The sequence below is a fragment of the Cricetulus griseus genome, assembly GCF_003668045.3.
Source record: "Cricetulus griseus strain 17A/GY chromosome 1 unlocalized genomic scaffold, alternate assembly CriGri-PICRH-1.0 chr1_0, whole genome shotgun sequence".
In the NCBI taxonomy this organism is placed as follows: Eukaryota; Metazoa; Chordata; class Mammalia; order Rodentia; family Cricetidae; genus Cricetulus; species Cricetulus griseus.
The window spans coordinates 93,047,692-93,191,870 of record NW_023276806.1 but is presented as its reverse complement, the minus strand read 5'-3'; the positions used below and the strand labels follow the sequence as shown (position 1 = coordinate 93,191,870).

The window sequence follows — 144,179 nt, the reverse complement described above, 5'->3', positions numbered from 1 at the left end:
CAAGAGAGTCAGGGATAGGGAATGGGGACAAGAGACCAGAAGGAACGACCACAAGACAGGATTCTGGTCAAGTGGCAAGCTTTATTTTTCTCAGACTAGCTTATATAGTCAGCAGAGCAGGATATGGGGAGGGGCAGAATGGGTTGTTTGTGTGCCAGGTGTTGGTATAGGCAGGATATTAGGAAACCACAAAGAGAAGATGTTTGGCAGGGTAAAAGAGTTCATGAGTAAGAGGTCCAGGAAGGGTTGCCTAGGTAACTGAGCCTGTGAGTAGAACGTAGGGTGGAGGACTGGGTTAAGTTGTTTCTTTCTTGAGCTGAGGTTCTAAGGAGCTGCTTTGTAAAGGTTAATATACAACTATGTGGCCAGCCAAGCATATCCTAGGATCTCGTGCCAAGCCCTGAGATCAGATTCTGATCAGCCCTTGATCAGAATCCTGTCTTGTGGTCATTCTTTCTGGTCTCTTTGGCTCCCAACAATCTAGTACCAAAACACAAGTGAAGATTCATCTTGAAGACAGTAGAGCCCCAGGTACACTAGCTTTTCCTGAGATAAGCGTGAAAACAAGAACATTTCTGCATTCTTCTGCATGAATATGTTGAGAATGGGTCAGGGGGCTGGAGAGATGACTCAGTCATTAAAGGTGAGGCTCACAGCCAAAAATATAAGAGAATGGGTCTGGATTAACTGGAAATAAAAATGAATACATCCCCTTATACACACATGAAAGTATAGTAACAAAAAAAGAACATCCTTGAGGCATTCTCAGAAAACACTACACTCTGTTCAAAATTCTTTTGTAAAAGACAGATTTGGAGAGCTATAGAAACCGTTGTCTCCTAGATTCACACTAAGTATGCAATACAAGATGATGCATATCATGCATAAATTAATCTGTAATTTGTATGCCTTCCTTACTTCTACTCTTGAATGCAGGCATGTAACTAGCCCAGGATTTCAGAGTAACACTGATAAGCTCAGTGAGAGCATAATTGCAAGGCTATGGCAGAATATATAGAAAGTACTTCTCTTGGTACAAGAAAAAATAATATGAAGATGGGGGGAAGAAAAACTGATTCTTGGAGATTTTTCCCAGAAAGGCTTTCTGCTGGCTTCCCTTCCTATTTAAGTTGGACAAAGAAGTGTTTTTCTGAGACAGTTTGCTCACCAAATGATCTGATATTTGTACTTTAGAAAGGAGACCTTTATCACAAAAGAAAATGACTCAAGAATGTTGGTAGGGCAATCACAGAGTTCCAAAGCTGTGCCCTTCCTCTGCCAGGCTGGATCTGAAGTCCAGACCCATCCACCCTTGCTCACAATATGTTATAACCCTACATTGAAGGGCATCTGTCCAGTCCATCTGATTTATCTGCTTGGTGCTTGGAAGGAGGAGTGTGGATTGAGGAAAAAATTAGACAAGAGATAGAGTTAGGAGAACACCCAATGAATACTGGGATCAGTCCCAAGTTTATTACTCAAAGCTCTTATATACCCAATCAAAAGACGGAAAGGCAAAAGTCTTCCTTACCAAGATACAAAGAACAAGCAAGCATAATTACCTTCTCAATACCCAAAACATCTGATAACCACACCCTAAGCCAAATATCCTGTTGTCAAAGTAAGACACACGATAGCCACACCTTGAGCCAAACTTACGTGTATTTAACCTTGAAGGGGCAATAATAGGCTTGAGCTCTCTGACCTTAAATTAAGATGAAACAGAGCCACTTTTATGGGCCCCAACAACAATGTCCAGAGCTAAAGTCCAGACCCATATGTTCTTGCTCACAATGTCCAGAGCTGAAGTCCAAACCCATATGTTCTTGCTTAAAATGTTCTCTCTTCAAAATAAGAAGCAAAGATAGAAAAGCAAATAAAGTCTTCAAAAAGTATTGTGAGTTTATCTATTACAAATTACATTATGATTCCTTTTGCATAGGGTATGTGAAAAGTTGTGCACAATTAAAATTTGTCATTTTGTAGAATGGAGGGAGGGCTCAGAGGTTTAACCTGCTTGCTGCTCCTCCAGATGACCTGGGTTCAGTTCTCAGCACTCACATAGTGGCTCCTAACAACCCAGAAAATCCAGTGTCCTCTTCTGATCTCTGCAGGAGCCAGGCACACACATGGTATACATGCATGCAGGCAGGCAAAACATTCATACACATAAAATAAAGTAGATAACTCGTTTTCAAAACTTTAATAATGAAATAAAATTTATCATCTTTGTAATTTACTTAAGAGTTCGTGCCAAAAGTTATGACAATTGCAGTTGTAATTATTCTTTTGTAACATTCTCTTCATGATTAATACATATTAAAGCCAGTCATGGTAGCCCATCCTTTACATTCTAGCACTCAGGAGGCAGAGGCAGGTGGATCTCTGTGAATTTGATGCCAGACTGTTTTACATAGTGAGTTCCAGGACAGAAAGAGCTACATAGTGAGATCCTGTCTCAAAAAACAAACAGAAGTGTAGGGAGAAATCCTGATTAGAGTTACTGCTGACCACGCCCGGTTGGACCTGGTCAGAGTTACAGTAACAAGGGTTTAAGATGGGAGGCGTGCATGTGGCTCTCTCTTTTGCCTGGCTGGGTTGACTGGGAAACATTTCTGGGTCCTTCCTGCTCAGGTGCAAACATGGTCACTGGCTCCCTTTCGTGAGTACTTTCCCCCAATAAACTACCATTACCAACCTATTTCTGACTCCACTTTGTAAACGTTTTTTTTGTAATAATGTATTTTTATATTGTATAATATATGAATATTTTACTATTTGGAAAACGCATGACCCTTGCCTTGAAAGAGACATACACATAACACATATTTGCAGGCTAGGTGTGTGATTAATTACAGTGACTCAACTTCTATCCTGAGCTGTGCCACCCTACCCTACCCTAGAGCACTTCATACAAATAGTATGTGTGATCTCCCCATGCCTCAACTTTCTCATCTGTGAAATAGAACTAAGAACTCTAATCTTCCTCCACTATTCAATGGGAATTAATTAATGTTTGATGCCTGCTAATGAAAGACTTTTTGAAAGTGCAGTATAATTGTTTATTACACAAACAGTAGAACTGCATTTGCACACAGCCAGGCATGATTTGCATGAGAAATGATGGATTCTTGTAAACTGTGCCACGTTCCAAGACATTTAAGTTGACAAATTTTAAAAAGACTAGGTAAGTTTCATAACATACTTGATTTAGTATAATATATTTGAATATTATTTCAACATAATTACAAGCAAGGACTGAGGGGGGGTTGTTTTGTTTGTTTCTTGTTTAGGTTTTTTGTTGTTTTTTATTTTTGTTTTGTTTTGGTTTGGTTTTTTTTGGAACTCTCTTTGAAATCCATGCATATTTTCAACTCACAAACACAACTTCATTTAGACTAGTCAGGGTTAAGTGCTCATAAGCCTCTCTAGCTAATGGCTCCCATACTGGAAAGGGCTGTAAGTGTCATCCATTGAGCCGCATATCTTTAGTTGCTCTTGGGCAAACAGCTTGGTAGAGTTGTCTTCGTCCTTTACATCCTTTGCACTGCTGGGCTACAGAGATGATTTCAAGGGATTGTTGCTTCTAGTAATTCTCAGGAGACTAGCAAGATGGAAACAGAAAAACACTCCAGAGTTGGGGAAACCCTTCATTACTTCTCTTGGTCCCTCAGGGGAGTGTCTTCAGACATTAATGGCAAGTTCCTTCTCTATTTGTGACAGTGACCCCCAGAATATATTTGATGTCTACACATAGAAACACTATGGAGTTAGAGTTAATCACACATCATAGTTCCAAATATCCACTTCAGAACATTCACTCAACTTTAGGGAAATAAAGCAAATAATATTGTTTGGCTCTTTTTATTTCATGGGGGGGGGGGGTTGGAGGAACTGTCATTTCTGGATTTGTTTGTGTGCTTCTAGGTTAGTTAGACTTGTGTGTGTACAGTTCTAGATTTATTTCCCTTTGGGGGAGGGACTAGAGGTGGAGTGTGTGTGTGTGTGTGTGTGTGTGTGTGTGTGTGTGTGTGTGTGTGTTCGTTGCCTCAAACTATTAGGGGTATACTGATTTTAATCTTTACTTCTTTTGCTTTAGACAAATGTTAACTCAGAACTTAAGGGACACGTTACATAATAAGTGTATAGCACAAAATACTCCACAGAGGGCATGTTTTACATAGGGCCACGTTTGCCATTTCAGTCTTTCCACTAATCTTTGAGAACCTCTGTCCTTTTCTATCTGTTCATTTCAAAATTTCATGCTAAAACCAGCCCGTTTGTGTCTATCCAAGCTTAAGCAGGAATGTCCCAGAACCTCCCAGTATCCTGCTCTGAGTTCGTGATGTGACCTTCCTCACATGAGTTGTTTCATTGCCTTCAGCATTTCTGCACTGGCTTCAAGGCATCAAGTGTTTATGGAATATCTAATATGGGGAAAGTTGTGGACAGGGACAGGTCTGACCCCAAGGTACCTGTGTCATAGAGTAGGCAAGGAGAAATACAAAGCAACTTTCTACAGGCATATTGGCTGGTGGGGGCTACCTTTATAAGATGCCACAGACTTTCATTAGTTTACTAAGTGGTGTGTGCCTCTTAATCTTAAACTGCACCACAGAACCATCCTGCCCCGCCACCTTCAAATTAATATGATCGTTATTCTTAGTCTTGACTCCTTCCTTGAGTTTCTAGTCGGCCATGGCGAGAGAGCGCCGGAGTCTACTCAGCTTCCCCTTCACAAAGTGGCACCGGGTCTGCACCGAAGGAGCACACAGGCAGCACCAGGAGCCGCAGAAGAAGCGCCAGGAGCGGCAGAAGAAGCCGGCAGCAGCCCACTGCCTTTCTCTTAAGCGCTACAATGTAACTATTATATTTTTATAATAACAGCTAGTGGGTACCGAGCGCTTTCTGTATGACCAGTAATGTATATGTATTCTTTCCTTTTGTCTCCACTATTGTTATTTACATTCCACAGATGAGGAAACCATATCATGGGAGAGAGCAAGGAGCTGGAGCACACAACCTTAAATTCAAGCAACTGAACCCAGAACTCGCCTTTCGTTGTTTCTGCTTCTTCAGCAGGAGCTCACTTTTCTTTAGACCATTCTCCTTCACTCTGTCCACCACTTTCTGAAACCATCTGAATAAAATGCATTTCTAGTGTTCTCACCTCCTAGCTTCAAACACCTCAGCAGTTTCCCTTTCCTACAAGGTAAAACTGAGACACAAGGCCTCAAGGCTTCCAGGTGACAGCGCCACCTTCCTCTTCAACATTACCTCCTTTGAAGATTCCTAACCTCCAACTTTTTACTTTAATGCATCTAGCTATTGACCGTCTCAGGACATTCCATAACATGCCTACAAAATGCCATACTTTTCTTCACCAATTCACTACAGTTCTTCTATTCATGATCCTGTTAGATGTCTTTCTGATTGGTTAGATGTGTCTGTGGGGAGTCTTGTTTTCTTTGGGGGGGGGGTTGGGGGACTGGATGTGGTTTGTGCATGTTTCTGTAGGAATTCCCTGAGACCAGCGCCTTAGGGCGAAGAGCCATAAGAGTAAATTCATTAAGGAAACCTATGAATGTTAAACTACATACAAATATTATACAATTTATCTAAAATGAGATGATCTGTGGTGTTCTTTGCAGTTTCTGTGGAATTGCAGATAGCCATGTAAATGAATGGATCCAGAGACCTTACTAACAAAATGTCCACTTCTTGCTCTCTGCCCTCTGTGACAAAGTTATAGTTGCTTGGTGCACTCCTTACTCTGTGGGTGAGTCATTTCACATGTCTGAGGTTCCACAGAGATGTAGGTTCCATAAAGGACTAACCGGTGCAACTAATGCCCAGTAGAATGTAGTATGTAATAATAAAGCTTCAACCTGTCCCACATGAATCTTAATAGCCAATAAATGACTACTCCTATAAATTACTACTTTTACCCATACAGAAAAGTCAGTTATTATACTGAACAAAATATACATCCCAGGAGCCTAAAGGGCATGTATATCCAGGCTATTTCTTAGTATTGGAGGAATCCACCAGCATGTAAATGAAAAAACACACACCATGTACTAAATTTAAAAAAATAAAAAATAAAAAATCTGGGCATAGTAGCATGTTGTCTGTTGTCTCAGTACTTGGGAGATAGAGGCAGTAGCATCAAGAATTCAAGGGAGGTCTTGGTTATATACCAGACTGGAAGCCAGCTTGGGCTACATGAGAGCCTCTCTTAAAGGAACAAAAGTAGATAAAAAGAAAATAAAATTCTAAAGAAACCAAACTCTTATCATAAATGAAATATACTTTACCTGTTCATGTAAAAAAAAATACAGCTTCAAAATCACTGGTATTTAAATTTAGAATCATCATTGACAGTGTGGGGATATCCAATCTCCCATGATGACATTTCATTCTTATCTTAGTCTACAGTTAACCCCTTCTTCTACTACTTAGTTCTACTCTGTGAAATCACACACACACACACACACACACACACACACACACAGAGAGAGAGAGAGAGAGAGAGAGAGAGAGAGAGAGAGACATAGTCATCCCTTTTGTTTAGCTTTTAATTCCATAGTGATATAGCCCACCTTCATTGACTGAGTCCCTGAACTACTTACTATTCAATTTAATATGGGGTTTTGGTCCTATGTGACTACACTTCCTTGTCCTACAGCCATTAAATAGTGTTCTGGAAATGGGGTGTTAGTCACAATACATCAACTTTTAAAATGAAGATTTTAAAAAGGATTTTTTAGACATCTGTATAATAATCTATTTTATGAAAAATTACATGGCATAGTAAAGAGCATAAATAAGTATATGTCACATTAACTATGGTTACTTTTATCTCAAGGTGGCAGAATCTGACATGATATTTTTTATATTTATCTTTTTACTTGTCTGTATTTTATGTATTTCCTTCATGAACATGCATTTTGTATACACTTGAAAGAACTTAAAGAAGATGGGAATACACTTTTACTTGAACTCTAAGAAAAGAAAGACAAATGGCTAAGTTGAATAACAACTCAGAATTTGAAAACTGAATTCAATAAAGACATAGAAATACTGAAGAAAACAAAGCTGAAATGAAGCTGAAAGCAAGAAGTTGAAAAAGTCTAGTAAATGCTCGGTGAAGGCTTTACACCGGAAAGAAGCACTTTGAAAACAAAGCATCAGGGCCTCAGACTCCCACCACCAAATACACTTTCCCCTGACACCCACTTGAGAACCATACCCCCTTATCCCCCACCCCTCCTTTCCAGGTAGAGACCCCAGACTCACTCTGCCACTCCACTGACCAACACTCTACTCAGCTCTATAAATACATAGCCATTGCCTGAGAACAAGTTTTACATACCTCCCAAATTCAGATGTCTATGTCCCATCACAAAAGCAAAAACAACATGAATATAATGAAGACAATACATCTTTTCCAAAAATTAATACTTCCATAGTAATGTTCCCTGAGAAAAGAAACTTAGATAACAGACAAGACAATGATTTCAAAATAATAATAATAAATATAAAGGAACTCAATGATGATGTGAATAAACATCAAAGAACCTCAAAATGCAGTTGAATATAATATATAATATTGTATAATGTAATAATTAAAATAATTCAAGATATTAAAATAAAATTTAATAAAGAGATAGAATCATTGAAGGTAAGCAAAAATGAAATAAAGCTCAAAATGAAACATTCAGAAAATCAAGTCAGAAGCTCAGAGGAAAGCCTCACTGATAGATGGGTCAAGTGAAGAACAAGTGTAGAGGAACTAAGTCACTTAGTCAAAGAAAACATTGAGTGTTTAAAATCCAATGAACAGAACATTCATGAATGATAAGGTGCTTTAAAAAGAGCAAATTTATGAGCCATATGTAAAGAAGGAGAAAAACTCCATCTCAAAAGGATAGAAAATATTTTCAGTAAAACTGTAGATAAGAAAATAGATGCCTATCAAGACACAAGGAGCATGCAATAGAACCACAAAAGAAGCTCCTCAGATCATATAATATTCAAAACACTAAATGTACAGAGCAAAGAACAGATATTGAAAGCTGCAAGAAAGCCAAATCACATAAAGGCAGGTGCAGCTGACTGACATCAGACTTTTTTTTTAACATTCATCTCATTTTTATCTGTATGTGCCCAGTACCACATCTATGTGGGAGTCTGAAGAGATCAGAGAAGGTAGCTGATCACCTGGAACTTGAGTTACAGATGATTGTGGGGCACCATATAGATGCTGGAAACTGAACTCCAATCCTCTGCAAGAGCAACAAGTGCTCTTAATAGTTTCACTATCTCTCCAACCTCCAATACCAGATTTTTTAATGGAAACTTTGAAAGCCAAATGACTTCAACTGATGTTTTTCAAGTAATTAAAGTCCATAGGTGATAAAAAGCCCACAATAAAAACAGATTTAAGAAATTTAAGATCACCAAGCAAGCTTCACAGAAGATATAGGGATGAATACTTAGGTCTGAAGACAAAGTTAAATACATCCATGAAGACATGGGAAATAAGTAAACAAATAGAGAGCATTTAACCAAAAGAGGTCTAGAGAAACAACTCAAAAAATACAAAATGGCCGAAATTAGCATGCATTGTTCAATAAAGTTCAAAATATTAATGGTTTCAATTTAATAAAGAGTTACAGAACAACAGATTGGGTTAGAAAATAGCATCCATCTTTTTACTGCCTCCAAGGAACACACCTCACCATCATTAGTAGAGACTACATTGGTGTAAAAGATGGAAGAAGCTATTTCAACCAAATGGAACTAAGAACAAGCAGGCATAGTTATCCTGATAGCTGACCAAATAGGCTTTAACCCAAAACTACTAAGAAGAGATAAGGAAGGACACCTTATGATCATTAAAAAGAAATTCACTAAGAGGACATTATGACCCTAAACACATATTCACCAAACACAAGAGTACAGAATTATGAAAAAGAAATACCATTAAATTTAAAACCACATGATAACCACAACACAGTGATAGTAGGTGATTTTAATACCTGACTGTCACCAATAAGCAGGTCATCTGGAAAGAAATTAAACAGAGAAGCTCTGGAATTAAAGAACCTCATAAATCAAATGGACCTAACAGGTATCTGCAGAACACTCTACTCAAACACAAAAGAATATACATTCTTCTCAGCAGCCCATAGAACATCTTCCAAAATCCCAATAAATTCAGCACCATAACTGTCCCCACCCATATTTAATATCTTGCTCAAAGCCTTAGAGCAATGAGACAATATAAAAGGAATGAAAGAACAAAAATAAAAGGCAAAGTGTCTCTACTTGCTGATGATTTTGTTCTATACTTAAGAGACTCTAAAGACTCCATAAAAATCCTCCTGGCACTGAGAACAACTTCAGCAGGATACAAAATTAAAATAAAAATCATATAGCCTCCCTATATGCCAATAAAAAACATACCTGAGAAATATATTGGGGGAACAATCCCATTTATAATAGCCTCAAAATGATACTGTGGAGTAAACCTAGTGAAGAAGGTAAGAGATCTCTTCAATTAAAACCTAAGTTCTGAAGAAAAAAAATTGAAGAAGGCAGTAGAAAATGGAAAAACATATGCTGATAGATTTGCATAATTAATGTTGTAAAAATGACCATTCTATAAAAAACAAAATATAGATTCAATGCAATGCCAAATCTCCATGCCATTTTACACAGAAATAGGGAGAAAAATCTTAAAATTCATATATAAGCACAAAATACTCCAGAGAGCCACAGAAATTCTGAATAAAAAGAAGACTCCTGCAAATACACACATGATTTCAAGTCATACTACAGAGCCATAGTAATAAAAGCAACATGGTATTGTCACAAAACTAGACTTGTAGACAGGTGAGATAAAACAGAGAACCCAGATGCAAGATAATGTAACTACAGCTGCCTGATTTTTGACAAAAATGCCAAAAATAAAAACCAGAGGAAAGACAGCACTTTCAACAAATAGTGCTGGGAAAACTTGATGTGTATACATGTAAAGGAATAAAACTAGAGCCTATCTCTTACATGTCATGAAACTCAACTAGATCGAGGTCCTCAAATGGATGGAGAACCTCAGTGTAAGATCTGGAACTCTAAAGCTCCTAGAGGAGAAGTGGGGAGTGCCCTTTAAGATATGGGAGTGGGTAAGTACTTCTGGAATGTGACTTGGATCAAATTCAGCAAACAAGACCTCATGAAATTAAAGTGCTTCTGTTCAGCAAAGGAAATTATCCATTGAGGAGAGAGGTAGCCTACAGAATGGGGAATCTCTGTCAGCTGTATATCAACAGAGGATCAATACCTAGACTACAAATAAACAATTTTAAAAAGTGGGCTATAAATATGAAAAGATAATTCTCAAAAGAAGAAATGTAAATGACTAATAAGCATTTTTAAGGGTTCATTATCCTTAGCCATGAAGGGAGTAATTAAAACTACTTTGAGATTGTCACCTTCCCTCAGTCAGAATGGCCATTATAAAGAAATGAAATGATAGTAAATGCTGGTGAGGGTATGGGGGACAGGAATCCTTACTGCCATTGGTTTAGAGGATAAGCTGGTGTAGCCATTATGGAAATCAGTATGAACAATCATCAAAAAGCTAGAAATCTAACTGCCAAATGATTCAACTATTCCACTCCTGGACATATCCCCAAGGTACTCAGTATCCTATTACAGAGATACATACTGACCCATGTTCCTTGCTGTTCTAGTCACAATTGCTGGGAAATGGAATGTGGTGGTTTAAATAAAAATGGTCCCTATAAGCTCATATATTTGAATGGTTATTCATCAGGGAGTGACACTATTATGGGTTAGGAGGTGTGGCCTTGTAGAAGCAAGTATATTATTGGGGGTGGGCTTTAGGGTTTCAGAAGCCCAAGCTTGGCCCAGTGTCTTTCTCTCCTTCCTGCTGCCTGTGATTCTGGATGTAGAACTCTTATTCCCTAAAGCACCATACCTGGCTGAATGCTGCCATGCTTCCTGCCATGCTGATAATGGACTAAATCTCTGAAATTGTAAGCAAGTCCCAGTTAAATGCTTTCTTTCATAGGAGTTGCCATGGCCATGGTGTCTCTTCACAACAGTAGAACAATGACTTAAAATATGGAAACAAACCAGATGTTCATCAGCTGACAAATGGACAATGAAAATGTGATACAAATATACAATGGAGGGCTGGAGAGATGGTTCAGCCATTGATGTTAGGCTCACAATCAAATATACAATGGAATGTTATAGAGCTACAAAGAAATATGAAATATGCAGGAAGTTGGATAGAACTGGAAAATTATACTGAGTGACAAACATCTTATATTCCCCTTCATGTGTGGATCTTAGCTTCAAATCTCCAATTCAGTATGCTCAACTTGAAGTTTCTGTAAGCTTAAAAGAGGCCATTGGGGAGTTGGGGAGGGAACTCCTCAAAGGAGGATAGTAGAATGAAGATAATATGAGAATAGTTTGAGGGTAGAAAGGCTTAAGCAGAAAGAAGATTGAAGGGATGAGAGCAACAAATGATAAAGTAACAGGAGGAGAAGATAAACCAAAATGAAGGATATATATTTAAAAAAAATACAGAAACCTACTGCTTTGTAAACCAACTGAAAATGTAAGTTAAAAATAAAGGGATATATTTTGCATGGCTAAATAGTGCTGTTTCTAAAAGCCATTGTTATTATTAAGGAAAATTTCAAGGGCCAGATGTGGGATACCTTCTTAAGAGTTGTCAATCAGGGAGGCTCCAGAGGACCCAAACAATCAACCTCTGGGTATTCCTCTTGCTTGCCCACAAGAACTAGTTGATAAGAAATGGTTGCTCAGTACATCAAACATCTTTGTAGCAAGTTATATTAAAATCAAGCTCAAACAAGTTTATTTTCATAAAGCTGGAATGTGCTCCTGGAGGAGAAAAGTCATCAGTGGTGAACTCTGAATCCTACAATACCAACATGGCAGGCAAGATGTGCTCTCAAGTATAATAGTGGCACAACTGTAAGGGAAGTAACCAACTTATCTTTGATTTAATTTGAGACCTCTTCACAAGAGGAAATTCATGTCTGGTAAGGTAAACAAAGTTAAAAACACATGCTAAGGAAGTCTTGGGCTCTAGAGGAAAACTTACTGCTCTTGTTTAGCTAAATTAGCATGGCACCAAACTGTCTTCTAAATATTTATGCTTGTTCCTATAAACAAATTCTGCTGTCAGTCTTAGTCAAAAACTTTATTTTCAATGAATAGTGATGACTGTAGAGTATGAGAGACAGTTAAGTGCTTAGCCCTAAATAAGACATTTGTGCCATTCTTTCTAAGGCTCAGAGAACATTGCAGAAGAGGCATAGAGAGAATGTAAGCGCCAGAAGACAGGGAGAAGGGCTGAGGAATTCTGTCTCTTGGGCATGATACAGCCATTGCACCATGATCTCACATGCAGCTAAGTCTACCTGCACTGGGACTGCATGAGACTGGGTCTATCAGAAGTCATTCATGAATCCTGGTGGCCTTAGTGGGACTAAGCCCTCTCTACTGAACTATTGGCTACTGATGGATTCTGGGGAAGGAGCAGTCTTTATCTTCACTGTGTACTCAAAGATGAGGCCACCAGGTTCCAATAGACAGTTCCAAATTCCTGGTCACCAAGACAATCCTGGTTAAACTCAGCAGGTCTACAAAACAAAATAAAAAGTCATGAATGCGGGAAGCAGAAAGAGAGGGGGTGTCTAGGGTTGTGACAAGAGTGGGGTGAGAGCAATCAGATTGTATTAGTACAGGTAAGAAATTATCAAAGAAAAAGTAATAAAGGGCATAAAAAAACAGAAGTTAAAGTAAAACGTTCCCCTAGTACTTATACTGAAATAATCTCTACAGTGTTTAGGAAAAATGAGATATTTGGTAAAGCCTAAGAAATTTAGCACTTCCTATCCAAGAATAGTAGAGGAATTATTAAATATGCCTAAGAACTGCTGAAAGCGCTCACTTACAGATATGTACTCATGAAGTTATGAATGTGTACATTTATACTGAGTCACATAAAATATGAAGCACACAGAGCATATGTGTTCATCCTAGTGCCCAGAATTCTGTGGACAAAGAAGTGTTCTGTTCAGCACAGAGCCTGTCACTAGCTCACTGTCTGAATGTGCCCACACTTCTGAGCAACTCAAATACTGGTGTCAGAAGATAAAACCCATCATTAACAAGATATTTGGAGAGTTTCATAGATTGACCAGCTATCCTGCTAATAATACTAACATGAAATGTGAGGAATATTATTTGTTGATATTCTGAGTAATTTTAAGTTTGTCTGTGCTGGCACAAACACCACAAACATATATATATGTTACAGAGCCTAATTGCTTCTATTTGCAGAATTTCAATAACATTAGATGTAGTTGGGTTTTCATCCATTAAAACTGTGCCCAGATATGGAATTAGAATAATCATATCAATTTCCAATCATCTCCACGAATCAAGATGGGTTTAAGCATTCCCTCGAAGAGATTAAAACACAAATTAATTTTAAAATTTGCTCTTCTGAATTTGGGCTGGAGGAGGAAGGACTGAGAATTCAAGGTCATTCTCAGCTACATTACAAGTATGAGGCCAATTAAGGCTATAAAAACTGCAAATTGGGGAACAAAATGAGGACATTTCTCAAAAGGCTGAAACACAGCTACCATGTGAGTCAGTAGTCCTTCCTATCACTATCCAGCCAAGACAAATGAAAACACGTTTCCACACAATTTTTAAATGGTGGTTCATAATGATATGCCTAGGAGTCCAAACATAGAAACAACTCAGAAGTTCCTCAACTAGTAAACAGGTGAATAAAATTTACTTTATCCACAAAAAAAGAATATTCTTTGGCTTCAAAAAATGGAATGAAATACTGGCACATTCAAGAAAGGAAATGTATCTTGAAACATCACACTGAGAAGCTGGATACAAAATGTTACAAATTGCAGGTCCATTTACAGGAAATATCCAAAACAATCAGATCCACTCCTAAATAAATGGTTTAGTAGTTATAAGAGGTAGGGGGCATTAAGAATAAAAACTAAGCCAGGTGGTGGTGGCACACTCGGGAGGCAGAGGCAGGTGGATCTCTGTGAGTTCGAGGCCAGCCTGATCTACAGAGTGAGTGCCAGGACAGCCTTCAAAGCCCCATTAAAAATCCTGTCTTGAAAAAACCACACACAAAAAATTAATAAAAACTTGTGTGCCCATGGTTTCTTTGTGGGGCCATGAAAATGTCTTAATTTTAAAAAATGAAATTCACTTCAGGCAGCTCACCAATAACCTGTAACTCTAGCCTCAGGAGACCCAACACCCTCTCCTCTTCTCCTTGTGCACCTGCAAATGTGTGGCATACACACAGATGCACAACACACACAGAAATAAAAGTTAAAAAATTAAAAAATGGTAATTTAAAACTATAAATATATGTCGTGGTTTGAAAGAAAATGCCCCCCAAAGATAGTGGCGCTATTAGGAGGTATGGCTTTGTTGGAGTGGATGTAGCCTTGTTGGAGTAAATCTGTCACTGTGCAGGTGGGCTTGAGGTCTCATATATGCTCAAGTCAAACCCAGTGTTTCAGTTCACTTCCCGTTGCCTGCAAAATGTAAAACTCTCAGCTCCTTCTCCAGCACCATGTATGCCTGCATACTGCTATGTCCCACCATGATGATAATGGATTAAACCTGAACTGTAAGCCACCCCAATTAAATGGTGTCTCTTCATGGCAACAGAAACCTTAACTAAGGCAACATACTAAAAGCCACTAGACTTTATATTTTAAAGGATACATGAGAGATATTTCATCAGTTAAGAATTTGTACTACAGAGAACCTCAGTTTAGTCTTCAGCACCTACATCAGACAGCTCACGACTACTTGAAATTCAAACTCTAGGGAGTCTTATGTCCTCTTCTGGCCTTTACAGGTATCTGCACTCATGAACACATACTCACATACAGACGCATACACATAATTAAAAACAGAAGCAATCTTTTTTTGAAGGATGAATTTTATGGTATGTTATTTAAATATTGATAAAAGTCATCAGTATGCTACATACATATATATGTATGTGCTTTATGATCTTAGTTTATTCTCTTTAAGTCTCAATTTCTTATTTTTAAATTTTTATTTGCATGTATGTGTGGGAGTGGGTGTATACATGCCATGCTACACATGTGGAGGTCAGAGGACAACATGGGAGAGTCAATTCTCTCCTTCCACCAAGTAGGTCCCAAGGAGCAAACTCAGGTTGTCAGGCTTGGTGGCAACAGCCTTTACCTCTGTGCCATCTTACAGTCCTCTCAACTTCTCATCTGTTTACATAACCAGTCACTGATGACAAAAATTCCCTTAATAAGACAGAAAATATCTTGTTCATAATTAGAAATCAAGTAAAGGTGATGATTTACCACTGTACCTGATTTTTAATAAATACTGATATATAACCACTATTTTAACATCATTCTAGTCACAGAGAAATCCTTCAGATGATAGTAGTTGTTGTCTTAAATCCTTTGTGCGCAAGAAAGAGAGAAAACAAATTATTAGAATCAGAAAATGACTGGGGAAGCATTACAACAGACACAAAGAAATTTAGATTATTATAAAGGGATATATTTAAAACCTGTACTCCATTAAGATTAGGTTTCTAAAAGAAAGAAATTATTTTCTAGATTCAGACAAACCACCAAAGTTAAAACAAGAAGAGATCAACAAATAAACCGAGCCATAACACTGGAAAGATTGAAATGGTAATAAAATGCCCTTCCAGCTATGGGAAGGAGAAACAGAATGGGAATCTCCTCATTGGACTGAGGGTGGGTGGGCATGGGAACTTGAGGGATCAGCTTGGGTGGTGGGAGGAGAGGGACCATGCTGAGAGAGATGACTGGAAATGGGGGCTTTATAGAGTTGGGTAGAAGCCTGATGTAAGGGAAACTCCCTCAAGTCTACAAGGACAGCCCCAGCTAAGACTCCTGGCTGCAGTGGATGTATAGTCTGAACTGGCCATCACCTGTGATCGGATTGGGTTGTCATCAGAGAGCCTTCATCAGTGACTGATGGAGGCAGATTCAAAGATCCATGGCCAAACATTGGGCTGTGCTGCAGAGGAAAACTCACAGAAACCACTAGCCTGGCTCACAGAACCTGAACCAACAACCAGGAAGGTGGCATGGGACCGACCTAGGCCTTCCGAATATATGTGACAGTTGAGTAGCTTGGTGTGTGGGGGACTCCAGACAATGGGAACAGGGCTGTCCCTGTTGGTTCTTGGGAACCTGTTCCTCATGAAGGATTGCCTTGGCCAGGCTGAATACAGGGGGAGGTGCTTGGTCTTATGGCAGCTTGATATACCATGCTTTGCTGATGCCCATGAGAGGCCTGCTGCATTCTGAGCACTAAGGAAAGGTGAAATGAGGCAGGGGATGTAGGGGAGGAGGAAGGAGAAAGTGGGAGGAGAGGAGGAAGGTGAAGATGCAGTCAGGATGTAAAATAAATTAACTAATTTTAAATAAAAGCCTTCCAGCTAAAGTTCAGGGTAAGATGGACTCACAGCAGGTTTTTACTTAACTTTCAAAAAAGATCTATAGCCAACCCTTCTTAAAATAGTTTCTGAAAAAAAATAGAGCTGGGTGGTGGTGGCACAAGCTTTTGATTCCAGCACTCAGCAGGCAGAGGCAGGTGGATCTTTGTGAGTTGGAGGGCAGCCTGGTCTACAAAGGGAGTTCCAAGACAGGCTCCAAAGCTATGCAGAGAAACCCTGTCTCAAAAAAACAAATAAATAATCGAAGCAGATGGAGCACTCCCCAGCTCCTCTATGAAGCCATTCTCACACCAATACCAAAACTAGGTAGACACACACAAAAAAAGAAAACTGTAGGCCAATATTCTGGGTGGACATATATTCAAAATTACTCAATAAAATACTTGCATATAGAACACAGACACAAATCAAAAAGATTATATACCATGACCAAATTGGCTTTATCCTTGAAATGCAGGGATGGTTCAACATGCACAACAAATGTAATGAACCACATAAATGGACTTAAAGACAAAAATCATTCAATCATCTCAATAGATGCAGAAAAGGCCTTTGACAAAGTCCAACATGCCTTCATGATAGAAGTCCTAGAGAATGTAGGACTAGAGGAAACATACCTCAACATAATAAAAAACTGTACATCAGGAACCCACAGCCAGTATCATCCTAAAGTGAGAAAAATTTGAAGCAATCCCATTGAAGTCTACAATGAGACGGGGATGTCCTATCTCCACTCTTTTTCAATGTTTTGCTCTAATTACTAGCTGAAGCAATAAGTCAATAGAAGTAAATTCAAAGGACACAAATAGAGAATGAATAAGCCAAACCATCCCTACTTGTAGATGGCATCATGTGTTAGAGACCACAAAAATTCTACTAGAAAACTTCTAGAAATGACAAAAATTCAGAATACAGAATCAACTTGCACAAATAATTTTTATATACCAACAAAAAACATAAAGAGATCATGAGTACACTTGCATTCACAATAGACTCAAAGAAAATAAAATATCTAGGAATAAATCTAACCAAGGGAGTGAAGGACTTTCATAATTAAAACTTTAAACTTCTAAAGAAAGAGATAAAGATTACTAGAAAATGGAAAGGCTCAAGGATTGATAGAATCAATATTGTAAAAATGGCCATTCTACTAGAAGTTATTTACAGATTCAATGCAATCCCACTCAGTCTCATTCTTCACAGAAATATAAAAGAAAACCCAAATAGCCAAAACAATTCTGATAAAAAAAGAACAATGCTAGAGAGATTACCATTTTAGATTTTAAGATATATTACAGAACCATAGCAATAAAGAAAGAAACATGAAACTGGCACAAAAACAGACAATTAAGACCAGTGGAACAAAATCAAGGACCCAAACATGAGTACATGTAGCTCTATTCATTTAATATTTGACAAAATGCCAAAGGTATACCCTGGAGAAAATAAAACATCTTCACAAATGATGCTGAAAAAACTTGATGTCCTCATGCAGAAGAATAAAATTAGACCCAATCCATCATCTTGCACAAACTAACTCCAAATAGACCAAAAATCTACATGTAAAACTTGAAACACTGAAACTGCTGGTAGAAAACATAGGCTGTACCCCACATGATAAAGGTTAGGAAAGGACTCTGAATTTGACCAAGAATTACAGCCAACAATTGACAAATGAGACTTACTAAAACTAAAATGTTTCTGCACAGTTAAAGAAATAAGCAGATGGACAAAGAAGAAACCCACAGAATGGGAGTCTCTGCCAGTAATATATCTGAGAGAGTGTTAATATCCAGAATATATAAAGAAATACATATATGTATATTTGTGTATATGTATATGTGTGCACATCGTATGTATTGATTTTTAGAGACAGGGCTTCTCTGTGTAGCCCTGGCTGTCCTGAAACTTGCTCTGTAGACCAGGACGGCCTTGAACTCAGAGATCCTCCTGCCTCTGCCTCCCAAATGCTGGGATTACAAGCATGTGCCACCACCACCTGGCATATATATATATTCTGGGACCTGAATAGTGAGTTCTCGAAAGAAGAAAAACTGGCTACAAAGTATCTTCAAAAATATTTATCAACTCTAGTCACTAGGGAAATGCAAATCAAAACAATTTTGATATTTTATTTTACATCAGTCTGTATGGCAAAGATTAACAAAACAACAATGCTAAAAGTAGTGTGAAGAAAATGGAACCCTCATTCATTGTTGGTGGGATTGCAAACTGGTTGAGACACCCTGGAAATAAGTGTGAAAAATTCTCAAAAAATAAAAATAAATCTACCATGTGATCCAGTTATACCAATCCTTAGTATATGACCAAAGGACTCAAGATCCTACTCCACAGATACTTGCTTAGCCATGTCCATTATTGCTCTGTTCCCAATAGCTAGGAAATGGAAACTACCTCAATCCCTTCAACAGGTGAATGGCTAACAAAAATGTAGTACATACATACTATGGAATACTATTCAGCTATAAAGAAAAATGAAATCATGGACTTTGCAAGTAAATGGAAGGAACAAGAAAAGATCATACTGGCCGGCCGTTGGTGGCTCATGCCTTTAGTCCCAGCACTCGGGAGGCAGAGGCAGGCGGATCTCAGTGAGTTCGAGGCCAGCCTGGTCTACAGAGCAAGTTCCAGGACAACCTCCAAAGTAATACAGGGAAACCCTGTCGAGAACCCCCCACCCAAAAAGGGGAAAAAGAACATATTGAGTGAGGGAACACAGACCCAGCAATACGAACATCGCATGTTCTCTCATCAGAGGCTCCTAGCAACAAATCTTCAGATGTGAGTACATAACCCAGAGTAACTGCAGAAACCAGGGAAGTCAAACAGGACCATTGTCAAGATAGAGGAGTGAACAAGCCATAAGGAGGGGAATAGCAGGGTATAAGTGATCTGATTAGGAGAATGGGGAGAAATAGGGGCTCTGATCAGGGATAGAAGAAGATAAATCCAAAAGGAAGGAGGAGGGTATCATACTGGTAACTATTACATTAAAAAAAATCCTATAATACATGTAAGTATGTATATAAACATATATATGCATATAAACACCTATATATTTAGTTTAAATGAAATTTTCCCACCGAGCTAACAGTGCTCCTCCTAAGAGTCAATGACAATCTAACAACAACCTCAATGACATGAGATACTCTTTTTTGCATTGTTGATCAGAGTTGTCCAAAGGACTCCCAAAACATTACCACACCTAAGTAAGGTTCAGGGAACTATGCAAGAGACAGGGTGTAAAGACAGTACTGAGCCAGATATTCATGGTGTTTCCTGTGAGACTGTGTCTCCTAGTAACATCAGAAGCTACACCCATAAGTTCTCACCAACATGACTGCCTAAACATGAGCTGAACAAGAGTGACAATGGTAGACATCTGAAGTGAGTGGGAAAAAGACCACAAAGCCCTGACCCTAGAAGCAACAGTCTTCCCCAGGGAGAGCACACCAACTGGTTATCCATTATGCTGAAAACACACACATACAAGTAACAGTCTACAGACTAAGCACAGTGTATTTATGTACTTAGGACTATATGTGTGCACAGAAATATGTATATAACAACAATTAATTAAAGAAACGGCCATGAAAGAGATCAAGGAGGGGTATATGGGAGGTTAGAGAGGGAGGAAATTATGTATATATTATGATCTCAAAAACTAAAAGGAAGAACTTGTAAAAATCTTTTACACAACAGTAAACCTCTGTTTTTAAAGTATTTTTCTGTCTTTTCTCCATAGATAACATTTAATACTCTATTCTCCTCCATAAAATTTGATCATCATAATTATCAAACTCTCCTGTTATCTCCTCTTCATAACAAATAAAATCAGATTTACATTTACCTTCATGATAATGTTGCATTCATCTATTTGACTTGATTAATGTGTGCCTTGTGCAGGAAAAGACCCAGGCCTATGTCTGTACTGTCCTGAGTCCCCTATATGGAGCCAAACATGTGCTTTACAGGTCAATAATTAGTTGCTGAGTGAGCAAAGGATGGGATGGCCATATATCAGCTCAGTGAGTGACTGTCCTGTAATAGGTGGCTCTCAGTAACAGATGGGTGTGGAAAGAAGACATATTGTCAAACAGGATGCAAGTTGTCATTTGTGAGTCACCTGGGTGATTTTAAAGGTTACCTAACACCTTCTTCCCCAGGCATATCATACTAGAGTTATAAGGTACCCCTCCCGGGGCAGGAAGGCCCAATTCACCCTAAAGACATGTATCTCATTCAACCAGCCACTAATGACAGAAATTTCTTTACTAGGTCATAAAACCTCTCATTCATAACCAGAGATCAAAGTGACAGTACAAATGTATTTCCTCAGTCAGATAGACAGAAACATACTGACTGGTCCAGGAATCCACAGAGATGGACTTCAGCCTTGCTTGGCTTTGGAGGTGGGTACACAACAGGAAGGGAAATGGGATAAGAATACAGTCTACTCAGCGTCCAAAGATATAGGGAAGTAGAGCAGAAGCAGCCGACAAGCAGATAAGGTACTTACAGCTTGGACCTTGTCATAATTCTCCTGCTCTCAAGACTACCTTCTCTTGGGCCCATTTGCACTCTGCTCTCAGGGGGGACAGTGTGTAAGTCATGGGAGCAGGATAGGAACTGTTCACAGTATCCAGTGACCATGGGTTCACTCAGAGATGCTTCCCTCTGTAGGCTGGAAGTGTAGTTTATTGTCTGCTGTGAACTATTTTCATTCTTATTTCTCAAGCTGTGACCGTGTTTTGCAATAGTCTTAATTGCTAGCTCATGTTCACCTTTTGAACGAGCCTAGTTCTCAAGATCCTATATTGTATGTCTGTCTTATTTTTAACCTTTTTTTTTCCTTTGTGAAAGGGTTACATGTATCTTAGGTGAGCCACCAACTCTATTTGTTGCCAAGAACCACCTTAAACTGAGAATCCTCTTGCTTCTACTTCCTGAGTGATAGGATTACAGGTGTGCACCATAATGTCTGGTTCACTCAGTGCTGGGAATTGAAACCTGGGCTTCAAGCCTGATAGGCTAGCGCTCTACCAAGTGAGTTACATGCCCAGATGTGCATTTAAGATGTGACACATACAGTTTCATGAAGTGTTATAAAATCAGTATGTATATAACACATACAGTCTACACTACATTTACATCTACATATGCAAACAAGTTATAACTTTATTATATGCAAAATAAGCCTTAACAAGATTTATTTAAGTGGATTATAGGGGGGAAAGCAACTCAGAAATCCCCAATCACTTCTCCTTTCCAACCCCAACCTGTACATTCCTCCTTAAAGAAAATTTCTTTCTAAGGGCACTCAAGAGGCTGATGTGGCTCAATTGTGGGTTCTGGTGCACCCTGGGATGCAGAGTGAGACCCTGTCTAAAAACAAGAAAAAGAAAGAAATCTTTTCTTTATATATCTATTACTTACCTAGTTGTATCTTTAAAAAAGATTTGACTTTGCCTCTTTCTGCTCTGGACTTGTTCCACTCAGTTTACATTCTCCCACATCACTGCCTGTTGATGTACTGTGTTGATTTTGTTTACACATTTTACCTAGAGATTGAACATTCCACAATTTGTTTATATATTCTGATGTTGGAGCTATGAGGATTGCTTCCAATTTTAAATTGACCTCAATATCGTTTTAACATTCATTCTTTGAACCCCTTGTGTCAGGAAGAGGATTTCAGATACCCTTTCTTTCTTAATATTAGCACCTCTTGAGCACCTTCTGACAGTTCTTTACTAGCCATCAGTAGGAGCTCACTCTTTCTGCATTATAAGCCATACTCAAATGTAATGTTTTGAAATAATAAACATTTATTATCTCACACACCCACTTGTGTAGGTCAGGAATCCGGGAGTGCCCTACCTGCGTGGTTATGGCTCAGAGTTCCCCATAGGGTTGCAGTCACTGTGTCTGTCTGCCAAGGCTGCAGTCAGTCATCTGAAGCCTTATCTGCAGCCAAAAGATTCACGCCTAAGTAGCTCATGAACATGCCTGTACGTTAATGTCGACTGTTGGCAAGAGACTTCAGTTCTTCTCCACATGGCCACCTCCTAAGAGCTTCCCTGACTGTCTTCATCACATGGCTGCTGACTTCTGGCAAGCTAGGTCATATGAGAGGGCAAGCCAAGAGTGAAATACAGCTGCCTTATGGTCTGGCCTTAAAAATCATGTCTGCTGTGTAACATTGGTTATGAACGAGGCACCAAGGACAGCTTAGAAACAAGAAGAGGAGGATGAAACTTAATTTTTGAAGGCAGAATATGTTTTTTAAAGGGATACATTTTGGGTTTGGGTTTTGAATCACAGTCTTTCTGTGTAGTCCTGCCTGTTCAGGCCAGGCTGACCTCAAGCTCACAGAGATCCTCTTGCCTCTGCCTCTTGAATACTGAGATCAAATGCATAATCTACCAAGCCTAGCCAAACATGTTTTAAAATTATCAGAAAACATAATTCAAATCTTTTCACCATTTAGCAAATACAAAATAATTACTTCAGGTATCAATAAAATGATTTTAATGCAATAATTTTTAAAACCCAATTATTTTTAAATTACTAGGCAATTGTTTAATGAAAAAAGTAAATGTGCATAGTTTTAACTATCTTCACACATGAATCTTATCGATCAAAAGATGATAATAAATTTGCTGTGAAAATACTTGGCAAGAATAGCTATTACCACATCATCAAAATTAACATCAAGAACAAGACATATCACTATTGTATAGCTTCCAGTATGACATCATTTCAGTGTTATTCTTGCCAAAAATACAGAATTTCAGTTTAATTGTGAAACATCAGATAAGCTAAACCCAATTTGGAAAGCATTCTACAAGACAGCACGAAAATTGTAAAGACAAAGAAGGATAGATACATTGTTTGGGAATAAAGAAAACTAAGGAGATGTGACAATCAAAACCAAGGTGAGACCCTTTACAAGAAAAAGTACACCAAGCAAATGACTGATGAATTCAAATAAGCTCAGTAAATTAGTTAAAGTGTGTCAATATTAATGTTCTGATGTTTAAAATTGAACTGCATTTACATAAAATGTTAACATGGGGAGTCTTGTGAAGAATATATAGAAATTCCTTATATCATTTTTGCTATATTTTTTTGCTCTTTGTTTGGAATATATGGCCGTGGCCATGCTGGACAAGAGTTCTACCACTGTGTGATATCCCTGATGCTTTCTCTTGCAATTTTTGATACATCTGAAACTATTTTAAAAAGAAAACTTAGAAAATAAAAATATTATTAAATGATGTAGATAGTATCTGAAGCTCACCGGGCTCTAACATAAATACCAATTGAGCAAAAGTATAGCAGTTTTGTCTGTGGCCTCCAGATATACACTTGCAACATAACATGTACCTATTCTACAATGTATATCTGACTTTTGAGCTTATACCTAAAAGTTACCAGTGTCTTTTCACCTGTTAGGCTAAATTCATCTTTCTTAGTAGGAAATCCTTCCATGAATCCCTGGCCACAGCTGGATGGAAGTGAGTGCATCTCCTATCACTTGCTGAATCTCCTACCTCTAGGTCGTAGAGTATGCTCTTCCTGTTCTTTTGCCTAGAGATGCACTGATCTTTCTTAGACACTGATCTCTAACTATCTGTTTGTAAAGCATTTCTCAGATCTCCATTCTCTCCAAGTGGAATTCATCAATACATCTTCAGGTCCCTAGAACAGGGATTTCCTACATAGCATTTGTTGTAATGTGTTACACATCTCCATTTGGGGTGTTTGTTTACATCTTTGTTTCCCTTAGTACTGTTTGTTTATAGGGAAAAAAACCTAATTCCCAGTTCCTGACACAAGAATTGACAAATGACAGGCCTGGCATTAATTTCTAGAAAATAAAGTACCTAAAATTAATAGCCTAAAGCAATATACACTTATTCTTAATATATTTTATTAAATTTTTTTCATTAATTTAACACTCCATGTCTGAGTGTCAGGAATGCAGGAGTAGCTTAACTGAGTTGTGACTCGGGGTCTTTCCTAAGGCTCAAATCAAAAAAGTGCTAGGGCTGTCACTTAGTGGTAAGGCCCTTGTCCTGGCACTGCCAAATGCCAGGGATGGGAGGAGCCAAGGCTACAGTCACCCCAAGGCATGTTTGGGTATGCTGCTTCTACTTCTAAGCCATCTAACTCATATAGCTGTTGACCAAAAGCTTCCCTTCTGCTCCAACTGTTAGCAGCAGACCTTGGTTGTCTTCCAAAATGAGCCCCTCTAAAGGTTTCTTCGTGCCCAAGTAGCAGGTGGCTTCCTTCAGAGAAAATTATCCTGGAGAGAGCAAAACAGAAGTCACAATGTCCGTCATAATCTGTCTATGAAGTAACACACAATTGGTTTACCATATTCTGTTAGCACCATACTGCACAGAACAGGCACAACAGGAAACAGGGATCATCAGAGACCAATCTGAAGGCTGGCTACCACTGTAGGAACTCCCCCAATGTCTAAGTAAGTGAAATGAACTTCTTCAGACCACTCCCCAAAGCACTTAATGATCAAAGACCCAAAAAGAACCCATTTTTCTTAAGGCAGCCTTGGCTCTAAAAATATGCCTAGGCATTGATTAGGATCACAAACAAGCATTATTCATCCACACTGAATAGAAGGAACTTTTCATCCTTCAGGAATATAAACTTAGAGCAGGTCAGAGGTGGCTGAAGTTCAGATGACATGAGTGGCTTCCTGTCCACTGAGCTGGGAGAGTGAGCTTTAGGCAAACAAGCCAGAGCCATTGACATGCTCACAATAATGAGTCTATCTCTATTAAAGGGGTCCTTCATAAGTCCAGGCATGCCAGCTGATATTAAAGCAATAGTTAGGATTTTCCCTGTTCTAATTCCGCGACTTACAATACTCTCTTCTGCATCCTATTCTCTGATATTAAAAGTAATACAAACTCTTGGTCATCCCTGTGGATTTTTATTGAAGAGTCTCACATTACATAAGAGCTGTGTGCCCTGGAGCAAGACTCGTGACTCCATCTTTGGTCTTATCTCTTCATCACATGCTAGCTCCCTGTGTGGACTGTCCTTTCCCTAACCTCCTTGTCAACTCTTTACAATTCCACCAGTTTTTCCAGTTCCTGCCAAGTCTCTCCTCCTTCCAGAAGATTTCCTCTCAAGGGCTTGCTTCCCTGTTGAAACAACCATGTCTTGTAAGTTTTTTCATTGTTGTGGCACATCTCTATTTTTCAAGCATTAAGCACTAAGACGTGTCATACATATTTTTTAGTCTCTGCCTCTCCAAAATAAATATCCCTTAAATTATTAAATGGACATATTTGATTTTTCCTTAATAGAGTAAGAGTTTCGATTTACCCCAAGCTCTTTATTGTAGAAAACTCTGGAGTCAAAGTTTCTGAAGTATTCAATCTGTTTGTTTCTTAGTTTGCTGCCTTTTGCTTTTTTATTGATTTCTGTTTTTGTAAATTGCGACCTTTTGAAGGCAGGGTGCCTCCAATGACACTAACAGGTTACACAGTGTAGTGTCTATACACTTCCTCTTTAACAAAGTGAAGCTCGCCAATCAGAGGCATTTCTAAAGCCTTCTGAAAATGTGTTATGCTTATGGGTGGCTGCATTCCAGAGAACTGAATATGTGCTACAAAGCAAGAACCATGCTAGGGGTAGGGAGAAAACCCATACAAGGCAAGGAAATTGAGGGTTCTCCAAGCTCTGTGCCAAATGAAGACTGGAGTGGTGCTGTTTGGAAACACTGAGTCCAATGAAAAGAAAAAGAGAGTTGCAGGGAGAGGGGAATCTGCCCATGTCCAACAGGTCACACAGACTCAACCAATGGAGAAGGCGCTTTATGGGGCCTAAATGTTTGGCCTAAATCAGAGCAGAGCCCTAGGTAATTTCTAGACTCCTTTCACCAGCTCCACCCTGGGGAGATCCTCAGACTAAGATAGTGCTTGCAGGGCCTCATGAGAAACCAGCCCTTCCCTCGACTTAACCCTCTGTGGTGTGGCATGGGAGTGACAGCTCTAGAGTTGAGGGAGATCATGTGGTAGGAGGGTGGTAAGTTTGCCACTCAGAAGTTGGCAAATCACCTGAATTCTTAGAACTTTAGTTTTCTCCACTATAAAGCTATAAACCAAGCTAATAACACATACAATCTGGGTTGCACATTAGGTGCCATTGAGCAGGCAGTAGCTACTGAAACAATACAGCACAGTGTTAAATGCATGGAATCCAGATCTAGACAAGAACTGCACCCTGCCTCTGTGTGACTGAATTTTCCATCTCACTTTCCTGATCTGCAAAAGGGGATGATCAGGATAGTTTCTATCTTGGTTGACAAAGGGATGCCTCGGTTATTGCTCAAAGCTGATCCACATTACAAGCGTTCAGTGGATCGAGTAGCAGTAGGTGGTGGAAGTAATTATTGTCACAATAATGAAATGGGAGGCAACAACTAAGACAGGAGAGCTGCTACTGAGCTCCCTGCCCCCCCCCCCCCCGTCTTTCTCAACTGTGTGATCCTACCATCTCTATTCCCTTCTCAGTAGTTTAGCCATAACAACAGCGGCTGCTCTGTCGGACTAAATCAAGGGTATACGCTTATAACTTAGAACTATGCTGGCACACAGTAAACAATAACTATTAGACGTCATTATCATAAGTTGCTCTCTAGTTTGGGGGCATTTCTGTCAGTAATTTTAGAGTGTGAGATTTTAAACCACTAAATAAATTGGATGTTTAAGTGCTCTCTGGTGATTAATCTAAACCACCATTTCCCCTGGAAGTAAGGCAGGCTCTCAGCCAGAGTAGTTTGTAACTGGGCCCCAGCTGAGCGTTTCTTCAGTGTAGACACGCAGAAAAAAACAGTGAACTAGACCTAGTAACCTTCCCAGAGGGAGACAGCAATGTTGTCTCCTTTCTCTGGCCCTTCACCTTAAGGCTGGCTTGTGGAGGAAGAAGTACATCGTTAGACACACTGCAGAATCTCCATTATGCTACAGCCTGTGCAATAGGTCACAGCAAACACTAGCCACTTCAAACCACAGTTTTACTTTGCTCCCCGAGCGTACTGTAGGAACAACCTAAGCCACTCATTTAGATCTGGGAAAGGTTTACAGTCCAGGAAACATTTTTTTCCCCTTGTCTTCAGCCAATAATCTGGTCACACAGTGATGTCACCCTGTGGTTATGCAAAATGACTTAACTGTTGGAAAGGTGACAGGAATTCCACTGACACCAGGATCACAATGAAACTGCTTAGCAGCTAGCTTAGTCATAGTACACATTATAGATAAGTCACTTTCAAGCTGTGATTAACCGAGTGTTCAAACAGCACTATTGTTGGCACCATGGCTCATGGTTTAAATGATGATATTTAGTTATTCCAGTGTCTGAATAATGCAAACCAAGCGGCCACTGAACTTCCCAATAACGCCAAGCCCTTGCAGGGGTGGAGGTGGGGCACTTTCTAGCCTCAATTTTCAGCAGGAAGTTTATACAAAATTACTTTGTTTCTATCCTAAAATTAGTCATTGTAACCTCTCGATGATTTTTACCAATCCAAAGACCATGAGAAGTGGAGTCCTCCCTCAGTGACAGCCCAGGCTTCTAAGCCTTGTTTTCTTTTTCTCTCACAAACCGGCCTCTGCCACTGGCCACAAGAGGTAGACATCATTTATTCTTCAGTGTCCCTTGTTAGAATAATGCTTGCATTGTTCTCATTTCAGATTTTGTTTTATTTTGTTTTGTTTTTTGTTTTTGTTTTTGTTTTTTGTTTTTTGTTTTTTGTTTTTTGTTTTTTTTTTTTTCTGGGACAGGGTTTCTCTGTGTAGCCTTGGCTACCCTGGAACTCACTCTATAGACCAGGTTGGCCTTGAATTCAGAGTTCCACCTGCCTCTGCCTCCCAGGTGCTGGGATTAAAGGTGTGCTCCACCACTGCCCTGCTGATGTGTTTTTAAAAATTAACAAATACTGAAAAGTACAAAAAGAAGAAAAACCTCTTCACTCTTTCCCTTGAAATAACCTGAACATGCTTTCAGTTTTTAGCACCAACAAGGACCATGTAACATGGCACAAATCCTTGCCTAGCATTGTGTTGGGCATTGAACAATTAAAAAGACTCCACTCCTGCCTCTCAAGGAGTCCACAGCATTTTGTATGTCTTTTAAAATTCATCTTTGCTATATTTATCTTTACTGCCCTTTGGAAAATATAGGTTCAATATAGGCTAAAAGCAAAAAATTATCTGGGCATGGTGGTGCACCCCTTTAATTCCAGCACTTGGGAGACAGAGGAAGGTGGATCTCTGAGTTGGAGGCCAGCCTGGTCTACAGAGTGAGTTGCAGGACAGCCAGAGCTACTCAGAGAAACTCTGTTTCAGGAAAAACAAACAAATAAACAGAAGAAGAAATAATTAAAAATTCCTTCATCGCTATAAGAAGTTAGAAAGGGGTTGGAAATGTGACTCAGCATTTAAGAGCACTGACAGCTCTTCCAGAAGACCCGGGTTCAATTCCCAGCACCCACATGGCAGCTCACAACTGTCTGTAACTCCAAGATCTGACACCTTCACACAGGCATACATGCAGGCAAGACACCAACATACATAAAGTAAAAGTAAATAAATTTTAAAAACTAAGTTTGAAAATCTCATCCCCAGACTTATTTAAATGTATCTTATTCAACATCCTGGGTTACACTAAAACTGGGGAAGGGAAGTTCCAAGTGTATTAGATATAGAGGCCACCTAAGAAGTGTTTAGTTCCAAGAAAAAAAGACCCATGAAAGAATAGAGTAGATGTATATATGGATATTAGACATAGAGCAAAGAATTACCAGCCTACAATCCATACCTCTAGAGAAGCTAGGAAACAAGGAGGACTGTAAGAGAGACATACATGCCCCTCTCCCCGTCCCCGTGCAGGGGAAAGGGATAAGAGCTTCTGAACAAATTGGGAACATGGGAGAAAGGGGATGGAGGTAGAAAAAAAGGAGGGGAGAAGGAGAGGGGGGAGGTAAACATGAGGGATCAGGAAGATTGTGTTGGGGGAAGAGTAGAGGAGATCGAGAAAATGGATACCATAACAGAGGGAGCCATTGTAGGTTTAAAGAGAAATCTGGCACTAGGGAATTGTACAGAGATCCACAAGGATGACCCCAACTAGGGTTTTAAGCAATAGTGGAGAGGCTACCTTAAATGCCCTTCCCCTATAATGAACTTGAGAATCATCATTAATAAGATTACTCTTTTGTGATGAAGAAAGAGCATGTAAGCTTCTCAGCAACACATTATTTTCTGCCAGTGTAATCTATCTTTAAAAGTTTAATGCCAGCTGGAAAGGTGGCTCAGTGGTTAAGATCACTGGCTCCTCTTCCAGAGGACCTGGGATCAATTCCTAGCACCCACGTGGTAGCTCACAACTGTCTGCAACTACAGTTCCAGGGGGTCTGACACCTTCACATCAATGCACATAAAATAAAGTTGAGTACATTTTTTAAAAAGTTTAACGCCAAGTACATTGAGTGTCTGTGTTGTGATAGACAATGATCTCAGTAGTACATGAGTGAGTTTAATCTGCTTCTTACAAGGATGTTCAAGCCAGGAGTTTCAAGATGTATAGATAGAGTATAACCTAAAGACTTTATCCAGTCCAAGAGCAGCAGTTGAGATACTCCAGAGCGGTAGATAAATGGCGAGTGTTCGAGTGTTCTTTGAACAGTTCTGTCAGCCGGGCCTGTGTAATGGCAGGCATTTGAAGTCTCTTGTCATCTGAAAAGTTATTCTAATGTTTCTTATTGCTGATTGCAGATCTATAAAATTCCCAGTCTCAAAACAAAGTGAAAGAAAAGCAAACAAATAAACACTGATATTAATTAGGAAACAAAATTATGCAGTATGAGGTTGTTATGCATCCTAGAATGGCTATTACTTTAGAAGTTACAAGTAGCATTTGACATTCTTTTTTTGTTTGTTTGTTTCTTTGTTTTTGTTTGTTTTGTTTTGTTTTTCGAGACAGGGTTTCTCTGTGTGGCTTTGGAGCCTATTCTGGCACTGGCTCTGGAGACCAGGCTGGCCTCAAACTCATAGAGATCCACCTGCCTCTGCCTCCCGAGTGCTGGGATTAAAGGTGTGCGCCACCAACGCACGGCTGCATTTGACATTCTTAATAGCTTTACTTCAAGTGTCTCAATCAATTTAATAAATATTGCAAAAGCATTTACTAGTGAGGGTGAATTGTTTACACATCCATATTGTTACACTATCCATTCATGAAAATTTTCTTTCATATGTAATTGATTTATTAAACAAGAACTGACTTCAAATTGATTATACACATTTTATCACTTTTGTAAAATATATTTGAACACATATAGCATTTACACATTTATGTGAAAGCATTAGGAATATATAATAAAAATATAAACCCTGGTTATCATCCAGTGGCAGGATTGGGATGGTTTTTTGTCTTTGTTTACATAATTGAATGTTCTATATTTGTATTTGTATTATCTTTGCAAGAACAAAATAAAGATATTAGTGTTTTATATAGCACCACAGAGAGGCAGCAGCAAGTAACACTTCCACTATCCCTTAAGGCAAATCAACTAGGAGCTCATCCTACAGAGCAGTGACCTCCCACCACATATAATAAGAGAGAGTACCATTTAAATCGGACATGGTTTCATGTTTGCCACATTATCAGCTCAGTGACTCCGTTGTTCTGAGATCACAGGGCCTCTGCATGCTAGACAGCACTCTACCACTGAGACACACTCCCAACCAAATTGTAAATTTGATCTCTAGCTCCCACCTTCAAAATGGAGACTGAATTGTTGTGAACATTAAACGAAATCTCAGATACAAACTGAAATGCTTAATAAGTATAACATGCTTGTCCTATATGCACAAGAGTTTTCCCAGTTCTATGCACACTTGTTTTCTTGCCAGTTAAAGCTTTTTGACATGCATTTGCTTTCAGCTTAATCAAAGGCACAGTCTCTCTTTGCTCATGTTTGCTGCATAGAATTGGAGAGACTTAAAAGGCAGATTTACTGCAGTGCATTGGGTAGCAGGCACAATGTTATGTTACTTTGCTTAAGAAGAGTTTCATATTTTCCAAATACTTACATACCTGTGAATTGTCTTGTCTTTATTTCTTAATGGATTTGTCTCTTATTAAGTACTTTACATAAGTCACCAATGACCCTAAGAGAACTGTGCTGTTCCTGTTTCCATCTGCCTGGGCTTCTACTTTATAAAATGGATGTTTGGCCTGTTACATCACCATCATGCTTGAGGCACATGCTCAGAATTTCATTTCAAGACATTTAGCACCCTAGAAATATATACCTCATTTTTCTATATCTTGCTCTGTGTGTCAATATGTTTTTGATCTTTTCTATTTTTTTACATTAGTTGGTTTGTACTCAGTCTCTCTGACATATGTTAGAACCTCATTATTTGTAGAAAAACTTAAGGTAAAAAGCTAGTGAAATTGGTGTCTCTTAACAGTTAGTTAGGTTTGTAGGTTGTAGGTTTAAAAACCTGAATCTATTAACTCTTCTTTAAAAAGCCATCAAATTTACAATATGGCAAAACATCCCAGTAAAAGGATATTCTGGGTCAGTCACAATTCTATCTCTTTATAATCTTACTTTATAATTTTAGACAGAGACAGTTGGGCAATTGTAGACGACCTGTAGAATTCAGGGATGACCTCTGTTCTGATTCACTGAAGTTGTATTGCACATGGATTACTGAACAAGGTTTCTGTTTCCCTACAGTATTTTTCTTCACTGTCCCAGCCAGGCCTTTTATTTCCATTTCCTTAATTCTTTTTGTTTGTTCGGTTGGTTGGTTGGTTGGTTTAGTTTTGGTTTTGGTTTTTTGGGTTTTGGGGGTTTGGGGGGTTTTGTGAGACAGGGTTTCTCTGTATTGCTTTGGAGCCTGTCCTGGCACTCACTCTGCAGACCAGGCTGACCCCAGACTCACAGAGATCCACCTGCCTCTGCCTCCCCAGTGCTGGGATTAAAGGCGTCCGCCACTAACACCCGGTGTCATTTCCTTAATTCTTCTCCCATTTTTATCATTTTACTTTTTTCCTCTCTGACATGAAAACCCCAAGCATGTAAATTGCTAATTTAATCCTTTGAAGGACTAAATAAATATGCTATAATTAGCCACATAAACACAACCTCTGTGTGTGTGTGTGAGTATGTGTGTGTGTGTGTGTGTTTCCCTGAAAGAGTTCCCAGCAATCTTAGGCTTTCTGAAAATATTCTTCAGGAAATGTCCCCAGATGGTACATGATCTTTCCATTTTAGATAAGGTGCCATGATCAGGTGTCACTGGCTGAGATGCTTTCCTTGACCATTATTCTCAACACTGTAGACGGTTTCCCCAAGTCCTGGTTTTTCTGCACCACTTTCCTTCTGGGTCCTCTCCTTAGATCACTCTTATACATGCATTCACTGCTAGCAGGTCCTTTTTGTTCCTGATGATTCTCACTGGTCCTCTGAGCCACAATTTCATGGTCATACCCAAAGGATGCACACTTGCTCCACAAAGACATTTGCTCAACTATGTTCATAGCAACATTATTAGTAATAGCCAGAACTTGGAAACAACTTAGATGAAGATGAAGAATGGATAAAGAAAATGTGGTACATTTACACAATGGAGTACTACTCAGTGGTAAGAAACAATGACATCCTAAAATTTGCACGCCAATGGACAGAACTAGAAAAAAACATCCTGAGTGAGGTAACTCCAGACAAATATAGTATATATTCACTCATAAGTGGATACCAGACATAACACAAAAGATACCCAGCCTACAATTCACAACCCCAGAGAAGCTAGAACCCTCTTCCAGAAACAGATGGAAGCAGATGCACAACTAACCAATGGGCCAAGCTACTGGAGTACACTGACTTGGGTCTGACAAATGGGGAACCTGCATAAGACTGAACTAGACTCCCCTAATACAGGTGATAATGGTGCACCTGGGGCAACATATGAGGCCACTAGCAGTGGGTCTAAGATCTAACACTAATGCACAAACTGACTTAGTGGAGCTCATTCTATATGGAGAGATACCTTGCTCATCCTAGACATGGGGTGGGGTGGGGGGGTCTCTTGTTCCTGCCTCAACAAGGTGACAGGACAGACTTAGACTTCCTAGGGGAAACCTTACTCTCTTCAAGGAGCAAATGGGAGATAGGGTGGAGAGAAGTAGGGGGAGTGGGAGGGAACTGGGATTGGAATGTAAAAAATAAATTAATCAATTTTTTTAAAAAAGAAATTTCATGGTCATTTCTCCAGTGTCCCCTTCTAGTTCTTTCAATGGACAGATTTTGGTTTGAATGATGTCACACTATTTACTTTTTCAGATTCCAGTTGGTTTCAGGTCAGCCTTCTGTTCTCTGCCCTGTGTTCACCTTTTAAGCTGTACAAGTCATGGTTTTTAATTCACATGTTTCTCATTATTTGAGGAAGTAAATCCAAAGCAAATCAGTGAAGATGGGTGGCAGAAATAGAAACTGACAAAGGTTCCAGGATGTTCTTAGGTTATAGCTCTCTGAGCAAAAAGGATCCTGGACTTGGAAGTTGCATTCTGTCATTACATATGACTATTCTGGGACCTAAGTCTTGAGCCACAGTCCATTCAAGTAAGTTGATACCAGAGAGGAATGGTTCCAGTTGTTAAAATCTTTCATCTTGGACTCATCATATGAGCCTGGGTTCAAATTCTAAATTATGTGGTTTTACCAATAAAAATATGCAAAGTTGCAATATTTCAAAAATAATACAATTAATAATAACACAAATATCCTAACTCCCAGTGACCTTATCTATTAAAATGTGTACAACACCTACTGTACCAAGTTGTTGTGCTGGGTATGTATTTACTGTTAATTATTAACTACAATCCAGTTCCACTGACATTTAGTCAAATGTTTCTTATAAGATAAAATTATGATTCTAATGTCAAACTTTCAAGATTCCATTTTAATCTTTGCTAATGGTGGTATGACTTTGAACTACTTATTTACAAAACTCTGCTTTGGTTGATTAACTCATAATCTAAAGTTAATAACAATACCTAGTATATAGGTACAGCTATACACCATATAAACATCAAAGGTAGACGATGTGTATGTGGTCCCTGAAGATAAGAATGAGCTTCAAAACCTCAATCACCCAATGATATCATAGCCATCATGACACTCAAGCACAACAAAACAGTCACAAGTTTGTGTAATGATGGCATAAACAAACCTACTACGTTGTCAGTCATATAAAATCATAGCCAACAAAATTACTTGCAGCACATAGCACTCAGTGGTGACAAACAACTGTGTTACTGGCTTGTATACTTATGTTTATTTTTATTTTTCAGAGTTCATGTCTCTTAATTATACAAGAACAGTTTATTGTAATACAGTATGCCATGACACATTAGTAGCAGCCTTATAAATCTCATGTTTACTGTCTCATGATTACATGTAGAGGCCACGTCCAGTGATTTGCCCGAGTTTGTGTAATGACGCTCTATGATGCTCACACAACAACGAATTTCCTAGCCCCAGATTACTCAGAATGCATCCCTGACACTACGTGACACATAACTGTAGTTGTAAAGGATAAGTAGATTATCTCTGAACTCCAGCATTTTATATTGTCTGACATTTAGGGAACAACAGAACACCGATTGCCCGGAACAAATGCACAGAAGACGGGGATCTTTTCCTTCCATGTACTCATGGAAACAGATCCCGGATTGCACAGTCAGTATTAGCCAATAGTGCCTACATTTATTCGTTCAAACTGGACATTAAACACTAAGTAGTCAGTCAAGCATTGTGGCACACATGTAATCCTAATACTTGGGAGGTAGAGGCAAGAGGATTCATGGTCTCAGGCCATCTTTGGCTCTGCAGTGAATCCAAAGCCAGCATGGGCTCAATGAGACACCATAGCACAGAACAAAACACAAGCAAACAAAAATTATCAAAGTGGGGAGGGACAGAAAACAAAGCAAAAGAGCATATGGAGATGGAAGAAAATATATTTTCTACCAAACAACAGCTGTGAGTACAGAAAAGAGGAGGAATATCCATGGGGCTTGGTATAAGGGTGGGGGTGGGAAGGGATGTTTACTCTTAAATGCTGAAAGATTCCTTGTCCTCCACACCTGTATCTTGTTGCCATCTTGTAACTACCAGAAATAAAATAGTAATTTGAAAATCATCATATCCTGTCCGATTTTACTTCTTCCCATCAAAGTCAGAATAAACTCTCAATTCCTCAGCACAGTTTTTCAGCCTGCCATGAACTCTCAAGAGCCCCAGCCCTCTCCTCTGCCACCTGCCTCCTGGGCGCATTGTACTTGTCTGAATCATCTGACATTTTTCAACCCTTTCCAATGAGATGTTTTCCTGATTTGCCTCAAAGATTGCCTAAAGTCTTCCTTGACACTCTTTGCCATAACCACCTCTGTCCAAGAGCAGAGTTGCTCCTTGGAGGTCCCATAACGTCCTGCTTCCCTCAGGCATGTCTGGTAACAAATGGGATTCCACATTCGTGTCTCTTACCCTTTGCATCCTGGTTACTTTTCCTGTTGCTGTGTTCAAATACTGTCTAACAAAAGCAACTTAAAGGGGAAAAAAAGATTGTGTGACTCATTTTTTTGTTTGTCAACTTGACACATTAGAATCATCTGGGAAGGAGAAATTTTAATTAGAGATTGCCTACAGGAATGGCTGTGGGTCATTTTCCTTATTAATGATTGCTGTGGGGGGTGCTGTGGGTGGTACCACCCCTGGGCAGGTAGTCCTCAGTCATGTAAGAAAGCAGGCTGAGAAAAACATGGAGAACAAGCCAGTAAGCAGCATTCCTCTGTAGTCTCTGTTCAGTTCCTGCATCCAGGTTCCTGCCCTGACTTTGTTAGGTGATGGACTGTGATTAGGATGTGAAAACCAAATAAACCATTTCCTTCTCAAGTTGGTTCTGCTCAATGTTTTTGTTGTTGTTGTTGGATTTTTTTTTTTGTCACAGCCACAGGAAGAAAACTAAAGCAGGATTTATTATAGCTCCAAGTTCCAGGGTACAGCTCATCTTTAAAAGACTTACATGTGCTGGGCAGTGGTGGTGCATGCCCTTGATCCCAGCACTCGGGAGGCAGAGGCAGGCAGATCTCTGAGTTCGAGACCAGCCTGGAGCCTGTTCCAGGACAGCCTCCAAAGCCACAGAGAAACCCTGTCTCAAAAAATAAAAAATAATAATAAAAATAAAAATAAAATAAAAAAATAAAAATAAAAATAAAAGAGGTATCTCTCTTGGAAGACCAATGAAACAAAGAGTGATGAAGTTTCTGAGCTAGAGTAAATGGATTAACAGATGCCTATATCCAGAAATAAACATTTTCAGATGATGCTAATAAAATAGTATAATGCATGAAAGAATGGTAAGAGGGTAAGATGCAGCTCAGCTGGTAGAATCCTTGGCGAGCATGGACCACATAAACTATGGATGCCTATAATCCCAGCACTGAGGAGACAGAGGCAACAGATCAGGAAACCAAGGTTATCTGCTTTCATGGTGAGAGTACAGTCTGATAAGAGAAGGGGAAAAAACACACCATAAAGTATTCTAATCAGAGAATCGAAGAGAAGGTAACCCTGCCTGGAAATACCAAGAGTGTTCCATGCTGAGGGAAGTGTAAGGACTCATCAATATTTGTGGAAAGAAAGAAGAGATAATCTGAACTCTAGTTCAAGGAAGTGAACTCCCCTAGAGAAATCAGGAATATTGTAACTTTTCAGTCCAGGAACATATGGCAAAGAAAAGTATCAAAATTATCAAGTCTGTTTTAGATGTGGGCCTTGGGAGGGCTGGGTGGGGAGCTAGGCTGAACCAGTAACCTTAGGGAGAAGCTGTTTCCATAAGCAAACATTTCTCAAAGAATGTTCCAGAAACAACTAGGCTAGACATTGGGCTTGCACTGAAGTCTCAGTTTGGGAAATACTATACTGTACTCCCAAGTGCCACACTCACCACTCATAATGAACATGAGCAGAGTAGAAATTCTGAATGTTGCAGCATCTGGAAGACCTGGCTAGCTTTTATTTTCTCAGTTAATTTGATTACTGCATGGCTTTTGTTTCTTTGTTTGGCTTGGTTTGGTAGGTTTTGTCTGAACACTGCTTTAATCCTGTGAATCAGCATTTCCTGAAGCACATTTGGCGGTGGGGGGGGGGGGGGGCTATGCTCTAAACCACTCTGCACCACCTTGCTGTGGTAGTTTCTAGCTTTTGTTTCTATTTTCTTCAGTGCAGGTGTTAAAAAGAAATACTGTGGCAGAAACCACATTGTAGATTAGTTATATTTTTGTTTTGTTGTTGTTGTTTCATTTTATTTTGTGTTTTTTGGTACCCAGTCTCATGTTGCCCAGCCTAACCTCAAACTCAGTAAGAAATAAGGATAATCTTGAACTATGAATTCCTCCAGCTTTTGCCTCCCAATTACTCGTCCAATTTTTTTTTTTACATTAAAAAGAATTTCTCAGGCTAGTCAAGTGTTTGTTCTGTAAGTAGGGGGGCTGACCCTCAGAATTCATGAGGTGATACAAGTTTGTAATTCCAAGACTGGGGAAGTGCAGACCAATGGATCCCTAGGGCTGCACCTAATCAGTGTGTTCCAGGCCACCGAGGGAACCCTTATCTCAAAAACATAAGGTGGACAGTGTCCTGAGGAACAACACTGGAGGTTGACCACCAGCCTCCTTAGGATCACCAGTCATACACACGTGAGCATGTGCACACACAGCACACATGCAATCATAAAAGTAAATAATGCACAAATTCAAATAAGCTTACTTACTACAAACCCACATGAGCTCTTTTTGACAACAATCATTTTAAATGGCAGACCTATTAGTCACTTGTGATTATGTTTTAAAAATAAAATACGTTAGACTTCAATTTGCTGTAGGAATTGAACAGAGAACAAAACTCTGTGTCAAAGGCTAAATAGTACCATGGATACCTTCTTAGTAGCTAAGAAATAAGGGCAATCAATTCCTCCAATACCAAGGTACAATTTTATTTGAAGAACCTTTGGGAAACTGATTTTATTTATATTTCATTAAATAAATCTAATTAGACAGAATGATTATTCTAACCATACAATCATACATTTAAATCATAACATCCATCTGTCTATAGCATTAGAACATGCAGGACTCGCTTCCTGGGTAAGTTTTGATTGCAGCCATCTTCAAATTTTTCCATTTTCTAACGTCTTCAAAGTTAGGTCTTCTCCAATGCAGTTGCCTAAACTAAGTCACTGTATGGTTACAAATAGTAATAAACTCTGTAAGGTGTTTGAAAACCAGATTTCCTCTGGAAAAATGAAATAATTTGTTACACCCCCAAAACCATCTTCAGAAGAGTACATGGAAGAGTAGCTCAATTAGTCAACAGATTAATTTATATCTAATATGGTAGGGTCTGTGCTATGATTAATGAGAGAGCACTAGCCTAAATCACCTCTGTAGGTTATCTTTCTCATCCATATTATGAGATGCCTGACAGAAACAAGTTATGGGAGACAGTACTGATTTGGGCTCATGGTTCAAAGATCAGCCACAGTGAGGAAGGCATGGCAGCAGGGACAGTAGGAACTTGCAGTGAAGTTTCTCCCTATCTTGGTGGATTAGGAGACAGAAAAATCTTGGCCAAGAACCAGGTATCACCTTTAGAAGTCCCTCCCTAGAGACCAGTATGTGCCAGCTAAGACCCAGTATACCAAAGTCCCTACAACCTCATAAAATAACACTAATAGGTGGGGACCAAGTGTTCAAATGTATGAGCCCGTGGAATACATTTTACATTCAAACCCTAATAGTGATAGAAAACATACAATGCCTCTATTCAAAATTCACTTTTTGAAATCTACCTTTTATTTGACTTATAACAGCAACTTCAGAGTTATAACTGAGCATTTCATCATATTTAGCAAATGATTGTGTATTTTCAGTACCTTGATACCTATTTTTATAATATAAAGTACTTAACACTAACTTTCACAATATCTTTTTTAAAAAGTCACTAGAAGCCAAAGGAAGCATACATTAAAAAGTGAATTAACTACAAACTCCTGTTCAAATGTCACATTCACATAATAGCGTATTACCTGTTCATTAATAACCAGAATGTGGAAAACATGTTCTTCCTAACTAATGACAATGGATTGATTAAATACACAGAGGAAAAAGAATTTTGAGGCAGGTGTAGTACCTATAATCCCAGTACTGTGGGGGTAAAGGCAGCAGCATCAAGAATTTAAGGCCAGCTTCACACTACATAAAAACTTGAAGGCTGGCAGACTATCTCAGCAGGTAAAGGTGCTTGCCACCTTTATATAAAAATAAATAATACATATATAGTATATAAAAATTATAGACTTGTTGTGAGCTAAAATATGAAGAACAAGATCACCGTTAGAAGGAAGTATGAAAGAGTATATTCATGACCTCTTTTAAGGATTAGATATTCTTCAAATAATAATAATAATAAAAGATATAATAGTAATAAAAGTAATAACAATAAAAGAAAACTATTGATAAATCAGGCTACATTAAGAATATCCAACAGACTTTGAATATTCCCCATGGAAGGCCTCAACCTCCCTAGGGAGCAGGAAGGGGACAGGATAGGGAGTTGGTGCGGGCCAGGGGAGGAGGGATGGGAGAGGGAACTGGGATTGACATATAAAACATATTGTTTCTAATTTAAATTTCAAAAATATGCTGCTGGGCGTTGGTGGCGCACGCCTTTAATCCCAGAACTCGGGAGGCAGAGGCAGGCGGATCTCTGTGAGTTCCAGACCAGCCTGGTCTACAAGAGCTAGTTCCAGGACAGCCTCCAAAGCCACAGAGAAACCTTGTCTCGAAAAACCAAAAAAAAAAAAAAAAATGCTTTAAAATAAAAAGAATGTCCACCCATGAGAAGTACATATTAAGAGTGAAAAAGCAAACAAAGAAATAGGAAAAGATATTTCTACCATATGTCTAGCCAATGATTCATCTGAATGTACTCTAAAACTCCTATAAGTCAATATGAAAACCAGGCCAGCCAACAGAAGAAGAAAAAAAAGACTTCAACAGTCACTTCACAAAGTAGGTTGTCCAAAAGACTGGTCAACACATGAGATAAAACTACAGCCTGAATGAGAGATTAAGAACCCACTCACTGAAGTAAAAAGGATTTCCTTCATTTTTGTAAGCGAGCATGTCAACTGTGTAATGAAAATAAAATCTACAGGTTCCAGAAGAAGCTACACAGAAAGAATCAGCACAGAGACCTGATCTGCACAAACAGCAGAACTGCACGCAATTTCCTTTAGTGGCCTGGACTGTTTATATTGAAAATATCAAGTGTTGGCAAGAATGTAAAACAAATAGAACTCCCAGCCAGGTGCACTGACATTTGATACCTATAATCCCAGCATATGTGAGGAGGAGATTAGGAAGAGTTCAAGCTTGTCCCCAGCTACTAAGTGTGTTCAAGACCAACCTGGCCTACATGAGACTATGTCTCAAAATAAAACAAGTAGATTTCTAATACATTGCCACCAAAAATTTAAAATTGGTACAAAAATTTTAAATTGGTATAGCCACTTTAAAAACTAGCATCATTTATAAACTAAATAGGCCTACTATATAGCCCAGTACACCACTCCCTAAGAGAGAAAGTACATATATCTCCGGTAGAAGACAAGTAAAAAAGATGTACTAGAAGCCCTCTTCATAATACCTCAGGATGGGCAAACAATGTAAAGACTGTCAAAACTGGAATAACTAAGTAAATTATGATGTAGTCTTGGAGTAGAGGTCAATATAGTGATGAAAATGAGCATACTATAAACACACCAAAACACTGAACTACTATCACAAACATGAGTCACTGTAGAAAATAATGAATATTAACCACATTCCTACCAGCATTCATACAGAAAACAGCAAATCTGACTTTTCAACATGAACCTCTTGTCTTTAGCAATGGGAAAGCTTTGAACAATCATTTTAAATGTCATGAAAAACTAAGCCAGAGCATCAACCATGCCAAACCTATGTTCCATGAAATATATTGCCAAGGTGTTCTGTGACAAACTTATGTAAGTATGCCAAAAATGATGGTTTCTATAGCATCAGAAATTTCTTTGAGAAAATCTTAAAGACTGTTCTATGTTTTACATAAAATCTTAGTGTACACATAGTTCGCCTACCAACTAGACATTTAAAATACCTTATCAAAAATAAATTGAATCAGCAGATAGCCCATCTTTCTCCTAAAACATAAATGAAAGAGTAACTGCTCTTTCATTCTCGATGCTTAGTTCTTCGACAGTAGATGCCCATTAGTGTTGGAAGATTTATATTTCATCTCCTCTAAATCTGTAAGTGCAAAGAGAGAAGAGGAAAGAAACAATTATCTATTTCTTCTCTCCTCCCAAGGCTCCAGTTCTTCTCCAGTCCCCAACCCACGCCTGACTATAGGTCAAAATAGTGCAGCTGCTGACACTGTAAGGCTCACTGTCCTCACTGACCACCGTTCTCCACATGCTGACATGTAGGTCACAGAACACTAGAAGAGAGTGGAGCACTGATGCAATATCTAGCCCTACTGAGTATGAGGGTCCAGAAAGCTATTTGTGGAAACAAATATCCAAAATCTGGCCAGTATCACAGAGGAGGGGAATGGCCTTTCTCACCTGTATTTATAGTGAGTATGAACCAGGTACCAGGCCTTTTACAAAAACAGAATAAAAGATTGTATGATCACCAAATCACCTGAAGATTACAGCTACTATTAAATGCTTTAGGAACTTTCAAGAAGCTTACCTACTTTAAAAGGGTACAGAGCTCAAAAAAAAAAAAAAGCAAGCATAAGTTTTAGAAACCTCCCTTAACAGAAGCTTTGGTGCTTACATGTAGACTCTCAATGTTTCGGGATGAGCAAAGACACTCAGGAGATGGAGTGGTTTTCATTGGACCTAGCATAACACAGAAGAAAGGTCATCTCGTCCCATCTGCAGTGTCTGAAATCCCCTCATGGAGGACAGTGACAGAGGATAGAAGCATCCAGGATGCAGCCTCCAGCCAAAGTCACAATCAGAGACCAATCAAGCAAATGAGCTGGGCTGTTGGGCAGGTTCTGGCAAAATTAGAAGGCAGTCTAGCATGCTCCATAGCACTTGCTATTTGCTGTCTGGGAGGCTTTGAGAAATGACAAGAAAAGAAAGACACAAGATAGAAGAGGGGATGTTAACTATAGAAGCATAATCCTTGCCGGCTGAGAGATAAGTGAGCAATATGCAGAGGAAATGGGGGGATCAGCCTGAGGAGGAAAGTCCTTTTCTAAAATGGAGTCATGGTTGTTCAACCTCAAGAGTTGTGGTTAAGGGTATCCTGATTATATTGAGTTAGGTGTTTTGTTTTTAGTACTTGAGCCATAAATGACCCAAAGAATATTTAGAAACCTTCTAGTATTTAAAAAAAAAAAAAAAACATAAGGGGCTAAAGAGATGGATCAGCAGTTAAGAGCACTTAATGCTCTTCCAGAAGACCTGAGTTCAGTTCTCAGCACCCACATAAGGTGGCTCACAACTGTTTATCACAACTCCAGATCCAGGAGAGCTAATGTCCCAATGTCTTTGGTCTCCACTGCACCTGCATTCACACACACACACACACACACACACACACACACACACACACACACACACACACACACACACACGGAGGGGAGAAGAGGTAAAGATATTTTTAAAAAAAATCAAATATAGAAGAAAAAGGCATTGACTTCCAAGCATCCAGTGTTCTAACACAACAATTGTTGCATCCTAGTCAAGCATCACATCACATCATCACATTCAATCTCCATCCAGTTCTCTCTGTCTCTGTATCTCTCTCTCTCTCCTTGTTGATTAAGTTTTTGTTTGTTTAATATTTGTAACTGGATATATCAAGTCAGGATTTTGTTTTGTCTTATTTATTTTTACAATCTGGGAATTGAATCTAGGGCCCTGCACAGGCTAGGCAAGTGCTCTACCACCAAGTTATAGTCCCCGCCCTCTTTTTATTTTTTATTTCGTGTCAGAGTCTTCCTAATTTGTCCAGGCTGGCTTTGGACTTCTATTACTCCTACCTTGGCCTCTTGAGTAGCAGGTCTTATTAAGCCAGTGCCACCAGACCTGCCTCCATGTTAGTTGAAAGTACATTCAGACACTGGATCATTGAGCCTGAAAATACCATAGTATATGTACTTAAAATTATAACTGCAATAGCTGGACATGGTGAAGCACACCTTTAATCCCAACACTTGGAAGCAGAGGCAGCCTAATCTACATAGTAAGTTCCAGGACAGCCAAGACTACATAGTGAGACCCTGTCTCAAATAACAATAATGACAGTAATAACAATATACCATTGTACCTTACGAATGATTTCTTATGATCACAAAACACAAGGGGCTATTCTGAAGCTTTCTCACATTAGAGCTTTTCTTTCTGTTACTGTACACAAGATTCTGGTACTTGTGAATTTGGCCCAGAAAAAGATGTTGAGAAATTTTACTAACAGAATGGAAAGGAGACAAAGGAGAGCTGGAGGACTAGCCAATCCTGCAACCACCCAAGGCCAGAACCAGGGTTATGAGTTGGCCCATCCCAACATCCACCCCATCTTTGATCTGCTGGAGCACATGAAGGGACCAGTCCTGCAGATCCAAAGCTGCAGGATTTCCACAACATGGAGCAACATCAGGATATCCAAGAGGAGTCCCATTGATAGTGTAGCAGAAACCAGAGGCCTCTAACCAGACCAATGACTCTTTGCAATGAACACTTGCGAGTAAAGATAAATGGATAAAAGGGTTTACTGTGTGACTCATTGTCACACTGCCACTTCCATAATGAGATTGATCATTCCTTCTCTTTTTTCCCCTCTTTCTTCCTCTTAAACTTCATTTTATTTGGGGAGGATGTTGCAAGGGCAGAGGGTAGATACAAAGGGACAGGGAAATGAATGGGATGGAGATGCATGATGTGAAAGACACAAAGAATAAACATAAAAATCTTGAAAAATATATCCAGTTGTTTTAATGTGAAACTACTAAGTCTGGCCAAAAAGTATTTTATTCTACTAAAAGTGAGGAAAATGTGTTCCTCTCAAATGAAGAAAGACTGTGGAAAAGTGAGAGTAAGAGGCAGGCAGAGAAATTTAAAGTAAAAAATCATAAATCGTACTTCAGAAAAAGGAGGATCTTTCCACAAATGTTGTTTTCATTTCAGCTTATGAATTACTGCATCTTAAAATGGGCAAAGTTTTGGCAGACCTCATTTTTATTGAACCAACAGGACTTATCCTATAGGATTACAGAAATTATCTAACAGCTATTTCGGTTTGCAAGCATGACTATTTCATATGTCAGAATAATTCTGCTACTTGATTACTTTTTCCCCTTTAAATCAAGTTTCTCAGTTGGGGGAAAGTGGTCTTAAGAGAATAAAAAGGCACTGTTTTGTCTAAGAAACTGGTTCATCAAATTATACTAAAGGGGAAAGCAGGGATAAAAATGTGGACTGCAGGCAGCTGGAAAGCAAAATTTAACACAATGAATGACACACCAAATCCTGCTGGGAGAGAAGGCGGGGGTGGGTATGCGCCACAATACACTGTTTCCTTCCACTTCCTGTCCGTGGAGCAGTAAAATTTCTTCCAGAAATGATTTCCTCAGCTGTTTCATTGATGGATTTAGCATGGGTATTTAGTAAAAAATGTTAAATCATTATTATTGAATGTTCACACATCAGACATTCCTAAAGATGAGAGTTGAAAGAAATGTGTACTAGATTTCATTGTATCACAAATTAGGAATGCCAAAAATGTGGTGACAAAGTCATCAATTCACTCTTCTATATTAAATGCCTATAAAATAAAAGGTGGTTTTTGCGCCCCCCCCCCACACACAAAAGTTCTGTTGACCTTATCTTTCCTACTAGCAACAGAGTTAATAGTCTTTCTAGGGCACTTTCAGGGAACAGAATGGACTAGCTAAGTTTATTTTATGTTGTTTAAGGAGACTAAGGAGAGCTTGTGCTAAAAATAGCTTTCATAATAAATTCTGGGCAGTCACGAGTGATGGTGATGGCAATGTGTACCTACTGTAGACTTACTTTGGGCACAACAATGTTCTTTCAACTGGAGGTGAGCTACCACAATAGGTCCAAAGCTAGGACAAATAATACTTCTAAGGTTTTACACAGGGTCCTCTAGTTCTTAAAGAGATTTCCAATGATTTATCAGCCCTGCTTGGCATGCTTATTTACATAATTTAAGATCTTGTTATCCATCATCTGAATGACTCTAGCCTCTCCCCATCCTCACCATTGCCAGTGTTTCTCTGGCCATTGTGTCTGGGAGCTCATCACCCCCATTAATTACTGGGTGTTCTCTTATTTCTTGTCCTTTGCCTCCTACTCTCTTCTCATACCCACTCCTTATAGAAATCACACAGATCTGCATGCCATTTGCCAAGCATACTTTTGGTTCTAAGCTCTGTTGTATACTATCCTCCTTTATGGGACCAAAGAATTTTCACAAAGACTTTGAGCAAATTTTACTTCTTATATAGAAGCCTTTTTGGAAGTTCCCGAGGGTTGGCCTTTGTAGTTTTGAAGTTACTTAACCTTCCTATGTATTTGTGTTGTCATTCTTACAGCCATTACCTCTGCCTTAGGTTTCCACCATCACTCTCACCAGAATAATAAGATCTTTCAGTTGGCCAGTGGTGGTGCGTGCCTTTAGTCCCAGCAGGCCGATCTCTGTGAGCTCTAGGCCAGACTGAGGGCAGTTCTAGGACAGGTTCCAAAACTACAAAGAGAAAGAAACCCCGTCTCGAAAAACCAAACAAACAAACAAACAAACAAAAAAAGATCTTTTAAGGTAACTATCTTGATAAGGTCAGCTTGGTGTCCAGTGGGTATTCCATACAAGGACATGATGAGTCATTAACTGGTGAATTATTGCAAGGATTTTTGCCCCTGCTAAAGGAAGAGAGGTGGACTACTAGATAGCTATTTCATGTTCCCTCACCTGGATCAAAGGTGAGAAATCTACTGACAGTAGCTTATTTTTGAAAAATGGTTTACTTGCTGCATTCTTCTGTCTTCTTCCCCACCTTCCTAAGCCAAGAGCTAGAGTCAATAGTTGAAAAAATAAAAGTTGCTTTTTTCGAAGCTTCATATAAACAATGCCCTAGGGGAAATGCCTGTTTCTCTGAAATAGTTGATTACAAACTATGATTCACAGGATCCCAAAGGGTTATGTAGCAATTTGGGAGACCTGGCTGGATTGGGCATGTTTTGACTGTTCCATTACCCACAGGCCTTGCGTATTTCTGTAGTCTGCTCACAGTTCTAGGACAGATGTAATTAATAAGCTCTCAAGTTGTGTCTATAGGACATCAAATAGCTACATAATTTGAACAAATAAACTTTTAAAAACATTTCCATATCTGGATAGAAGAATTGATTGTTTTCCAATACCCAAAAGGTAAAAACATGTGAATATTTAAACTTATATTTTAAAGCTGGGTGTGGTATACACCTTTAATCCCATCACTCAGGAGGCAGAGGCAGGCAAATCACTATGAACTCAAGGCCAATCTAGTCTATATATTGAATTCCAAGACAGCCAGAGCTACATAGTGAGACCCTGTGTCAGAAATAAATAAAATAAAAAACTATATCTTAATTCTCTACAAGCTTATGCTCCAAGTAAATAGACATCATCATGCAAATAATTCCTGATCTAAACTTGAGGGAGAATTGCCACCTCCAAGATGAGGGAACATATGTCAAGTGTTTTATAAGCATAGTTTTATTAATCACTCAGCAGTGCTATGGGGTGGATATCACATAGCCCCATATTTACAGAGGAGGAAATGAAGATTCAGGATGAGGTAATTTCTCTGAGGTCACATACAGAGCATGCAATTGAGCTAGAAACTAACCTTAGGTTGGCTGTCTACAAATTCAGTGTCCTGTCCTCCCACCACACCTTTGCCAGAGGCACACAGAGTCATAAGGAACCCAGCTGAGCCAACACAGTACATATGTAACATCTCTGTAACATCTTATAATCCATGCCAGCCTGTTGAGTAAGTATGGTCAGCCCCACACAGATCCAGGAAAAGGAAGTACAGCCTCTGCTTGGGAACTCACATAGCTAGCCTCAGCAGAACACAGCACAGAATCAAAAAATAGCCATGCATGCATAAAATGTGTTTGATAAATTCTATCCCCCATTCCCTTCCCTCCAATTCTTATCCCATTACCTATCACCATTTTCCCTTCCATTTTGCCTCTGTTTGTCTCTGTGTCTGTTTCTGTGTCTCTGTCATCTCTGTCTCTCTCTCCCTCTCTCTCTCTTGCTTTCCTCCCAACCCCCATAATCCATATCCATTTAGTGTTTGTGCACGGGTTAAGGAACATCTGCTGGAGCACAGTAGCCACTTAGAGCCTGAATCCCTGAAAAAAACTGACCCTCTCTACCCCCCAGAAGCCATCAATTTCCAGCCAAATCACATTCACAATCTTGACTTCAATACAACAAGCAGTTGGCATCACACTGTAACATTTCCTTACACCTGGACATCTTCTGTCATCCCTTAATTGCACTTTTATATAGCCAAATAATTTTATTTCCCTTTATTTTTATTATAATCTAAAGTTAAATATGTAAATACAGACTTCAATTTACAAAGATTACCCCAATACCAATCTCACTCAAGTGTTCATAATTCTTTCTCTTTTCTTGTTTTGGTTTTTTGAAGCAGGGTTTCTCTATGTAGCTCCGTCTGTCCTGGAGCACACTCTGTAGTCCAGACTGGCCTTGAACTCACAGAGATCTGACTGCCTCTGCCTCCCAAATCCTGGGATTAAAGGCTTGCACCACCACTGCCCTGCCGTGATTTTATTTTGTCCATTCGTTTGATAGACAAGGTGGTACTTTGGATGTTTGCTCCCACAGCACTATTATGCTCTCTTTTGCTGATCACGTTTTTCTAGTGTAGCTATTTTCTGTAACTTCTCACTGTGGAATAAAAGGGACCGTTCACTTCATTACGCTCTTCCTTTACATATGTCACATCTGCCCTTCTCATCTCTTCATCAGCTAAATCATATTGTGCCACAATTTTGGTTACTACTTAGTACTTACATTGTTGTAGGAATGTAAATATTTCATAGCTAAGCTCTATAACATGTATGAGTCTTCTTTGCTTGTGGCTCTGATTTGTGTTTCCCTGGACTCTTTTTTTTGGCTGAGTATTCTGTGTACTACGACCGATTTAACTGCCAATTCTACATCAGCCATTTCAGTGGCCATAGTCACACTTGTCTGCAGAGTGATGCCTCCTTCATATCCCTTTGTCTGAACATCCAGGCTGCACTCCCTCATTTTTTTGGTGGAGCTTTCCTCAAGTAGCTTCTAGGAATGAATGAAAGGTAAAATGTTTTGACACCTTGCAAGTAGAAATTCAGCTTATTCTCCATGTTCCCACAATCTTAAATTTCTTTTATTTCTTCTGTATATATTCTTTGTCTCATTTAGTTTGTTACAAATATCTAAAACCGGTAGGCTCAAGACTGACCAGAGTATTTTTGTATAGTCTGAGGAAAGTAAGGCAAGAATTATCTTGCAATTCCTGAATTGGTCATGTGTACTAAAAATTCTTTGTACCATGGTTTCATACTACAATCATCACACATTTGTCTCTTATGCCTACATGTGTTTCTATTTAGAACTCACGACTCAAGTTTTCCAAGATCATTTTAGATTCCATTCTTACATTCTTAAGTGCAAATCGTCCTTCTAACATTATTCATCATACAATGTGTGCTTCACAAATATAACTCCCAATTCTGATAAAATGTGAAATACGTGTCTAGACTTTCAGAGTTGCTGCCATCACTTTTGAAGGCCAATCACACCAAACATTCAAATCAGAGCTTGGTATATGTGACATGACTGTTTGTTCATGAAGAAACAATGCTTTTTAGGATGCATTTCAAGGAGTCTGAGATCTGTAAGACATTCTGATATTTTTGCAACGGTTTAAGCTTTTGCTTTTCAAAGGCACTCCTTTATCTTATTCTAAAAATTGGGGAGTGCATAATTCTTTTCCCAGTCTCAAGTATCCTTCCAGAAAACACCAAACAGATATAACAAAAAAGGCAGAAGGGCATAAGAGAACCAATGCTACAAATATATACATGCAATACAATAGTTCTTGGATCTACTAAGAACCCAACATCAGGAAGCGATAGCATATGTATTGAGTCCCTGTCATATTGCAGGTACTACAATGTGAAAAAGACAAGGTCCCAGTCTCACTCAATGATATCACTTTATGGTTCAGTTGAAATCATGCAATAGAAAAGCCTTTACAAGCTCTCTTTTGTTTCCAGATGGGATGTAAGCATCTTCTATTGGATTTGAATTTCCAGGACCACAGAGTATACACTACTCACATTGGCAACCTCGGCAAGTGCAGGGCTTGTTATGTTAACAGGACCTCAGTAGGCACATAGGCTAGAACACCAAAAGAAGATAAATTTGTATATTTATATAAATGAAAACACTTGACCCTTCTTATCATGATTATACAACATTAGGATTTTACTTTGCTCTTTAAAAAGCTTACTGCAATATGGTAATAAAGTAGTTCCACTTGACATGTATTTACCACTGTAAGTATTACATAGTTGAATAATTAAACTATTATAACTTTAACTCTTTATTTGGGGGCAGTGTAGTGGAGTGTTTGATCCCCTAACATTGAGTTTCATCCCAGCATCCTAGAACAAACCACATTTCATCTGTTCCATTTCACATAGCATTTAACTCTAAAATAACTTTCAAGAGAGGGGTTTAACTTTCTAAGTGTTAGATGAAGTTATTTGTGGTTTAGAAAGCACCTAGACAGAGTGCCTAAAATTTCAAAATGAAGTGAGAACAACAACAAGACTTCTAGTAAAGTTTCACTCTAAATAAAAATTTTAACAATTCTAAAACGCAGTCACATGAGTGAATAGAAATATTAACATGTCACTTCTGGAAAAGTCTACATGACTTAGGAACTTTCCAATCTTTGGAAGTCTTAGTATTTGGACCATTGAAGGTGATTGTCCCTCCACCACACTTTTCTTTCCCAAAGTACCTGTGATCTCTACCTCCTCCTCTCAGAGTGATAAAGAGGAAAGTGGTCTAGAGCTTTTCAGAGGCAGAAAAACATGGGCTCAGAGAGATGAATTATCCAACCATTTCACAACTGAGGCTAGAAGCAAAGCATCCTGTTCTCCCAGACAGGAAGCAGCAGCAGTCCACAGAAACACTGCCTGGTATCCTGGGAATTTGCTTGTCTGCCATGTGGAAATAGTCTGACCCTAAGAATCTAATTCCAGGACAGTTACACACACATTCCAGATAAAGACACATCTTCCTCTAAGTGAAATAGAATGGCAGACCTACATCATGCCTGCTGTTCTTAAGCACAGAAAAATAAAACTCCTTATCTGGTATTGTAGAGTAAGTATTCTCCAGTTCTTTGTGTAAGGGAACAGAGAGCTCTGTGAGGACCCTTATTGAACCCCAGCACCCATTCCCAACACTATTGCCCAGTTTAGGTGGTATGCCCACAGCCTGCATTGGTCCATTGCTTTTTCTCTTTGAGTAACTGCCTCCTGCCCATTTTATTTCTGATCAAGGTCAGAAACTTCACTACCAGCAGCCTTTTTTATATCCATTCATACCTGGTTGAGCCTCTACAGGGTACCCTAGCATGAGGTTTCAGAGAATCAAAACCAGGGAAGAAATATGTTCCTCTTCACAGGACATGTGATTTAGGGCCCTGTCAACCATGATATGGAGTCATGTAGAGGACATAGACCTGGGTATTGTTCAGATCCATTACACACGTGGCTCTCATTGTAAATACTGTGAAAGACCTCATTTGCTGACGCTCAATTTCTTTATATCTAAACCAGTGCTACCTCATAACTGCTTTCATTGCCACCTCATAACTGTGATTTTGCTACTATTATGAATCATAATGTAAATTCTTTTGGAGGTAGACATTTGTCAAGGGGGCCAAGACCCATAGGTTGAGAACCACAACTCTAAACTCCATGTAGGTAATAACATTCCTCCATATTGATATAGCAAACACCAAATAAAAACATATTTATAAAGTACCCCATGCTGCCCACTCATTTCATTTCCATCACACTTATTTTGTTTCTCTCTCCCCCCCCAACTAAAAGCAAACAAACAAACAAAAAAAAACAAACATCACAGTTATGGGACTGGTTAGATGGCTTAGTGGGTGTAGGTGCTTCCTGTCAAACCTCAGCATCTGATTAAATTCCTGGGACCCCTGTGGAGAAAGGAGTGAACTGGCAAGTTTCCATCTGACCCTCGCACATGTACCACAGCACATGTGTGTATATGCACACATCCCCACACATAAATAAATAATAAATGCAATAGACGATGATGAGTGTAAGAACTCATCAGAAGCTGAGGCAGGAAGATTGTGAATTATAGGCCAGCCTTCAAAACCCCAAAAGCTTGACTAAGCACACCAGTATTGTAATTCACTATGCAACTGTCTATACTTTTATATGTATTTAAAATTTTTAAGAACGTAAAATGAGCCAGGCGCTGGTGGCGCACGCCTTTAATCCCAGCACTCGGGAGGCAGAGGCAGGCAGATCTCTGTGAGTTCGAGGCCACCCTGGTCTACAGAGCAAGTGCCAGGACAGGCTCCAAAGCTACACAGAGAAACCCTGTCTCAAAAAACTAAAAGAAGAAAAGAAAGAAAGAAAGAAAGAAAGAAAGAAAGAAAGAAAGAAAGAAAGAAAGAAAGAAAGGGAAAAAAGAACATAAAATGAATAGTTTTTAAAACAATGTTTAGAGCTAGGTTTCTTAGTGCAGGCCTGTGCTTGGGAAATTGGGGTAGAAGAATTCTGAATTCAAGGTCATTTCTGCTACAAAGTAAGTTCAAAACAGCCTGGGCAACTGAGTGAGACTCTGTTTCAAAAATGAATAAAAACTTAAAAGGTACTTGGTGGTAGAGTACATGCATAGCAGTGGTGAGGCTCCCATCCAGCCTCCAGTACAGTCAAATAAACAAACAAACAATTTAACTCACAGTAATTCCAAGCCAGGGAATATTATTTTATTCAAATTGAGGTGTTTTATAGAATAGACAACATCTTCAGGAAGTTTTCTTCTAGTATGGAAGCTACCTGAAATAATATTAATGGCAAGGCTAATATCCTAACTTTTACTCCAGTCACATTCTGAATGAAGATATTTAGAAAACATTATTCTTACCAAACCATTACCTACTTTCTTTTCCAGTTTATGTAATGCATAAAAACTCTGGATTTAGTCACCTCCAAACTGGGTTTTAAACAAATTTCTTGTCGTCAGTTGTCATATGTAGCCTGATATGTTCAGCAACTGGTAAACATTTGTTCCATGAAAAACAATAAATATTTGCTCATATTCTATAGAAAGTGCTATTTTGGGGTGGAGAGGCAGGCGTGATATACATGCAGCAGTCATGGTAGATTTTCAATAGGGCTGCACACTGCTCTGTGGAGCCACAGGTCAGTGGAACTCACGTATCATCCTCCCCGTTCTCATGACAACTTCAGAACATAATGAGCAGCTTCAAAGGGGTCTGTATCTAATGAAAAGAGTTTAGGGCATGCCAAATTTCATGGTTGCTATGAAAATTATCAACCAACTAGAAACATTAGGTATTTTATGCCAAAAAAAATGTGTTTTAACAATGATTCATCTTTGGTCATTAGTTGATTCTGAGTCCTCATTATATTGAAACCGCACTAACACCAAGAAAAAATGTTTTCAAATTTGGCTTCATTTGTGTGATGGTCCTACTTCTCATAGCAACCATAAATTCTTTGCCCCTGGGACTGCAAATGTCTTAGGATATAATATAAAGTTAGTGTCACGTGGCAGGACATTTGCTCCTGCTGCAGATCAAGGCCAGCACTAAATTCAACCCTAATGAGACCAAGTATGTAGATGGGAACAGCCAAGCCAAACAAATGAAGAAAGCCTAAGGAGTGTACAATTTTTTATAAAACCTAGATATTCATTAATCTGTGAATTCAAAATAGAACCTTTTACCAGTGTTATTGTAGCTAACTAAGAACTTTTTACCCTTATGGTGATTCCATTTGTTTTATTTTTCTATGTAAAGGAAATATTATTTAAAGTTGCTATTATACCAAATATTTTAAATAGTTCTGTATTCTTTGAACCAAATACAATTAAAAATAACTGTCAAAAGTATGGTATGCATTCACTTATATGAGGATACATACTAGCTGTTAAGTCTTCAATAAGTAAGCTACAATCGGCATAACCACAGAGGTTATGGGAGGGGGGATAGATTTCCCTAGGAAGGGGAAATAGAATAAATAGTTATAGATGGATGGGGCCAGGGGTGGAGGAGCTGGAACAGGAATATCAAACAGGGAGGAGGAGGAGAGAGGGCAGTAAGGAAAGGAATTTAGGGAGGGACAACTACAACGAAAGACCATTTGAAGGGTCATATGGAAACTAATACAGCAAAACCTTCTTAAAGTATTTACATATATGAAAGAAATCTAAATTGGAATTACAAATAACAGTTAGACAAAGCCCCAGCTAGACATCTTTTGCTACCAATAAAATCTCCAATGCTGGGGATGGATTACATCTAGTTGAGTTGTTGGTCAAAGGGACCCCATGGAAACCCCCCAAACAACCCAGGACATTGCCAAGGCTCCCTACAAACTGATATTAATGCCCTATTGCTGAAGACAAGGCCTACATTAACTCCCTGAAGATGGAGAAGTTGAGTTGGTACCTACCTAGAGACTTCACCCCCTACTGATTAGTGTTCATGGTACTAGATGGTACTCTACACACTACCATAATCTACAATGGTGACCTGCCTGCAAGATACACACTAGTGTAATAATGGCACAAAAGTTATGGGAGTAACCAACCACTATATGATTGGAATTAAGGTTCACTCCATGGAGGGAGAAGGGACCTGGGATCATCATGTAATTCAATCTTGTCTGTAATTCAAGTATATGAAAAAGAAACTAAAAAAAAAAAAAAAAAAAAAAAAAAAAAAAAAAAAAAGGTTCACTCCATGAGTTGGAACATGTGCCCAACAATGCCTAGGTGGCCAAGAGCCAAAGACTAGATAAGCTATGGATCTCAGACGGAAAACCAAATACTACTGTTCTGCCAAAGGAATCTAGTAATAAAATAACTCCTAATGGCATTCTGCTATACTCATGGATCAGTGTCTTGCTCAGCCATTGTCTGAGAAGCTTTTTCCTGCAGCAGATGGGAACAAATACTGAGACTCATAGCCAAATATTATGCAAAGAGTGAGAGACCTTAGAAAACTCAATTCTAAATGGGCTATCTCCATTAAATCCTTTCCCTCAGGACTTGGGAAATTCTGCAGGAATATTACAAGTTCAGGGCCAGACTAGACAACACATGGTGATGGGAGAGGACAGAGGGAAGGAGGGAGGGAGGAAGGAAAGGAGGGAAGGAAGGAGGGCAGAAGAGAAATTTAACCTTCATTCACATAAGACTGAAATTGGAGGAAGATAAAAGGTGATGGAAATACCCAGGCCAGTTGCCTCCAACAGAGCCTGAACATGACATCAGTATTTGAATTACTACATTTCTTTATATATTTGGTGGCACACGCCTTGAATCTCAGCACTCAGGTAGCAGAGGCAGGCAGACATCTGTGAGTTCAAGTCCAGCCAGGGCTACAAAACAAGAACAGAAATACTACTTAAAATTATCTTGAACATAGTAGGTAGCTAAGATTTAAAGATTCACTAGTAAGTACTTTAATAGTGTAAATAAATAGTCACTACATAATTTATCTTTCTTGAAAATATACATTTCCTGGGATGGTTTGATAATTTTTCTTATGGAGGGTGTACTGTTTAACTTTCTTTTTGCTGTGAGAAAATGTCTGACAAAAGGCTACTTGAGAAAGGAAGGGCTTCATTTTGGCTCAGGGTTTGAAGGTCTAGTCCATCAGAGTGGGGATGGATATTGCATCTGTGGTCAAGAACCAGAGTAAGGCTAATGATTATGATCAGCTCCTGTCTCTTTTCATTCAGCCTGGGACCCCAGCACCTGGAATAGGTGCCACTCAAATCCTGTGCAGGACTTCCTGTCTCAACCAACCCAATCTAGAAATGCCTTCTCAGACATATCCAGCCACTTGTTTCCTAGGAGACTCTGAATTCTGTCAAGTTGACAATCTTAGCAATCACAGATGGTAGAACAATTGTACTGATGAAGTCTCAATAAACTTTATGTTTATAATTTGAAATCTAGAATTAGATCTGCTGTTGAGTAAATGTGAAAGATCCAAAAGAGAAAGATTAGTAGTGAAATCTAGAGGAAAATAAGGTGGAAGGTTAAAAAAAAAAAATCTAGTCATTTGACGAAGAAAATATATTTATTTTTTATATCCAGGGATTTTTTGTTTGTTTGTTTTTTGAGACAGGGTTTCTCTGTATAGCTTTGGAGCCTATCCCGGCACTCACTCTGGAGACCAGGCTGGTCTCCCGAACTCACAGAGATCTGCCTGTCTCTGCCTCCCGATTAAAGGCATTTGCCACCAACGCCCGGCTATATCCAGGGATTTAATCACCCAAATTGTACTGATCTTCTATTTAATGTTCACCTTGATTTTGTATTTGCCTCCAATATCTTCCATTTGTAACTTCTTTCTCTTCTGAAGATCCCAGGTTAAAAGCAGGTAAGGGAGTGAATATTAATTTGCCCACAAGAAGCTTATTATATGGCTATTTTAAGTAACAATCAAATTTTTATGTGATCATGGATCATGAGTTTTAATAAACAGGAATATTTTCAAAGTGGAATTTTAAGCACTGTAATGTCAAATGCTAAAAATGCTTTGTTTCCAGTGGCTTAAAAACTAATTATTTTGTAATTAAAACATTACTGGGAATACAAAGTACTCAAGGTCTGACCCACACTTCTCAGCCCTTGGCTTCTAGCTACTAAAAGTCAAGTTAGAATGACCTTCAGAATAGCACTCAAGAATAACATCTGGAGCTGGAGGCTTATCTTGGGGTAGAGTGCTTGCCTAGCATGTGCAAGGCTTAGGCTCCATCTCAGCACTGCATAAAAACACTTTTAAAATATAACAACAACAGCGGGACCATCTTTTATATTAAAATTCAATTTATACAAGATTCTACAGTCAAACATACTTTTTAAAAAAATTGTAAGCTGACAACAGTAACACAGGAGATAGTCCAGAAGCCTAGAAACTAGCAACATCTTCCAATGTTTTATTGTAAGTTACAACCTAAAATTATTATTTTAAGCAATAAATCACACATACACCTAATTCATATACACAAGATACAATAAATGATTCCATTTATAAAAGAATAGCTATTAAATGCCAACAAATAACCTAGCTCATCTATGCCAGGATATAACTTCTTTGAAAAATCATACATATCTAGTAACCACTCTCCTTTTTTTTAATGTGTATGAATGCATGTAAGTCTGTGCATCCTGTGTATACAGGGCTCACGGAGGCCAAAAGGTGGTGTCAGATCCCCTGGAACTGAAGTGACAGAAGGTTGTGAGTCGCTGGGCAGTGGTACATGTCTTTGATCCCAGCACTCAGGAGGCAGAGACAGGCCCATCTCTGTGAGTTAACTGCCAGTCTGGTCTACAGAGGGAATTTGAGGACAACCTCCAAAAGGTACAAAGAAACCCTATCTCTAAAAAAAAAAGAAAAAGAAAAAAAACACTGTGAGTCATTAGGTGGGTGCTGGGAATGAAACCTGTGCCATCTGGAAATGCAGCAAATGCTCTTAACCACTGAGCCACCTCCCCAGCCCCACTACTTTCTATTATTATTATGATTATTATATTGAGTGAAAATGCTACTGCCAATAGCAGCCCCCTGAGGTGGTACTATCATTTTTTCCAATGTATCAAAGCATTATATACATTCTTTTATTATTTTCTGTAGTGCAACTCTTTGGTACTAGGCTATTCCTCCTCAGAATAGGGAAACTAAATGATTAAGAGATTTGTCAGCAATTATAAAGTAATTTTATAGCAAAACTGAACTTATTTCTGGTTTCTCTAATCAGATAATGCAGTTATAATTCATGTTATTCCAGTGGCCACATAAAACATGGAAGAATGAAGTCATATAGTCATTAATAGCTCTTTCTCTTGGTGCTGCTGCACTGGAGCATGTAAGCTAAATGGTAGAACCACAGAAGTAACATTTTGGTTCACTAAGATGACACGTTAAATTCAGTACTGAAATAATGAATGTTATGACGAGGACATTACATTGATTACTTCAAAACACAAGCTGCTACATTTTACCTTAACTTCCAAGCTATTTGGAGCTTTTCAAGAAGCTTTCCACCATTACAACGAATAGAGATCATTATTATTTCAGTGTATCAAATACTAGGCATGTCTAACAGTAACTTTAAGTAAGAATTCGTAGAATAGAGATCATTATTATTTCAGTGTATCAAATACTAGGCATGTCTAACAGTAACTTTAAGTAAGAATTCGTATCCTTCAGTAAGATTGTTTCCCTTTACAAAGTGAGCCAGGGATTTCTATTAGCCTTAGCCCTTTCTTGCTGTAATTTTTTCCTTCTTTTTGGATAATATCACACAATGGTCCCACTCAGAGGATTTGTTAATTTAATAGTGCTCAGAAATGCAGCACCAGGAAAGCCTAGTAATAAACCAATGACTACTTGCTTATACAATTCTTTATTTTTGATGGGTTCCTTTTAAAAAGCTAAAAACACTCCTTCATTTTGCATTTTTCTAATAATTTGGTGATTTAAAACATAGAAAACAAATATAAGCTTCTTCTTAATCCCAGAATAACTTCATGGCTAGAATGTAGGTTATCCAATGTACAATAGGTGTCACTGGTTTAGGTATGCCTACTAAAATAGCTGTTTTCCTTAGCTAGACAGTTGCTTAATTTCTGCTACAGTATTTTTTTTCAGCCTTTAAGAGTCATTATTCACTGGGGGATGGAGATGTCAGGTTTTCTTGAGAACCTGTTGCTCACATTCTACCATCTGATGGTTATGAAATAATTCATCATTGCACTCATCTATAAGACAATGACCCAGGAGAAGTATGCTGTTTGCAAATAATGAAAAGCTCATGCTGAAGCAGTTTTTCCATCAGTGAAAGGGAGCCTTAGTTTTTAGGGTTGTTTTTCCTTACACTGTTCTTTCTAAATGTACTTCCCATACACTGCTGAAAATTGAAGCCTTTGGGGGAAGTACCAGATGTAAGGCAAATGGTCAAGTCGGGGGGCTAACAGAGCAGTAATCAAGGATGCCCACAACCTCCACTGCATGGTTTGTGGGTATGGGCATGGAGCCAGGATAACTGCATTAAAGCCTGTAAGTGTGGCTCTCCTGGGACCTCTCTAATTCCAATGAGCTAGGGCTGCCATGTTATTTATTAACAACTTTCTACACACTAGCAAAGGTACTGGCATGCATATGCTGCATTCTCTCTCTCTCTCTCTCTCTCTCTCTCTCTCTCTCTCTCTCTCTCTCCTCTCTCTCTCTTCCTCTCCACATACTTCTTTTTTTATAGTTTGGAGATAGTTTCTTCTCTCCTCTGTTCAGTGATTTCAAACTTCCTTACAACAACTAGAATTCTTTTCATTTCTTCCTAACAGTTTGAAGTAGTAACTTCTCCCCTTCCCCCTCCCCAGAGATTGCTTGTTTGTTAAAAGACAGGGTTCTTGATGAGGTAGTGAGGAGACTGGCCTGAGACTCCTGAGCTCAAATGATTCACCTGTCTCAGCCTCATGAGTTCTATATTTTTTAAAGGAAAATACACAAAAGTAGGGTCTTTAAATTTTTTGGAAAATGCTATTCTCACAAAACCATTAAATTCACACACACACACACACACACACACACACACACACACCACATTGTGAAACATTTAAATAAAATATTTTAACTTTAAAATCCTAAAATGTAGCCAGGCGAGTTGGCACAAGCCTTTAATCTCAGCACTCCAGAGGCAGATCTCTGTGAGTTTGAGGCCAGCCTGGTCTACAGACTGAGTTCCAAGATAGTCAGGACTACACAAAGAAACCCTGATTCAAAAAACAAAACCAAAAAAAAAAAAGAAAAGAAAAGAATCCTAATTTTGTTAAAACACCTTCTACTCTCTTTGTACCAGAAATGTTCTCATTTCTTCACATTAATTTTATCTTTTTTCTTTTTTCCTCAAGACAGAGTTACTCTGTGTAACAGCCCTAGCTGTCCTGGAACTAGTTCTGTGGACCAGGCTGACCTCGAACTCACAGAGCTCTATCTGCCTCTGCCTCCTAAGTGCTGGGATCAAAAGCATGCACCACCACCACCCGGCCACTCTTTAAATGTGTGGCTGAAGAATATCATAACTAATCATCAGGAAGTTTATATAATAAGATAACGTAATGCCAAAACCATCTTGTTTCTAATTCAAATTTTAAAAAAAAAAGGAAAAAAAAGATAATGTAATGCCATGATCAGGCATAGTCTTTTTATTTTCTCAAAAGTCAATAATATCCACTGATAAACAATTTTAACATCAAAATTAAAATAAGCAATTATAGCTGGGAGGTGGTGGTATATCCCTTTGATCCCAGCACTCAGGAGGCCAAGGCGGATTTCTGGGAGTTCGAGGCCAGCCTAGTCTACAGAGTTAGTTCCAGGACAACAAGGGCTGTTACACAGAGTTAGCCTTGTCTCGAGAAAAAAGAAGAGGGGGGGGGGTATTATAAGTTCACATTGGGTTTAACAAGTCAATTATTTCTGTCTTATTGATAGAAACTGTCTTGAGAAATTACTGAAATTACGGATTTAGAAATGAAGCATTCCATCAGCTATCTTTGCCACAATACCAGCATAATGTAACACTTTGTTTTACTCTTCTCCCCCCTCAAGAAACTGGATGTTATTATGAGGTTCACATACTGACCTCTGTCACTTGGGTTTGAAGGGCAGTTTCTACTGGGTTTAAAAGGTCTATCTCCATAAACTATAGCCAAGTACCTAAAGAATTCTGTGCAAATTTTAATTCGCAATCTATTTTTGGATAAGAGAGGACTTGTGTTCTTTAAAGATTAGAGAACTGAGTAAACTAATTTAAATATGTCACCCTGACATGATCTCTAAGAGCTGCAATAAATCTGGCATCTTGATTTCCAGCAAAACTCAGATTTTAGCTAAATGAGGATTGTTTTCATGTCAGAGTTCAAGAGTGGCCAGTGTTTAAAAATAACATCCTTGCCCTCCCAAAGAAGTAGCATGTGCCCAGCACTTGGGAGGCAGAGGCAGGAAGCTCTGCTTCAAGGCCTCTAGTTCAACTGAACAAGTTCAAGGCCACTTTGGTTTAAGTAGGGAGCTGGGCTACACAGGTCTCTAAATAAATAAATAAATAAATAAATAAATAAATAAATAAATAAATGGATGGCCTCATGATTTTTGGTTGTAAAGTAGCCACAAGATGGTAAATTCAATGACACTTTCAGAGCTGCTTGTCTGACTTGGTATGGGAAGGGGTTATTCATTCATTGTGCATGGTCCAAAGCAAACCAAGTAGCAGCATGACTCTAGTAAAAGCTTAGAACAATCGAAAGAGTTACTCGTATTTAACACAGTAGGCTCTACGTCTTTGGAACCCATAAGCTGATTTCATGTTCAATGTCTCTAAAGTTTAAAAGAAGTCTTCCAACATTGAGCCACAGCAAATTCAGGAAAATTTGGAGTATGTTATTAATTCCTAACCTCTTGTAAAAAGGACTTTACTCGGGGCGAGTAGCCACCCCTGATGCCGTTGTTGAAGACAGAATTTCCGTCTGAAAGATCATCTTTCTAATTCAATCTGGCTTGCTGTACTGTGTTAGTCACCCTCGTGTCTCTCAAATTTCACTTTTCTGGCTATGGTGACCAACATATGTTTTCAAGGCTTTTAACGTGATTCGTTTTCTCCAGTCATACACCTCTTCTGACGCTGGATCGCCCTAGTTTCCTCCCCTATCGCCCTGGTTCCATTAAGACTAGGCTAAACGTTAGACACAGCACATGACCTCCCGTCATCCAGGATCTCCACACCCCAGTACTGGACCGTGCGATTCTCCAGGCTTGCAACTTAAAACCGTCCTTTGGCTTCTCAACTCCTAATGAACCTGCAGCGTGAGATTTCAAATTTGAAATTTTTTAAAATAAAGAACCCGCTCCCCTTTTTCTAACCCTTAGCCCCGCCCACGAACCCCCCTCAAGCCTCCACGCGAAACTGCAGGAAACCGGAGGGGGCGGGGCGTGCGGTGACGTCACGACGCCGGCGCGTCACGGAACGGCGGCGGCTGCGGCGCTGGCGGTGGCTGCGGCAGCGGCGGCATTTTAGTCTGCGGCGGCGGCGGCTGCGGGGCTGCTGCTCCTCCCAGCATCCCTGGCGCGGCCATTTCAGCCCCATCTTGGCCGAGGGGAGGGAGCTGCAGCCGCTGCTTCAGCAGTTTGAATTTCAGTTTCTCCGGGCTTGACGAGCCGGCCGCGCCGAGGAGAAGCGGAAGACGCCGCCACCGGTCCCCTCACGCTGCCGAGCGCCTTCGCCCGCCTGCCGTTCCCTCAGCCGCCGCCGCCCCTCACACGCCTGAGCTGCGAGGAGGCCGGGCCGGCCGCCGCCGCGGGTGGCTCCCTGAGGGAGGCCAGACTGCCGGCCTTCCCCGCCCCCGAGCGGGCTTCCGCTGCCACCGCCGGCATGGCCCCCGGGCTGCGCTCTGGCTAGAGCCGGGGACGGAGGGCTGCCTCCCACCGCGGACCTCCAGCCCCGTCGGGAAGCGCCCGTCCCGGCCTCGCCGCTCCGCCTTCTTCCTCCGCGTCGCCGCGCGGGAGCAGCCGCGGGCCCCGGCCAGAGGATCCCGAGCGGGGCAGAACCGCCCCTCACGCCGCCGCCGCCGCCTCCTGCGCCCTGCGCTCCACCCCCAGCCGGGCCTGCTGACCGCGCCGAGCGCCGGGCTGGACTGACCGCGGCGGCTGAGCCTGGCGAGCAGCCGGCCCGCCCCTGAACCACGCTCCAGCAGTCACTGACGGCTTGAATTGAGGCGCCGCGGCCGCTGGAGGTGAGGAGGAAGGAGGAGGATGTCGCGCCGAGAGGCCGGCGCCCAGAGCAGTCCGTGACTTGCGGCGCGGGCCGTAGACCCAGGCGCGAACTCGGACTTTGTCTTTGGGGGCCCGTGCTCGGCCCTTTTCGGTTTCCGGTGGGATTTCAGAGGAGCCTCTGCCCTCCAGCCTTCTCCACCATGTCCAAGATGCCGGCCAAGAAGAAGAGCTGCTTCCAGATCACCAGTGTCACCACGGCTCAGGTGGCCACTAGCATCACCGAGGACACAGAGAGCTTGGACGACCCGGACGAGTCGCGCACGGAGGACGTGTCCTCCGAGATCTTCGACGTTTCTCGGGCCACGGATTACGGCCCTGAGGAGGTGTGCGAGCGCAGCTCCTCCGAAGAGACGCTCAACAATGTCGGGGATGCGGAAACTCCCGGGACCGTGTCGCCGAACCTCATCCTAGATGGGCAGCTGGCAGCCGCCTCAGCTGCGCCCGCCAACGGAGGCGGCGGCGTGTCGGCCCGGAGCGTGGCGGGGGCACTCGCCCAGACCTTGGCGGCGGCCACCACTCCGGGGTCCACTCCGGGCCCGGGTAGTGCAACTCCATCTCAGCCCCCCGCCACTTGTAGTTCCCGTTTCCGCGTGATCAAGCTAGACCACGGGAGCGGAGAGCCGTATCGGCGCGGCCGATGGACGTGTATGGAATACTACGAGAGGGATTCGGATAGTAGCGTCCTCACTAGGTCCGGGGATTGCATTAGACACAGCAATACTTTGGAGCAGACTGCGGAGCGGGACAGTGGCCTGGGCGCCACCGGAGGGTCGGTGGTGGTGGTGGTGGCCTCCATGCAGGGGGCGCACGGGCTGGACTCGGGAACTGACAGCTCCTTGACTGCTGTGTCACAGCTACCCCCGTCGGAGAAAATGAGCCAGCCCACTCTCGCCCAGCCGCAGAGTTTCAGCGTTGGGCAGCCGCAGCCTCCACCGCCCGTAGGTGGGGCTGTGGCTCCAAGTTCGGCGTCGCTACCGCCGTTCCCGGGAGCGGCGACCGGGCCGCAGCCAATGACGGCAACCGCTCAGCCAACCCAGCTCCAGGGAGCCGTGGCCGGCGGCGCCCTCCCGGGGCCTGTTGGCCAGGGTCTGCCACCGACGAATGTAAACCTGTCGCAGCCTGTGGCCCTGGCAACTCAGCCGGGCCCGGCGGTCGGCTCTTCGTTGCCGCAGCATCCCCAGCAGTTCGCGTATCCCCAGCCTCAGATACCACCGGGGCATTTGTTGCCCGTTCAGCCCTCCGGCCAGAGTGAGTACCTGCAGCCGCACGTGGCCCTGCAGCCGCCAAGCCCTGCGCAGCCCTTGACCACAAGCGCTGGCGTGACCTCTGCTTCTGTGGCCAGCTTTCCTTTGGGCTCTGGCCAGAGCGTCTCCTCATTGGGTACGCAGATGATGGGCGCCTCTTCCCAGCCCATTGAAGCTGTGGCTCCGGGTCCTGTTCCTGGCGTCCAGGCCGCTCCTTGTCAGCCGGCGGGAGTGGCCCCAGCTGCTATAGGAGGCGTGGTGCAGCCAGGCTCGACGCAGCCCCAGTCTGTGCAGCCTCCACCGCAGATGGGTGGCAGTGGTCAGCTGTCAGCCGTGCCTGGTGGTCCTCACACCGTGGTGCCCGGAGTTCCAAACGTGCCTGCAGCGGTACCCGCTCCAAGCGTGCCTAGTGTGCCCACCACTTCTGTTACTATGCCAAATGTACCCGCGCCTCTGGGCCAGTCTCAGCAGCTGAGCAGCCATACACCAGTCAGCCGGAGCAGCAGCGTCATCCAACAAGTTGGGCCGCCCTTAGCGCAAGGCACGCACAGTGCACCAACAAGTCTACCACAGTCTGACCTAAGCCAGTTTCAGACTCCGACCCAGCCTTTAGTCGGGCAAGTTGACGATACTAGAAGAAAATCAGAACCCCTACCTCAACCACCACTTTCTCTCATTGCTGAAAATAAGCCTGTTGTGAAGCCTCCAGTTGCAGATGCCCTGGCAAACCCCCTTCAGTTAACACCTATGAACAGTCTGGCCACCTCTGTATTCAGCATAGCTATTCCTGTTGATGGTGATGAAGACAGGTATGGAAATTTTTTTTTTAAATACTTGCTAGGATTGCTTGGCCCAAATAGCTTAGGATACAGTTTGGGGAGATTTTTTTTTTCACTTGAAGCCTTTATTTTTATTTTCAAAACTCAGTAAAATCAATACAAAGTTTTGAAGTAGAGGTGTAAGGAGACTTGGTCAAGGTTTTTGTTTTGTTTGTTGTTTTTAAGCATTTAAATGGATAGTGCCTTGACGCGGTTGATGTATTTCAGCTTAACAGTTTAAAGCTGGTATGCTCTCCCCATCAGTAATGTCCCTTTCTAAGGTATTGATTACTTTTGAGTGCTTATGGCAGAGTTTTGCCAGAGTTTGTTTTGAAACTGAGACTGAAAATCAGAAGGCCTTTTAGTTGGGGCGTGGAAGTAGGGAATTGAAGCAGTCTCCATCAGGGAATTTGGGGAAACTGGAGAGAGAATGGTAAAATGTGAAATCTTGCTTTGACTATCCTAAGTCAGACTTCTAACAAAAGGGAATCTTGAGGGTTCCCAGTAATTTCTCAAGCAAAAAAAAGGAGGTGTGAAGTGCTTAAAGTAGTAAAAACTTTAGTTTCTGAAATGTATAAATGTCAGCAATCAACACCCTCTACCCAGAGTGTAAGGATTGCTTTTTTAATAGTTAAGATAAGAGTCAGTGTATTGCTACACTGTTCTATAGCAGTTTATGTTTGGTTATGACCTAATTAGGAATTTTAGTCTTTTTTAGGAGCTGTCATGTAGACCTTTGACATTATGTAATTCCAAACTTGTTAAAACCTTAATTGCAGCGTTTTAACACCACATTAAAAATTACAGAAAAAGAGTGGATATCTTCTTATTGAAGGTTTTTGGGAGAGGCTAATTTTAGCTGCTAGAAGGATCAAAATGTGGTATGAGTTTCATTGATATGTAGAAGACTAGCATGAAATATAAGTGCTGTGATTCCTCACAGTCTTAGCTTTTTCTAATTATTCCTGTTTTATTTTTATATATTCTTCTGCTAGTTTAAAAATGTTTACTGGAATTCATTCATCTCTGTTTTTGTAATTCAAAGTTTGATTTCTGTAGCCAAGTTGGAAGTCTTTGTTTCACTTGAGAACTCAAGTGTCCATAAGTCAGCTAGCTAGTCATTGAAAATTTTAATATGGGTGGGATTACCAAGTTTAAAACAAAAACAAAAAACCTGATTTCTGAAGCAACTAAAAAAACCAAAGATCCTCTTTTTCTGGTTGCTCCTGTTTTCACTGGTAAGGCCACATTTGAGAAGCAGATGGAGTTTCCCTTTCAAGTTTGGTGGACAGTACCTTATCTTTTCTAGCTACCAGGAACCTGTAATTTCTAAGTTGGTGAATTAACTTTTACTTACCCTCTCTGATCTACGAACTGCCCTATATCTCTTTGATAAATGACTTTTTTTCCCAGCCTCCTATTTCACACATAAAACCTACGAATGAAGAATACATCTTTTCTCTTCACGCACTTTGCAGTTAACATATTCCTCAGAAATTAACAGGATAATAATATATTATTGGAAACTCTGAAACATATTCCTTATGAATACGTGCTACAGATGCATGCATTTTACCTTTCTGTAGTAAAAGTAATCTCAGAAATTATATTTCCAAATATAATGAATGTTTTAACTACAGATGGTGCTATATTGTTCTTAGCTGCATCAGTTGATCCTTTTCAAGGGTTTGATTGTGTAAAGTCCCATTTTAAATGTGCCACTCTTTTTCTTTACCCCAATCTTAAATTCTGCATTGTATATTATCAGTTTTACCATTGATTTTAATATACTGGTTTCCAAGATGTAATCTTACACATTTGATGGTTTGTCACTGGACCAACACACCTGGTGAAGGATTGAATCCATTAATTAGAAATAGGGTTTTGTTTGTTTGTTTAAGGAATGTCTTTGTAAAAGAGGACAATCTAAAGTTTTGCACTTGAGACTAATGGTTTTCCAGGAACACGTTTAAATTAACCAGGTGAATATCTTTTTAGGAATAGTACTAACTAGAATACTACTTTTAAATGTAATTTGAAGTTACTTTCTCAAAATCTGCAGCATTACTTGTAATCCTTCAAATCTGATATAAATTGAAGGGGTCTTGAGGAATTATGTCTTAAACTTTGTGAATAGGTTAATACATTTAGATCCTAAAGAAATACTTGTAAATATTCATTTTTTGTTTAAATTCCAAATTTAATAAACAGGTTTTTGTTCTTTTGTTTTTAAACAAAGAAGGGAAATGGGAGGTAACAAAAGGTGGGTTTTAGGTTCATGTATTTGAAGCCCTGTCATGGTTTTGGTTCCATATAAGGGCCTATATTGAATCAATTTTGAGATCATTTATATTAAACAACTACTATGACACCTTTAAAAGGACTGATGCAAAGGGTTTTCAGTTATCTGCCTGCTGACCCTACATTATTAGTGTCATGTTGTGAGATTTTTTTCCCAGTCATTTTGATTAGAAAAAAATTATGATTATACATTAAGACTTCTCAGATTGGATTTGTATAAGTTGGTGGTTATAATGATGGTTGATAAAGAATTGTATAACCACTTTTTAAGTGAATATTACAAAATTTGCTTAAACTGCCTGTACATTTAACAGACTGCTTTACTGTAAATGAGAGGAGATGTAAACTGTTACTGGCCCTACATGGAGCACAATGCAGATTGTTTTCCTTAAATAACTGGCCAGTGTGAACTCTGAAGTTAGCATTCCAGGAACTCCTGAATGGCTATAATTGTGAACTGTCAACTGTCTAACTGACAGTTGAAAACCTGATTATTTTAAGGATCTCTTAGTGGCATATATCTCTATGTCTCGTTTAATTTGAATAATTTGCTAATGACTAGTAATGCTAACTGGCATGTTTTGCTATGTGCTATAAATACAAGTTTGTTCATATATATATATATATATATTTAATGGACTTCTCTTTTTCAACTTGAAGCTTAAGTGAGAGGATTTATTTAAGTATATACCAGGAACAACACTGTCCTCTTGTATTGATATAAAACCTACAGAGCTTTCATATTTTTAAACTTATGTACAGAGAGAGCAAGGAGACCTTTCTGTAACATAACTCTTAAAAAGGGGTCTCCCATGATGCAATAGATTTAAGAGAGAGAGAGAGTCCAAAGAAACATATCATGGAGATAATTTTGACCTTCCAACTTTATAATTAATGAGTAAATCACAAGCAAGATACTGTCTTATTCCTAAAACTATGGGAATTCATTCCTACCAAGGAGTAGGTAGTCAAAGTATAAAATCAAGCCATGCAATGGTGGCACATGCCTTTAATCCCAGCACTGGGAGTCAGAGGCAGGTGGATCTCTGAATTCGAGGATAGCCAGGGCTACACAGAGAAACCTTGTCTCAAAAAAATGTATAAAATCACATGTATACATATTAGTATAAAAACTGATGATGGTACATTCATTAAATATGTCTAACTACTAAAATATACATTAGTTGTAAGCATGGATCTAAATAAAAGAAATTCTGAATTTACAGAAAAGCTGATGATTTTCCAAAGAAGATGAAATCCTACAGCTATATCAATAGAAGTTTGGCCTTTTATATTCACAGGAACACATTTTTCTTAATTAAGAACTAATTAATTTGGGCCAAATGTTTATTATTTTAAAGGAAATAAACGTATATAGGAATGAAACATTACAAGTACCTATTTTAGTACAGTTTTTTCATGTAAGTGAAAGAAGCGTATGGGATCATAAATCTGTGAAATCATCTTTGTGAGAAGCCATTTACATAGTATTAGAAATAGGGTTAATATGTACCCCGAGTATAAATGCAGTATCAACGTATTTGTTCTTTGAGGCTCTGACAGTATTTATTTGGAAATGGTATGACACTGGGATTATGCATCTGGTGCTTGAGACTTTGGAGCAGAGCTTATTTATTTATTTATTTATTTATTTTATTGCACAGGAAGAGAGGTTAGATGCAGTGTCCTTCAGTGACAAGTAGCAATCCATTAAGCAAATGCTCCCACCTCGAATCATTTTTTTGTTTTGTTTTCCAGACAGGGTTTCTCTGTAGCTTTGGAGCCTATCCTGGAACTCACTCTGTAGACCAGGCTGGCCTCGAACTCACAGAGATCCACCTGCCTCTGCCTCCTGAATGCTGGGATTAAAGGCATCAATCATCTTCTTAATAGAGGGAATGGATGTTAGAGTAGGAAAGAGATTTTGATTTTTCATTTTCCATGATGGCCTGAGTTGAGGGGTAGGGAAAAATTGTATTGAGTGATGACCTAACAAATATGAAAGAAAATAAAGTTGAATAACATCTGTTTCATCTTAAAAGAAATGAACTTATCAATAATGAGGGCTAGTAGTCTGGTTTTTGTAACTTTTTCTTTTGGATAACTTTTTTAGACCATTTTGTATTTACTTTTCTGAAGAGATATTGCTTATTATATTAGTCTTTAATAAATATAAAGAGAGAGGGGCTTTATAAAAAAAAAGCCAGTCTGTCTAGTTAAATGTAGCCTAAATGTTGCACCCGTCCTAGATGCTTATGGGGGGAAACAAGACCAAATTTTTTTAAAAAATAAATCTTAATTATTAGTATTGTTTATAGGGTATTGTGCAACAAAACTTATATATTGGAATAAACCTTTAAGCTTGTGGGATTTTTTCTTTATATTCAACTAGTGGTTTAAGCTATTGTTTTAGATAGCAAAATGCTGATGGTACATCTACAAAGAATGTTCATATATAAATCATTGATCTTTCTCATAGCAAATCAAGACCATACTAATTATTCAATATTTTTTATGTTCTTAGCCTGGCATTGTTTAAAGCAAAAGTTAGATGCTTTTTGGGGAGGCAGAGGCAGACTGGTCTCTGAGTTCTAAGCCAGCCTGATTTGCATAATGAGTTCCAGCTACCCAGGGCTACATAATGAGACACTGTCTCAACAAACAAAATTATTGGCCTCCCATAAAGACTTAACAGCTTGTCTTATCATTCCATGGCACTAAAAAATACACTTCAGTGTATATACTTCAAACTTGAATGGTAATATTGGAGATACAGATAAAAATATTTATCTCTGTAAATATTTATATAATGAGTCATATAAAATTTCATATATGTTGCTCTGAAATTTTCAAATTAAAGAAATTTAGATTAACTTATTTGTATGAATGTCTTGACTGCAAGTATGTATGTTCACCATGTGTGTGCTTGCTGGTGCCATTGAGACCAGAAGAAGGCACTGAATCTCCTGGACCTGGAGTAACAGATGGTGTGAGCTGTCTGTTGGTTCTGGGAGTCAAACTCACTCCTTTGTTAATGCAACACTAAACCACTGGGTCATCTCTCTGGCCTCCTCCCCTTTCAAATTTAAAACTCCAAATCAGACTTAAATAGCTATATTTCTTGTACTTACTTTAAGAAAACAGTATCTAAGCCGGGCACACGCCTTTAGTCCCAGCACTCAGGAGGCAGGGGCCAGCCTGGTTTACAAGAGCTAGTTCCAGGACAGCCTCCAAAGCCACAGAGAAACCCTGTCTCGAAAAACAAAAAAAAGAAAAGAAAACAATATCTATATATATAGTTTGTGTGAATATGCACTCATTTGTGGATGAAGTGAAAATTCTGCAGGTAATTAAGTTACTGATTTTACTGCTATCTACCTAGGACATTAACTATTTGTCAGACTAGGCAGGGTAAACAAGTGAAACCTAAATATTAGTTTAAATTAACTTCAGTCTCTTTTTCCATAAGTAGTCACTAAAATTTGTCTGGAGTTTCACACTGTAAGAGATAAACTTTTTCTGGCAAATGTCAGTTATTATAAAGAACGTTGAAATATTATTTTAAATCTATTTTGAATCTTTTAGACTTACTTTTTATTAACACCCTATATAACAGGTAAATTGCATAATATATTAATAAAGGATTTCAAAAGCAAAGTTTAAAACCCATTAGTTTCTAAAATAAAACTAGTTGTTTTTTTTTTACCACTTGGGAGGTTATGTGTGTTAAACCAAACAAATTCTTTGTTTACTTTTAACTCTGCCATGGAAACAAACAAAAATGAAAAGGGGTGTTCTTTTGGTTAAATAGAATCAACAGTATGTCTGTGAATTAACATATGATTGACCACTACAGTTAGGTCAGACATACTTGAATTAAAACCTACTGTTGTTATCTATTTAGAATAATGGACTTTAAACCAGTCACTCAACGCTGTAAATTTTCTGTTTCTTGATAGTTCTCAATCTTTCTAATGCTGCAACCCTTTAATACAGTTCCTCATGTGATGACCCCAACCATAAAATTATTTTCATTGCTACTTCATGACTGTAATTTTGCTGCTATTGTGAATCATCTGATATATCTGTAATACATCTTATATGCAGCCCTAAAGGGATCATGACCCACAGGTTGAGAACTGCTGGTGTAAATAAAGTATTAAATTTTATGTGAGTGATCTATAACTAACATAGTATGGTGGCACTTATACACTACAGAAATTGCAGTAAATATTTCCAGCTCCAAACTCTTCTACAGATTATTCCTTGAAATGGCACAAATTTTACCAAGAGTCTTCAGTTTTGGTGTGCAAGCATTAAGACTAATATGGGTGGGTGTTTTGCCTGCATTTGTGTGCCTGCTTGTGCCCATGGAAAAGGAGAATACTGCTTTAGTGCTGATGTATGTAAGAATTATAGCAAATTGTGTTCCAAACTTGTTTTAACTATTCTAATGATTTAATTGATCAAATCACTTAGTTCCCCTCAACCCCCACTCCCCCATTGGTAAAGTTAGAATTTGGGACTTGGTCATATTTTAAGGTTCTATCTAGTCCTATTGAACCCACACTTTTAGATGACGTTGAGAAGAACCTTTCTTTTGTCACAATCACTCAGCCCTTTTTTGGCCATTACCATTGTGTGATTGGTTGACTGGAAAGGAGAAAATGAAGCTTACTTCTTTACTTAAAAACTCAAAATACTCAAGAAGTAAATTGAATGCAAAGTAAACAGCTAAAGGAACAACACACCAGTCATTGTTGTAGTGCTGTCCAAGTAGTAAACTTTAGAGTACAAAAATAAAATTCTCTTCCAAGGTGGTAGTCTATATGATTAGATTATATTTGGCATATGTATTAAGTTTTGATGGAGTAAATAGTAAGTGCTAATAGGGAACAGTTTAAGAAATTTGATTTCTTATTATAGTCTGACTTCTGTTCAGTCACTGCCTTTGCATATGCTTATATGTGTAGTTTATAACTTAAAATATCCAAACCAGAATAAATTGAAAACTTCTTACCTCTCTTCTCCAGCCACCCAGTTCCTATCTTCAGAATCAACCTATTATTTGTACATTCTTCTGAGGCTGACTTTTGAACTGAGTTTTAATTAAAAGGGCCATTCACATTAGATCACTGATAAGAGCAATGACTTGCTAAGCTAAAAGAAGTGACAGTTTGTGAATGAAATTGAAGAATGAGACTGTTGTACTTGGGAAATTATTTCATTAACTTTACAGGAAACAGTGAAGAGCTTAATACAACAATAAATTTAGATTCTTACATTAACATTATAGTTGCTACTTAAAAGCATTTCTTAAAGTTTATATTTCTAAAGTAGTGTTCCTCCTTTCATTTCAGTAATTATTCAAATGTGATAAAATTGTGTTTTGAATGGGGGGTGGACTGAGGCCCAAAAGTCAGAATTGTTTTGGGTTGTTTTTTTTTTGTTTTTTTTTTTTTCTTTTTTCTGGTAGAATGTACTAAGTGGAGTGGTACACCTACTCAAAATTTAAGTATTCCCTTTGCTTCAACATTACCGTGATGGCAATGAGATACTTGATGCATGTTAAGATTCTCTACTAGGTCGGGTGTTGGTGGCACACGCCTTTAATCCCAGCACTAGGGAGGCAGAGGCAGTCGGATCTCTGAGTTCGAGGCCAGCCTGGTCTACAGAGTGAATGCCAGAATAAGGCTCCAAAGCTACACAGAGAAACCCTGTCTCGGAAAACTGGGGAAAAAAACAAAAAGATTCTCTATTAAAAGTTGGATTTTGTGCAACATGAAATTAAGGTTAATTGTGTCAAACCCTATATAAACATAATCTCATTTGACCTTTTCAGCAACATGTAACCAAGTATTTTATTTTCTTATGGATTAAGGAAACATGACAGAACATAAACCCTTAGGTCTACCACTCCAAAGCCAGTACTCATTTGCTTTGTTACTTAGCAAACAATGAATGATGTGGGAAGAAAGGAAAATTACTGTAACCACTTGATAGGTTATGTTGTGACCATTTAACTGAAGGATACTTACAAATACTCAAAATCCACACATAAATTTGGAATGACCCTTGTTGATATTTTATTTGTCTGATTCTTATTTAAATCTTAAAAGTTGAATTTTGACCTATAGGAAAGAGGCTTTTGTTGAAACTCACATACCTTTCCCTTTAAATTCACCAATTTTGAGATGTAGTATATGCATGTGTGTTTCTTCTCTCTACTATAGTTACACTACAAATAGAATGCCTTGCTAAAGCAAGTGGATATGTGCTATATGTGTTTGTCACTTTCTGGTATGCTGTCTTCATGTACTGGGAAATTGTGACAAACTGGTATATGAAGACAGGGAATAGAGAAAGAAACGGCCATTTGTAAATATCAGTGGGCACAATTAACTTAGAATTACATAAAAAAATTGAGGGTACTAAGGTCCCAAGGAAAGCTCTGTAATAAGATCATTTCAATGCCAAATGAAACTTGATAGCACAAAATTGTAACTGACATATTAACTTTTGTGCATTTTGACCATATATTCTTTTCTGCAAGAAATTACATTTGAAACCCATTTCCTAACAACTCATTTGAAGTGAATATAAACTACTACTCTAAGTAAAGCAATTCTTAGAAGAACAAGATGTAATTTATATTGAACTTATTGCAATCTAAATAAAAATGCTGTTTTCTTGTTTGTAGACATTTTTCAAAACCACTGAATAAATTGTATCCTTTCCTTTTCATACCCTGAGGTTTACTATTAATGGTAAATAATTTTTATTTTGTATTTGATTTATAAGAAATATTGTATCATTACATTGAAAAATGATGGCATTTCATAACATAGGACTTTATTTGAAGACAATTTGCTTAGCAGATAAATTTGCTTCAAATTAAATATAGATATTTCCAAAGCCAAAATACCTGAAGTTCTTTTTTAAAATGTCATCCCTCTGAAAATATTAAATTAAAAAAATTGTAATTTATAAAAATTTATAAAAAAAACTTGTAATTCCAAACTGGGTACTAACTTCAAAGTTTACTCCATTAGTCTCCTCCTTCTGGTTTCTCTGAGTCATTCCATTTACGTTGAAGTTTCTAAACAATATAAGGAATAGCAATCCAATTCTCATATGGTCCTGGGAAGACCTGATTTAGTTGGTGGTGGGAGGAGCCAAATTATGTTTTCAGTTTATTTGCCTTTTATCTTACTTGGCTGACTTGATTTTGAAGTACAGTGAAAAAAAAGGTAGCCTAACAAAAGTTAGAAGATGTTAGAATCCTCTTAAACTTGTTGTTGGCATATCTAATCTGTACTTTTGATTGCCTTAGACCTAGTTAAGTAAAAAGGGTTCAAAGAATAGAAAGGAAATAGAGTAAGGAAAGTGGTAAAAACTATACATGGTTAAAAATCCCAATTAATCCAACAGCTACTTTGGTGATTCCCTGTTATCCAGTGTCTATGCCTTTCCTAGTTTATCAAAAGTGGTATCTACTAAAAAAAATAAATAAAATAAAAGATAAATAAAAAGTGGTATTACTGCTTAAAATCTAAAGTGCTGTATAAAAAATAGTTGTGCATACAGCTCAGCTTGACTCAATTCAGGTTTTGAAGTCATGATTCTGTTGTTCTTAATCTGATGGTTGTTGATATTTGATTACTATTGCAGTCAGCTTTGTAAATAGTTCTAAGGTTTTTTTTAATTTTTTTTTATATTTATTTTTTATGTATACAGTGTTCTGGCATATATGCCTACACACCAGAAGAGGGCACCAAACCTCATTATAGATGGTTGTGAGACACCATGTGGTTGCTGGGAATTGAACTCAGGGTCTCTGGAAGAGTTGCCAGTGCTCTTAACCTCTGAGCCATTTCTCCAGCCCCAGTTTTTGTTTGTCTGTTTGTTTTTTTCACTCATATGTATATGTGTTCGTTTATGTGAATGTATACTGTGTGTCTGCCAGTGCTGGTGGAGGCCACAAGAGGGATCTCCTGGAGCTGAAGTTACAGTGAGTTGTTTATCTGCCATCTGTGCTAGGAACTGAATCTGAGTGTTCTGATTCTGAAGAGCAAGAAGTATTCTTTCTTTCTTTCTTTCTTTCTTTTTTTTTTTTTCTTTTTTTGAAACAGGGTTTCTCTGTTAACTCCCTCTGTAGACCAGGCTGTCCTTGAACTCAGAGATCCTCCTATCTCTGGCTCCCAAGTGCTGGGATTAAAGGCACACACCACCCCCACCACTCCACTTCCCGCAAGAAGTGTTCTTAACTGCTGAGCTATTCATCTCTCCAGCCCCAGAAACAGTTTTCTTTCTGTGCTTTAATTCAGCATTCTTTCCTAAGGCATCTACTAAGGTTTCAGAAAAGCATCTGAAAATTATTGCTTAACACCATAATAGCAATTAGCATTGACTATACCCAAAAGATTTAGATATAGTCACAGGTTTTCAACTATTGGACAAGGCTAAATAAAACTATTGTATTTAATCATAACGTTTAACTATTTAGTAACTTATTTAAAGGAAGAGAGAGCTAGAGCAGTCAGGTTTTAACCCCCACCCCCACCCCTTTTTTTGTTTTTTTTGAGACAGGATTTCTCTGTGGCTTTGGAGGCTGTCCTGGAACTAGCTCCTGTAGACCAGGCTACAGAGATCCTCCTGTCTCTGCTTCCCAAGTGCTGGGACTAAAGACTTGTGCCACCACCACCCGGCTAACTCTGGTATGTTTAGTATAGTGGTTTAAAAGCATCAATTAGGCCATCTACTCTGACATTGGGAAGTTACCCCTTATCCCTTTTAGGTAGGGCTGTTACGGAGATCGAGTCAATAAATATAAAGCAGTTTGAATAACCTCGGGTATATAGTATGTTCTTTGCTGCTGTTCTTATGCCATAGTTGAATCAAAGAATAGGTTGTTTTGTTTTTCCTTGTGGCCTCAGAGAAGAACGATTGAGTGAGTGAGTGGATGATTGATTTGACATCAGATTCTATGGAGTTGGATTCCTAGACAGTTATGAGTGGGTACTAGGTACTAAACTTGGGTCCTCAGCAAGAATAGGCGTGCTCTCAATCACTGAGCCATCTTCTAAAGCCCTGAGTCAAGGATTTTTAAAATGATGTGACAGGTACATGTTAACTCCCCTAAAGTACAGGTGGATGGTAAGGAAGACATTAGAATTATACTTAATGAGTGAAAACTGTTAGGAACCAGGTTAGTCGAAAGCTTAGTTCCATAAGAAATCGTTCCTGACATACAGGGTCAATTGTTGGCCTGACATACTGAAGTTGGTCTACATGAGCTTGTCAGTTACAGTTCTGTGGTGTTTGCCCTAGAGAATGTGTCCCTGGGGATAGTAGGAATGAATAATACAGTTAATAGGTTTTTTCCCCCTTTAAAGAGGCATTATACTCATGAAAGAAATTAGAATGCTTCCATACAATTGCATTGTTCCCCACCCCACATACCCCCACACACACACAATAGACCAGGGAAACTACACACAAATGAACTTAAAAAAGAAATGTATAGTGTCCAACCAATCTTCATTACTCATCATTAACCCCTCTCACTTTTAACAATTCCTAGAAAGCTATAGCTTAGTGTACAGCCAGAACCATAGATGATGATTAAGGCACCTTATACAACGTGGTGTTGATAGTCTCTGAACTGGTTACATTTATGCATATGTGCACATAATTGAATGCTAGTATATAACTTTATTGGTTATTTATTCTTTCTTTTAGAACTTTAATCCGAAATACTATAGGTTTTGAATTTTGTGTGTTTTATAATTTCTTGCAAAGTATTGTTTTAAACAATCTCAACATTTTCTTTTTCCTTTTTCAAATTTAAGTGGTTACACTGTATGAGACTCTAAAGTCTTCCATTTTCGTAAGAAATGAATATACTGTACATTCTCAACTTCATTTCCATTTGATTCTTGGATCTCACAGGAATCCTTCAACTGCTTTCTACCAAGCGTTCCATTTGAACACGTTTCAGGAATCAAAGAGCCTCTGGGATAGGTATGATTACTTGATATGGAATGCATACATAGAAAAGTGTATGCATGAATTGCTTTGCATAAAACTGATTTTGTTAAAGGGGGAATCACATGGTATCTAGCATGGGACAAAGCAGCAAAATAAACCAAAAAGAATATTTTCTATAGACTATAAATGTGCTTTTTATTTTACTGCATTCTGTGCATGTTTTAGCTATATTTTTAAAGATTTACATATTGCTTTGAAATAGTCACTTGCTTAATATATATATATATATATTTTAATACAAAACATTTTTTCTATTAATCAGTCTTAATTTTTGTGTTGTTTTATAGGATTTATAACAAACAAATGCCATTTAAAAAAAAACTGGATGAGAGACAAGACCTGAGTAACAAAATTGTCATTAATTTCGACAAGAAATTGTCACCACATTTACTTGCTAGAGTTTCATATATCTGTATAATTGTAAGGCCCCCAAACAGGTTGCTTTTTCACAGATACTGTTTAGGTCTTATTTTTCACTAAAAACAAAACAAAACAAAAACTCCTTGATTTCACTTTTGGCAAAAGATACTTTGGTTTATCTTTCTGCTTAACACACATTTTTAAATAGTATATGCTTTGTTCAGTTATTTGGCTGAATATTTATTAGCAATCCATCATTCTGTGTTTAATAAGAGTTGAGCACAGTGTTTTTTAAATTTCCACAAAGCTTGTTAGATTCTTTTAACTCTGCCTGGCAACGCATTTGTGTCATGTGGCATATTTTTGGATAACACTCATAGACTCAACTCTACCTCTTTCATTAGAAAAGAGAGTTGCTAAGTGCATGTACATGTCATATTAAGACATGGTCTGCATTGCCTTAGTAGTAAGTAGTAAAACTTTTAATTTTTAGACTTGATTTGTTTGTGTGTATAACTCTGAAGATATTTTCTAATGCTTTATATATTTTAGATGGTTTGTTCCTAACTTAACCAAAAATCATTTTAAACAGTTTTTGAACAGGAAATTCTAAAATTTGTAATACTGTGCTTATAATCAAATTTTAATTAGTTTTGCTCTAACAATATAAGGTATTATAAAGAAATACAAAAGTATATTATAGTATGAAACACATGAAGTTTTAATCCTTCAAACAGTATTTGAGGTATGCCTTATAGTTTTCCTGAATATAAAGAAAATATAGTACTCTATTTTAATATGATACGTAGCTTTAAATGCAGTTTAATTATTTGTATTATCTAGCTGTCATAGCTATGATGTCAGTATGAATGATATGGTTTCATTAATAAATTGTATAATTTTGATCTAATGGTTATTTAGTTTCATTGTCAGACAACCATAGGAGTTACTTGCTCATAATTTGTTGTTGGTGGTGAATACTTGTTCTTTTTTAGTAGATACCAGATACTTTTAGCATCTCAGAAATGAGGCAGGTTCTGTATCGAAATAGTTCCTCATGGTTTAAAAATATATTTCTGGGCTGGGAAAAAGACAGTAGACGTGAACTTATAACCCATGTAAAAAAGAAAATCAGATGTGGCAGTCCAGACACAAGACAATCCCAGGATCTCACTGGCCTGCTGGTCTAACAAGTCTAGCCAATCAGCAAGGTCCAGAATCAATGAGAGGCCTTGCCTTGATAACTAAGATGAGGGAAATAATAGAGTAAGACACTTGATGTTGACCTCTGGTCTGCTCTTAAGCGTTCACGAGAGCTCACACACACACATACAAGACAAAGTGAGAAGTTACTGGCTTTATTAGTTCTAACAGAAGGTTTATACAACTTTATTTGGCAAATACCTATAGACTTGTTAACTGACACTGAGAAAGTATTGTGGTTCTATTTATTCATAGTGGATAGGTTAATTATAACTTTTTGGATCTCACCAAATAGCCTTATTTTGGACTATTGTAAATTTGGGGGTTTGTAATGTGTATTTTGTTGTTGTTTTTGTTTGATTGATTTTCTTTTTTTTTCTTACAATTAATTTGCCAAATAAGTATTTTGCAAAGGTAATTCTGTTGTTAAATAAAACCACTCAATTTAGGACAGTGGTTCTCAACCTTCCTAATGCTTCGACCCTTTAACAGTTTTTCATGTTGTGATGACCACCCTCCACATCATAAAGTTATTTTGTCAATACTTCACAACTGTAATTTTGCTACTGATATGAATCGGAATGTAAATATCTGACATGCAACTTTGGGGTTGCAACCTCCAGGTTGTGAACCACTAGTTTAGAGGACCATAAGTCCTGTATGGCCTCTTTATAATGTCGATGTTATCTACATATTTTGAAGCATAAATTTGCCCATCAGTGGGGGTAGCCTTTTTAAGACTTACTTTTATTGGGGAGTGGGGTATACTACTAAGTATGTAGGTACCTATGGAGGCTGGAAAGGGTCATCAAATCTGTAGCTGGAGTAACAGGTGGTTGTGAGCCATCAAGTTACCTGGGTGCTAGGAACCAAACTTGGGTCCTCTGGAATAGTTGGAAGTGCTCTTAACTATTGAGCCATCTCTTCCAGTCCTGGGAATAGCTTTTTTAGCCAGCTTTCATTAGTCATGCCTGAATATATGAAGGTCCATACTTGTATCCAGCTTTAAGGACTGAAACCTTTTTCTCCTGCTAGGATTTTCAATTTATCAAATATCTTTATACTCAAATTATGAATAACTAATATGCTATTCCTCATTAGCTTGCCAGTTGTCCTTTGTTTCTTCCTTTACGTTAGAATTAATAATTTGAGAGGTTTTTTTTTTTTTCAATAGCCACATTGCCTTTGTCTATATTCAGATAATCTTTTCTGAGGTGTCCAGTGTTTTCCTCACTTATGTACTGAAATTGAAGCTACTCTCAAGTCTCTTTAGTACCATCATAGTTTTGTGTTCCTCATTTATCAGTTGCAGAAGCCTCAGGAAAACAGTCAGTGGAAGTAATTACAAATATGAGGAGAGTGATACTGACAGCTCAAAGATATCTAGTCTCTTCCTTCTTAAGCTCTTTTCAGTAAATAATATATCTTATATAATTAACTTTATGAGGTTATATTATTGTGAAGTCAATTTTTTGTGGAATCCTCACATACTAGCATTTTAGTGATGCTAAATTTTGACTACCTTTTAAAAATTGTGTTTATTCTTAGTTTTCTTAGGTCTACAGAATTAGTTTAGAAACCTGTCTCAATAATCACAGGAAATTAAACATCATTAAGAGGCTTTTGTCTATGAAAGCATAATGTAAGAATTACAATAGTTTTACCATCTTTTAAATGTCATGCCAGTGAGATAAGGAAGCACTAGAAAGAAGACTAAAGAGAGGAAACCAGACTGCTTATGAGAGTTTTACCTTTATGAATAAACTCTTGGAGTGTTTTGTCTTCATGAGGAAATCTGTTAAATTTAGTCATAAGTGATAAGCAATTACAAGGGATGCATGATTTCCTTGAGTTAGCTTGTCATGGTGACAGCAAGATATAAATGTAAATTAGTAAGGAAAGTGATTAGATGTCGTTATTTGACACAAATTCATTGATTTCTATATCGGGAAAAGCAAGATTGTAAGATTCAATACCTACTTCTAATTGCTTGGTCTTACTTTGGGAAAAGATAAAGAGAATCATTATCACATAGTTGAAAAGGATGGCCGTTTATAATCTCCAAGCACATTCCACTTCACAAGGAAAGTTGGGATGATGGCCCAAAGCTGTTTCAGCAAGTAGCTTTCTTAGTTAAAAGTGGGTAGAGTTTGGTATTACAGAGCTAGAAAACTTAGGAAAAGAAGTAGTCCAGTTAGAGGAATGGTACTGTGGATCATTGTAGAAATATAGGGCATACATATATATATGTATGTATGTATGTATGTATGTATGTATATATGCATATATGTATATATGTATATATGTGTGTATGTATATGGGTAAGTATAAGAAGAATAGTTGGATTTGATTTATGTATAATGACAATAAAGAAGAAAAACTTGATTGAACAAAGAAAAAGTATGATTGTCAAAGAGTAGGAATTAGTAAGATTTTACAGTGTGTGGACTATAAGGAATTACTCAAACAACTCCAAAGTGTTGAAAATCCAGTTGATTAAGGGATTGTTCATATTATAGGATGTGTTAGTAAAAGAATTATTTTGAACAGATGATGGGGTTTATTGTTTTAGCTGTTTTATGGCCTAGTTGACAGACTGGTAGAAATATCCAGGTATGCAGCTGGGTAAAGAAGTAAGATACTTAGGATTTTTTTTCTCTGTATTTATAGCTCAAACTTTAGAACAGGCCAGGATTCCAAGGAAGAGTAGGATAAGAGAGGTTCAAGACAGAACCTTAAGCAGTATCACCTAACACTGAGATCAGAAGAGGAGATCATATATATGAAAAAGGTGTTTTAGAAATGGGAACATTCTGGAAATAATGCTTCCTAACCAAAAAAGAGAAAATGTTTTCATCTGCTCTTAGACAATTATCTGCTGCCACCGTTTTAACCATAAATCTTAGTCTTATTCTTTGCAGTACTATTTCATTAATTCCTAAACATTCCTTCTCTTAGTTTTTCTATACTTCAACTAGAACACTTGATATATTGATATATGCACATTGATAGACCTCAAAATTGCAATGAGAAATTGTTCAGCTATTTACCAGTCTACATGATTTTGTTCCTTCATTTACCACCTTCATTGCTTAAAGTACTCAACCTAAATCACCCATCCTACTTTCAGGGGTCATGGTAATTATTTTCAGGGTGAAATTTTAGATCACTTAAGAAGGTATTTATTGTTTATTTATATTTCTCCCCATATTTTAAGAAAACCACATCTTCAAATAGCACAAAATTGTGTAAATTAATTCACTAAGGTATTTTACAAAATCTTGACCTTTATAGCAAAAATTTGTTAGGAAAAGCTTATCATCGAACTTGCTCAGACTAAAAGAAAATTTAATACACCCTAAAACTGTTAAACTAGAACAGACAGAACATCTTTTTTGTTATTGGTTTTTTTTTTTCCTTTGTATTCCTCAACAGTTTAAAAATTTAGGTTCATACTACTTCAGTGTATTTAAACTCATGAATTTATAAGCCCCTTTGGGAAGAAATATTAGATGAAATTTTGTTTTTTTTTAAGATTTGGAGTAGTGGGAGAGGTGTGTATGGCTGACTTTTAAACTGTAGATGGCATTCTTTAGGTGCCTGCACCCACATTCTCATACTAACACCACAAGTAAATCCTTGGTTATTTTGGTTGGGTAATTGATAAAAAAAATTTAAATGCTGTGGATTATTAAATATTATCTTCTGTGTTTGGACTTTAGTTGGCTACTTCTAAAATATTTGCTACATTTGAAGAAATAAATTTTAATAGATGAAAATAATTAGTTTATTATCCTTTGCTAAATATCCTTTTTTAAGAATAGCATTTTTAGTGAAACCCACAGAAGCAGCTGACCTGAACAAGGGAGAGCTCTTGGTCCCCAGACTGACAGCTGGGAAACCAGCATGGGACTGATCCAGACCCCATGAACATGGGAGTCAGTGATGAGACCTTGGAAATCTATGAGGCTCCTTGTAGTAAATCAGTACTTACCCCTAGCATAGGAATGGACTTTTTGGGAGCCCATCCCACATAGAGGGATACTCCCTGAACCTAGAGACACAGGGGTGGGCCTAGGCCCTATCCCAAAGGATATGACAGACTCTGAAGATCCCCATGGAAGGCCTCACCCTCCCTGAGGAGCAGAAAGGGTATGGATAGGTAGGGTGTTACTTGGGTGGGGGGAGAGACCTAGGATTGACATGTAAAACAATCTTGTTTTCTAATTCAAATTAAAATATGGAGGAAAAAATAAATTAAAAAATAGCATTTTTATGTTAAGACAGTTATCTCTTCAGAATTTGAAGATTCATTATTATAATTAATAAAAGATTTGAAAGATGCTACCTTTTTTTCAGCTTTTTAATTCTGTAGTATTTGGACCATGAGTGGTGGTAGCCTCAGTATATTAAAATATGTGTGCAGGCAATATGGCTGTCACTGTCCATAGTTACTTAATGTATACTGTGTCAGGCATGGTGGCACAGGCTAAAACCCCAGCACTCAGGAGGCAGAGACAGGTTGTTCTCTCTGAGTTTGAAGCCAGCCTGGACTACATAGCACCTTCCAAGGTGGCCAAAGCTACACAGAGGCTGGGGGATGTGGCTTAGTAGTAATGCTAAGTTTGTATCTAGAGTATGTGAGGCCTTGACCACAAGCCTCAGCACTGAAAAAGAAAAGAAAAGAAAGGGGGTGGAGAAGAACAGAGGAAGAGCAAGGGAAATGACTTAGTGAATAAAGTGTTTGCCGCACAAGCATGAGACCTTAGGTTTGATTCTTGGTACACACATTTTGGGGGTTGGAAAAAGCCAGAAATAGCAACAAATACCTATTAATCCAGCACTGGAGAGGATCCCTGGGCCTTAGTGGTCAGCCAATAAGAAGGCCCTATTTCAAAATCTAAGGTGGAGAAGTAAGACAATTGATGTAGACTTCTGGTCTTCATACCCACTCCCCCACACACATTCACATGAACACATACATACATGTGCACACAAAAATAAGAAAGATTATATATCAGCATATAGGAGTTTTTTGGATGTATCATAATATATTAGACCAGTTAATAGCATATTTGTTGTAGTTTTTGTGTTAATTTCTGGGAACACATGGTCTTCCCATGTTATTATTCTATCAGTAATATTTGGGCTAATTGATTATCTTAAGGTTGTTTTTTGGTTTTTAGAGACAGGGTTTCTCTGTGTAGCTTTGTCCTGGAACTCACTCTGTAGACCAGGCTGGCCTCGAACTCACAGAGATCCGCCTGCCTCTGCTTCCCGATGGCTGGAATTAAAGGTGTGTTCTACCACCACCCTGGCTTTATCTTAGGTATTTTTATGTTCCTATTCCTAATACATAATATATGGAACAACTATGTGTAAAAGTGTAGGGAACATTTTTGAACAGCAATGAAATCATATTTGCATATTCATGGGTAGTCTTACAGAATTTTTAGAATATTTTAAAAGAAATATTGAAAATTTTGAAATGGGGTTCATACTTGAAAATGGGGTTGTTTATAACTCCAAAAATTATGCATTCAAATAGCAAACAGCTGGCTCTCAGTGATAGTGCATTCACCAACTCAAAATCCTGGGTTTAACCCCCAGTATTTCAAGGAATTTTCCCAAAAAGTTATTTGGGGAAATCTCACAGGCATGTTATTCAGTGTCTATCATTTTTCAAATTAATACTGCCCTCCATGGGGAGTGGAGGGGGGATGGGGCTGGTGAGGGGTTCAGAAAAAATTAATACTTGGGAAATTTTAAGTCATTCATCCATCCTTGCCCTCCTGCTCTTGTTTTGTTCTGGTTTTTTGTTTTGTTTCTTTTCCCATAAAGAAAGGTGAACTAAGTGATGGTAAACATAAACCAAGTTCCTAACTGAAAACTTTCAAGAGCACATTGTCATTTACATGTCTTCCTAACAACATATTGTTAGATCATGGTTGACAGAGCTTTCTAGGTACTAATAAAAGGAATTTCTAATGTTAACATTTCAAAGGATAACTGATTAATCTTTATTCATCTATAAGTACTTCAGCTATCTAGATTCATTTTAGAACAAGACTTCAAATATGACCCTGTCCTATAGTAACAACTAATTATTTTAAATGCGTGCTCAAGGAAAAAAATTGAAGTAGAAGTTTTATATTTCTTAAATGTGGTTTTTAAACTCTGAAACTATTATGTTTGCATAATATGCATATATTTTCTCCTGTAAGCTTATCCATAAAATTACAGAATTGGCTATATATATTTTATTATGTCTAGTTTAATTCTATCTTCCAAAGGCTTCCTAGGCATTTACTGTAATAATACTATGCGTAAGCAAGCCCCTTAACAAAGAGTCAAGTAGACTGCTCTTTAAATGGCCAGTTCTTTCAAATCTTCTAGACAAGCAGATTACCAGTGCTATCAATTCACATTTCAGGAAGCATTTAGTTCCTTAAATAGGACTATATATGTTATCTTTTGTGGAATTTTTCCCATAACAGAGTAAATTATCAAAATTAGACATTTTAAAAATACTAAGTATTTTGATTGCTAGAATTACAACTAAAATTTTTCAGAGACATTTGGTGATAATAAAATGATCACAGCTTTGGCTAAATATGGATTTTTGCCTTCACCAGGTGATTTTTATTATAAACGTATGCTTTGGGGGAAAAAAATCCAATTCATATAATTTTAATGACATCAAATGTGTTGTGAAGATTACATTTGGAAAGATTATATTTGTAAGTAACCATGTATGATAGAAAAGTTCCATTCAAAGGTAAAATCTGTGGCAGCATAATATACCATATACATTTAGGTCAGATAACCTAAGATAGCTGCAAAGTTTCCTTTCTAGGACTGTCTGGAGTTTTGAACATACTGATCTTCCTCAACAATGGGTCTCTATATCTTTCTCCCTTCTCTTTGCCCCTCCACCCATTAAATAATTTTATTTAGAGTGTTCATTAAGTAAAACTGTATCCACAGTTGTTGCCTTTGCTGTGGATCACTGGCAACTAAAAATTAAAATAGGTGTTATCAGACAGGAAATGTTTCTAATGTCATTTTTCAGGGATTGAAAGATACCCAATAGGAAACTTCCTGGCAAAAAAATAATAATTTAAGAAGATAACTAGTAAAGTAGTTTTGGCCATTTGTAAATCCTTCCCCAGTTTTCTTTTGACATCCTTACCAAGATGATTTCCAGGTCCACTGCTGAATAATTCAGGATATACTATTTCTGTACATAAAGCATGTGATAAAGTTTCTTCTTACAACATGTCTACTTTGATAATTGGGAAGAGTATAGACAGATAGAGATGTCGGAATAAAAGTGGAATGCTGTCTTAAGCATTGAAGTGATCCATACAGATTTTTATGATCCTGTCAGCTGTACTAGAGTTTAGAAACATACATGGATATGGATCAGAGAGTAGTGCTCCAGTGTCATTCTATAGGGTTAAAACTGTCCATATCAGGTTGCATGGTGTTAAATCAGAATTTCTGGATCATGATCTTGAACTTTTAATTGGTTCCATTTCTGTTTGACTCATCAATGACATGTATTCTGGTGGCCTGAAAGTCCGTGTTGGAATTTTAAGTTTTAAGAATCCAAATCAAATATTTCAAATTATTTTACATCTAAAAATATCAATTGTGTAATCATGGTAAAACATAAACCTTTGCTATAAACGATTTTAAAGGCTATTTGATTAAAGCACTTATTTACTTAAACTCTTTGCTAGAATTTTTTTTAGAATTCAGCATCGGAGGAGGAATGTGACATAATAATGATCGAAAGCCGAAAGTTTAAAAGTTGTGATGCCCTCACATGGTTGGAGGGTTATTCTAGCTTCTAAGGACTGAATGTTGTCCACAAGAGTGTCTCATCAGGTCATAAATTGGTAAGACTTAATGGATTAGATTTTATGTACTATACCTGATGTTATTGTATTGAGATGACTATATGATCAAAATGAGCACGTTTGTATAATTAATAGTATAAAATATAAGTTGAAACTTGGAATTTTAAATACTTGGATTATGTAATCATTTTGAAGTCTCACAAAGTTCAAGACCCTATCCCTGTAATAGTATTTATTAAATATATCAGTTTTAAAAAGAAAGTGAAATCCTGTATGATAGTGACATTAAATATTTGTGTTGCATCTGTTATAGATGCTTACAGTGTAGTGAAAACCCCAAAATACTTTCCAGCTATTTTTCCAGGAAATACTTGAGAAGTAATTCTTTTCTTTAAAAAAGGAATGTATTTATTTTTTCATAAAATATTGTATAAATTGATTTTATATCCTTGGAGGATTTTACTTTCTTCATAAAGGCCATATTTGTTTCTAAACACAGCCAAATTTTTTCCCAGTTCTTATGTTGAGAATACTTAAAATGCCAGTGTCATATAAAAACAGTATATTAGATGTCAGTATATATTTTTTGTATATCCTGAAAATTAATTTCTTTCAGAATTCTCTGTTTAGGAAAACAACTTGTTTTATTTACCTTCTCTGGTTTGTTTTCTAGAGCTGTATTTTGATGAAGCGGACTCTTAGTAGGATTTAACTGAGGATAAGATCTTAAATTTTTTAATCTGAAATTCATATTTTGAAAATGAAGAAAAAAGTATGGGCTAAGTTATATGTCCATAATTATATCATTATAGAATTAATATTCTTATTAAGGTATGTTACACATGCACTAAAAAGCTATCAAGAACTTTTTGGAGTTCTTTCTAAGAAAGCTAAAAGATGTGGGTTGATAGCAACTGAGCAAGCCACTGTAGCTGTTTCAGCTTTGTCCTCAGGCAGACAGGTCTTTGTCCACTATCTCCTTATTCATATTCATGTCTACTCTGTCTTCTGAGTAATATCCTGTTGTTTCTAGTGTGGTTTTCTGTAACTTCTCTATAAACTTAAATTCCTTCAAGTGGTAATTTTGAGTCTAGAAAGACATAAAACAAACCAGTAAGTTCTTTTTTTATTATTCTATATACTTCCTGTTCATTTTCTATGACATCTGATTAACTCAATCAAAAGAATGATGTCTAATTTCACTGGTGTATAATAAAGTCTTCAGAAAATTATAAATTTTAGAAATTTGAGGTAGAATTATGTGTGCAGTCTTAGGAGAAAAGCTAAGAGCGTTTGTCAGATCATCAAGAATAGTTAATATCAATAGTGAAATTTTTGGCTGTGCTTGGTGGCACATGCCTTTAATCCTAGCATTCTGGAGGCCAAGTTTGAGGCCATCCTGGTCTAACATAGCAAGTTTCAGAACAGCTGAGACTACATAGTGAGACCTTCTTTGAAAAATAACAAGTAAACAGTTTTGTGTTTCAAAAGGCAAGTCCTATTTGTCCCCCAAGTTTATGGTTTACAAGAGGAATTTTTAACAAGTGCATCTATCCTAGCTGCTTAGGAAGAAAAGAGGAAAAAAAAAAAACCTTATACTGCTGGGTTTGGTGGTACATTGCCTTTAATGCCAGCACTGAGAGGCAGAGGCAGGTGGATCTCTGGGTTCGAGGCCAGCCTGTTCTACAGAGCAAGTTCCAGGACATCCAGGATGACACAGAGAAACCCTGTCTCAGGGTAGGGAGTGTGGGATCCCATACTGTCAATCCTTGTTCAAGTGTTGATTTGGATTGCTCTATAAACTAGTTGTGCTTTTGCTACTTTAGACACTGTACTCAGTGTTCTTGGTACATTATCTCATTTAATTTTTCTAAGTCATAATTATATAGATACCGTCTATCAGTATCACTGATGAGGATTTTTGCTGTTTTGTGTTAGGGTTTGGTTTGAAGCAGGGTCTCACTATGGAGCCCTGAGTGGCCTGGAACTTGCTTTGTAGACAGAGTAGTCTTGAACTCCCAAAGGCTCTCCTCCTTTCTGCCTCCAGGATGCTATTATTAAAGGTATGCATGACCATGCCTATCAAATTTTCTTGTTTTACACACAAGAAAATTGAATAGAGAGATGGAATAGTCTGTCGTATAACCATTAAATGGTGGCACTAGGAGTCAAGTTTAGCTCGCATTGGAATATGTATAGGTTCTCATTCAGTATTGGTGTGCTTACATGGAAAGTAACCCTAGATAACTTGCTAGATAAGCTTATTTATACAAAGACATGAATACATAAATTTAATTCATACTGATCTTGAGTGCAACATGTCATTCTCTTATTACAAAATCATCTTTTAAACCATAAAGTATTTCAAAAATACATGTTATGAGTTGTATAGTGTCAAAAATTATTTTTGCATTAGAAAACATTATATTCAACTTCAATGTTTATGATTACAAGCAAATAAATATGTATTATAATTAAAAAAAAAAAAACATCTTCAGCCTGCAAGATGGTTTAGAGGGCAGAGGTGCTTGACACCAAGCCTAGGGACCTGAGTTAAACTCCCATGAGTAGAAGGAGAGAATCAACTCCCACAAGTTGTTCTCTGACCTCCCAGTGCACATCATGGTACCTTCATGTGTGTGCACATACACAAACACACACTAAAATAAATAATGTGAAACATTAAAGTCTTAGTACCTATTAGAATACTTGCTAACTGGTAGTGACACACACCTTTAATCCCAGCACTTGGGAGGCAGAGTTGAGCTGTGAGTTTTAAGCCAGCCTGGTCTACAGAGTAAGTCCAGGACAGCCAGAGCTGTTTGACAGAAAAACTCTGTCTCAAAAAAAAAAAAAAGAGAGAAATCCACCCTTTAATGATCAAGTATTATAAATAGCAAAAACTAAGGAGGCTGTTTTAAAAGCTCAAATTGCATTTATTTCGTAGCATAGTGGGAAATACGTAAAACTCTACTAAATGCTTCATAAGAATTTCTCACTTTGTGAATATTTCACTTTATTGTAAATCTATTGAAAAACCTTTTATTTGTACTTTTAAACATTTATAAAGCAAAATGTCTTTTAGGTCCATAAACCTTTAATCCTTGGGTGTGCTATATGCATATCTTTTGGTTTTGATTTTATATCTCATTGAGTTTCAAACCTTACAGCCTTTTGTATATTTTAAATAGAGAACTATTAAACATTTTAAAGTTCTGTGTGTCTGACTATGACTTAAAGCCAAGCATAGTGGTACACACCTAATCCTAGCAATTACAAAGTGGAGGTAGGAGGATTTAAGAGGATAATCAAATTTGATAATGAGATTCAGCCACAAAACATAAGAGTTGTTGATAAAAGGTTCATGATATACTGATTGCATAAAATATGCAAAGCTTTGGGTTCAGTCTGCAGCACCACAATAGTAAATGGAAAAAGAGAGGGAAGGTAAAGTTAATCCAAAACAATGCTGCTTAAACAAATTCAAGTTAAAATCCTTAGCTTGCTTCCTCTTCAGTTAAATTGAAATTCTTTGAAGACCAAAAGCAAACTTTGTTCAATGTCAAATGATTAAAAATATACAAACAACTTGATATCTAATCAGATTATGGAAATCTTATCTTTAAACTATTATTTTTTAGAATACATTTATACCTCACATTCTTTAATAATAATACATATATGTTTTCAAAACATGACCCATCTACTGGGCTGGCTCTGTTCATTGCTTATGGCTCTCCTTGGCAAATAGTCCATGTTTTAGTCATCTCTGACTTTCTGGAATCTCCATGTCAGCTTAAATATGACTCTTATAGCGTCACGTAATTGTCCTTCCAAGGTCTTCCCACAGGGATTCTAATCTTGCCACACATTGTCTGGCTTTCAAGTCCTTCATTTTGACATCAGTGGAAGTTTCCATGGCCCCTCAGTGCTCTAAGTTCTGCATGGCTGCAAAGCCAAAATCACTTAGATGATACCAAAAAGATGATTACTACCATATATAAGAATATTAGCACTTCAAATTCTATGAAAATGCTAAAGAAGGTGCATTGTCGGGGCCAGGCGTTGGTGGCGCACGCCTTTAATCCCAGCACTCGGGAGGCAGAGGCCAGCCTGGTCTCCAGAGCGAGTGCCAGGATAGGCTCCAAAGCTATACAGAGAAACCCTGTCTTGAAAAACCAAAAAAAAAAAAAAAGAAGGTGAATTGTCTAGTTAATTTATACTACTAATATAAATAATAGTTTGAAATAGTGAGGAGGGGGTATTGCTCAATAGAAATCACAAGATGTTTTCTCTTTAATTGTTGATTGTATTTATGGTTCAGGGATCCATAAATGTAAAAGGAATAAAGTGTTGGAATTTATTCACATTCCCAAATCTAATTTACTAAGAAATCCCACTTGTTTACAAGGCATCTTTAAAGGCATTATGAACTATCTTTATCTCATCTAAGAAAATCTTCAAGTCTTTGTCCTGCCCTGCTCACCTCAGAATGACATTTGGTTTCTTTTACTTCCTCTTAGACTCATTTCTGATTGAATTGTCAAAGGGATTGGTCAGTTGAGAGAACCTTATGGATAGGCATTTATGAAATACGATTATGCATCTCAGATTTTTATTGTGATTGTAATGTCAAAAGTCTTGGTCAAAATTTTTATCTGAAAGATTAGGAGTTTTGAAAGTCCACCTTGTTTCCATTTCACCTTTGAAAGTCCACCTTGCTGCATTTCACTGGCATATACATCATACAGTTTCCTGTAGCATATAGAAACTGCTATACATTCTTTTCTCAATGAGTAAAACCAAATGTGAAGAACATAAAGGAGTAGACCATTAAAGGCCAGGCTCACAATCAAAAAGTAGAGAGAGCTGCAGTCATTGACTTGACTCCATTAACTGTAGTAGGGAGAGAAGCTTCTTGAGAACTGCCTATTTTTAACTGTCCTGTGAGACTCTTCTAGTCATTTCTAATAAATAGTTTAAATACCTGATTAGTTTCTTACATCTTTGTCCTGGCAACCTCAGCATAGTGCCAGTTCAAACTGAACTTTATAAGTGTAATTAGATATTATATTAAATATTACAAGCTGTGTTTCATCCTTTTGAGAAATATGTTGAGCATTAGTCATATTCAGCATATATAATAAGAACACCCCTGCTATCAAGGTTTAATTTAAGAGGGAACATTTGACAGAGACAACAAATAAAATTGTCTGTTGAAGAATCAGAAAGCCACTGACAAGACAGGCTGCTAGTGAAGAAAAGGCCCCATCTCAGATGACATATCTCTTTTATCTAAATTAATGTAACAAATTTCAGATCATGATAGAAATTTAGAATTCATCTTAAAGACATTACAGAAAACTGAAGCCACCCGGATTATTCAGTGGATAAAGGCACCTGCCACCACATTTGACATTCTGAGTTTTGTTCTTGGGATCTACATGGTAGAGAGAACCAACCAAATCTGAATCTCACAAGTTGTCATCTGACTTTCATACAGACACAGACACATCCCTCTTTAGGTGTAATAAAAAGTACTTTACATAAGCTGATGTGAACAAATTCTGCTATGTGATATGTCTAAATTTTACCTTATCTACAACACTTCCTTATCATTTCTTTAACTGAGAAAAAGCTGTTAGTAGTTAAGTTGACCATGTGCTACTTTGAGTACAATTCTCCTTGAATCAAAAAAAAAACTTGAAACCTTTTATATTTTCCTAGTGCTATTTTACACTTGTCTTTATTGGTCTGCACCAGACCAATATGCAAGTCTAAAGCAATAAATGACTAGGATCATAAATGGTTTAAGCAAAGCAGCACTGTATTCCAGTGTCGCTGGGTATTATTTTTTTCTTTTAGTAATTTATTGTTGAAATTTCACATAACACCAAGGAAGGCCTGAACTATTTTTTAGTTACACTTTTTAAAATTTTATGTTGAATTAATTGGTTCTGATATACTTCAGTGGCCAATGGTGATTTTTTTCCCACAGTAATTATATTTTCTACAGTGAAACTCTGAAAAATCCAAGGATTAATGTTTTTATTAACATTTAGTCTACACAAATGCTGTATTTTATAAGCCTTAATATAAATTTCAAACTCAAGTTAATTTTATTAGTATATATTTTGGGATTACATGAAGTCTTAACATTTGACTACTAAAATACAAAAATACTCAAAAGTAAATCTAGTAGGCTATAATTAGGATTGTTTAAAATTCTTTTCGATAACAATAAAACATGTTTTTTTAATAGCTAATAATTTATACTTCTTCGTGGCCTTAAGAGCTTAATTCTTACTTTGTAGTTTAAGATAAATCAAGAAAGTTAACCTTACAGTGGCAGAAAAACAAAGTAATTGTTCAGACAGTGGAAGGAACTAATTGAAGTTTGTGGAATTTTTTTTTTTTTTTTTTTTTTACCGTAAGTCTCCTTGACAAGTTTCCTTTAAGGTAGTACAACTGTGACCCCACTGTACAAATGTGGCTGATCATAGTATGTTAACTAGGTAGTCCCAGTGTGTGCCCCCCCACCTTGTCCCCCTGCTCTAGTGAGTGGGTAGAATTTAGATTTAAAAACAGTTGGAGTCTGAGACAGGAGGATCCTGAGTTTGACGTTAACCTGGGTTATATAGCAAGATTTTATTCAAAACAGAACAAAAACAACTTTGTTCTAATTCAGAAATTTATGCTCTTAAAAATGAATCTTCATTAATTCAATTTTTTTACAACAGATGAGAGATAAGCTATTTTACCTCCATTTCCATAGTGGCTACCCCACCATGAAATAGAGAGCAAAGGGGATTTTAGTAGTAGTAAAGAGATGGCCTAGTCAGCATTATGCTTAATCTGTGCTGCTTATTTATTGAAGGTGTTTGTTTGCTCAGAGTTAAACCTAGTAATTTTTAAACATCTCAACTGTAAAACATTGGCTGATTTATCAAAAGCCAAATAAAGAGCACAGTATGTTGATATATATACCAGAAATCATCACACTCCAGAGGCAGAAGAGGTAGGGTTGCAAGTTTGAGACCAGCCTGGGCTACATGAAGAAATCCTAAGCAAAATAGAGAGGAGATACTTTCCCCAATAAAGAATACTGTTCATTTCCTTAGGGAATAATGACTTTGTTTGGTGGTGTCCTTTATTTTCTATTGCCCTGAACTTTGTGGGGGTAGATAATGAATGGACATAAAGTAGCAAGGAAAAATGAGTAACCTAAGAACAAATGTTTTAGCTATGTAATCTTAGTGGCTAATCTTAAAATGTTTATTTTGTCATAATTTTTGTCCATAGAGTTAAAATTTTTCTATAAAGCGGATCTAAGTATCTCTTTTCTGTCAAGAAATGGACATAAATTAAAATAATGACTATAAAATAGATAAGAATTTGTAGTCGTCACTATTTGAATAGTCTCACTTTCATTTTGGTCAAGCCGTGTAGAAACTGGATTGAAAGGATCTATTCAAAAATGGCTGTTTAACTGAAAGAAACAGTATGTTAGGTTCTTGAGAAAGGAGATAATTTGAGGCTATTAAATAAATAGTATTCCTAGGAACTATATATGCTTTCCCATGCCCATCTTACATAACTATTTATGTCTTCTACAGTGTATTTGCCATTTTTATCTTAACTTTAAGCATGCTCATTTTCTCCTACAGGTTGAGGTAGCTACCACATTCTTCTAACTCTCAGATCTAGAACTCTCAGCCTGAGACCCCTCTGGAGTTCTATATACCTGATCCCTATAATCCTTCTGTATCTCTCTATCAGGATCCACTTTTCAAATGAACCCTAAACTACCCCCTTCCCTACCTTCCAAATCTAGTTGCCTTCATCATGACACACAGACTACCATTGTCTGATTCCTGATTTCCTAGGCCTTGTACCCTGTCATCCTTTGCGTTTCTTCACAGTTGAGTTCCTTTCCCTCTTCATCTATTTGGTCTCATAGTCTCTATGCTTCAAACTCTTTTTAATCTTAAATACACAGCACTGTTTCATACCTGTGGATATCCTGCTACTTCTCTCTTAACTTTTTCTACCATTCGATTAGCAGTTCCTACACAGAGAGGCCAAGAATATTTATGCAGTTAGACTCTTTCATAAAACTCTGAAATCAATTGATGAAGGAATATATATTTGATGAAATTTACCAAAGGATAAACGACTTGATGTGAAGTCAAACTACACTGTATTTACTAATTTCATATCTAGTGATCCTGCCTGAATGCTGCCAAAATTTTCTTCTAGCCATTGAACTTTGGCATCCTTGGTATAGAAAAGGCAGAGTATGTGTTACCTAGAAAGATATAAATGCTGGGGTGAGCATTTATTTACAAATAAATATTTATAGAAAATAAGAAGTGAGTTTGTTCAGGATTTATAACTTGTTATTCCAGTAGATTTGGATTATCTAAATTTATATATTAGATACTTGACTGTAAGAACATAAGATAGGGCTGCCTAGATGGCTCAGTGGTTTGGTACTTATTGCCAAACCTGACAACCTGAGCTGGATCCCTGGATCTTTGTTGTGGAAAGAGAAAACCCAACTCCCAGAAATTCTTTTCACTTTAGCCACTAACCATTGTGCTCTCGTCACAGGCACAATATAAGCAAATCAGTGTGTGTGTGTATGTGTGTGTGTATACATACACATATATATATATTTTATATGTATGTATTTACATGTTGTATGGATGGATGTTTTGCCTTCATGTCTATATGTGCACCACATGTATGCCTGATGACCATGGAAGTCAAAAGACATAGAATCCTCTGGGACTGGAGTTATAGACAGTTGTGAGCTGCCGTGTGGATGCTGGGAATCAAACCTGGGTCCTCTGCAAGAACAGCAAGTGCTTTTAACCACTGAGCCATCAGAGTATAAAATGGTAGTGTTGTCAATGTCTAGGAAGAATTACTATAAAGAAAGTTATACAGGAAACAGTTTGGAATGTGATGTAAAATTTTATGCATAGAGAAAGAGGCCTTACTAGCACAGCAAATGACACAGGGTTCAAGTATACTAATTGTTGAGGTTAGAGACTCCTTTACAGAAGAGAAAACTTGAGCTGAGAGCAATAAAAAAAAAAATGACAGAATTACCACAAAATACTCAGGAAAAAGATAAACAAAGAGTAGGGGTGCTAGAGAAAGAGGTTTGTAATAGAGTACTTGCCGGGCATGCAGATGACACAGGGCTCCAGCCAGCCTTTGTTCGCGCGCGCGCGCGCGCGCGCGCGCGCACACACACACACACACACACACACACACACAACACACACACACACACACACACACACACACGAAGAAAGCCTGAAGGGAATGAAAATAAGATTTCTAATTTAAAATTTAAGCAGGTATTTGAAATGGGGTAAGAAAGAGCATAAGGGCTACATATGGTGATACATCCCTGTAAATCCCAGCATTTTAGAAGTGGAAGCAAGAGAACCAAGAGAATTCAAGACTGGGAGCTGGAGAGAGACCACACTGGTAAAGAACAGTGGTTGTTCTTCCAGAGGACTAGGCTTCCAATGCCAGCACCCACATGGTGGCTTACAACCATCTCTGACTCTGGGTCTAAGGGATCTGGCATCCTCCTCTAACTTCCTTGGGAACTGCATGCATGTGATGCACAGACATACATGTAGGCAACACACACACACACACACACACACACACATTTAAATTTAAAAGTTCAAGGCTGGGATGATAAGAAGGCTCTGTAAGTAATGGTCAAGCCAAATGGCCGAGTTCGATATCCCAGAATTACTTACTAGGAATCAATCTGTGCCCACAAGTTGTCCATTTGACCTCAGTGTGAACGTAAAAGAGGTCAAAGCTAGCTTGGACTAGTGAGCCACTACCACAAAAACAGAACAAAACAAAGAAATATAAGAAGTTACCATTTGAAATAAATGCAAAAGGCTAATTTCTTTTGCAGGGAGAGGAGGAACCTTTTGTTATTGCTGACAATTCCTAAGCTAATGTTAGATGAATATAGCTATTTCCGGAAGATTATTTTTATGCCCCACTATTGATTAAAAATGTATTCTGTCCATGGTTTGTAAAGTGGAACACAAATCTTAAGTTTTACATTTTGTTTTTATTTCTCCAGACACTCTTTTCTGCCATGGTTTTTCTCTTTGTATTCATTTTCACAGATTTATACCATGAAAACTCCCCCATGACCCTTAAGTAATGAAAAAAAAAAATGCTGCAATTTCAATTTCTTCTTAATTAAGGGAAAAAAATGTTGTTAACCTGTTAAAGGGAGATTGATCTCTACTCTAAAATGCCTGGCTCTGGATGTTTTTTCCTTTCCTAACCCAGCTGAAATCTTTAACCCCTTAGGTGTTTCTGACATTAAAATTTTTATTATTAGGCTTATGCTATTTTAATTAAAATTTGTACCTACGTAGAAATGTAAAAATCAAAGTATGTAGGTTTTGTTGGGGTTTTGCTTTTAAGGTTTACTGATATTCTTAGAATCCAGCTGATCACCAACTTCTATCCCAGAAAACTAAAGGATTTTTTTTTTTTAGAATTTAGAATATGAGTATATAGAACTGCTCTCCAATTGATTCCTTTTCAGCATAATTCAGTTATTTCAAGTTTTATCTGCTATTATGGGCTGTTGAAAGATTTAAAATCCTTTATCCTTTTTTCACTACTAGGTACCAGTAAGTGTAGGCAATTGTCAGTCATATGCTCTTATCTTCGTCTCCAGTAAATAAATTTAAGTGCTCAGCACTATAGTATCAACTTTTTATTTTGATTTAAGGCCTGTGGTGTGTATCAGTCACTCCTCAGTATTATATCATCAGATTACCTAATTGCTGCTGTGCAAAAAGTAAAATGAAATGTCTTTCAAGAAAGCCTTTTTTAAATGTAAGCACTCCAGCATTAGTAAAAATGGCACTCTTCTCCTACTCCTTTCTCACACCCTTCCTTGTTTTAATCTGACTCAGAAGGAAGAAATAATCTTTTAAGTCTTGTCAAATCTTACCTAATGTTAGTGAGATAAGTAGCAAGTAGAGGGCTGGGGAAGTGGTAGGGTACTTGATAGAGGTCTGAGCTTAGTACTTGCCGTGGCATACAGCTGGCATGATGGTGATTGCCATGAATCCCAGCACCTAGGAGGTGGAGGCAGGAGGATTGGGAATTCAAAGCCATCCTCAATTATATGTTGAAAGAAAGGAAATGGGGTTGGGAAGTAAGTTAGTGAAAAACATCATTCATCTTGAGTAGAAAACCCATGTTCTTGTAATATTAAATTATCTAACTTCAAGTAATAGAATATTAACACTGGTTTGGATGCAGTAATAAAGTTTTCTAGACAAAATTCACATACAGTCTATTTTCAGCATTTTAATAGAAAATCGTGTAGTTCTAATAGTTGTTTCATTTATTTATTTTGTGTATGGATGCACGTGTGCTGTGGTACACCTGTAGAGGTCAGAGAACAATTTGTAGGAGTTGATTCTGCCCTTGCACCTGCTGGGCTAGAGCAGCTTCACAGAAGAACTATGTCAGAATTTTACTGACAGATACTACAATGACCCCTATACACAGCCCCACCCTCTGGTATATATAGAAAAGGAGAGGGATACAGAGATAGAGAAAGAAGATACTGTTAATCCTGGTTTTATCTTCTTCACAATTCAGCTATTGTGTTTTTATAGTGTAAGTTGGTAGACTGTACAAATAGTGCTAGCAATGGGAAGCAGTATTCTATTTAGGTTTGATTCTCCCTAAATTAAAGCTCAAAGTTTTGCAAATCACAGATAACACAGTAAGTTCTGTTTCATAGAGTTAATAAAATGCCTTATTCTGGACCAGCAAGATGGCTCAGTGGGTATTCAGTTTCATCCCTATAACCTACTTAGTGGGTGGAGATTCTCAGAAGTTGTCTTCTACCTCCATATGCATGCTATAGCACATGTATTTCTGCACTCATAAAGAATAATATTAAATAAAATTCTATAAATGCCCAGTTTTCAGTCAGCAAGATAACAATGGCTCAGGGGATAAGGGTGCTGCTGCCAAAACTAAGAACCTAAGTTCAGTTCCTGGAAACCACATGTCAGAAGGAGGGAACCTACTTTGCTCAAGTTGTCCTCTGACCACCAATGTATAGGAGTCATAGCATGTGCACACACACACACACACACACACACACACACACACACACACACACTTTTTTTTTTAAGTGAAAAAGTAAAACAGTCCTATTTTGCAGGTGAAATAACCCCTGGAGATGGTGGAGTCAGTACCTCCTTCTTTCCTTCCCCCTTATCCTGTTTCCCCCAGTTAGTTTTCCTGCAGCCATTGGCTCATGTCTTGAGTTTATGCTATACAGGGAAATAAATTCTTAAGTCATATTGGAATGTGTTTTTCCTATATTTTCCAACATATAGTGAAACTAGCCTTCTGTCTCTGTTTTTATTTGCCTACCTTTCCAAACAACCAACGTCTGTGTGTGTGTGTGTGTGTGTGTGTGTGTGTGTGTGTGTGTGTGTGTGTTTATTTGGTGACTTTGTATACATACACAAGCAGATACAAGATATATTACTCCTTTGTGTAAGTGATACTATATTTTTACACACAATAAGTCTTTAGTTTTAAAGGTGTTCTCTATATTGTCCTCTCCTCGGTAAATAGAAAGGGCACTCCCATCCCAGAGATGTGTACTGTTCAGTTAAATGCATGGCTATGCCATGAGAAAAACTGTCTTCATGTTAGGTCTTTTTAGAGATGCATGCCATTAAATCATGCATGCTATGTTTAACCAGTTTTCCATTGGTAGAAGCCTTGCTGTTAAAGCAGTGCTGTAGTGGCTGGAGAGGTGGCTTAGTGGTTAAGAGCACTTGCTGCTCTTTCAGAGCACCCTTGTTTTTGATTCCCAGAACCCACATGGCAGCTTACAACATCTGTAATAGTTTCAGGGATCTGTCACCCTCTTCGGACCTCCATGGCTACTACACTCACATGGGGCACAGACACACATTCAGACAAAATACCATATGCATTAAAGTAAATAAAATTTCAAAAAAAAATAAATAAAACAGTGCTATAATGAGTAACCTTGTAAATACGGTATTCTGTGAGTGTGTGCATGAGAGATAAATTCTCAGATTTAGGATTACTGGTTCAAAGAGTGAATGAATAAGGAAAAGGAGAAACTGGGAAGTCTGAATGAAATATGTTATTATAGTATTATGTATTTGTTATTTGTATTATGATTAAAATGTTGATTTTTTTCATATCTTCTGTTTTGGGGGTTTTGTTGTTTTGTTTTGTTTGGGGGACAAAGTCTCACTGTGTAGACCAGACTTTTTAAATGTCATATGAGCTGTCAGTATGAATTCTGCTGGTTTTCTAGTAGGCTCAGAATCTTTCAGATTTCTAAGAGTACTTTATATATATAGGAAAATTGTAGAAGACTTTTTGCTTTTCTATATTTTCAAAATAATTAGACCTTTCTCATTTTTAAAGATATTCTAAATGAGTGATTTTGAACACACTAATACAAATTACATGGTTGACTTTAGACAAAGTGGGTCTAAGTTAGGAAAGGAACATTGAATTTATTGCATACTTTGTTTTGTTTTGTTTTTCGAAACAGGGTTTGTCTGTGGCTTTGGAGGCTGTCCTGGCACTCGCTCTGGAGACCAGGCTGCCCTCTAACTCACAGAGATCCGCCTGCCTCTGCTTCCTGAGTGCTGGAATTAAAGGTGTGCGCCACCAATGGCCAGCCTTAACATAAAAAATTTTACATCAACACACATGCATATGAGTAGAGAGAGGACTCATGAACTCATCAACAGTATCTCCCATGGATAATCTTCTGTGACTGTACTTAACAGTATCTAAACTAGGACCCTGACATGGGTGCATAAAATCCATATTTTCCTTGCCTCCTTTGAAACATTTGTTTTGCTGGCCAGGAATTTGACCTAAAATTAGCTGATGAATTTTCCAGAAAAGTTCAAGGGATTGGTGAACAAGATTTTCATAAAAAAATGCTAATCTTTGCATAAATATTTACCTCAGTTTTTAGTAGTTCACTATGCACAGTTTTTACACCTTTGTTAACTCTAGTTCCTTGAAAAAATAATAACTCGTAAGTCTTGTAATAGCTTTGTGCCTGCTTTCTCAAAATAAATAATAGCTATAAAAATCATTTATTGTGATCCAGGAATGGGAGCACATGCTTGTAATCCCAGTATTTAATAAGACTAGGGGAAGAGAGGATCATAAGTTTGAAGTCAGACTGTCTCTAAACCCCCTGACCCATTACTTATTTTAGGTTACTACTATGAGAATTCTCTATTGAGCATTTTTCTGGGAGTTCTTCTAATCATTAAATTAAGCATAGTATTTGTTTTATATTAGTATAATTTATGGTCAGTTGCCAGAATATGAATGCTTAGTTTAATTTGCCCCCTACCCCCAGTGAGTGAGTGAGTGAGTGGTGCATGCATGCGTGCGTGCGTGTTGTGCGTGGTGTGCGTGGTGTGTGTGTGTGTGTGTGTGTGTGTGTGTGTGTGTGTGTGTGTGTGTTTTCCTAGGGATAGAACCGAGGACTTCACATAGGCTAAGCAAGCACTATAATGTCTTAGCCATAATACTTTCTTCTTAACCCAGAAATTTAGATTTGCATTTGCCTGGAGATTAGTTCTAGGTGAATTTTATTTCTTTGGACACCTTTCAGGGAAGAATTAACTGTTAAACTGTGTATTTTAGGCCCCTGTGAGCTGGAGAAATAGTCTTCTCCTGGTAGAACACACCAGTGATTATCTGTCACCAAATAGCTTTGAAAACATAACATCCAAGTAAAACCATATGGACTAAGCAAGTTGTACTTAGAGTATGTGTGTGTGTATGCATGTGTGTAACAACAGCTAATTTTTAAAAGACCATGATTTAAAAGACCATGGTGGCTCTTACCTTTAACCTCAGCACTCAGGAGGCAGAGGCAGGTGAATCTTGAATTGAGGCCAACCTGATCTACAGAGTGAATTCCAGGACAGCCAGGGCTACACAGAGAAACCCTGTCTTGGAAAAACAACAAGAAAAATAAAATAAATAAAAAGGAGACCATGAATTTGAAAGTCAACAAGGAGGGGTGGAGGATAAAGGAGGCTTTGGAAGGAAGGAAGGGAAGAGGGAAATGGTATAACTATAATCTCAAGAAATAATTATTGGTTTAGATTGGTAGGTTTTTTTTAAGTATATTTAACCTTCAGTCTTGCTGAACTGTAGGTTAATTAAATTTACTCTTTCAAAATCAGCAAATTACAATTGTATTTTCTGTCTTAAAAAAATAACTATGCATTTCTTAGAAAACAGGTAAAATGCTACCTGAGATTAAATTAATGTTTTGGTGATAATGCTACTATTATATCTCTCCTATTAAGAAATGGTAGGAATAAAGTTGGTATAAAGAAAATACATGACTTACTGTAAAGCAACATACGACTTCTGAGTGGTATAGGCTTAGCTCCTAACAAAGGTAGCTTCCTACTTATCATGATTGATGAGGAGTCACTTTTACCTGATTGGCAGAAAAAATCTTGGGCACAAAGAATCAGAATGGCCAACTCAAAGTAATTAACTCTAATTACAGAAGATTTGATTTTGTAATTTCAGGAATTCCTTTACTATATTTGTCACTGTGAATGTGACTCCACAGAAAATTTTAAGGATCTTTGAGTAAAATCAAGGTAACTTTTGTATTTATAGATACATAGAATTTTAATGTTAATTCTGACAGACCAGAACATTTTAGTTCCTAGCAAATATGCAAACTATGCTGGCTGTCCAAAGATCACTGAGCAAATGCCCTTTCTAAGAAGTTGCCTCCCTTATTCTGAGAGTGGAACTACTTCTGGGAATATGCTAGATAAGATAAATAACATGTTACACTGTTTAATCTTTGGATCCATGTTCACAGTTTCACAGCTAACATTTGGTGCTTATTTAAGGCACTCTTTAACATATACAGCTCAGGATTTATTTAGGTCACTATGGAAAGGTGCTTTTCACAGCCTTTCTCATAAGAAGAAAAGTCATGTATTGACATTAGATCTAGGTTTGAATTCTACCATCATAAGTTACCTGGCTGGCCTTAGTTTCCTCATTTATAGAATGAGGGTGTTGTCCAGGCTTATTGATAATTACAGGCCTGCTGTAAAATAAATTGTTACAAATTATTCTTTCCTCTGCTTTATCATTTTGTTCACTGCATTTACATATAAAAAAAGACCAGAGACTGAATAGTAAAACTACGTCCACTTGGAGAAATACATTTGCATTGCTTTTATTGTTTCTGTTCGTATTTTAGACAGGTAACTAACTATTCCGTGCCAATCTGCTTTATTATAGATAAAGCAAAAGTTACTTCTCGTGACATTTGAAAAAGTGAAATCAAGCTAGATGACCTTGTCTTCACTGATTTCACTTGTAAAGTTCAGGTTCTTTCCCTTCTTATCTTGTCAGTGAAGCTACAAGTTCTTGATCATGACTGCTTGCTAAAGAATAAGGACATCTGGGAAGAAAAGCAGCTGGTAGGAGCCAGCTGGGGTGAATTATAATGACATGAAAAGCCACACTACCTATTGTAGCATGGTTACTTTTAAGTGACTCCTGCTTTTGCCTTGACTGCAACTATAATTAGCTTTATTGGAACATTAAATTCAGGGCTAAGCATGTTTCTTGGTAATTTTTACCTTTCCACAGTCCTGTATTTTTGTTCATTGCCTCTGTCTAGAACTTTCAGCTTTTTGATAAATGCTAATCAAGATATTTTTTCCCTAAAAGACTTTGTCCATAATTAAAAAATATCCTTTGGCTTTATTTTGCACTTCTAGTTTATAATAATAACTTAAGCAAGAAGATTTTGAGCTCTTAATTTTCTGGCAATAATTATAGCACTTGGCTTAAACAGACTTACTTCGGTTTGAGTGTGTGTGTATACACATGCACCACTACCTAATCTAAAACACATGGTTTATTCTTACATTGCATTTATTCAGATACTACATTTAAGGGTACATAATTGTATAATGGGTAGATAAACTATATGAACAAATTGTGAAAAAAGGACAGCTCCTCAAAATTTGAAACTGACTAAACATCAAAATATGATATGGTGGATATAGTAATAAAAAAGAAATCAAAGTATAAATCAACATTAGATGAAGAAAAGTTGAAGGGAGAAATAGTCTGCTTCATGGATCGGTCATAATTTTAAGGAAGGTGAATCTCTGAACTGAACACCACAGAAAACATTAACTTCTTTGGAACTGTACTTAAGACAACAGTATTAGTATCTTCATTAAAATCTGACTGTTTAAACAGTGGTTTCCAAAACCTAAGTTTCTGTCAGAATCATTTGGAGGAATTATTAATATATATTAACTGTCCTCATTCTGGGAGCATCTAATAATTCAGTAGTTATAGGGCAGGTCCAGATATATCCATTTCTAGCAAGTTCCCAGGTTGTGTTCATGCATATGGTTAAAAGAAACTTCACTTTGAAAACTAGTTTATCTGAATTCAAAGAATTGTAATGGCTTCCTAAATACAAGCCATTAGTTGTTTAAAATCAAATTACTGTCATCTCTAATTACTGTCAGAATGCATTTGAGCTCTTATGTGTCAGTCACTATTTACTTCTCTAGATAATGGAACATCCCTCAGTAGGCTTAATCTAATAGAGTTAACCATAGTAGTATTAGTAAAAAAAAAAAAAAAAAAAAAAAAAAAAAACATTACCTTGCATTGATCATTCAGTGTGCCAGGAACTATGCCATTTAATCCTCAGAGGATTAGGACACAAAATGCTTGTTTGAGCTGGGAAGGAATGAATGAATGAAGAAAGAAAGAAAGAAAGAAAGAAAGAAAGAAAGAAAGAAAGAAAGAAGGTCTATAAACACTTTCTACACCATTTAAAATTAAAAGTATGTGTATTGCAGGACCAGAGTAGGGATAGAATAATTGACTTTACTCTAGGACAGCAAAAGATTACCACAAAAGAGATGGCCCTGAGCGCCATAAAGGACAAGTGAAGGCCACATGAATTGAAACTACAGATATCTCCACCTGGGGGAGCAGTTTCTGCAAAGCCAAGGGAAAAATGTGACAGATTACAAATATTACATAAGGCCAAAATACATTTAAAAAAAAAAAAAGGATAAGAAACCATCTACAGCAAAGGTCAAAGTCATGAAGAAAAACAACACTGGGGAGCCAGAGGCCAGCCCTGTAGTCCACATAGTTTCTGGCCAGCCAGGGTTACCCTGTATTAAAAAAAAAAAAAAAAAAAAAAAAAAAGAATTAGGGTTTTGATTGGGGTTTTGTTTGTTTTTGTTTATTCTTTCTCCTGTAATTTTCATTCACTGTAAGCCAGTGGTTCTCAAAACAGGGTCAGGCAGCAGAATCATTTTCTGCATACTAGTTTGAGAATAGTATAATTGGTATTGAATTGTTGAATATTATTAAAATAGTAGTAATTGTATCTATGACTGATCTAATTCTGTCAGAGTACTACACACAACAGAATTGAAATGTTAGTACCTAACGGAATACTTTTCTTTAACATACTTTTATACCTTGTGAATCCATATCTTCTTCTGTTGCTGCAAAGAGATCAGTGTCAGCAAAAGTGTTAGGTCAGCATTTAAAGTGTAGCATGCTCATTAATCATTAGCTGTAGTAATAATGACTTGGAAACTTATTAACTATTTTTAATTAACAAGAAAAGAAAGTAAAAAAACTCCTTTCATAATTTTTAAACTGAAATGTATTATAGTTGATACTTTAAAGCACTCTGTTTAAACCACATGTATCAAAGGAATAGGATGTATTCACACCATGAAATGACTTAAAAATAACTCTTTCTTGCTAGAAGTTAATAATACAGAAACTATAAACTAGAATTCTCAAGCAAATACTAGTCAAAGTGCCTGTCATCATCTTTATTTGTAGTGATGTTTTTATTATTATTTTACACTAAAGCCTTATAGATATATATAGTTGGTCAGTAATTTAGTTACATGTAACCATACTTTGTACATAGCCCTAGCGTATAGACAGTTTTGAGATCTTAAGTTTACAGAGCCCTTTCATCGAGCAAAAAGTTAAAAGTACACTATAACCAATGTTATTAGTGCTCAAATAGACAGCATTTTCTGTGTGTTGGCTACAAGTACAAAGGGTTAGAAGTGACAAGTCCAGTGAAGCTTAGATACTGACCCCATTCATTTTACATATTTGAAACTATGGTACAGGAACATTAAATGAATGAGTGAGAAGCAGAACCTGGCATGATAGCCAGACCCACATGGATTATAATCTAAAAGGCACAACTACATGGAAAAGAGTGTTTCTAAGCCTCAACCTGGCATAATACTAACAGTCCATAACATTCAAAGTAAAGTAGTTTTTAGCTACTGTAAATACCAAATTCTTCTCAGGTATAGTATACTCTGTAAATAGTACTTAGTACTATTCAAAAATTATGAGACTATTTTTGTGTTGATTCAAGAAAGTAACAGATTTTCTTTTACAAGACTAGTTTAAAACAAAAGCTTTCTGTCTTTCAAAAATTTATTAAAATACCAACAAGATTGTATAGGTTCTTGCTACTTTTACTATCTAAAAGATGGGTGAATATAAACCATACAGAAAATTAATCTTCTGTGTCATTACATAAATACCCAGGTAGTATTTGAACTTGTGATGTGTATGTACTTAGTAGCTAGACAACTTTGAATAATTTTCGAGAAAAACACATGCTTTCTTAGGTGAATTTTGCCAGCAAGTAAACTATAATCAAAGTACATGCATAGGTCTATCAGAATGTTGAGTTTCATTTTAACCAGCTCATCCAAAATCCTCTGAATTCTTTTTAGAAGCCCTTCCTACACAGTTAAAAACCAAATGTTAAAATAGAAAATTGATAGAAAAAGTCATCATCTGAATTTTAATGTATTAAGACCACCAAAGACAAAACTCCTAATTAAAATTGGGAGTAATTTTAAAGTGGCATATATGTGTCATAGGTAAATGATAATTATTGAAACTGTAAGGGATTTTAGAAGTCAGCTATGTACCCAAAATCTTCACGTAAAAAATTAAACTTCTGAATACTGAATTGCAAAAATATACTTGATAAGTTATTCTTAAATTGTCACACTTGATACCAGGTAAAGCACAAATGTCTTTTACATTATTTTAAGATTTGGAAGAATGGTTAAATTTTTAAGGATAATTTAATGAAATATTCTAATTTTTTCCAGTGCATCTGGGGGCGGTGTTGTAGCCATTGACAACAAAATAGAACAAGCAATGGTAAGTAGGTTCACAGTTGTCCTTTCACTTCACTGTTGGTCAGACTGACTGTTGGGATCGTCTCAAATCCAGATAACAAAAACATAATTTCTTTTTTTTTTTTATTCAAATTAGGAACAAGCTTGCTTCAGATGTCAATCCCTTCTCCCTCTCCCTCTCCTCCCCCCCCAACATCCCACCTGCCCCTAGTCATCCCCCCTCTGCTCCCCAGGCAGGGTAAGGCCCTCAAAGGGGGCTCCCCAAAGTTTACCACATCATCTTGGGCCAGGCCTAGGCCTTACCCCATGTGTCCAGGTCAAGAGAGCATCCCTTCAGAAGGGATGGGCTCTCAAAATCCCTTCTTTTTTTTTTTTTTTTAAGACCTTACATATTTAATACAGTGCGTTACCTCTGTACAAATGGAAAAAAAATAAGTTCAACATTTCTAGACCAATATGGCTGTTAATTTTTGTACAATGCCAACTCAACACAGTAAAAAACATAATTTCTTTAAGTCAGAAATTACCTTCTTTGATGTCAAGATTTAGAAGCTGATAGAACACTGAAAATTTCTAGTCCACATGTACTAATTGAGTGAATAGTCAGTCCTCCATTTGATCACATCATACTTTGTGTGTCACCATTGGAACAGAAGCATACATAATTCAATACAGTATGTGTTCATCAGAAAAACATCAGCCTTTGGTCCACTTAAAGTGGGGGCTTGGGGGCACTTCTGTCTCTAAAATAGCCCTGTGACTAGTTTTTTTAGCAAGCAGCTTTCCATTGGAATATGATCCTCTGCTGTCTATCCAACATCTTAAAATGTTCTTTCTAAGCTTTGGGAGGAAAGAACATTTGCTATACGAGTTGGGAAAGATACTTTTCCCACCCCAACTCCCACAGGCCCAGTCAAGATACAGTAGAAACATTGAAAGCATGAGGAGAAAATTGCTTTAAAAAAAAATATATAAAAGCCATTTATTATTTATAAGGCACCCAGACAGTCTAGAACTAAGTAAAGTAATTCTTTGTTTCTCATAACTCTTTTGACTTTCCTGATTTTGTTTTTCACAGGATCTGGTGAAAAGCCATTTGATGTATGCAGTAAGAGAAGAAGTGGAAGTTCTAAAGGAGCAAATAAAAGAATTAGTGGAAAGAAACTCTTTACTTGAACGAGAAAATGCACTGTTAAAATCTCTTTCAAACAATGATCAGTTGTCCCAACTCCCAGCCCAACAGGCCAATCCTGGTAGCACTTCTCAACAACAAGCAATGATAGCACAGCCTCCTCAGCCAACGCAACCTCCACAGCAGCCGAATGTTTCCTCAGCATAAAGCTTTCTTAAGCCTCATTAAGGAAAAACCGAAAGCAATCTTTCCTTGTGTGCCACTGGTGTTCTATCCACTTTATAGAAAGCAAGTAGCCATGCTTCGGCTGTGTGCTTGGCCTTTTCAGTATTAGACAATCGTTCTACAGGAGCTTTCCCTCTCTAAGATGTCATGCAGCACTGTTGATGTCCACTTCTATGTCATCAGTACATGAGGAGAATAATAGACGGGGTTTATTAAAGCAAGCAGAGTCTACATTCTACATGTGCGCATGAGTGGGATCTTTAAAATTTTTGGTGGCTCTTCCATGTTTCTTATCACCCATGGATTCACCTTGAGCCTTCCTGTCACATAAATAACAGTTCATCTAAAGAGCCACTTTTCTTTCAATATCAATAACATTTGCCTACGTAAGTTTTCATTTATTTTGTGTTTTATTTATTACAGGGCTGCTATTTTCATAATGTACATGAACAATGTCACAGAACTTTTTTAATTTTTTGAATAATTATAAGTATCAGTAAAGGAATTGAAAGACAGGATTACATTTAATAAATAAAACGTTTAGGCAATAATTGAACAAAAGAATCCTGGCACATTTCTAACACTAATGGCAATTTACCGTTGGTATTTATTTTCAATAGTAAAGATCCAGCTTGAATGTAAATTTTGTATAGTGTAAGTATGAAAAACACAGTGCACCTGTACAGGTAGTCACCAGTTATTGTGATATAATAAATAATTGGGCTATTTTCATGAAGAAAACTTTGTTCATTTGTTTCTACTTTCTAATAGAAATTGCCACGATTCCTCTGCTTTTCAACATTTCGTATGACTTTTTTTTTTTTTTTTTTTTTTTTTTGGGTGGGAATAAAAAAAGCTGTGAAATTGTTCAACCTACTTTGTAACCAAAGAAGCAAAGCTGTGTAATGGAGTTTTGTTTTGTTTTATAATGCACATTCTTTATGTATTTTTATTTAGTGTTTTCTTGGTCACAATTTTCTTTGCTGTCTAGCATGATCTGCATGGCCTGTAATCTTTGAACCACTTTCGTACCTCATGTTTTTATCCAGCACTCTTATTGTACTGTGTACTAGTCTGTGAACAATGTCAAATAAAAAGAACCAACAGGTCGTATGGTGGAGCTGAGCTAGTGTACAATGCACCAGTTGTACAAAAACAAAAATGAAGTGAGCCATCTTTTGTTCATTTAAAATGGTGTTTTGAATTTCATATGCAGAAAACGTTTTGTTACATTGCAAATTTTAATGTATTTAATAAATGCAACATGCAGATTAAGTGCAGTGTATACTGAGTATTTAAATTAAAATGTACATTTCATAAATACAGTTTCAAGAGAAAGCATCATTTTGTGTATACTAACACATTAAGTGTATGTCAGAAATTGATGTAAAAATATATATTTTAACACATTTTCTGAAATTAAACTACAGTTTTGTTCAAATATTTGGCTCTATATGTGTTCAGAATTTGACTAGATTTGTATTTTCACGGTTTAAAATAATTTCTTAAGTGAAAACCCATGATGTTATTAATGACAATGATAGTTCTTAAATTTTCAAAGTAAAATAATTTAAAGAACACAAGAATGGTGAGCAATATTTGTACTCAATATTCATATTATGTTAACAATATAAATAGGAAATCCTCGTCTACCAAAACTTTTACTTGAATTCAGAAAGGTGCCTGTAGAAATGAACATGTCCTGTATTGGTAGCCTACTAGCTCATTCAGTCTTATTGAGAAACAGTGGTTAACTCTCCATCTTAGAAGAGGTTAAATGTTCTTTATTTATTTGAATCATTCTAGCCTCAAACAAAAGTCAAAATTGAGACATACATGAGATTACCAAATATTTTATATTCTAGTTGTGCTATGGGAAATAATGCTCAGCAAAACTTTTATGTTAATTAGTAACATTAGAAATACTTAAAAGAACTAGATAAGTATATAGACTTGAGTATGTAATAACCCTAAGGATGCAGAGTGAGATTCTAGTAGAGCCACTGTGGGCAAGATAGGATGTGAAACTGCTGTTGGTATGTGAACCCGAAGATTCTCTTGGTGCCCTTCCAATGCTAATAGTATGGTACTTCATGCAAAGAAAAACTAACAAGAAAAGGATTGCAGGAGGAGACAGTTAAATGGCAGACTGCTGCCCAAGAATGCACAAGATCTTCTATTTGATGTCTGGCACTGAAAACAAAATTAGTGTGATTTTTGCGAAGATAAATGAGTTCTTATTCTAGGGATAGAAAAACATAAGCAAAATGCAATAGCAGTCACCAAGAAAATGATTAATATTTTATGGTTTAAAATGGTAACAGCAATTGCTACTACTCCTATTCAAAGATAAAATAAATAAAATTTGTTCCAAAAAGAATAGCTCTAGTGAACTAAGAAATATAAATTATTTCAATCAGTTATTATAGCTTTTAAATAGCAGGAGTTAATATAGTAAGGTGGGTTTTCCTGTGTTCTCCAGGATGAAATTTAGCAATGTATATCAAGAGCTTTAAATATTAATAAACTAGCTCAGTGGCATGATGCTTAAGGTACAGTGTTCAGAAAATGCAAGTGTGTGCCTGTCCTGTGTGTCCACTCTTCCCTTAGAATAGACCTCAAAAGGTTTATTGATCACCTACCCTGTCCCTATTTAAAGTTGTTCAATGAAGTTTACATCTAAATCTGTTCCTATTTCATGGAGGGTCATTGAACTCCAGAGTCAGGATCAAAGGTGAGCAAGGTATTGTGCTTTTGTTTGAAAATAACTGAGTTTGAGTCATTTCTCTCTAATTGGTTTATTTAGGATCTTCATTTAAACTCGATCTCTGTTGGGTTTAGAGTCTCCAAATATGTAGAATATCATTTTGTTGAAATTCCATTTAGAGACAAATCTTAGAGGAATGTCATCCACCCTTAATTTTCTCAGTCTCAGCCTAGAGACCAGCTGCTACTACATAAGCTTTATGTTGGTTTAATTTTCTGATACAGTAATGCCCAAAGGAAATTATTTTCAGGTAGTCTTGATGTAATCTTAAGATGCATCTAGCAAAACAAAAATGTAGGGAGTCGGATAATTAAGCATTCAGCTTTTTTTTTTTTTTTTTTTTTTTCTGTTAGATGAAGCTGTTTGGCCCTGGTGACAGGTCCCTTGTGTATGTTCGTGATTTTCTTGAAAGGGGAAAGCCCTATCCTCAGAATTTACAATTGAATTAAGGCTACACAACCCAACCAATACAATGAAACAAATACAGCCAAGCAGGCTCAGGGGTTTCCTGAAAGATAGCATCTGAGTCTTGAGGGTCACAAGCGGATTAGGGCATTTCAAACACAAGAAAAGCCTGCTCAAAGCTCTGAAAAAATAAACAGGGCTCCTAAAGAGCACAGAATTTTATGGGAGAAAAACAACTGCCCCATCAATGTTGGTAGTTTGGCACTATTAGCAGTGAGTCATTGGATGGTGGCTAGTGGGATGTGCTCAGTTCAATGGTAGAGTGAAACGGGACAAATAATTTAGAAAAATTAATCCAGAAAAGTGAGACAGCATTCCATGTACAAATTGTCTGAAGTTTATTGAAGAAAAACTGAGAATTCCTCTACCCCTTTTATATATTACACCCCCAGTATCAGCACTTTGCTTTGTTGTTTCTTTGAGGAAACAACACATTAAACAATACTTGAAAGTTTGGTCAGTCTTATGTCCAATAGCCATGAATCTCTGCAAAATTAATGTCTTTGTTTCCAGTTGAAGGAATTGCAAGAATTTGACAGAAGAGTAAGGCAAACAGAGGAAAATTGGTCACTCTATGCCTCTGTAAATACAGCCCAATGGTAACAATTAAATCCTCTGGTGACAAGGTCACCATAATTCCACAGCCTCTTGCTCCCTGAAGAGATAGTATGAATTCTGACTCCAGTGAAGATACTAACATGTAAGGATAGGTTTTCTATTAACTTTGCTTTTCATTCTCTAACATAAGTCAGACACACAGCCTTCTCTTCCATACTCTGTTGATACAATAACAGATTTCCCCTCCCCTCCCCAGCTTTAAGCCCTCTAATAATTCATGTTTCTACTTTCTAATGCTAATCATGTCTTGTGTTCATTTGCACCAGTTGGCAAATTGACATTCCAAGGTACATCCCTGGCTCATATTTCCATACCAGGTTATGAATTTCTCCATCTAAATCTCTTTCAATGCACGCCTTCCCTATATAAGTGAAGAGTTACAAGTGTGCCCTTAGTGGGCTACCATTGGTCTGCCATATTCAAATGTAGAAATTGCTAAAAAAAAAAAAAAAAAAAAAAAAAAAAAAAGTACTATAGAAAGCAATGTAAAGTTCATAGACCTGCACTTTTCTATGTTTTAATTAATTTTTCAAAAAATTGGCAGTCTTTTAGAATTGGTGATGGCAAGACAAGCTATTATTTCGCACTGGCACTGAACTTGCTCAACATGATTAGATAGTTAGCTTTAGTTTTCCTTTTCTTACCAGGGTTGCTGATAAAGTAGGCAGTTTAGAATGTTTTCTGACTACCTGGTGTCATGGATCCAGAGTCCCTATGTTTACAGGCTAGAACCTGCCCATAGAAGCCATAATGTTCCTCTGAAAGAAGGAGAGAAAGGAGATGTGTTAACTTTAGAAAAATGATTGAAGTTTAAGACAAGCCAAATGACACACTTCAGCTTCTCCATAATGAAAGTTGAGGTCTCTTGTAGTTCCAACTGTTTGCATGCTTTCATTATTCCCATAAAATACCTGCAAAGTGCTCTTGCCCACTGCAATCCAAAAGGTCTTCCAGATCACAGTTTCTAGTGTCACCTCACAAGCAATCAGCTCATCTATAGATAAACTTGAAGAAGACAGCAGACAAGGAAGCTTATCCCACACATGGTGTATGTGATACTAGGCCAGTGTCTACTTCTAACTCGCTGAGAAATACAATTTGCAAATCTCTTGTCTTACATAGACAAACATACATGCTGAAGTCTTGGGAAATAATTTGGGCTTTTCTTTTTTTCTTAGAAATGTTGGGAAGCAATTCAATTCTATCTCAACTTAGGTGCTTATCTCTATACTGAATGTTTGAGAACAGAAAGCTGTTGAGGGCATGATCTGTGCCCCCCAAGAGCTTATCATCCAATGAGAAAGTAGAAGCCGAGGTACCATGTTGCTTATCCAGAACAGTTTATAGACCTTGTGTCCTTTGTTAGATGGAAGGTTCTGTAAATCAGTAGTAATTTGCTGTGTCATGTGAAACCCTTTGCTGTTGCCAGGAAATAACTAAAGCACCAAAAAGCTTTGGCAAAAATAATCCTGGAAAAGGAGACCAGGCAAAAGAAGACTTTCCACACCTATACTGAGCCTGGGAGTTACCCCTAAAAAAAAAAAAAAAAAAAAAAAAAAAAAACTAATCTGAGAGAGATGTTTACACATTTTTAATACTCTCAGTTTGTAGATAATGGATCTAATTTAATGTCATGAATTATATTGTCTCTTGTCTCATAAGTAACATACATTTTTGGCTGTCTTAACCAGCTGTCATTCAATGAATGAAGTTAATAACTCAGGTACCTGATGCCAAAAATAAATCTCTAATAGAACTGAGAATTCAGAGATAAATACAAGGCTGTATGTTAAGTAAGTGGTAAGCCTTACGTTTCAGATCAGGGGAAAGAATGGCTTAGTCAACAGGTAGTATTGAGACTGTAACCTTAAGGGGTGGGGGAAAGGGAAACTCAGCTCTCTCACAAAAATTAAAAATTCCAGCCACACTAGAAGTGAGTCTTCTGTTTTGGAAATTCAAAGCCTTGATAATATATGAAAGTGAATAGCTTTACAAATAAGTTATGAAGAGCTGCTCAGCCTTGGCAGAGCAAAGCACACATGAAACACACTATCTTTGTTGAGATCCAGTTGGTGAACATGAGACACGAGGATCAAGAGCTGACAAGTGTGGAAAAGTAGGAATCTGACATCACGTAAGTTTGCACAGCCACTTTTAAAGGCAGCTGGGTAATTGAAATTTTAGATGCCCTGTGACCCCATGGTTCCAATTTTTAATATCTACCCTAAAACACACACACAGAGACGTTCACAAGGCAGCTTGTAAGAGTATGCTATTGGAAAAATCAAAATCCACCAAGATAATGGAATATGCTCAATGCTACAACATATTAGGTATCAGTGGGAAAGAATGAAGAAGTAAGAATGTGTGCTGACAGTAGATGTCTAGGAGGTAATGTTAACTTTGTTAAAAGTCTGGGGGGAAAATACATGTAATACACATGATACTGTTGGTATTTTAAAAAAATGCCATACACAATACTGTATAGTGTACTTCTGCAAATACCTTTCAGTGTACAATATAAATATAGAGAGAAGGTTTGGAAGAATACTAACCAAGCTGTTTACAGTAGTTTGGTGGTGTGTGTTAGCTTAAACTGTAATATTTGATGTTTTTGAATCTGCATTCATGTACTGTTTGTGTAATGACAAATTAATAAATTAGAAATAAAATGCAATAGAAGGTGTTTTCTTCTTCTCTTCTTCTCATCTTCCTCAATGTCCTGGGTCTCAGCTTCAGCCTCTCTTCTTGCCCACTGTGCCAGGAATGTTTTTCCACTGCCCCCGACACACACACACACACAAACACACACTGCTTGCTTATCACCCTCTCCTGTGGATTTTTCATGTAAGTATGTAATAAATGATAAACAATGAAAAGTAACACTCCTCCCCTAACAAGGTCTGTTCTCCCCACCCTAGCCCCAGCTTCCTCCTTTGCCTTCCCTGCTCTCCTGAGCTGTCATGACAATGCTAACTGGTCTTGGCTCCTCAGCACCACTGGAGCTGTTTCTTGTCAAGAGCACCAATGCACCCTTGATGCTAAGTCAACTACCATGTTCTTATTGGAGTGCTATGCCTAATTCCTGATTATCATTTAATTAATAAAAGATAACATTTTCTATTTCTTCACTTTTAATTTTCCTCACTTGTTATTAAGTCCTCTATATTTTTAGGAGTGTCTCTTTTAAAGCATATGGCTGATTTTTTTTTAATGGTTTTAATCCAGTCTGTCTTCTAACAAGTGAATTTAATCCATTCCTATGTATCGTCATTGCTGGCATGTCTGGAGCATTTTGTGTTTTCTGTCTAAAATATTTCCTGAGACCTTCCTCATTTCCCCCACCCTTGGCTTATTCAACTGATAGTTTTTATTAATTTCTTACCTCTTTTATTGCTGGAAAGTTATACACCCCGTGTCCACTCACCCTAGTTGTTGTTATTTTACCATTTTCTCTATCACTGAGTTGTGAGGATCCCCCAATCATGTGCAGAAGTAGTCTAGCAAATGCCCACGTACTCATCACCCAATTTAAACTACATCTGCTCATGGCCAATCTTACATGTACAAATGTTTGTCAGCTTCTTCTGTGATCATCTGGATTGTTTTGAAGAGAGCCTAAGATGTCTTCAACTTCACATTTACTTCAAGATTTTTTTTTTTTTTTTTTTTGGTAGCCATACCAATTGCACCATCTCAAAATGAGCAATCCACTTGTCTCACAGGAAATCTGGCCAATGTCTAAATTTTACTGCTTATATATTTGTTTGAATCCAAATCAAAGGAAGGAGTGACTTCACATTGTAAGTGGTTGTCTTACATCTAAATCCCTTCATCTGGAGGGTCCATGTTTCTCCCCCATCTCCCTGCCTGCCCCTGATGAAAATTTTTAACAATCTGTGTTATTTTCCTGTGACTATTCCTGAAGCTTGAGTTTCCCTGGTAGCATTTTTGTAGCATCCTCTGCCCCCTGTATTTCTAAATCATATCTTGAAGCTTAGACAGATTCAAATTATATTTTGTCAAAATTAATTCAAATACAATGTTTGCTGTATGCTTATGCCTGGTTGTCTCTACTCTGTGATATTGGCATCACTGGTGGTTATTCCCTGTGCCCATGGGTTCTCTTATACTTTTTCTCACACTAGTGGGACACTCCTCTAAAGAGAAATGTGTCATCACTGACTGGCCAGTCACCTTGTTGTATAGTCATCTAAGAAAGGCGGGGGCTTTATTCCATCTTTTAACTCCTAGTTTCAAATGAATAAAAATAAATATGCAAAGAACTGATCTCTTGCTCTGGGGGAGAATGGAGTGAGTTCATTTGGGATGCCAAACCTCAGGTACTTTGTAGGGAGAAGCTGGGAAGTAACTAAAGAAAAGAAAACTTGGTGACAGAAAACAACTGTGCGCTGCTGAGTCAGGGACTGAGCAACTTCTGAGTCAAGAGTATTTTGAAACAGGAGGGTTACCATGAGTTGAAGGCCAGCCCATATTACAGAGTGGGACCCTATCTCAAAAAGGAAAAAAGTTATCATGCTGAGAGGTAGGGATGTGTGGTGGTTTGGATGAGATGGCCCCCATAGTCTCTGGCATTTGAATACTTGGTCACAAGTTGATGGCACTATTTGGGGAGGCTTAGGAAATATGGTCTTGCTGGAGGAAGTACATCACTACGGGCAGGCTTTGAGGTTTCTCAGGGGCCATTTCCCATTGGGACTCTCGTAACTTTCTGCTTGTGGTTCTGAGATATGAGATCTCAGTTTTTCCTGCCACCATGCCTACCTGCTGCCACATTCCCCTGTTGTCATGGAGATAGTTCTTATTCTCTGGCACTCTAATCCCAAAGTAAACCAGTTGTTCCTTCTGAGTTGCCTTGCTCATGGTGTTTTGCCAAAATAGAGAAGTAACTAAGACACAATGGGAAGCAAGCTCACATCTGGGCACAACTGGCAGTGCTTTGAGAGAAACAGCAATAGCTGGGAACAGAGCAGTGGAAGCTGTCCAAGAAGCCGGGGAGCAGCTACACAGACAAGCAGTCCACTTTTAAGCTAACCTTCTTCCATGTGGTGACTGCACATACTTAGAAGCTCATGAACCAGAAAGCTTACTAAGAAAGACAGCAGGGGCCGGGTGGTGGTGGTGCAAGCCTTTAATCCCAGCACTCGATAGGCAGAGGCAGAGGCAGAGGCAGAGAGGCAGAGGCAGAGAGGCAGAGGCAGAGAGGCAGAGAGGCAGAGAGAGGCAGAGAGAGGCAGAGAGAGGCAGAGAGAGAGAGGCAGAGAGAGAGGCAGAGAGAGAGGCAGAGAGGCAGAGGCAGAGGCAGAGGCAGAGGCAGAGGGCAGAGGCAGAGGCAGAGGCAGAGGCAGGAGGATCTCTGTAAATTCAAGACCAACCTGGTCTACAAGAGCTAATTCCAGGACACAGCCTCCAAAGCCACAGAGAAACCGGGGGGGGGGGGGGGGGAGCAAGGGGAGGAATGACCTCCAGTGTATGCAAACTGTTTATAATCAAGGCAACTCTTGCTCAGCAACATTGGTACTCTCGGGTTTTGTTGCCTTCGTTAAGCATGATTTATCGTCATTTTGGACTTTCCCCAGACACAAGGAAAGGACTCAGTGTTGGGGCACTAGTTTAGTAATCTAGATTGTACCAGAGCCTAGGTCTGTGTGACCCTCCTCTTGTCCACTTTTCTTAGCTGGCATTGGCTCCCTTTTTCTCAACTCTTCCATCCTGCCCCTAATAGCCAACTGTCTGTCGCTAAAACAATCGCTGAGAAATTTTTAAAAGGAATCCACTTTCAGAATGAAAATCGGTGCCTTAAATGCTGGCCTGTCTTATCCTCTAGAGAGAGTGAACAAGTGGCATTCCAATCCTGTGAGTCTTGGCTTTTTTCACTACTGACTTCATTTCCGGAACCTACCCAGTTCAGCATTCAGTGATGGCTATGATGCTGGCTGACTCACCCAGAAATGAGGCTTCCTGGAGGCATTCTCTTCTCAGATAATCACACCCTCAAACAAGCTTCTACCACTTGGTTCCTGACTGCCAGCCCAGGGTGGGGAAGCCCTGGCACAGGCAACTTGGCGTCATGGCTGAGACCTACAGATATTTAAAAAGAGCAGCTTAGGGACTTCCCGGCAGGACAGCATCTATATGTAAAGAAAGAAATTTAGCAGTATGAGGTTAAATAAAATGTCCCCTTTACCCTTTGATAGACCTCCATAGCACGTTGGCCTCAGAGCTGCTTTGTCTGGGATCCTCCTTCCATATTTACAGTTGTATATCCTGGCACTGAGTACTCATGTTAATGAATGATAAAGATTCACATGAACCTTATACAATATTGTTTCATTCTTAGGTTTTCTGATCAGTAAGTATAGGAGTAATAACTGACTCATGGGCTTGCTGTAGATATTAAACAAGGTAAAATATATAAATCACTTAACTGGGACAGAGCCCCTCCTGTCCGCTCTTGCTTTTCATTTTACCACTTTCTGGATACCTGGTTAAAGTGTTACTTAATGATCATTTTCCTTTTTTTTTTTTTTTTTTTTTTTTTTTTTTTTTTTTTTTTTTTTTTGACCAGAGGCTCTGGAGAAAGACTGGGTCATTTATAGCCCTTTTGACAAAGTCTTTCCTTCATACCCCTTTAGAGCCTCACCACTACCCCAAGGCTTGGGACAGCAAGTATTTACTCATTTGACAAGTGTGGAGACATGTTTAAGGAGATCAAGAGCTTGGCCTCTGCCCAAGTTCTCAGACATGATCAATGGTAGAGCAGGATTGTAAGGGACCATGATTCTCCCCGTTGGGCTTTAATGGGTTCAGAACAGAAGGAAGGAAAGCATATTTTCTGAAACAAGCATGCTAAAGCTGTACCTGGCTTCTGCTCATGACATCTGTCGATCTTGGGGTCTGTACTTAACAGCAGGCCATTCAGGATGGGCAGAATATGATAACACATGACAACACACCCTGCACTCAAGCAGACTTCAGTCAGTTCTCTGAAATCAGTACTGATTGCCTATGTGTCAGGAATGTGGATTTTCAGGCCAAGTGTGGTCTCAGCCCTGGGGATGCTGAGGCATGATGGCAAGCTGAGGCCAGGCTGGTCTATACAATGAGACACTGTCTTGAAAAGATTTTTAAAATATTTATTTTTTTAAAAAATAGGGCATACTCTTTTTGTTTTTCATGATACTTTACTTATGTACTCATAAGTACACCAAATAACACAGGGCAACCTCTTGGGCCCCACCAGTTAGTGATTTGAGTTGGGATAAATTGTGAATTGGCAATTGCAAGACTGGTAGCTACTTCATACAAAGTACAAATAGCAATTTACTCCTTTTTTCATAGTCAAAGTACCTGACTTTCAAGAAAATATTAAGGGATAGTTTTACTTAATTTTTCTTCCTTCAAGGAATTGTGTGGGGTTTTATACTACATCTAAGAAAAATATTGGTTCATGTGGCTAAGCTAAAAGACAGCAAAATAGACTAGATATATTCATTAAATGGCTACGAAATCTTTGTCTAAGACAGGTATACTTGTTACTCAACAAAGGTGAAGGGACCCACTTGAACATACAGAAATAATTCCCATGCCTTTCATAAGGACACATGAAGCCAGCCCTAGAGGTACAGGTCTGTAACCCAGCTACTGAAGAGGCTGCCAGGAGCTTGAGCTACAGATAGAGTTCAAAGTCAGCCTAGATATCTTAGCCAGACCCTATGTCAAGATAAAAAATAAAAACCGGCCGGGCAGTGGTGGTGCACTCCTTTAATCCCAGCACTCAGGAGGCAGAGGCAGGTGGATCTCTGTGAGTTTGAGATTAGCCTAGTCTACAAGAGCTAGTTCTAGGACAGCCTCCAAAGCCACAGAGAAACCCAGTCTCAAAAAAAAAAAAAAAAAAAAAAAGTAAAAAGAGGGCTTTGGGATAGATACACCTTAATGGTACTGCCTAGCAGTATCCCAACTAACAGACAGACAGACAGTCAGACAGACAAACAGACAGACAGACAGACAGACAGACAGACAGACACGCACACACACACACATTCTGCTTAAATTCCAAGGTGCATCTATAGTACTAATCCACCAAACAGCCCTCTTTTATTTATGCTGTGAACCTCCACCCAGGTGTCACACATAAAAAACAAGAGGTCATCCAGCACTTCCTCTCTGCTCTGCAGACTTGTGTCTGCAGGGCAACCACCTTCCTGGGTCTCCTTTTCCATTTCAGAGCTCCTGCCAAGGAGTCTCCTGGCCACTGCTCCCCCAGCTTCACCCCCCACCCCCAGTAACTTCCCCCTCCACCTGCACTCTCCCTCCCTCTACAGCCCCAGACTAGCTTCCCTCCTCCTCAGGTGCTTCTGTTTGTGAGCCACAGACTGCTCCTTAATGGCTACTCGTTGGCCTGAAGGAGCTGCTGGACACCATCCCCCCCTCAAAACACACACACACACACACACACTGAACAGTAACTGGTGGAGCCTGTGCCCATTCATCATACAGATGGCTCACAAGTGTCTAATATGGAGAAGGGTGTTCCCCAGGGGTTTCTACATTCAGAAAATAGAAGGAATGTAGTAACTGTCATCTTACTTTTTGTTTTGTTTTGTTTTGTTTTGTTTTGTTTTTGAGGCAGGGTTTTTCTGTGGCTTTGGAGGCTGTTCTGGAACTAGCTCTTGTAGACCAGGCTGGTCTCGAACTCACAGAGGTCTACCTGCCTCTGCCTCCCGGGTACTGGGACTAAAGGTGTGTGCCACCACTGCCCGGCCTTTATCTAACTAATTAATTAATTAATGCTATTTCCTTCATCACACCCATGAGAACCTTAGCATAATGCTGACTAAAAGAGAAAGAGTGCACCTGATTGTCTTATTTAGTCCCTAGCCATTAAGCATATTATTCGCTATGGGCTCCTACTAAGGAACCCTCTTGTAAACAGATTTTCTCTGTGTCCCATCAGTGGCTCTCAAATAACCACACAGAGCCTTAATATTAATTATAAATGCCCAGCTGATAACTTCGGCTTATTATTATGTAGCTCTTACAACTTAAATTAACCCATTTCTATCAACCTACATTCTGCCACCTCTTTTTCATCCTGCACCTCCTGTTTCCTCTCCAAGTCTGGCTGACAACTCCTCTGACTCCACCCTCCTTTTTCCCAGCATTCCCTCTGCCCCCAAAATCCTGCCTAGCCACTGATCGATCAACTTTTTATTAACAGTGAGAGAGATATACATATTTACAGTGTACAAAGATTGCTCCACAGCACCCTCTATCATAGAGGGTAAGTAAATTCCTTTCTATTTCTGGTTAAGAGCTATGGAACACCTACCTGGAAGCCAAAAGAGACAGGGGATAAATGTTGCCTCTACTCTTAGAGGAGATACAACTCTACTGACATCTGACTTTGGTTCTTAGAACTGAGACAGGATAATCTGCAGAAACTGATAAGCATTTATTTTACTTTATGTATTTGCTGAATTATTGTCAAGTAGATCCCAGTTTTCCCAACCCAAATGTTATTATTCCCTAACTTTTTTTTCCTTCCCTCTGTATGTGTTAGACCCCCAGAAAACTCAGGTATCCGAGGTCCCAGGCCACGTTCACGGTCACCCCAATCACCAGGCGCATTCGAGAGCTTGATGCAAACTGCATGAGGCTTTATTGTAATTTAACGAGCTAACCCCATGTTAGCTCGGGTCTTTTACCCACCCGCCACGGTGGATGGCTAGCAAAAGACGGCTCCTAGGGGCTCCGGAGAGATCTTATAGGACAGCATAAGGGGAGTGTCTAGGGGTACGCACAGGCTCAGGATTGGTGTGCCTCCAGGATTGGAGGGCTTGCCCTGTGTTGATTGGTCAATTGGTTGTTATTGCCCATAGGCCCTCCCAGGGTGGTTGCTATGCTCTCTACGTCATTGCTGTGCATTTGTCGGTAAAGCACACCCAGGGTCATAAAGCATAGCACCACCAGCTAACTTCTGATTGGTTCCTTGTCACGAGGCAGGCATCTGACTTTCTAGTGTCTAGGACAAGGTCATAGAAGCACGTGTTCAGCCGTTATGGCGGCCAAAAGGGAAGCTGGTCCCTTCATATGTTGTTTTGTGTGTTTGTTTTGTGAGCTAAAGTCTTGCTATGTAACCCAGACTGACTCCAGATTCTCTGCAACCACCCTATCATCCCTCCCAAGTGCTAGGGTTACAGGTATGACCACTATGCTCCACTTTATCTAAGGGTTTCTTCTCCAACTCAAGCCTTTTACCCTATAAATAAGGGTTACATCTAGATAGTTCCTTAAATTCCAACTCTACTTTTTTAGCCAGCAGATTCCAACATGGTGCTTGAAGCCTGGCTCTACTTCATAGCAGTTGACACACAATATGGGATTTTTGTTTAACCACGTCTGATAAGGCCTACCTTTCAAATAAAGGACTTAATCCTTTCTTAGGTGAGATTTCTTTTTCTTTTTCTTTCTTTTTTTTTTTTTTTTTGGAGCCTATCCTGGCACTCGTTCTGCAGACCAGGCTGGCCTCGAACTCACAGAGATCCGCCTGCCTCTGCCTCCCGAGTGCTGGGATTAAAGGCATATGCCACCAATGCCCGGCTGAGATTTCTTTTTTTGTGTGATGACCCAGCATGTTGATCATGAGATTAGACCCAAATCATGAGGTTCGGCCTGAGTGGGGGGGGTATGGACCTGAAAACTCCTAGCAACTCAGCAGCGTTAAAGACCAAACACAGGCATCTTGTCATCTTTAGAGAGCTCTCAGTTCCATGTTGTAAAACTAGAGTCTCTTCTTTATTTACCATCTTTTCGGCTGTTTCTTAACCATGCTTCCATGGCCATGAGGAGACCATTTCTGTCCTTCTGTTCTCCTCTCTGCTAGATGGTTCCTAACCCTCTCTCTTCACTTGTTACTTACATGCCTAGCACCTCTGCCCAGGTGCAGGGTTAGTTCCGTAGAGATGCAAATTAGGAGACATTCCTACACTGAGGCTATGCTAAATAATAGCAGACTTGCTCGAAATTAGCAATACAATAGTGGGCGGGAGCTCCCGGGTGCTCCTGTTTAGTGAAACTGGAGTCTGGACCTCAAGACCTTCTATAACAGAAATATTTTGGTCCCCCACATTTAATGTTATTTATTTTGTGTGGACATAGTGTGGGGCTTGCTGTTGCTGCAGTGTGCTTGTGGAGGTCAGAGGTTCTGCCTAGGAAAAGGATCTGTTACCCACACAGTTAACCTAAGCTAATGTTTTAAACCATCTGTGTGCTTGAGCCCCAGACATTTTTATTCCTGGGACAAGGTTGTCCAGTAAGATCAGGATGAGGAGAGGGGAGAGAGGAAGGCTACATTCTGGTGCAGATATGTGTCAAGAAGACCCAAAGGTTGATTTTGTTAGAGGATCCTTGCTTGGCTTCCTTTGTAAAGTCCCTGCATTTGAATACCATACATATAAAATTAACTCTTAAAGTATATTCATATACAACACAAAAACCAAAGATGAGTCTATTTTTAAAAGATTTCTTGACTCCTGCCAACAAAGCAGGTATGCTGACTCCAGACAGTCACCTCTCCTGCTCCTAAAGATGCAATCCCCCAGTCTCATCCCCCAGCTCTATGGCACAACACCTGCTCTGGTCCCCCTTTCCTCTCTGACCCCATAAACAATGAACCACAAAAATGTTCTCCTTTCTCCAATCTTCCTTCTCCCAACTCACCCCATTACCCAGCCACCAACAACTACAGGCATTCCCTGGGAACACTCCAGCTGAGCAGGCCAGAGAGACAGGTAATCTAACTGAAGACCTTCACCTCTCCCTCCTCCCTTCCAAATCCAGTCCCCCAGTCATCCCTAGCTCTGCAGCACAACTCCTCCTGTAGCCTTCCTTCCCCTTCCATCCCCTCCCATCTAGACCTCCTGTGGATCCCACAGACCTTCTCCTCTTAACCTCCTCCTCCCCACTCATTACTTTAACCAGCCCCCAAGTCCAGCAGGCACCCTCTGCTAACCCACAGGCCTCTCCCACCAGGGAAGCAAGTGGGCTGACTGTAGTTCTTCCACTCTCTTCTGCTCCTCCAGAAGCACTCTCATAGTCTCATCCCCAGATGTATAGCAGACCTTCTGGAGTGGCCTCTCTGCACTCGCTGCCCTGATTGCAAGACTAAATAAGCAGATCCTAGTGGAGCGCTCTTTTTCTCCCTCCTGTGAGCCCCATCAGACCCACAGTCTAAAACCATTCCTAAGTGTCAGCTCCCAGAAACACATTGTGTGTGCAACTCCAAGAGGCCACACCTAACAGGGCCACAGAAGAATTTCCAATCAGGCAAGACGCAGCCAACACACTCTCCTAAAATCCAGAAAAGAACAAGCATGTACACACACACACCACCACCACCACCACCAACAACAACAACAACAAAATAACAGGAATCAATAATCATTGGTCATTGCTAACTCAATATCAATGATCTCGATTCCCTAATAAAGAAGACAAAGACTAATAGAATGGATGCTAAAGTAGCATCCATACTTCTGTTGCATCCAAGAAACACACCTCAACATCAAGTATAGACATTACCTCAGGGTTAATGGTTGGAAAAAGGTATCACAAGCAAATGGACATAAAAAGCAAATGGTGTAGCCATTATAATATCAACAAAATAGACTTCCAACTCACACTGATCAGAAGACACAGACAAGGACACTACAAACTCTTCAAACAGAAGAATCCATCAAGATGATATTTCTACTCTTAATATCTATTCTCTAAGCACAAGGGTAACCAAATTTGTAAATGAAATACTATGACAGCTGAAATCACATATTGACCCTCATACACTGATAGTGTAGACTTCAATACCTCACCTCATCGATACATAGATCATCCAGAAAAAAACTGAGCATAGATATGCAACTGCTAACAGATAGTGTAAACCAAATGGACCTAGCACGTAGTTACAGAAAATTTCATCGAAATAATAAAGGATATACCTTTTTCTCTATACCTCATGGTACTTTCTCCAAAATTAACCACATACTCAGTCACAAAGCAAGCCTCAACAGGTACAAGAAATTAAAATAACACCCAGTGTCCTATCAGACCATCATGATTTAAAGCTAGATATCATCAACAACAGAAAGCTTACAGACTTATGGAAACTGAACGTGAATGAAAAATTGGTCAAGACAGAAATTAAGAAAAAAAATTAGGCTTTCTAGAACTGAATGAAAGTGAATACACAACAACACCCAAGCTTATGGGACACAAAGCAGTTCAGAGGCAAGTTCAAAGCACCATGTGCCTACATAAACAATACTTTAAATAAAAAAAAAAAAAAACCTAGGGCCGCATGGTTTTAGCAAAGAATTCTACCAGACTTTCAAAGAAGAATTAATGCCAATACTCTCCAAATTATTCCACAAAATAGAAACAAAAGGAGCATTGCCTAGTTCATTTTATGAGGCCACACTTACCCTGAGACCCAAACTTCAAGTAGACCCAACAAATAAAGATAATTACAGACCAGTTTCCCTTATGAACATAATTGCAAAAATAATAAAATACTTCCAAACCAAATCTAAGAACACATCAAAATGATCATCTGCCCTGATCAAGTAGCTTCATCCAAGAGATGCAGGGATGGTTCAATACACAAAATCCACCATCTAAACAAACTTAATGATAAAAATGACATGGTCATTACATTAGATGTAGAAAAGGCCTTAAACAAAATCCAACAACCCTTCATGATAAACTTCTGGAGAGATTAGATACACAAGAGATATGCCTCAACATTAAAAAGCAGTTTACAGCAAGCCCATATCCAATGTCAACTTAAGTGGAGAGAGACTCAAAGCAATTCCACTGAAATCAGGAACAATACAAGGCTGTCCACTCTCTCCATGCCTTCAATAGAGTTCTTGAAGTTCTAGGTGGATCAATAAGACAACTGAAGGAGATCAAGGGGATACAAATTGGGAAGGAAGAAAAAGTATCTTTATCTGCAGATAATATGATATACATAAGTAATACTAAAAATTCCACCAGGGGAACTCTTACAGCTGATAAACACTTTTAGCAAAGTAGCTGGATACAAAACTAACTCACAAAAATCAGGAGCCCTCCTGTATACAAATAACAAACAGGCAATCAAATCAGGAAAATAACACCTTTTACAATAGCATCAAATAATATAAAATATCTTGGGGTAAGCCTAACCAAGAAGGTGAAAGACTTGCATGATAAAAACTTCAAGCATTTGAAAAAAGAAATTACAGAAGGTATCAGAAGATGGAAAGATCTCACATGCTTACTGTTCAGTAAAATTCACAGTAAAACTGGCCTACAAACCAAAAACAATCTACAAATTCCATGCAATTCGCTTGGAAACACATTCTCTCTCTCTCTCTCTCTCTCTCTCTCTCTCTCTCTCTCTCTCTCTCTCTCTCTCTCTCTCTCTCTCACACACACACACACACACACACACACACACACCAAAACAAAATCAAAACCACCCACCTCCCAAAAAAGTCCCACAGGATAGCTAAAACAAACTAGTTAACAATAAAAGAACTGCTGGAAGTATTACCAGTCCAGATTTTAAGTTGTAATACAAAGCTATAGACATAAAAACAGCATGGCATTTGTTTTGTTGTTGTTGTTGTTTTGTTTTTGAGACAGGGTTTCTCTGTGTAGCTCCAGAGCCTGTCCTGAACCTCACTCTGTAGACCAGGCTGGCCTCAAACTCACGGAGATCCTCCTGCCTCTGCCTCCTGAGTGCTGAGATTAAAGGTGTGTGCCACCACTGCCTGGCCAAAAGTCAGCATGGTATTGGCATAAAAACAGGCACACTGATCAATGGAATCACACTGAAGGCCCAGACATAAATCCTCACACCTATGGACACCTGATTTTTGGTAAAGAATCCAAAAATACACACTGAAAAAAAAAAAAAAAGACAGTGTGTCAAAAAAAAAAAAATGATGCCGATCAAACTAGAGATCTGTACATAGAAGAATGCAAATAGACCCATACTTAGCCCCCTGCACAAAACTCCACTCTAGATGGATCAAGGACCTCAACATGAAACAGATGCACTGAACCTGACAGAAGAGAAAGTGGGAAATACACTTGAACTCACTGGCACAGGAAAAGACCTTCTGAACAGAACACTGTTAGCACAGGAATTAAGATCAACAATTAATAAATGGGACCTCATAAAACTGAGACATGTGACCTGGACTACATAGCAAGTTCTTTTCCAGCCAGGAATATGTAATGAGACCCTGGAGGGAGAGAGGGGCTGGAAGGAGAGAAAGGAGAGAGAAGATGGGGAGAAATTAGTATTGAGTTTCATTATGCAGTGTAAGGCAAAGTATAGTGACCCTCCATGTGGCTCTGGGGCTATTTGTCATTCATGTGCATTTTAAATAGCAGTAGGACTTTCAATACTGTGTGTTTTTCTGCTTCAAATTCTGAATGTATATTAAAAGCTATGAACATTTCTAGAAGCTTTCTGATGTGCTAAATCAGTTTCACACCACAGTAGAAAGTAATCTCACAACTGAATGTGAAAGTGAAGACGGCTTTTCCATTATTAGTGTCTGTACAAGGGCAAAGGGAGAAAAGCAAGGTCTGGGGCCCTCTTTTCCTATTCATAATATTTAGGTTGTTTCCAGCATCCAAACAATATCTAACTTAAGAGTTCACTGGGCATTACAGCACACACCTGTAATCCAGGCACTTAGGCCATTTCCAGTCCAGCAGGGCCATTGCTCAGGGTCTGCAAGGCTAGCCTGGATCACCCAAGTGAGTACCAGGCCAGCAAGCCTACAGACAAAGGCCGGCTTGCAACCCCAGCCCTCCCCAACAAAAAGTCTGATCTCAAGAGGAACTGAAATGAAGACTGTGTTTTGATTTCTAACCACCAGATGGAGATCACACAAAACAAAAGCATTTTCTGTGTTTTGTATGTTGTGCCGAATTTGAAAGTGTTTGTGTACATATGGACTTCTAAGTGTACCAGTGACCTAGTCGTACAAAAAAACATCATAAATTTCAGACTACCTACAAATTCAAGGGATCATAACTTTTTTTAAAAGTCATAACTTTTTAAAAATACACTCTTAATAAGTTGGAGTCTATGACCTGTAAAGCTAAAATGAGCTGGCCATGGAAACACACACCTGGAATCCCGGTGCTTGGAAGGCTCATGCAGGAGTACTGAAGAGGGCTGATACAAAGCAAGTACAGGGCTGTGCAGAATGACACAGCAAGATTCTATTTTTTAAAAACCAACAAATACACAAAACCCAACCCAGCCAAACCAAAACCGTAAAATTAAAATTGAGATGCGTGTATACTTCAAATGAGTCTAACAGAGCAGTAATATTTCCATGTTAGATTACGAGAGTATGTATCAAATGAAGCAGACAAGAACAGCGACAGTGGAAAGAAGAGGACGAAAGGGGTAGTTGAGGAGGAAGAGGAGGGGGAGGAAGGAAGAAAGGGAAGGGGAAGGAAAACAGGAGTGGAAATGGGGGAGCTTCTCTTTCTACCAAAATTGAATGATTTTCCAATCTGTGTGCTTTTTTGTACTGTTTGGTAACTTTTTTGTAACTTTTGCCTGGCTGTCTTTGGAGGTGAAATACTCAATAGTCACAGCCAGGTTACCTTACTGGATAGTTTTTTCAGGTAGGGGTTTCTTCTTACATGACATGTGGAGACTATAATAATTGAGTGGCCGTATAATCACTCTAAACATTATTATCAGTTAAGTTTATGGTCCATGTGAGTATGCTGGGAGTCTTGAGCCTGAGTGTCTAAAGAGCCTGGTGGGATGTTCTGTAGACCATGTCTCTCCACAAAACAGACAGAATTTCTCCTGTGGGGATCACTCAGCAACAGCAGACGCTGTTGCTGTTCTTTGCATCTTAAGGGATCCAAAACTTTTCAGTCATGTTGGCTCATCAAAAGGAGGGGAAGCTGCTGTGTCTGGAGCTCACTTCTCTTTATCTGCCAGGAACTGGGTACAATGAAATTAGCAGCTGAACTCAGGAACCAGATAAACTTCTCCCTGAATCTCTCATTGTCTAGATGTCCCCTTCATTGTAAGTGGGAGTAACTGGGGTATTGGGAGCAACCTGGAGGAAACCCAGTCTTATAGGGATTGCTGCCATTTACCATAGTTGAGATGAACTTGTGTCTCGTGAAATTTGGGAGACTTTTGACAAAAATCTTGAGTTTGAAAACTGGAAAATAACAAGAAAAAAAAAAAAAAAAGCTACCTATCTGCTTACCTTCCTCCCCACCCCCCACCCCCCAGGATTTCTTTATGTAACAGCCCTGGCTCTACTGGAACTCGCTCTGTAGACCAGACTGGCCTCGAACTCACAGAGATCATCCTACCTCTGCCTTTCAAGTACCTACTTACTTTTTAAGAGCATTAAAATAAACTGTCCTAGCAGCAGCCATCTGTGCAGCACGGACGACATACTGAGTCTGACTGTCTACATCCCCGAGTGTGTATGCACAGAGATTCTTCAGGGAGCTAGAAGAAATACCAGAAACCTGATTTTACATTTTCCAGCTAAAATTCTGGGACCTAAACCCTGATCCTCTGGAAATGTAGCAAGTGCCGTTAGCCCTCTAACTACCTTTCCTGGTCCCCAAACAGATTTTTCCCCCAAGGGTGAGAAAAAGTACTGATTTTCTTGGTTTTTCAAGACAGAGTTTTTCTGTGTCTCCTTGGCTGTCCTGGAACTCACTATGTAGACTGGGCTGGCCTCAAACTCACAGAGGTCTCCCTACCTCTATCTACCTCCTGAGTGCTGCAGTTAAAGGCATGCACTACCACACCCGGCTAATACTTTACTCTTATGGCATATGATGACTGTCATGCGGTACAGTTCTATGAAGCACAGGTGTACGTACCACACTGTTCAGCAGGTTTCTAGAACTCACCTGTTTTTCTTTCCTTCCTTCTTTGGTGGTACTGAGTATAAAATGGGGCTTCACATATGCTAGCTAGATAAGCCCTCCCACAGAACTACATCCTTAGCTGCAGAATTGAAGAGTTGCAGCATTGAATGGCAACTCAATTGTTTCCTTTTCACCCTAGCTACTGACAATTGCCATTGTTCTTCTGCTTCGGGCTTGACTTCCCTTAGATGCTTCATTTCAATGGAACCATGATGTATTTTTCTCCTGTGACTGGCTGCTTTCTCAGTATGATCTCCTCTAGGGGTCATGTACGGGAGGAGACACTTTTTGTTTGCAGTTGAATAAAGTTCAGCTGTATGTATATACCACACTTACTTCACTCACTCATTTGCTGATTGCTGATGGAATCTGGTTGTTTCCATATTGTAAAATATGGAAATAATATTGCAGAGAAGATGGGAGTCCCGAAATTTCTATGACATCTTGATTTCAACTCTTTTGGATCTATACATGATAGGTTTAGGGCTCATATATTATTCTATTTTTAATTTTTGAGGAATTGCCTTTTTGTTTTTTCCATAAAGGTTACATGGGTTTTTTAGTTTCAAAAGATAGTGTATAAGGGCCCTAATTCCTCAAACACTGGCCAACATTTATTATCTTGAAAGTCTTAATTTTATCTTGAATTATGTGTATATCTATGTGTGGCTATGTGCATGTGAGAGCAGTTGCACTCAGAGGCCAGAAGAAGCAGCTGGATCCCTTGAAGTTGGAGTTACAGGTTGTGAGGCTTCAACAAGGGTGCCAGGGACCAAACTCTGGTCCTCTGCAAGAGCAGTAGAGAACCTTAGCTGTTCAGCCATCTTCCAGTCCCTCCCTATGTAAGTGACACCTCATTTTGACTTGAATTTGCATTCCTCTAATGCAGTGGTTCTCAACCTGTGGGTTTCAACTCATTTGAGGAGTGCATCTCAGATAGCCTGCATATCAGATATTTACATTATAATTCTTAACAGTTGCAAAATTAGTTAGGAAGTAGCAATGAAATAATTTTATGGTTGGGGGTCACCATAACGTGTTCAAAAAATCATAAATTGTATTTGCTTTTGTAGTTCTCGGCTGATTTTTCCCCTTAGGAAATGAAAGTATAACCATTTCTTTTTATATAAATGTGTGTAATCACATTGATTTTTGGATTCTGATGCTGCTTTTGAACAACAAGCTTGCTTTTCATTTAAAACACTTGGGCTTTAGATCCTCAGAGGGGGAAGCTGTATCAGATGGTCACCGCTGCTGTGTGGTAATTTTGAGATAGGATACCCAGAAAGGATGTAAACGTGTTTCCCACATGTGAGCACTTTCCTACCCAGTCCTACACTTCCCCATAAGGAATTTGTCTCCTTTAGCTTCCTGGCATTCTTTGACACATTTCCTGTTCTCTCAAACTTTATAGCTTGATATACAGCTGATATATAGAACAAAATAACAAACACTAACAACATGATAGAGATCTAACTTTTGAGCCATGTGTTTTGGCATCAGACGCAAAATACTTAGATATTTATTTATGAAGATCTTGCCTGTGATGTCAGGCACGACATGCACAATGCAGCCAGCACGTGGGGAGGTCAGAGGACAACTTCTCAGTTTCTGTTCTGTTCTCTCCTGCCACCTTGTGGGCCCTGAGAATCTAATTTGTGTCTGCAGGCGAATGTCTTCTCACTCATGGTCTTGAATCTAGGTTAGTCTGCCCAGAGTCATCCCTGAGGGGTCTGCTGTTAACTGATTGAATTGTTTCAGCAATGCCTTCTCTGTTCACAGCCTACAGAACCACTTTTCTATGTATTATTTACTGAACCCTTAAAAATACCTTGTGAAACCAGCCAATATTCAGGCAGGGAATGGGAAGAGGTTCACAGGCCTCACCCCTAAGTGAGAAACTGTGGACAGTTAATGGCTTCTGTGGGACAGCCGGTCAGTTTTCTTTAAGGATGTGGCTTCTGATAGATTGAGAGTCCCATTTGGATGCAAGTCTGGTTATCTACAAGAACAGAATAAGTTCTTGGCCCTTGAGCCATCTTTCTTTCTAGCCCTACAGTGGGCCTTCAGTAAAATAACTCTAAGATACCATCTCCTGTTTTCTTGGTGACACTGGAAAGGGAGGCTTGACAAATGCCCTTTCTTAGAATTTAAGATACTGTTCGAGAAGATGGAGATATCAGGATTTTGTTGAGGTTCATTAAGGGAAAGCAGCATCCTCCTGGTCAAAGGAATAGAACCTGGATTCAACCTCTGATCCTCATCTGTTCCAAAGATTAGAACATTACAGACTATTGTCTCTTTTTGTTCTTTATTTGCTTCTATTTCTTTGATTTCATTCCTGAATTTGACTAATTCTTGCTGTCTATTCCTTTTGGGTATGATTTCTTCTTTTTGTTCTAGAGCATTTAGGTGTGCTGTTAAGTTGCTAGAATTCTATCTCTCCAGCTTTTTTTTTTTTTTTTTTTTTTTTTTTTTTTTTTGTCACTTAGGGTTAGCGCTGCTTTCCTTGTGTCCTATAAGTTTGGGTATGTTGTGTATGTATTTTCATTCAGTTCTAGAAAGTCCTTTTTTTTTCTTAATTTCTGCCTTGACTCATTTTTCATTCAATAGAAAGTTGTTCAAATTCCAGGGGTTTGTAAGATTTCTGATGTTGATATCTTGCTTCAAACTGTGGTGGTCTGATAGGATTACAATGTTATTCCAATTTTCTTGTGTCTGTTGAGAGTCGCTTTGTGTAGGAGTATGTGGTCAATTTTGGAGAAAGTTTCATGAGGTGCAGAAAAAGAATGTGTGTTCCTTTGTGTTAGAATGAAGTGTTCTGTAAATATCTGTTAGGTCCATTTGGTCTATACTGTCTGCTAGCAACAACATTTTTCAGTTTAGTTTTTGTCTGAACGTTCCATCTGTTGATGAGAGTGGATTATTGAAGTCTCCCACTATCAGTGTCTGAGGGTCAGTCACTATTCCAGGTGATTCTAATTTTGAGGAAAGGAAAACTAGGAGTAACAGTATTTTGAATTATTCAAAACAAACAGGAATGAATTTCGTTTAAGACTTGAGCTGACTAGTAAACAACACTCATATAATTTTACAGCATGTTATGCTGCTCATAAAGCTTTGCTGCTGAAGGTCAATAACAAACATCTGGACAGTCAAAGCCAGGCTGAATTTGTTCCGGGAGATGGTTCCACCCTGAGAACTGATTGGGTTAGAGATAACTAAGGAAGTCAACATTGAACTCAACCATTTTCTTCCTACTATCCAGAGGGCTGTTGTACAATTTGGATCTACAATCCATGAGGGCATTACAAGATCATCAGAATGAATGAAATTATGTTAGAGAGATTGCCTTAAGATAGTTGTTTCAAATTATTATGTCTTTTAAAAGTTTGCATGATAAATTGTTAAGCCAACCTTTGTTCTTTGTTGTCATGGAGTTTACTGGATTAAGCACACAGGCAACCAGGCATATGCACCTACACACACACACACACACACACACACACACACACACACACACACGTATGAAACATCTGGTTATTTTAGAGAGAAAGGAAATGATGTATTGCAACATTCTTACAGAGATCATTTACTTTCAGTGCATGTTTTAACTAAATTCCATGCTCTGTAATTAGAATAAGTGTTCCACTTATCTGGACACTGATGACAGCTTTTTTTCTCTATGCTCCAGCTACTTCCATACCCCCCTTGAAATGATGATGAAATTGAAGGAAGGCAGAAATCCACTTCACACTACAGTGTGTGGGTCTATTTTCATCATTTAGTGGTTTGTGGTTATTTTTAACTAATTTTGACACTGAATGCTTTCTTTTCTTAATCTTATACTGTCACTCCCCCCGCCCCCCCAAAAAAACCTCAACACAAAGATGTTTCTGAGGCAGCATGGAGAGACAGGAAAAATTAAGGGGGGCATGGGAAGTGAAAGACAACCCTCACCTTGGATCTAGTCTGCATTTTCTATTGGCTGAGAAACATAAAATAACAAAACTTATAAAAATCAAGATTGCTTAAGAGATAATCTTTGTTTTCCTTAATGAAGTTCAAACAATAAAATCTGCCTTCCTAGGACTAGAATGCTTGTGTTTTTTTTTTTTTGTTTGTTTGTTTGTTTGGTTGGTTGGTTTTGAGACAGGGTTTCTCTGTGTAGCCCTGGCTGTCCTGGAACTGCCCTGTAGACCAGGCTGACCTAGAGCTCACAGAGATCCACCTGTCTCTGCCTCCAGAGTGTTGGGATTAAAGGCCTATACCACTGGTCTAGAATGCTTGTGGTCTTGAGTTGACGCATATTAGTGCTTTCTCCTCATCCTTAAATCAAAACAATGCACTTCATAAAATTTACAACTTAAAAAAAAAAAAAGAGCTAAAACAGCAAATTCATGAAAAAGAGCTTACTAGAGATTTCCCTTCAGAAGGATCTTCACTCCAGAATCGCCAGACCTCAGGGGCCAGGACTCGAAGGGAAAGCATTATATAGGTTAGAGAGACAGAACAGATAGTCATTTTACTAAAGGCAGCATGATGGAGTGTTGAAGGGACAGAGCCTTCCCTTTAAATCCAGGGAAGGAAGTGCAATTCTGACTGTCCAAGTCTTCAGTGGGGAGGCTAAGCCTGGCCTGGCTGCAAGGCCACACTGTACCACAAGCGGTTATCTTATCGGTTCTGAGGGTAAAGAAACAGGGAGGGAAGGGGAGAGAGAGTGGGGAGGGGAAAGTGAAGAGGAGAGAGAGTGAAGAAAAGAAAGAGAGGGAGAGAGGGGAAGAGGAAGGGGAAGAGGGGTAAGGGGAGAAGGAGAGAGCTGTAGGGGTGTGGCTTGATTTGTGGGATCTAGAGAAAGGCAGCTAGGTACCCTGTGATTTAACCAAAATCAAAACCACTTTACAAATTCATTTACAAAAAGAAATTCTTTAATATAAGAGAAAGAAGTAAATGAGCACCTATATTTTTACTCAATTTCAAATTTTACTTGCACTTTTCTTGATCTTTAAACATTGTTGTAAATTACTCCTTTGAGGAATGTTGCTTAGAGAGTCATAGAATTGCCAAATTGTAATGTAACAATGTCTAAGAGTGATTTTTCTTGAGAAGTCTACACCTGCCTTGGTGTGGTTGTCCTTTTCCTAAGTCAGTCAGTCCTTCCACCTGGTGTATGTATAAGTGTGTGTTTCTGTAGAATTGGGAACATGCACTGTCCTTGACTTTGCTTTACTCTGGTCGATCCTGATATTCTTTTCTGTGGCTGTCCCTGAGAACAGGTCCAAAGGGTGGGGACTCTCAGGATGTTCTCAGCTGAGTCTCTTTTCTGCCACTGATGTTACCAGATGAAGTTAACAGGTGGCTCTGACAGATTAATAGTTGCAGAAATTGAGCACGGGGTTACATAACATCATTATGAAAAATGATAATGTAGTTATCTGTGGTAATATATTGTTTATGACCCAATAAAGCCACTGAAGATTAGAATACAAAGCTAGCCACAGCCACAGATGACAGGCAGTGGTGGCACACACCTTTAAATCCAGCACTCAGGAGATAAAGCAAATGGATAAGGCAAATGGATCTCTGAGTCCAAGACCACCCAGAGCTACATGAATCAGTCTAAAAGAGAAACAAAGTTCATGCCTTTAATACCAGCACTAGAGAGGTTTATAAGGAAGAAGCAAAGGGTCTCATGTGAGATTTAGTTACCAGGCACAGGAAAGATAATATCTCTATTTCAGCCTTGGTAAAGATAAGAGCTACTGGCTAGCTGCTTTGCTTTTCTGATCTTCAGCTTAAACCTCAATATCTGTCTCTGGGTTTTTATTATTTGTGCTACAGTTATTCTTTTTTTAAAAAAAAAACATGAATGTAAATTTACACAAACAAGAGATTATCTATTTTGCTTGTTTGTTTTGTTTGAGAAAGGTGTCATGTTGTAGCCATGGTGGGACTGGAACTTGCTATGTAGTCCAGGCTGGTCTAGCATTTGTAATCCAGATTCTGCCTCCCATGTGCTGGGGTTGAAGCTGTGTGCCCCAGTGCCCAGTCAAGAGATTAATTTTGGTTTTTGTTTGTTTTTATTGTTGCTGTTGTTTTAGGTTTTTGGTTTGGTTTGGTTTTTGGTTTTCTGAGACAGGTTTCGCTTGTGTAGCCCTGGCTGTCCTGGAACTTGCTCTGTAGACCAGGCTGGCCTTGAACTCATAGAGATCCACCTGCCTCTGCTTCTAAAATGCTAGAGGCTTTTGCCACCACCACCCTTCGAGATTATCTTTTCAATCTAGTGATACAAATGGACTTTTAAAGCCTTTTATTTGGAAATAATTCACAAAATAATGCCAAGAGGCACCGCATAGCTTGACTTGTCCTTCTGCATTTTTCTCAACTATTTTCAAATAAAGTCACACATATTCTAATACAAGAGTCTTCTTTGATGGATGGATATATATGGGGTTTATTTATTAGGCTGGTTTACAGGCTATGGATCAGCTAATCCAATAATGCCTGCCTATCAATGGAAATTTCAAGAATCCAGTAGTCACTCAGTCCACGAAGCTGGGTGTCTCAGATGGTCTTCAATATATGCTGGAATCCTGAAGAAGTAGGCTCTAAAATCATGAAGGAATGAACACACTATCAAGGGGAGAGCAAGCAGGCAAAAAGCAAAAGCTTCCATCTTTCAAGTCCTTCCATCAAAAGGTATGGCCCAGATTAGATCATCTCAAATGATCCGAATTAAATGTATGTCTGTCTACCTCAAAGATCTGGGCTAGAAGTAGATCTTCCGACTTCAAATTAAGCAAAAATCCTTCAAGGGTATGCCCCTCCATTTTTGAGGGTTCTAGTTGATTCCAGATGTAGTCAGATAGACAACCAAAAGCAGAATCACACTGGGGAAATAGAATTTCCCTTGGACCTGATGGAAAGAGAGCCAGGAACTTGGACATACCCAACAGAATCTGAAAACATTTGAAGCAGAAATTTATACAGAAACATTATTGTGCACACTTTTAATTCCAGCATTCTGGAGGCAGAGACAAGAGGATCTCTGTGAATTCAAGGCCAACCAAGTTCCAGGTCATTCAGGGCTAGATAGTGAAACTGTGTCTCAAAAAATATATGAAAATATAATATGCAGATGACTTCTTCAGTTTTACTAGTAATCATGTGACTGTAAAAACCACTGAAATGCCTATGAACAGATGGCTGGTTGAGTAAATTATGAAACATCCTCATCATGTAGCTACAAAACCGCCAGCGGGTGATCTGTCATCATCCATTGGTGTGGTCAGTGTGGGTTGCTGCCAGGGCACACATGCTTTGCTTTTGTTTCCTTACCTTGGTGTACTTTAGGTGGAAAAGCAAATGGAAAAAAAGTATCTGTGTAATGCTACCATCTGTCTTTAATATGAGTATTTATGTATCTACATCTACAGCTATCTGTCTCCCTATCTATTGCATATCAAGAAAATAAAAGAAAAATGCTTGTTGAAATTTCTCTAAAACCCATCAGTTCTTCTGTAAGGTGCACACCCAAGAGAAGGAAACACATATACTCAACACATAGACCTGTGCTTGAATACTCTTGGCAACATTATTCAAGACAGCCTGAAGTAGAAACAATCCAAACCTCCATCAACGATGGCAGGAAAAGAACAAGAAAAGTGTTGATTCTCTCTGTAAAATAAATGAACCTTGAAATAATTCTTTCAAGTAAAAATGTCAGGCCCAAAAGGATACACATTGTATCATTCTGTGTAGTGATATATTTATTAAAGCTTGACCAAGGATTCAGAAAAGCAAAGTCAGCTGCAAGCCTTAGAAGCCAGGCATACACCTTTAATCCCAGCATCCAGAAGCTAGGAGGTGGTGGTGCACACCTTTAATCCCGGGACTCATGAGAGGTATATGTATGTGTCAGTATGAGGCATTCATTCTCCAACCATGCTGAGGAGAGGTTACAGTCTGAAGCTTGGTGAGGGCTTGTGGAGACAAGACCAGCCCTTTCAGCCTGAGGTAGAGGTGAGAGCTAGTGGCCAGCTGCTTTGCTTTTCTAATATCCAGCTTGAAGTTTGAGCCCCAATATCAGTCTATGGGTCTTTTATCAATTTGTGCTACAATTCTGTTTCTACGAAAAGTGCAAAAGGAAATGGGCAAAAGGAAAAGTAGAGTAATGGTTGGTAGGGACTTAGGGGGCAGGGTGGTTGATATTAGCAGTGTAGCTGGAGAAGCAGCTAACAGACTCCTTATCTCTTGTAGAAGGCCAGGAACTGGGCACAGATGCCCAAGGCTGCCACTTGTATCAGACAGTGCACAGATCAAAGTAAGTATACAGGGAAAGGAAATAAAAACTACTTAAATTAGAAGGGAAAGAAGTCAAGTTATGGCTGTTTGCAGATAACACAGTCTTATACATGTAAAAGAATCTACTAAAACCAATAAATAAAATCAGTGAGGCTTCAGGATTGACACACAACACATTCTATTTATCTACATACTAGTACTCAGCAGACTGGTGCAGGACATATTGTATCTATCTGCACATTAGTACTGACCAGACAAAAACAGGACTAAGAAAACTACTTACAATGAAGTTCAAGAAAATAAAGTGCTTTGAAACAAATGTCATCAAAGTATAAAGCATATGCCCTGAAAATTGCATTCTTGAAAGAATACATCAATGACTGAAAAGAAATGCCTTGTTTGTGGATTGGGAAACAGTGTTGTAAAGATTGCAACACAGCCCAGATTGATGTGCAGAAGTCAGAGTGTCAATGCTTGCTGGCTTCCTTGTGGAAGCCGGCAAGCTGTTCTGCAAATTCATAGGGAAACTCAAGAGACTCAAAATAGCTATAAACGACCTTGAAAAAGAAGAACAAAGTTGGATGACTTATACTTCCTGATTTCAAAACCTACAGCAAAGCAGAGCAACTAGGACACCATGGACCAAAATAAGCCCAGACATACAGATCAATGGTTAGAAATGGAAGTCCAGAAATGAACCAACGATCAATGATCAAACGAACATGATCAATTGGTTTTCAGCAAGACTGCAAGACAATTTAGTGTGGGAAAATATCATTCAACAAATTGCACTGGCTAAATTAGATACCGACACACAGAAGAATAAAAGTAAACTTTTACCTCGTTCCATACACCAAAGCACTCGAGATTTATCCATATTTAAGTATGAGAACCTACAGAAGAAAAAAATAGGAGTATATCATAATGTTTTAGAATATGGCAATGAATTTTTTTATTACACCAAAAGCACAGGTAAGGCTGGGCTGCTGTGGCAGATGTTGGTAATCTCAGGCTGTATGTCATTCCTCAGTACCAAGTATACCAGTTGAGTATAAAGTTGTATGTGAAAATACACATTTTATAGCAGCTACTTGAACTTTAAAAGTGTGCAAGAATATGTATTATATTATACATGTTTATTGTTTATGTTATACATGTGGTGAAAGTACAAAATGTATAAGTATCCCACACTGACTTCAGAAGACAAAGAAGGGTGTTTGCACCTTAATTTGTCATCATATATCTATCTCTTTGTCTATCTGTCTATCATGTATCTATCTATATGGCACTCATGTGGTTATCCAGCTATTTTGATGATGTTAAAAATTAACCCCAGAGCCTGGTGAATGCTGAACAGGAACTGGAACCCAGAACTGTCTCATCCTACCCTTCTTTCTTTCTATCTGTAAAAGGAAACATCTAAAGCAAACATGGAAACATTTAACAACTCTGGCATACTGCCATCTTATTATTTTGCACATATTTAAATATTTTTAGATTTTTTTAATGTGTATGAATGTTTTGCTTGTGAATTTATGTGTACCTCGTGTGTGCCTAGTGACTTCAGAAGCCAGAAAGCATGGGATCCCCTGGAATTGGAGTTACAGATGGTTACAAACCACCGTGGGGTTGGTGGGAACCAAAGCTGGATCCTCGGCAAGAACAAGTGCTTCTAACTTCTGAGCCATCTCTCCAGGTCCTGAAGATATTTTTAACAGGCTCTTATAACAATGTTACAAATAAAATGAAACAGAAAACCAACAAGTTCATAGAAAGGAGCTGACTGGCTTTGAAGAGGGAAAGCACCCACACTGCAGGCAGCATGAGGCCTTGAAGAATGCCTTGCCTTCAGACACAGTGGTCCCTCCAAATCCCCTGGAGGGGTTACCATTAGAAGGCCTAACTGTCACATATAGCATTGATAGAGGTCCCAAGGGAAAGAGTCTTCAGTCCCCAGAACAAAGGGGTTTCCAAATGAGGACAATGGGCAAGTTTTGTAACCTAGTCTATGTGTCTGCAGGGACACATAGGTGGGACCTATGTACTAGGTGGGACCATAGTTTAAAGTTGCCCTAGTTCTGGGCAACAGGGTGGGGAGGTTGGGCTTGCTTTTCCCATCTAGGCTGTCTTAGCTGCAAGTCTCCTGCTGTGGTAAACTTTTAACCATCATATAAACCATCTTTAAATTTTATCAGATAAAATTAATCTGTAAGATGTTTTCTCTTAACTCTTTTTCTTTTTTCCCTTTTATTGAAAATATATTTTTTTCTCATATAATATGTCCTGATTACAGTTTCCCCTTCTCTACTCCCCCCAGTTCCTCCCCTCTTCTCCCCCATCTGGATCCATTCCTTTTCTGTCTCTCATTAGAAAACAAGCAGGCTTCTAAGGGATAATAATATAATATAGTAAAATAAAACAAATCCTAACACATTGGACTAGAACAAAACAAAACAAAACATAAAGAAAAGAAACCAAGAAAAGGCACAAGAAACAGAAATAGACACAAAAATCCACTAGTTTGCACTCAAGAATCACATAAAAACACTAAACTGGAAGCCATAATATATACACAAAGAACCTGTAGGGTAAAAAGAGGGGGAATACATATTTAAATTTAAAAAGCCCTGATGGGCAACAAACTTCCAAAGATGACTTTGAGTTTGTTTTCTGCTGGCCGTCTACTCCAGGTATGTAGTCTACCTTTAAGTGGAATTTGTTTCTCCAGTGAGATTCCCTTGAAGAAAATTGACTTTTCATTTGCACAGGGTTATCTGTCAATTGGAGATTGCCTCTAGGTTAGGGATGAGAGCATGTGTCTACTTTTCCTTTCAAATCTAGGACCCCATCGGCTGCAGATCTGGGCAGGCCTTCTGCATACTCTCTTAATCTCTGTGAATTCATATGTGTGTCTATCTTGTTGATTTAGAGGTCCGTTTCCTTGGTAAGATAACCTCTGCCACCTCTGTCTCTTACATGCTTTCTGCCTCCCCTTCTTTGGGATTTTCTGAACCCTGAAGGGAGGAATTTGATAGAGATATCCTGTTTAGGGCTGAGTGTTCTGAGGTCTCTCACTCTCTGCTTATTGTCTGGCTATGGTCTCTGTTTGTTCCCATCTGCTACAGGAAGAAGCTTCTCTGATGATGGATGAGCAAGGCACTGAGTCTTGGCCAGGGTCTCTTAACCACTTTTCAGTCGACCTTACTATCATGAGAAATAGTAACATTAACAATAAAATTTCCCAACCCATTAAAGGGGGGTTGGGTTCCAAACACACACATAGCACAATGCATCAGGTCAGAATCACCTACCCACATATTGTTAAATTATTATTATTATTATTATTATTATTATTATTATTATTATTATTATTATAGACAGGTTTCTCTGTATAACAGCCCTAGCAGTCCTGGAACTCGCTCTGTAGACTAGATTGGCCTTGAACTCACAGATATCCACCTGCCTCTGCCTCCCCAGTGCTGCGATTAAAGGCATTCACCACCATTGCCCAGCCACATTGTTAAATTATAAGGCTTTTGTCCACCTTGAGTTCTCAGATAAATCTCTCTACCTTGGGAATTTTAAAAAGGACTCAAAGGGTTGAGTCCTCTCCGCTGGACGGAATATTTTCTGTAAGAATCTTTTTAAAAAATTAAGTGTGTGTGTGTGTGTGTGTGTGTGTGTGTGTGTGTGTGTGTGTGTGTGTGTGTTTGAATGCCACAGATGCACACGTGTACATGGTGGCTAGGCGAGGGCATTGGGTCCTTTGGAGCTGGAGGTGCAAGCGATTATGAGGCCAATGACATGAGTGCTGGGAACTGAACTCTGGTCCTATGGAAGAGCAGCATGTGCTCTGTAATGAGTCTTTCTCAGTCCCATCAGCCAGCTCCCAAATAATGACCTATGAAAGCTCAGCCTTAACTTAGGCTTGTTCCACTAGCTCTTATAATTTAAGTTAACCCATGCTTTTTATTAATCTATGGTCTACCACATGGCCTTTACCACTCTCCCATTCTGTGTGTCTGACTTGTTCCACATCTCCATGGCCTTTCTCTGTCTCTCCTCTTCCCAGAGTCCTCTCAGTATCCAAAGTCCCACGTGGACCTTCTGCCTAGCTAATAATAGCCATTCAGCTCTATATTAAACCAATCAGAAGGCACCTTGGTGAAGACACATCTTCACAGTTTACAAAAAGATTATTCCACAACAACGCTCTTAAGTCATCTTTCCAGCTCTGGAGTCATTTTTAATTAGTGAAATCATGTGATTGTCTGTGTTTCTCAGGAATCCTTAAGTGTAAGTTCCCCACATAAAATCCCGTGTCATCTAAAATTATTTCCTTTTTCTATTTTATGAAAAATGTAGCCGGGCATTGGTGGCACACACCTTTAATCCCAGCACTCCAGAGGCAGAGGCAGGCGGATCTCTGTGAGTTTGAGGCCAGCCTGGTCTCCAGAGCGAGTGCTAGGACAGGGGCCAAAGCTACACAGAGAAACCCTGTCTGGAAAAACCAAAAAAAAAAAAAAAAAAAAAAAAAAATGAAAAAGAAAAAAGAAAAAAAAAAGTGTGAATTATACTACTTTTAAATCCAATTTTTGTTTTATTTTTTAAATTCCTAAAACACCTTTTCTTTTGGATGAATAATTACATTTTAAATGAAAACTAAGGAAATGGGCTTTGAAACACAGAGAATGTAGAGTCATCACTGAAATAATCAAGATGTGTAGTCAAAGACAAATTGTATTTATGATATAAATTTAAAAACACATACATGCGTATTTACCCATATCTATACTTTTTTTTTTTCTTTTTTTGCAGGGGTTGAGGGGAAAGACAGGCCTCTCTCACTATGTAGCCTTTGTTGACCTGGAATTCTATGTAAATCAGGCTGCCTCAAACTCATAGATATCTGCCTGCCTATACCTCCCAAGTAATGGCATTAAAGGCTGGCATGTGCCACCATGCCTAGACATGTCTACACGTGTTAAAATTAGGCAGAAACTTTTTATGGGTTTAGAAGTAACAACATGTCTTATTACTTAGATTAACTTTTTAAAGACAAAACATCAGGCAGAACACATATAACAGATCACATAACAAGCTGGCCACTTAGCTAGGGGTGGTGGTGGCGGTGGTGGTGGTGGTGGTGGTGGTGGTGGTGGTGGTGCACTCCTTTAATCCCAGCACTTGGGAGGCAGAGGCAGTCAGATCTCTGTGAGTTCCAGGCCAGCCTGGTCTCCAGAGTGAGTTCTAGGACAGCCTCCAAAGCCACAGAGAAACCCTGTCTCAACCACCCACCACCCACCCACCCAAACAACAACAACAACAACAACAACAACAAAAACCAAGCTGGCCACTTGACAAATTATACAATAGTATTAACAGCAATTTGTTTTATTTATTTATTTATTTATTTATTTATTTTT

At 38.5% G+C, this 144,179-nt stretch overlaps 1 protein-coding gene across 4 annotated transcripts; it reads left to right on the top strand.

Annotated features, from left to right (window-relative positions):
- The first annotated feature begins 62,940 nt into the window (after positions 1–62,940).
- Positions 62,941–110,034, top strand: Tsc22d2 (TSC22 domain family member 2). Of its 4 annotated transcripts, XR_003480349.2 has the most exons (5): positions 62,941–65,100; positions 77,362–77,433; positions 86,769–86,927; positions 107,207–107,258; positions 108,315–108,397. XR_003480349.2 is itself a non-coding variant. In XM_027391651.2 (4 exons), exons 1-4 carry the CDS (start codon positions 63,188–63,190, stop codon positions 108,573–108,575), a joined length of 2,298 nt encoding a protein of 765 aa, XP_027247452.1. In that variant the 5' UTR covers positions 62,952–63,187; the 3' UTR covers positions 108,576–110,034. The 4 variants fall into 4 exon arrangements, 2 of the variants coding, with proteins under 2 accessions (XP_027247452.1, XP_027247453.1); XR_003480352.2 differs by lacking the exon at positions 77,362–77,433 and having other exon boundaries at positions 62,942–65,100; XM_027391651.2 differs by lacking the exon at positions 86,769–86,927 and having other exon boundaries at positions 62,952–65,100; positions 108,315–110,034.
- The last annotated feature ends 34,145 nt before the right edge of the window (positions 110,035–144,179 follow it).

Excerpts from the sequence above, each read along its gene's own strand:
- Tsc22d2 (XM_027391651.2), top strand. The coding sequence starts at position 63,188 with ATGTCCAAGATGCCGGCCAAGAAGAAGAGCTGCTTCCAGATCACCAGT. Across the intron at positions 77,434-107,206 it reads TCAAAGAGCCTCTGGGATAG|TGCATCTGGGGGCGGTGTTG; the intron begins GTATGATTACTT and ends AATTTTTTCCAG. Across the intron at positions 107,259-108,314 it reads ACAAAATAGAACAAGCAATG|GATCTGGTGAAAAGCCATTT; the intron begins GTAAGTAGGTTC and ends TGTTTTTCACAG.